We start from the raw sequence: 144,179 nt of genomic DNA on the forward strand, positions 1-144,179 counted from the left end.
AAAATATCAAATGTATTACTTTTTGAATTTATTGGATATCGAAGTAATATTTTGTACTTCTGAGTAATTATAGGTGCTTTCAGAAAATTTCAAATATATATAGTAATTTCTGGAAACTTTTAATTAATTGTGGTGATTTTTTCTTTGATAATTCTGCTAGTGATTAGTGATTCTCATAATTAGGATTGTTTGTAACTATTAAAAAGTAATGAAACAAATTGTTAAAACAACTGATAAACGGCTTGACGATAATTTCTTGAAATTTACAGTTATTTCTGGAGATTTTCGAAAATTTTAAGTTATTCTTGATAATTTTCAATACATTTTAGGATATTTTGGTAGTTTTTCTATCAACTAGTGACTTCTTAACCATGTAGTATGATTTAAAAATGACCAAAACCTGTGAAAACCACCAAAGTTACCAGATATAACTGTAATTATTCAAAATTCAAAGCTCTGTACTCAATTTTTTTTGTTTTTTGTCACTAATTGGTGCTTTTATCAACAAAAGTTTTGACGTTGTTTAGAAATTTTCGTATATCTCTGGAATACATTTACATTCACCAATATTTTAGAGAAATAATTTATATTTTTAAACAGTTCCTAATGCTTTTTGATAATTCTCGAAAATTTGGGATGGTGGTAATTCTGATTTTTCCGTAGTTTATTGAAATTTTTGAGATTTTTAGATAAGTCTTTGTTACTTTTCCAGTGATTGATGGTTATTTCAATAATAATAGAAAGGAGTTCATTGGTGGGAACATTTGGTATGTATAGGTATATCAAGTGGAAAAGTTTCAGTCCATCTTTGTTATCAAAAATTACGAAATAATATTATATATTTGCAGTAATCAGCAAAAATATTCAAAATCACACTAAATTGACATAAATAGCAAAATTTTCAAGAAATTCTCAAAGCTTATCAAATATTTACAGAATAAAATCCAATTTATTCGCTAAATTTATTATCCAAAGCATGAAAGAAATCTGCAAAAATTAGCAAATTGTCGCAAAAAATTACTAAAAATTAACAATCACTAATTATCAGCAAAAATATTTTTAACCCATTGTGAACTGAAGGAAATTATTAAAAATCGACTAAAATCATATTATAATGATTCACCAATAATCTGCACAAATTAGAGAACATCTTCAACAAAGTAAGTTTGGAATTAGTTTATGAAGGGTACGTCAAGTTATTAAGCAGATCAGTCCCCGAACACGAGAACTTGGTTTTGGTTGAATGATTTCGTAAACTGTATGTTAAGTAATAATTTGTAGTATCATGTTATTTTTCATATTTTTAGTTGTATCTTACGAGCTCTTCATCCATTTTCCAATCTTTGGTTAGTTCTCCAGATTTCTCGTCCTTATTTTTGTGATTATTGAATTATAAATCGAATGATGTTTGCGATATTTTATAGCATAGGTAATTTTAGATTTTCTTTGTTGCTAATATATGTGAATTAATGACTCTTTGTAGGTATTGTGTGTTTTTGACAGTTATTTTAGATAGTTTGAGATAATCTGTGATTATTTTTGGCAGAATTCGATAATTTTTGGTAGATGTAACTAATTAATAATTTTTCGTAATTCTTATCATTTTTAATTTATTTATAAGACGGTTTTCAGCTCAATAATTTTGGGTATTCTTTGTTACCTTTTAGTCATGTTTTATTATTTTGTATTCGGTAATTAGATATTTCGAGATGTTTCATCATTTCATCTAATTTTATTCGAGTATTTAATATTTGTATCCGTTTTTGTTAGTAGCTAGAAATTTTTAATAATTTTTGGTTGATGAATTTTCCAGCTTTCAATAGGTCACGGATATTTTTTGTATAGCTTGTTAATAATTACTATTATCGGTAATTTTTGATGATTCTATAGTCCCTTATGACTTTTACTAATTTTTCGTTATATATATACGTGATTAGGTGTTTTTTGGCGATTTTTCAGATTATGGAATTTGTTGTAGTTTTCATTGATAGTTACTCTTAAAAATATGTCGTGAATTTTGTTAATGTTTGATAGAATTGGAATGTGCAGTTACAATTCTAAAAGATAGTTCAATAAGACATTCGTTGACAATAATTATGAGGCTGAGCTTGCCCAATAAATGCCTTATATTATCTTCATAATTGACGAGAAACAGAAGTACAGTGATTGTCGTGAACACACTGTAACAGCGTCTCGTTAATACTTATTTTTAATGAAGAAAAAATAGAGATTATTTGATTTTTAAACTCATAAACACAACTTAATTCTAATCATTACGCTCAACCTTCAATTCAATCAAGACGCAGTGATTCGTGAATGGACTCATAAATCGGTTTCTTGAAATGAGGCTCACAAATTTAAGCTACCGCACTTTATTCTGATATATTTATATGAAATAATCATTGTTGGAACTCATTGTATGTTTAATAAAAATGCATGGAAAAGATATATATGGACATTGACATATTGTTTAGATATATTCCTGGTATGAAAAGAAAAATCAATCATACATCCTTACCTAATGAATTCCGAATCCAGTGTATTCGTCCCAGTGTCCGTAATTCATTCCTAAAACTTCTCTCTTTGAACCCAAACAACCCTTCAAATGAAAAATCAATACCCTCAATCAGGTCACTGACTGACCCCGAGCGTTTTTCAAGGACAACTCCTCGCATTCCTTCGTTGAACTCGCTAGAAATCTTAAAAAAACCTCCAACCAATTGATCGAAGATACCTTTGGAACACCCTAACTTCCAATAAAAATGTTATAATCAACCACATGCGTGAACCACAAAATTTGCGACCAATACGAATAAGATTTCTAACCGCAACCACGCCCATTTTAACCGCAAACCAACCACAATAAGAGGTGACGTTGTGGCGTCGATAATTCGGCGTCTGTAGGCGTCTTAACTCATACTTTCTATCGTCGAATCGTATACAAGATGAAGAACTAACTACTTGTCAATCGCTCAATTTTTTTATGTGTGTACACACAGAAAAAAACTTTCAAATATTATATAATTATTGTTGCCACATAAGTTGCCACATCCAATTTTAGATATGTGAATCAAATATTTCATTGATTCATTCAATTTCGTATGCAAACTTCAACAGAGTTTTGAGAAACCGAATGTTTGGTTACATCGATAATTTACTTTTGCAAGAAGTTCGCGTTTCTTTTATATTATAAATTCCTCATCTTGAATGAAATCACGGTGAAGAATTTCACCCAAAATCTAATGACTCCTAGGAGCACTTCACCAAATTGCTTCTACAAAAACTACTTCCATACTATGAAAAGTAGAAAAGATATTAACTAGTCCAAAACCAATATGTGTTTGATGTTTTTTTCCATAACAAATAAAGGGGGATAAATAAAAACTGTCGCTACTTAATGATGCACGAGATGCTTGTGAGTATTTTATTTTCAATTACCAAAATTTTTTCCATTTGAGTATACAGGATGTCCAAGTAGTAATAGAAAAAAGGTCGCAGGCGTATAGTATAACCCACAATAATGTTAGTACTTCGTAAAAGCTTTTCTAATAGAAGCGAATTCGGTTTTAATTTTTATTCATTTTATTTTTATATGATTTAAAACATGTTTATAATGTATGTAAATTTATTTTGTTACGACGGACTGATATACAGTTACGAGATATGTTGATGAAAATCTCAGAATTAGTCAATAAAGGAAATAATAATTTATTAATTGAAAATTTGATGATATCATACAATTATTGGTATAGTTCTGGTGAAAAGGTATCATATTTGTCAATACTCGATAAAACACTGAATTTAAAATTTACAATGGAAGACTCCATCTTTGTGAAGTACGCAGATATACATTAAATGTATGGATAGGCTTCTCGAAACTATTCAGAGACTATGAGGCTTCATGCTTTTAGTATAAAAAAAATAGAATTCAGCTCGAAGTATTAGCTGAGAACATTATTTCTCAAAATGAGTTGTTCGTTGCGTTCTGAAAAAATAAATATTGTAATATTGTACCTTTCGACTTTCCTGCACGACTTAATAAAATGGCAAATATCATCTAAACAGTCATTTGATTAAATTCTATCAAAAGCACTTTTTAGTTAAGTTAAGACGTGGGGATGTCATTTTCTTCTTCTTATTCAGTTTCAAGATCTCATTAGTATTGCAGTTTCCTCTGTATCAGTTACTGGGAGTTGAACTGTCATCTGTTCATCCACCTTTTAGGTGGTCGTCCGGGCTCTCTTTTCCCCATTGGTTTCCCTTCAAGTACGATCCGTGGCAATCTACTCTCTTTCATTCTTTTCACGTGGGCATCCCAGTATCTTTTTCCTTGTCTCCCTCATGTCAAAATGTCTTGCACCCCACTTGCTTTTCGTTTTGTTGGTTTCCTCTCTGGTTTCTATTCCGTATGTAATGATTGGCCTGATACAAGTCTTATAGATCCTAACCTTGCTATCCTTTCGCATGTATTCGTTCGCCCATATTATCTGCCTTAAGCAGCCCGATATGGCAGGCGCTTTGTTGATCTGGCTTCTTAGGTCCTTCACTGGGTCGTGGTAACTAGACTTTTTAGCAAAGGTTATGCTTTTCGTGTTTTCTGTGAATAAAGTCATGTTCATCGCTTGGCTGACCTGGCAGAATTTGTGTAGTTGTCTCTATAGATTGTTTTGCTTTTCTGCGAAAAAAGCTGCATATTCAGTGATGATATTACCTCTATAATTCTGTCCATTAAGAGATTGAACAGAAATGGGCTGAGGCTGTCGCCCTGCCTGATGCCTCCTCTTCCGTATAAGTGTCTCCTGTCTTTACTTTGGTCGTGTTGTTCATTTTGAGACTGCGGACTGCTCTTACGATGGTGTCTGGAGTTTCTTTCGATATCAGTATATTTATGATGTCGGAGATGCAGACCTTATCAAATGCCTTGGTCAAATCGATGAGGCAGATCGACGCTGGTGTATTAAATTCGATCGATTTTTCTTTTATTTGTTTAATAATGAATATGGCATCGGTCATGGTCATCTGTTTCATCTGAAACCTTGTTGTTCTTCCCTGTTACGAGTTTCATGCTAGTTTCCAGCAGCCTGCCCCTGCAGTTGTCTGGGTGCGTCTTCTGTCCTTTCTTAAATATAGGATTAGTTATACTTTTTTGCCATTCCGTATAAATGTTTATCTAGTTCGTGACCGGCATATTTAGAAGTTCGTTCGTTTGGGATTATGTCTGTTTGGGGGGCTTTTCTGTTTTTCAGTTTTTCTAGTTTTTATTTTTACCATTACCTCTTCTTAGTTCAGTGATATTTGATGATTTGTCGCGTAGTTTTCGTTACTTATGGCTTCTTCAGTGTTATAAAGTTTTCTGAAGTATCTTTCCATACGTCTATGGTGACTTTGAATGCCTATAATTCGAAGAAAAGGAAAATTTTCATTGCCATGGATTGAAATTGAAACATAGAGTTGGATGTCTCTTCAGAAAATACTGTATCCATTTTTTCCCAGTTACCCCTTTGGCCAGGACAAAAGGGTATGTAATGTAATTTTTTACAGCGAGCTGGAAGGCCAAGTGTTCAATATCACGTGCCGTCATCCCAGAATCTTTCTTCCATTTTCTTACAATACAAAACAAACCCTTCTTCCAATGCAACTCCCTTTGACCAAAAGATATTTCACAAAGTTCTTCTACATCATTTTCTTTGTTCTCAATATAATACTCCAAAGTCGATTTCGAAACATTGAAAGTTTTAGTTTAAAAACCCCATTTGCTTCTCTCTAACAGCTGTAACAGCTCTTTCCATTGATTCAACGTGTTTGGCATCTGAAAATAATACAAAAAATCAGGCAATCTTGATACTAATACCAGATATTTGATATTAGGGACCTCACGCAATCCGATATTAGTAACCACCAAGTGCACGAATACGGTATAACCTCAAAAATTCCAACTAGAATAGGATAAACTAACAATAAGCCTAGTTCGAAACTAAGACTCTATCTCTAAATGTAATATTATGAAAGTTCAAAACCATTACGTTTGGTGGTGATTGTATCTAAAACAAAAAAACACTGTAAAAACTGAGAACCGAGAAAAACTTTCTCAAAATTCTGACAACAAAAGCAATAGAAACACATCGGCTATTGAATTGTGGGATGTCGGAAGCGAAGGCTTAAAGTTCATATGATCGCCGCTGAGCTGCAGCACTAAAACCAGAACCTAGGTAACCTGGGAGCCTATCCGATAATCGGCTACTTCCCCCTATATATAAAAATAAACAGATATCAAAATTACAAAAACATTTTATGATTTGAAGAAACTGGTATTGTGAATTTTGTTTTATAATTGAGAAAGATAAGATACGTTATTCATAAAAATGACTGAATTCGGCGGATATGTGGTATGAGCTGATGGGTGAACGATTTTTCGAATAATGTCAATCAGCACTTGATTGGGACACGGTTTTGGTGATAAAAGCAGTGCATTTGGTACAAAATAATCTTTATTAATAGCATGAAAGATAATTGCTTGTTTCCCCTGAGCTAGGAGTATTCAAGACACAATATATATAACGATATTTCGTCCAAATACACTGTTTGAGTCTTACTACTTCGTGAATATTCGTTCGGGAAGACGAGATGATTTCATAATAATTATCGTGTTGTCAAGTTTATTATGTTCAAAACCACACCGAATCAAAATACATCGAAGTGTATCTATGGATTAGTTATGGTTAGGGAAAGTGAGTATTTTGTCTCAAATCATGTCCAATATTGACACTAATTGGCTTCTTGAAAGTCACACATTCATCTTCGAATTGAATTCGAGTTCATCGCATTGTCAAATGTTTGCAAGTTCTGGTCTACTTTCTTTTCTTTCAATGTGTGATTTGTAATATTTCCCACTTGAGCAAGGCGTTAAATGGTGGAATATGGGATTTAATTAAATTGTTTAATTCGTTCCTATTAGCATTCTTCAGCCACCACCATCAATGAATTGTTATTAATAAAACTAAAGATTAAACACTGAAATTAAATACAAAAATCGTAAACTAAACTAAGATCTGAAAATTATCGTATCGAAATAAAATCGAACATTCCATTTAATGCAAATAAAGAGATGGTTTGTTCGAAATAATCAGCCTCCTCTTCTAATTTGAATACTTTCAGCACCACGTATTCTTCGATTTCTTACCGGTACACAAGTAAGTAATTAAATTAAATGGGTATTACAAGGGCTAAAAACTCAACTAGTTAGATTGTAGAAAATCGTGAATAATTTCTTGCTTTATTCTCAGTTAAAGTTAGAGAGTTAATTTTGACCACGTATTTCCAATTTAAGATAAAAATGAATGTTCCATTCGTATTTAAGCACCCTTGAAAATAATCAAATAGAAAAAAGAGTATCCTTGAGATCTATGACGTACAAAAACTTTTTCATAAGACGTTATTGTTAGTATTTCTCAATCTACCATTCTATTAACGAAAACAAATTACAATTTTTTTATGTTTCAAGAAAATTCATTGTTCCCACAAATGGAAGAGTAAAATTTTACCCTAACTGTAGTTCAATAAAATAAACAATAACAGTTTCAACTAAAATTTATTATTGTCGTGATTTCCTATTCTCGATATTTTTTTATAAAATAATCTTGAGAAACAGTAGCGCCCTCCGTTACAGAAGGGATGAAGCTTGTAAGATGTTCTCGAGAAGACGTTGAGAAAGAAATGAGTCTTGAGAGTTTATTTAAGTTTCTTAGACGACAGGCTAAGAACAGACTTTCGTAAAAATAAGGAAAGGGATTTCACGTAACGTCTCTTAAAGGTTTCTCTGTTTATATTATATATAATATATTTATATAGGGTTATCCATTTATTCACTGGTTTTCTTGGTTCTGGATATTATATAAGAAATTTATCGATATTCATTTCACATTTTTTCTATTAAGGTGGATTCTATCCTAACCATAAGGACTATTATTGTTTTTCGTATTTTTTGAATTAGTTTTATCACTCTAGAACACTTTCATATACAGTGTTTCAAAAAAAAACTTCACTTTCCTCAAAAAATGAAACGTTTCTTTGAAACAAAAACATGAAGAAATAAGTATATTTGCTGTAGAATGATTTTGCATACGGAAATCTGATGAAATCTAGTTCATTTCTCAAGTGCCAATATAAAGTTTTGATTTAACTGATTTTTGGGACAGATTGTAGTCGACGCTTACGAAAATAGTATATTTTAGTAAAGAAAGAGTAGAATTCGTTAAGCAATACGATGGTAGTAACACTTGTTCACACGATTTTAGTAACAAAGTTCAAATAGTTATTAGTATCATGCTAATTCCTTCCAAACAGTTGCAAAATTTCTCATGTAAGGGGTTCCCTGTGTCTTAATCGTAGGTTAAGAAATGATACACTCCTGAATTTCATACTAGAATATTAATTAAACGTGGATGGTCCTGCTCAGCACTTTTACCTTTGTAATGAATTAAGGGGCTGTAAAATTCACATCCATTGTACACCTGTATTTCCAATCAAACCACCTTCATATTGAATGATGAAGTTGATGGACAAAACTGTTGTTATTAGAATGATATTGATTTAATCATAGATACTCATACACAAACTCAAACTGTTTTTTCTATAGATACTTTGTTTTGATTTATTCGAAAGAAGGTTGATAATAAAAATGCATAATACATTAACTCACTTTTATATTTTGCTTGAAACTGTAACTAGCAGTTATATTTCAATAATTTTAGAAAGTAATTCCTGGTAGGTAAATTCGCTTTACCACCAGTTGGAATATTAAAATATTCGCAGATAACCTTCGGAAACATTTTATAGTTCTGGATTCGGTGATAGCCAAAAATTTCATTACATATTTGGCCATGGTGCCACAGGTTTCATTATACTTTTGACGTGCATGGTAGAAGTTTTGCATATTTTTGGTAGAGTTTGTATAAATCTCTTGTAACTGTGAAATTTCTAGGAACTTTAGTTTTAGTTTTGGGAAATTTTATTAAAAGAACTGAATTAAATTAAACAGACTACAGTTGTATCGCCGACAGATGAAGCAGACTGATATTAAAACCGAAACTACAATATTCCGTAAATAAGAGTTTTGCGTATTTTGATATATCAATACAGTTTTCAATAATTCTGGTATTCCTCCGCATCGATTACTAGGACCATATTGTTGGTTTTAAGTTTATTTACAAGCAAAATTAACAAGAAAATTTACCTTGTTTTGCATTCTTCATGTAGTTACTGTTAGCGATGTCATTTTTTTGTTTTGATGTCCTTATTGGCGTTCCACGGAAAACGTATTGTATCGATTTCACATGAAACAATTCATGGTTGATTTGGGTTTTCGTGAAAACATTGGAGAATTACTTCTCTCTCCCAACATTATTATTTAGTTAAACCGCTTCCTTATGTGCTTTAGATTATTACCAAATAAGTTTTTATCAATGAAAGAATAATTTCTGGTGCTTTTGTCTCATTGAAATTATAGGTTTTAATCAGAGAATGATTAGTGCGATGTTCAAATAATCGTATTGGAATGTATATTTTATTGCGTTTCCTTTTTTATCATATATCAAATTCATATTTTCTATAATTCTTGACAATCACTCTTAAGTAGTTACTCCTGGTCATTCATAAATTCAGTTTGAGTAAAGGACATCCGTTGACTTCTATTTTCTCAAAAATGACCCAAGTAAGTTTTACAGAGATATCAAAGATATCAAAAATTTGTTACATGGGAGAAAATAGTTACATTAGATTATACATAGAAATTGGCGGACGTTAGAAAGCACAAATCAACGTTTATAGAGAAATAAAAAAAATCGTCTATTGAGCATGATGGATAGTTCTTCAAAGCCTATCTTCAAATAGGGTTTATTCTTCACTTAAAATTCGGAATTATTAACGATGACATTTCATACGTGACATTGAGTATTTTGATATACATGGTAATCAGTTCGATTATGGAACATTATTATACTTGTGTTAGAATGAGGATGAATTTATAATAAATTAGAATCAAGTGTTTCGGAGAACATAATCTCATTGTAGAGTGAGTAAAATAAGAATGAAAAGATAAAAACTTAAAAAATATAATAATAAGCAAAATATTTAATTAACTATTCCATTATTGTCATTATTGACAATTTTCTCACAGTTTACTATTAACATTTTAACAGTGTCTTCCATCTATCATCTCCATTTCTACATTTTCATCTCCAATGAATTATACCTTCCAACCCTTGGGTTTCATTCTTCTTTTAAGTCAAATCAAATTAATTTTATAATTTTTCGACTCACATCCCAAAGTTTCCTCTGTACTAAATCCAATGTCTATTGGAATATTTGTGATTTCATCGTCAAGTTTTGTGTTCTTGTTTCTATTGTTCAAGTGATAACTGTTCATGTAATGATTTTATAAATATTTATTTCTGTCTATTGTTGTTGATGTACTTTTCAACATTGGTAGATTCCACCCAAATGCTTGATGTCTCTAAATCTTTTCCATTTTCCCTAATCATCACTCTTTCAGTTATATGAAAAGCAAATTTTTGTGCTTCAACATCCAATTCATCAATATCTTGCATTCTTTTTGTCCTCCTTTGTCGTGACATCTTCTAATAAATTTTAACTTATAAATATTTCACTATCACATTTTTCTTATGTAACTTATGATTATACTTCCCATCACATAGATAAATTTAGTTAGTAATGTGAGGTTTCTATGTTTGCTTTTTCATTGCTGTTTCAACTATTCTTTTAAAATCTTTGAGGACTGCAAGATTTTTTTTGTTATATTCAAGATTCTTTCCAAAACTAGCTTTATAACAATTTTCGACTTTCCAAGCTTGAAGTCGTTTTAGTAAACCTTTTTTTCTGCGTGTACTTTTTAATATTTATCGATTACACTGGAAAGTATCTATGTCAGAGGTGGGGAACCTTTTTACCATGAGAGGCCACATTTAAATTAGGCAGCAATAAGAGAGGCCGCATAAGCTGATTGACCTAAGAAAGTGACTTTTGTGAAATCATTATAGTTTTTCTATAGATTTAACAATTTATTGCATTATATAGAAAAAATAAAATATAATACTACAAAATTTTAAATACAATATACATATAAAATGATATAAAAAAATTATAGAAAAATACAATAAAAAATATTTTTTCATTCACTAAGTTAGTGACTTATTTGGTGTTGTTTTTTGTTTTTGCGTTCGTAAATTCGTTTTTATTTTTGACATGAGAGAAAATGTTGTCTCGCAACAGTAGGTACTACCGAAGCAGGAAAGTAAACGGCGAGCATGTTCTCGAAGGCATGGATATTCAACAGCATTTTTCCAGATATCTAAGCGATCCTTTTTAGCGTTAAAAAGGGATTTGATGATACTATCTTCCCCTAAATCAATTAACTCCATTTGTAGTTCTGCAGGAGCCTCGGATATATCTATTAAATGTGGTTCAAATGCCAGTTTCATAGTAGGAGCGTGCTCGTCAAAATCAGAAAATCTATTAGCAACTTGGGGGCGCTGAAAACTGTTTAAAAAATTAATATTGAGTGTCCAAGTCTGAAACGGATGGTCTGTGGGCCAGAGCCTCGCTCATGCGTGTTAGGGTCCGTTTCAGACTAATATTCGGACGTCATGTTACAATATGACTGTCTTTGGCGTTGATGTACAATAGTTGTTTGAAACGAACTCTACCATTTTGTACTAGGTGGCGAAGGGCCGCACAAGAACCTCGCGGAGGCCGCAGGTTCCCCACCTAAGATCTATGTCATATTCAAAAATGTTTTTGATACTTTCCTTACTTTGTTTCAATTTTCCAATTTCTCTTTTTGTTATATATATATATATATATATATATATATATATATATATATATATATATATATATATATTTCTATCATTGGTTAGTTGTTAGTATCATGTTATATTTCCTGTAGTTTATAATTGAACTTTATTTTTCTGTAAATTATTTGCTGAATTCTTTTTCATTGATGTTTGAATTTGTTGAGTTTATTTTCCAATTCTTCCAATTTTTACTATGTTTGTCTGTTTCCTATTTCTCGCACTTTTATTGAAAAATACTTTTTTCTTCTTTGTCCATTTGATTTTCTAAGGATCTTATCAATTTCCAATTACACATCCTCCATATTTGTATAAAATGTATAATTTACTGCAATTTTTTGTACGAGCAAAATATCATTTTGTAGACACTTGTATCCCAATTTTTGAATACTAAGATTGGCAATTTATTCTATTGTTAATTGTTGTACATATATTGCTATTACTAAACTATATATCCTCGTGTATTGCATATGATCCTCGTATATCTTAATCATCCCAGAACGCAACAAATAAAAGAAGTTAACAGCGTCTACAAGCAGTAATCGATATAAAATACCGAATCCACCCGAAGTGGTATTTTCTTACCCTGTTATACGATTCCTTGCACTTTTCCTGTGACCTTTTGTAGGAGCTTCATATTTAAAGCTGAAAAGTATCGCTTTAAGTTTCGAATTTAAGCGACAGAAAGCGCTAATAGTGAATTTAGAGAAAAATAATGTACGTTAGTATACAATGGTGTATTAATATTTTATTCAAAATGCATACAAATATATATATTGAGAATAATGTGTAAATATATCGAAAATGTACTTTGAAAATGGTAAAGCACCATAGTATTCTTCTCTATGCCTGAAAATTATCAAGATGACCTCATGTGTACGCTGAAAAAAAGTGATCCCTGGGAATAAATGGACAAAAATAAGGAAATTAGGTGTAGATATAACCTCAACTCATTCCTATGCGATAATATTGGTTGACAAAGTAATAATAAATACCTTTTAACACTAAATAGTATGTTACATCGCTAAAACAAAGTATTAATTGAAAAAGAAGCTTCAGATTTGATCAGACATAATAAAAGCTCGACGAGAACATTCCCACAGATAAAAAAATTAGTATGGATCCCCCATAATGCAAAATAATTGTAGTGTTGTGTTTCACACTGAAAATGACATACATAACATAGTGTCATAACGAAAAGATAGACCAAGAATAGGTATGAAAAGCAGAAATCTATAATCTAGGAACCATCATAGGAGAGATTGATGCAGGAACAAAACGCTATACTTGAAATAGTGAAAAAGCTGAAACGAAGAAAAAGACCATTTGGGAAACGTATCGAAGCAAAAGAATCTAGATTTTAGCCTAAGATAAAGACATGTGTACGTGTGAACCTAAAAGATTGAATCATAACTGAAAATTTAGCTCCGAAAGAGATTAAAAATCATGAAAACTGACATTTTTTCTAATGGCTAGATAGGTCAGGAAAGTCCATTTGCATAGCCATCACGTTCCCCTGAATAAAATAGAAGATAGAATTTAAGATAGAATCCTGGAATGCTCTTTATCAAAGTTTAAAGAAATATCCTTTTATTATACTTTTTTCTTCCTTTTTTTTTTGATAAGTTGTAGGCTAACCAACCAAAGAATATTTCTATATATACGTATAAGTAACACGGTCCTCGACAATATGCAGTGCAATTAGAAATGTTTGACTGTAAGTATTCTTAATGAATAATCACTATTTATGATAATGTCTCTTTTTGGCGAACGGATTCCTTTGCATGAACAACGATCTAAAAATCTACATATCTCCTAAACCATAGTTCATAATTTTTTTAGAAAATCGATTGAAAAATCCATTTTTGTTATCTCTAGATTGTACATGTTGTCCGTCTAACAGTTACTGTTTGTTAATCAGCTTTAAAAGCCTGTAACTCAGTAACTAGGTGTCGTATGGAATGGAACTAAATTTTGAAATCGCTGCATTTCGAATTTTTTTAAGAAGAACCTGTCCGAACCGAATCGAACCTCTTATTGCTCAAAGAACTCCTTTCGACTTGCTGATACAGGCAGATGCCGCGGCGTAGTGATTCATAATTATTTTTCAAACCATCTAAAAAATACTCTTTTATCGTCAGTTTTTCATTCAAAATTTAAATTTCATTGTATGGAACAAAAATGACTGAAGAATTTTCTCTATTTTGTGGATTTTTTTGATTTCTGCAAGTGTTTGGTGGCGTATTGAGTTCGCTATATATCTGTATATCTTCTAAAGAGTACAATAAGTGATTTTGAAATTGTTTGAAGAGAGCGAAATATCCCTATGTCTCATTGTTTAGCTCTCCAAAGAGTATGTAACTCTAAAAATGCAAAGAAAGTTAATCAACACATTTCAAACAAATCCATGTCATCTAATAGCTATTTCTATTCGATGATTTGAATGTTGTCATCTCGTTTACAGAACTATTCTGAAACAGTTTTCCCCATCATATCTCTGTCAATATTATTTATAAACTTTTGAAGCTTCCTAACTTAATCTGAACAATAAAATAAAATTATAATAACCGTAGATTATCACACAATTATCAATTTATTTTGTTTTATTTGAAAAGATTGGGGAGACCTATTGCAAAATGCAATTTCAGCAGCTTCTCTAATTTCTGGTGGCGTTGAAGAGAAGTCATTTCATTATCTTTATATATTTTTAGTTGTTTTTTAACGCAATGTAACACAAAATATCGAAACACTGGCTAATCCACAAACTCAAGCAACTATGTTGACAGGTTTGAGCCCAATTTGATTTGGCTTAAAAGATACTCCGATTTGAAAATTGTATAGAAAATCAGTATCCCTTTCATCTCTTTTAAAAACCCGCTTGTCAATAGTCTCAATATACTTTTGAAAATTCATTCAATTAATCTGAACAATAAGAGAATTTCCAGCATATGGACAGTACTCTATCATCTGTTTACAAAAAGCAGATAAAGATTTTTGTAGACTTACCCTTAATAAGTAATATTTTCTCTTCAACTTATCATAATTAATTAATATATATATAATGAGAACCAAGAAGACATAGTAGTAACATCTGATACTCTCTCCCTGTTCTATGATGCTCAAAGTTTTAGGAGATTCGATTATGAACCCAACACGACCACTTTGCTGCAGTCATAGGAATACCATTACAACAGCTAAACGTATCCAAAAAAGTAATTTTTATTTTCCTAAGAATAGTCCGTCGAATAGAAAAGAGTTTGGACTCAGAACCACTCTAACAAAAATCTACAACTCATTGGAACAAATAGATAGTTTTCGAATATTTTGAGAATATCGAGTATCGTTTCAAAATATAGATTCACGATTGGTTTTTTATTACAAAAAAAAAACCCTCTTATGCTTGTACAAATGTTATTTTTGAAATATAGTTTTCCCATTGGCCCACGAATACATACGTCTTTGTATAGAAGAACGATGACTGAGGAATTTTCTCTAGTTTGTGGTTTCTTTGAAATTCTGAAAGTGTTTGAAAGCGTATTGGGTTCGCTCTGTATCTTTGTGCATTTGATGTGCCTTTTAAACGGGAGTAGAAGTGATGTTGAAATGTTGTAAGTATTAAAATTCTTGGAAGAGAACAGAATTTCTCGTTGTATAGTTTCACCAATCGGGTTACAATCCATAGAGTTTCAATTTATTTGGAAAAAAAAAATGATACTATCGTAACGAATAGAAATTACTTGTTTTTGTTTACATTGCTGTTTCCATTGCTAATGTATAATTGGATATTATTTATTCAGTGTATAATGTATGAGTTACTGCAAGTAGAATGAATCAGTGAGTGTATAATAGTCCATTATACGCGAGTAGAATACTACACTTTATCCACGATAACTAAATATTTTGGTTGAAGTTTTTCTCTGTTACATTAGTAGAAATAGTATTATTTTGTTCTACAAAGTATTTCATACTAATTATTTATGCAAGAGATAAGTGTTTATCGCACGAGACGTAAATTTTTCAGCACGTCGGGTGCAATAAACACTTTTTGCACGAGTTGAATAAAATATTTCTTCTACAATCAATTTAACAGCAAAATATTTAATAATTTTACATCGATTAACATTGAGGGAGTTAGGAACTAGTTAGATATTGGGAATAATTCAACTCAAACATTATTTAATATTAAAACAACTGGCCAATTTTATTTCGACTGTTAGTTTGTCTAAACAAAGAACTGAGTTCACACTATAACTGAATACTATAGTAGAATCGGATGTATAATTCGAGAAGAGATTTTCAATACAAAACTCTGTGAATAAGAATAATAAGTATATTTATTTTTGTTTCTATATCTGATCAATCCATTTCTATCGACTAACTTAACGTAATATTGACATACCTAAATTATATTATTATTATATCTCTTTGACGGCGGGTAACTTCCTCCACCTGGTGTATTGATTGTAAGAAGTTGGAAGGATTATCCATAGATCTTTCAAAATAACGTTTAGGCAGTGTAATAGATCCTTGATGAAGTCGTACAAATCTCTTTACCACCCTATTTCAATAAAAATTCTTTTCAGCAAGGCAACGCACGCCCAATGTTTCCAGAAGCAGGATGTAAGATATAATGAAGATGAGATTGTCTATTACAAACTAAAATATGAAGACTTTGGTGAAACTTAAACACTGTTGCTTAAATGTGGTTCCTTCCTTTCTTCAAAAAGGACCATCACATACCAAAAAACCAAGTACTAAAATTCTTTCTTCTCTTATTTCGTTGTTTTTTACAGCATATCTCCGTAGAAATGATTCTTTCTTACATATTTTGTTTCTTGATTCACATATTCAAAATACAAAACGAATACTTTGATGGACTTCAAGATAATTCAAAAAATTCTGCTGTAGTCTTATAAGATTTACGATTTCTATGTGTTATTTGAGTTGATTTTGGAATTTTTTGCAGTGATTTATCAGACGATGAAATATTTGTCACAGAATAATAAGACAGTGTTTTCTGAACTTTGCTTTCAGAATTTCCGGATAGTTGTTAACCGTTTTTAGCAGGGGACCACAGTTGGTCAATTTCAGTAAAAGTCCTGAAACATTATTTTGCAGAAAGGAATGAGAGAAATTGTACGGCAACATCTTTCTATTTTTATCCCTGCGAAATAGTTGGATTCGAGCTCATTGTTTCCTAACCAAATTTAACTAAGCTCATTCCATGCATTTCGACAATTTATTGTGAGTGTGCAAAATTATATAATTATTTATAAGCGTACATTCCAGTAACATGTTTTATAGTATGTGTGGAAGTGCTAAAAATCGAATTAATTATTAGGAAACTTCATTTAAAGCTAGATATACAGGATGTCCATTAACCTAAAGATACCGACCAATGAAACAAATAATATGTAACCTCATACAACAACCAATATTCTGGAAAATACTATGCTAAACGATACAAACATGGGTGCTGGAGGGGAATAATATTTTCATACTGTAAATTTTTAATTTAAGAATAAAAATCTGCATTGTTTATTAAATAAGTGTCTTCTCCCAGTGAACATGTATTTTTAATAATAAATACTTTGGGTTCACTTGATCTATTATCTTAGTTTCCACTTGATGAGCTCATACTAAATGACTAATTTGAATATGTGAGTATCCTAGTATACTCAGATAGTTAGTAAAAATAAATAACCAGCATTATTAAAATGTAAAATATTCGATTGTAAAAGAAAACCTCGAGTGAAGCTTAAAATTGGTACTAACTTTTATTATAAGATACATTTTAAGGAAAAACAGTTTACCGAATAATAAGTGGCGGAAAATAAAAAATTTTTAGTTAAAAACAAGCAAATGCATTCATAAAATTTTGATTACTGAAAAACTTGAAAACTCATAAAATGTGTTTTGCGTATAATCATCGTTTTTTCACAAAACACGATTGAGCTTTTCTTTGTTTTTTCACCTCCATTATGGGATTGCTAAGTACGAAAAAACATACTTCAATAACTGTTGAAAATAATTGTAGAGACAAGAGTACTTTGTGTTTGTCAAGACCTTCTATTTTCCAATACTTTCATCAATTGGTTATAATTAGAAACTCTATTATTAAGAGTAGGTCCTCGAAAAATTTCAGTACCTCACTTCAAGTTGTCTTTCTTGTGACGCACATGCATTGGGGTCAGTTTATAATAACAGGACAGTCAGCACTCCACTACTATGAACCCGACGGGGTGGAGGAAATACTTTCTAATCATTTCTATTCTATTTTCAATTACTAATTTCTGATTTTTCGGAGATATATAATTGGTCAATGAAAATTCTACACATGATATGCTAAGAGCGCGAAGATCTTGGACAAAGTTTATCACAGACAGTCTTTATCTCAAGAATATAGTTTATATACCGTAAGCTTGAGAGTTCGTATCAAAAAAAGGGAAATTAGACATAAAATTTAGAGAAAACTACGGCTTGGACAAAATTAATTCACAATATTTTACTTCACAAACAACTTCTTGATTCTATATGGGCATATAAAATGAAACTGTGAGGTATCGAAGTAGAGTATTAATAATAATTGTTATTTCTCCTTGGTGTTATAAAAACGGAAACCTCAAAAGGGATTCGGAAATACATAACGTTACATAGACTATTGGAAAACTTATTAATAGCCACGAGGATTGGTTGTTACATTACATCAATGTGAAGGCAATCCAGCGTTTCAACAATATGAACCAGACTGGAAGACTCAAGGAAACTAAACCTAGATCAACTTTTGTTGTGTGAAAGCGGTGTACATAATATTAGTATAGGTAATTTATCATAATTTAAGTGATAATAATGAGTGAATCTCAAGTTAAAGCTGTAGAATGTGTTATATCACATTAAAAACAGTTTCATCAATTATCAAAGGATGATGGTCTACTTGTTATTATAAGACAAACTCTCATGACATTTTGAATAATAAAGAAGAACTTTTTTCTTGCAGACCTCTGTTTGATATACATACTTTCTTATATAATCATCGCATAAATCCTTGGCCTGATTTTTCATTAGTAAAAGTTTTCGAAGGTGAATGTGTATCAGAACATCTTCCTCGTACAAAAATGTCCCTTTGAACTTGTCAAATTCTGACCTGAAAGGTGCATTTAAATAGTTGGCTTTCACCTAATAGAGATATAATTATATATCAAACGATAAAACAAGCAAACACAAAGGTACCTACATATATGCAATATAATTTTGTTGAACATTCCATATTTTCTACGGGAATGTGTATTGCATCATTAACTTGGTTTATTTTTTTTAATTTTCACGTGCTATTTCTCTGGATGCCATTATTCGTTGATTAAGATTAGTTAAAATTTTGTTGCATGCAATGCAAAATGCACTGCAATCAGTTACATATTCAGTTTCTCAATTTATCTATACTATCCTTTATATTTATTTTGTTTAAGGTACTCATTTTAGTTATTTATTTTCCTTTTCATGTTGGGTATCCTCAATTAAAAAACGAGAAAAAGTCGAACTAATAAGCACTTATCCCGGCTCTATACCATTGCTTTGTATGATTAATATCGGGATGAAGTTCCCGATTTTTCATAAATTGTACAAAACGAATACCACTTTGTAGTATCATCATGTGGCATCCATGAAACACAACTTGTTCACTATATTCTGTTCAACTGTTCGAACAGACGCTTGGTTTTGACTGTATCATGGCTTTCCATGAACTAGTTTACACTGTGGACAATATAGAACGAGTTCAGTAATGATTCACTAATTCTTTGCCGTTATCAGGGTGAAAGATGCAAGGACTACCAAACGGCAAAATTTATCAGTGCAATATACACGGATTTTCTCGTTTACATTGTACGCAATAGAAAAAAGTAATCCTGATACACCATTAAACATCCAAATCTCCGATGCTCTTAAGTTTGCGCATCGATAAGATCGAGTGAACAACAGCTGTTCATTTTAAAATGTAGTATTGGCTTTGGAACAAGTCCTACGTATCAAATTTTGTTCCTATATCTATGTGATGTCACTTGAGCTGCTCAATTATATCAAAAATTCATCTACACTAAACAAGTATTCCATGAAATCCTATCTAGTCACTTATTTTCTTATACTTTCCTCTTCCACACTTGTTAATTACCTAAAATCGTTCCAGTCTCCAGTACTGTTTCTGAGATTCGTAAATAGTTAATTGTGCTTCTTCATCCACTAAAATTCATTGGTTTCTTTTATCATAATTTATCAGTGTCCCTCTTTTGTCGTGACTGTGAATTTCCAATAACCTTTCCCTCATTTAAGTTTGCCGTGAACTTGAACCTCAGTCGGAAAAACGCGTTTTGTCCAGTAAGAATTAATTCTGTCTGATATTCAATATTGAATAGTTCTAAAAAGGAAAAGACGTTCTGTCTAAAAATAGGTTTTAACTATAACAAATATATAACAAAAGATGTATACCTACGGCTTGAAGGAGTGATAAATAAATAAATTAAATTAAAAATGTCAAATTTTATGTGATTAAACTATTTAAGGGACACAACAAAAACTGTTATTGCATTTGTCAGTAAATTCTACATATATTTGATTCTAACTATATCTACAAAAGTAAAAAGTGAGAAATATTGAGATTTTTGATATCAAGAAACGCCCAAAACTGCTATTTGTCCGATTTTTCCAAACTTGTTCTTCTGGTAAACAGCCTTTTTTATATATAAGAGAAAAAATCTTGACTCAACTCTAATTATCCAAAATTATTTCAAAAATGTCAATTACGAATATACAATTCAAATCGGTGATTATAGAAGAACAAATTAGTAACAGAATTGCGACAACCAAACATTGATAACTGTTTTGTAAGCCGAAATATCTTCTTAGGAATTTTCTTGTACTTCTTATTATACTTTTTCCCAATAAGTTGCGTATCTAGTCTTAACAATTAGAGTTAAACTTCAAGTAGAAATTTAGATTCTAATAACGACACGCTCTATTGTTGTGGATTGTCATTGCAGGCTCTTTTTATAACGTTTCATTGAGTAGCGGTCTAATTAAAACTTGAAATATGACTATAGTAATTTTCAGCTTCACTCTAATGGCTTTGTTCATTTATCATATCCACATAAATTTCTGGTGATGCGACTTATTAAATCGAAAACTTTTATGATCACATTATCTCTTGTAAATAAACTTGAATCTATGAAAGTTATTTCTTAACGTACTTCAAATATTTTTGGTCGGGAAACTTCAACATAAAGTCAAAAATAAATACAAGTCTGCCAACAAAACAACCATCATTAAAATTATATTCGGCGTATAAAAGCGAATGTGTGCGTCAGTGAACATTATATCCAGCCAACAAAATTTAATTACCATCTTACTGCAGAATTAATTCACGCTTCAGAATATGTAAAATCAACGAAATAGAATCTCAATAACTTCTAGAAGATGAGAACGAGCGAGCAAATAAAGTGAACGTTGCAAATAAGGTTTCATTTAATTTTATATGAAGAGGAAAGCGCTACAGTTTTAACCGAAAACTCGTTTTCCAAAACTCCTTTGTAAAATTTTATGTAAATGGTTTGTGGTTATAAATCCAATATGAAGGAGATTCTCTTGTTATTAATTGATATAATTCATGATGACTATTGAATAAAAATTAAATAGATACTAATAAATACATTTTTGAAATACTACTGACTAAATCACAAATTCATGGTAAAAGCAAATTGAAAATTGAGAGTCTAAGATCATTTAACAGATGATACGTGTTTATATAATGAGGAAATCTGTACATGTGGGGAAATTTAAGAATAAAAAATATATGCCTCAATGCCTCGATTATGTGATAACTAATTTAGAAGAGGACCCTCAATAAATATTGGACATATGAACACTAACATCGATCAAAGTAAGGACCCAACATAGAATCGTTAAAGGAAGACAATGAAAAATGAAAGTAGAACGATGTTGTGAAAATGTCTTGAGAAAAATTATAGATAATAAAACACAGAATGAATACAACCGATGTTTTCAAAGTAAAGGATTTGACAAAAGAGGAGAAGAAATCGGACAAGAAGAGAAGTTTTGGAAATAATGTTTTGACGTGTTTGGCAAATGTACATATATCTACAATTTCTAATTGTAACAATGTCCATTCGAATAACGGAATTAAGTTTGGCGTTGTATTTTTTTTAGTTGTTCTATCAGATTGCACAGGATATCAAAAATGACTACTCTTGATCACGTCGGAATTAGTTGTCCGTTAAAGAATTACTATGTATAATAATAAGCCGCCGATTTGTTTAATGACACATATCCTGACAGAACTTCTCATACTTTCTAGTCTTAAGTATCTCTAAATTCAGGAAATTCAATGGAACTAGCAGTATAAGATTGGGAGAATTGATTTAGTCATGTTTCTATAGAAATGCTTCGTAATTTGAATAACTCTTCAAATTATTTTTTCAAGCATGTATTTGGAGATCATTCCGCATATATATTGTGGCAATCAAGACATGTAAGTCAGGTTTTACCGAATAAATCATAGCTATTTCACAATTATATGTTGAATGATTAGATATAAGTACATAATCATTATTTTGCACGCAAAAATTGAAATATTTTAGGTATAGAAAATTGGTTATTACTCCTTAAGTACCTCATAGAACTTGCCTATATTATTGTAATGAGGAACTCGAGCTGATTCCAAACATGTAATAAAGGTATTCATTCAAAAATTTAACATTGATTTATCACAGCATTTTGGAAAACTCTGTAAGATTATGATTAACAGATCTTAGGAAATGAGGTTGCTGAGTCTGCGGTTCCCATAAGGAGTAGTGAGATAATTCTTCTCTCCGAAAATTAATGAGAAAATTTTTTTGAATGATGGGATTCTGTTATTTTTTTTAGACACATTTTGCCTTTTTACGCCCCGTGTTTGTGCCGCCATGGTGCCATGCACCCCTTGCTCCCCCGGCACGGCTCGGCCCTGACTTCATATTCCGAAATTACTTTTCTTTTCAAAATCGCCAGGGCTCAATTCCTCCTGTGGTCCGAATAACCTAATCCTCTAAGCGATTTTTGAGCAAAAATAAATTTTGAAGTTCGTTCCATCCGATTATCTCAGTAATTTATCAAAATCAGTTAACCACTTGCGAACGAGGTAATGGTTTACGGATAGTATTCGAAAATTCGAATACTATCCCTAAACGTTAATGCAAATAATCTCTATCTGATTTTGACTTCAAGCCAGAACGCCGACCAGAATTATCATTATTTTCGAAATTGTTGAGTTCTAAATCATTTTCCCCTACAGACTCTGTGTATTCATCTATATTTTCTTCATTAGTATGACGTTTAATGCACTCGTTTTATTAAACATTCAGTCGAGTCTTGGTAGTTCAAAGTCAAAATATTACAAATCGAAACCAAATCAGAGGGCTGCAATTCTTCAGTCACGAAACTATTCATTTATTCAACTTTTTCCGCAAACTCGCGCGAACTTATAATATCAAAGTGAAACCCTGAGAGTTCTAGTAAATATTTTTGTGTCATCAAAGTTATAATTTCCTACAGTACTAGGACAGCAGAATGTTGGGCTAGACGATATCAAGTCGACAGAATACTAGAAAACAGATGCGTAAAATGGGCAAAAAATTAGAAATAGACGTTTCCACAAAACTATGGATATATTCGTAATTCCAATATTCAAACTTGAAAATAAGATTTTGGAATTGGAAAATTAGACAGTGAAATAAACAAACATTAATAGTCACTCATTAATGAAAAACATCAAATTATATGTTTAACTTTCGTTTATAAAATGAATTTTTGGGAACAAATTCACCACAACAACGATGAATACGAATTTTATTGAAAGGCTAAGGAATTTTCATACAGAATTCATAACAAAAATTGCAGCTTCATTTATTTACACAACATTGAGATATCGTCAAACACTTTTTATTACTTTCTGTGGTGGGTAAAATTTGCGTTGTTACACTATTATAAACCGGATATTATCATATCAACTCACTGAATGCTGCAACCAAATTATAACACGGAATAGACAACTAAGAAAGGGGTTTGAATCCCCCTAACCGTAAATCATATGTTCTCAATTTCTTACTTCCATCGTATGTTAAAATAATATCATATCTTATGTAAAGTAGCCCCTTGAGGAGAAATCTCTAAACTTATGACGTTAGTTGTGCTTTCCCCAGAGAAACTTAGTAAGATTAAGAGATAAGAAGTTTAGGGTTATATGTAGTCATTTTCTGAGCACTCATTTACCTGAATTATTTGAATCTATTAAAATATAAGTACTTGTTGATAATTTGAGGGGGAATTAGAATTTATTTTTATCACGGCTTGTAACTATTCCTTCACGTGCAATATATAACTGATTCTGCAAATTGTCAGTTTTTTGGTATATCTTAACAACCCTAAACACACTGACCCGAAGAGCAGAAGAATAATTCACAAATGGCACAAATTACGATATTTTGTTTTTGTATTTCGCTTTTCTCTTCCAACAAATCCTCATGAGTTGATCGCAGTCAGCAAAAAAAATTCAATAAATGAAGAATTTACAAACAGTTCGAATGTCGGCTTCGCAACCGCAAGTAGAGTCGCTCTGCGGCTCCGAGAGTCAATATGGCCACCTGAAGTAGAGTCACCTTGCGGTTTAGAGTCGTTCTACCAGTGACTTTGAAGTTGAAGCGAAGAGCTCATGAAGAATGGAATTGTTTTTAATTCGGCGAAACGCTAACGTAGTGCCTAGTATCCAGGAAAAAATTCATGTAAGTCGATATGTATTGTAAGATTCAGATTTAATTGATGCATAAAATCTGATTCTTTTCGACTAAAATGCGTCAATAAGGCCTGGGAAAGGTTAATTTGGATCCACTTCTGGTACAAAGTGAGCAAACGCGGCACCCAAAAAGCGGATAGCTTACGCATGCATTCCTTCAGTCGGTGTATGGCAAAGAAAACATAGAATCTGGTACGAATTAGCGCGAAGATGACAAACAGTTTTGTAACTAACAGAGGAGTGAGATAATGAGGCATTTCCATCCCGTTATTGTTTCTTTCGATCATAAACAAACAGAAAACATAGAATCTGGTACGAATTAGCGCGAAGATGACAAACAGTTTTGTAACTAACAGAGGAGTGAGATAATGAGGCATTTCCATCCCGTTATTGTTTCTTTCGATCATAAACAAAATAGCTGAAGAAGTAAACAAAGGAAAAAAGGAAGCAGGGCCCGGGAACATTCTCAATGAGCTGGTAAAGCATATGTCGAAAATATTATATGACATTATAACAAATCTATTCAATAAGTGCTTGTTGAATGGGATCGGAATCCCAGAAAACTGGAATATGGCGTAGGTGAGAGTTGGATAAAATGGGATACTCCCATTTTTAAGTCTCGATCTCGATCTCGATCGTTAGCATTTGGAAGTGGTCAACCGCGTTGGGCAAGATTCTATTTAATAGCTTAGAGGAAGGTGAATCGATTGTATGGGTTTTCCAGATTTTGCAGACAAAATTTAATTTTTTAGACGATTTATTAAAATTTTATGCTGAATATAATAGGAGCTCAGGTAAGTATCTAAGGGTTCAATTACTTTTTAAGCCATGTAATGATACATCTTTTAGAAGGAAACTATAAATTTTAGCGGAGTTACAACACATTTTTTAAATACTGTACCAGTGCGATAAAATGGGGTACTAGTTGGTTTTATAAAATGGTGTACTCCGTTTTATCAAACTTATACATTTCTCACGTAGTTTTTCCTGACAGTTTGTTCAATATTTTATACAATATGGCTAGTAATTATCAACGGAAAACAAACCTCCACTTTGCAATTCAAGAGGTGATAAATGGAAACATGGGCTATTCCAAAGCTTCAAAGGCATACTTAGTACCCCAGATCACATTGGAGAATCGTGTTAAGAAAGCGAAATCAGGTGCAACTATTTCCAATGCAAGCAAGAAAGGTACAATCATTTCAATACTGTTGTTTCCATTATTTATACAACGTATTGTAGGTTCATTAGGAAGTCGTAATCCAGTGTTTAACTCAGGGCAGGAAAAGCAACATGTAGAGTATGCTCTTCTAATGGAAAATAAATTTTTCGAACTAACGTTAAGGGAACTACGAAGTCTTGCATTTGAGCTTGCAGATCAGAACAACCTGCCGCTCAATTTCAACAGAGGCAAACAAATGGCTGGAAAATGTTTGCTGTACTCATTTCTCAAGCGTAATCCTGAACTGAGGCTTTCTTTGATTTATTGATTGAATGATTATTCGCCAAATACTAGTTTTCACCAGATAGAATCTACAATGTGGATGAAACTGGTGTGCCGACTGTTCCAAAGAAGCAATCGAAAGTTGTCGCCCTGCGAGGTAAACGTCAGGTTGGAAGTGTTGTTTCAGGGGAGCGAGGAACTTTGGTTACAGCAGTTACAGTTGTTTCCGGTTTAAGAATTTTTATATTTGAATGTATATTCTTTGATAGTTTATGGTTTGTTACTGCAGTTTTTATTTTTCCATCGTATTGTTGACTTTTTAAACTGTTTTCTAAACACTGAAAAGTTTGTCTTGTGTGAGTAGTAGCAGAATTAGATACTTTATATATGAGATGACTTTTGTATTATACTATAGTAAACTCTTGTTACAATTCATTTATTGGTATGTGGTTCGTTGGAAGACATTCTGTGGTTCTGCTATAAAAATAGGAAATGAACTAGTACAGAATAAAATGAAGAAGGAAATTGAAGCAAAGGAATTGAGATTGAAATAATTAGCGATTGTTGGACGACACTGTATGTCTGTGAATAGAGGAAAATGGGTCAAAAGTGTTACCAAATAACATGTTCTAGAATTACCCAATATTATACCATATTGTGATTGTATCTTCAAAAAACATTACAACAATTAAAAAAGACGAATAACATAAAATATTTAGGGTTGTTTTATTCGCAACTCGTCGAATACACGCGGTCCTCTCGCAGGGAATATGTGTATATTGTATATGACCCTACCACCTATATATATTCAGAACCGACCAAGCAGTATATTAGGTTTAATCGACATTTGGATGGCCATTATAGCCTACTAATTAGCGGTGGCAGGTGTACCGTATAGCGACCAACAGGGGTTGTAAAATTTCTCTGTCCCTACCCCCAATTACATTACTGTTTGCTATATGTAACACTGAACCGAACTCAAATCCAGTTTCAGTTATATATTCCCTATATGCATGATAATTACTGTTCCCAGAATATTTTTCATAAAAGCAGACGATATCACAAATTCAGATCCACAGGATGATCAACAGAAAGTAATTTGATCAATTTTTAAGAAAATGAAGAAACGTAGCGGTTTCATTGTAACACACTTCATTCAATTTGGGATTATTGAATACTGTTAATTAACCTATTGACCTCTAAATAGGTATACATCTTCGCTCCTAATCAATTATTTGAGTTAGATTTTTTTATTCATATTTAACGTGCTCGACCACTAAGATATTTGGTTCAATTCATTCAGGATGTCTTTGTAATTGGTCTTGAATTGGAACTACAATCTTTGAGGGGCATATTTGTGGCAAATGGTGCAAATGGGTCTGGCGATAGAAGATAGATAGATTAGATAACCAAGGGTGAGACTTGATTGTCCGATTAGAATGGCTAAGTCGCGTCTGGAGAGGTCTGTGAAGTTACTTGGTTCAGTGTGATGTATAGAGTGTAAGGTACTGTTCAGGTACTGCTTCCACGTTATTCTGGTTTTTCTTTTAAAGTGAGATTTTAAATCTTTGTGGATAGTTATATTGTCGGTGTTGGTATGACATAAAGACCTTTTTGCTTGTTGGTCTGCTAATTCGTTACCTACGATTCCAATGTGGGAAAGTAGCCAGATGATAGTAGTTTTTATTTTTAGTGATGTGAGAGATTGGTAGGAGTCTTGTATAGATAAGATAATAGGGTGACCGGTAAATATATTTTTAATAGATAAAATTGATGCGAATGAGTCTGTATATATTGCAATCTGCTTATAAGGAAGGTAAATGAAATTCATGGCTCGTAGAATGCGAAATAGTTCACCTGTACGAACGCTGCAAGTTGGTGGAATTGGAGATGATTTGATGGGAAATTGTGACGTTGTAGCTGCGCAGCCTAAGAATTTAGGAAGGTCCATGGTCCATGGTGGGAATAGAGAGGTCTGTACCATCGAGAAGCTGTGATAAAATAAATAGGATGGGCTTTATTGTGGAATGATTGATGGTTGGTATTTTTAGTGATGCTTATGAATAGTGGGTAGAGAGGGCTTAAGAAATTAGATGATACAGAGGCAGCATAAGAAAGAAGTAGTTGCTGTCGTCGAATCCAAAGTGGAGACTCATTAGTTTCGTAGTTGAAGCTATAGGGCTAGATTGAAAAGAACTTGGATAAAGACGTAGTATATGTATATATATATATATATATATATATATATATATATATATATATATATATATATATATATATTCCATCTAGCTGCATCTATTTCAAGATTACGCATGATATGGAAGGAAATGTTGATTGAAATTAAATACAACATTATTTTCAATAATTTATATATTCATTATCGTTGTTATGTTACATATTTCAACAAAAATATTAGACTTATGTAGCAACAATAAATAATATTTTTTACACGTTATTCCTAATTAAAGCATGTTATGGTACATTGTCCAAAAAAAAATAGAGTCACGTCATAGGTCATTATGTTATTTTTATGTGAACTGTTTTCGAAAACTAAAATAAATAATATGTGGTATGTATATTCTATTTCAATATTTATTTTATAAAAAATATAAAGTGCTATATGATTATTAATATTATCTACTTGTTGAAACTTTTTCTTATAATGGAAAATCATCCTTGAATACGAATATTTTATTGAAATCCATTCTTAAGCTCCGATTTTATTCAAAATTAAGTACAGCCCCCTGCTTTCACACATATTGATTTGAAGAAAAAAGTAGTAGTAGTTGTTTCTCCAAGTTATTTGTTCCCGCAGCTATAAGTAAAGTTAAAACGATCCATTCCAGTAACATCCTTTCAAGGAAAAAAAAACCACTTTTTTAGCAAATAACACCATGGCCACAGTTTTTTGTTATTTGAAAGGTTTAATCTTGATGGATTCTTCCGAATAAGGGATAATTAGCCAATATTATACCAATTTTTAATGCCGAATACAACTAAAATCGATCTTATTTTTGTTCATACAAAAACCTTTTTAGTAGAATTGCGTTATTACCTCATATTCCATATTCAATTGACCTAGCTCCCTGCGAAAATCATTTTAGATAACTTTAGAAGTGATGGCATGAGTTTCCCGACATCCAAATTCATTGTATTCATCCATTATCTCATTTTATGATTTGTATTATAGTATTACTACCGAACAATTTTTTTAGAATCTACCAGAAGTTCGAGAGATATCTCAAGGTCCTTTAGGAGCACTTTATCATTTCATAACTACATTAATGCTGTTTGAAATTTACGTAACTCACCATGTCGATAGTTTTAAAGTGTATTATCTTGGATAGGAAAAGAAAATTAGCGATATTTTTTTTTCTAACTTCCTTTATTGTTCTGCAAGGATACTATCCTTGCTCAAAAAATTATAACCAAGATTTTAGATTTTTCTCAATGTTTGCGAGAGTGAATTCAATAAATATGATATAAGTATAAGTCATAGAGGACAAAATACATTATCCAAATATTTCAGTAAAATTTATAGCTCTATTTTGTACATTCAAATAAATTTAATATATTTGAGATGTAGGAACCAAGAAAAAATTAAATTTTCTCATTGGAATAAAGTTCTAAGTTGATTTTATCCTTATTTTGATATTTTTCAATTATTTTGTTTAATATTTCTAGAATTAATTGAATCCTTATTGTGACTCTTTCGGACACTATTTTTTTGGACACTATTTACATTTTAGCACACATAAAATTTAATTATTTTGGATACTTACATTGATATTAAGATTGCACATCGTAATCACCTTTTTGTTACATAATATTATACAAAAATCTACAAAAATTGTTTTCAACACAACAAACATTTTTAAAATGTTAATATCAAAATAATTGCACACAAAATTTCTATTGAAAATCAACTATTGCCATAGGCATAACAAACTTAAAATGATAAGCAGTTGCACGCAAATCCAAATGAAGGATTTTAAGCCTAAAGGGTCAAAAGTCATTTTTTTACAATAGTACCGTATAAGTGCCATAAGTAATAATATACAAATGTTTTCAAGTGTCAGTTTCTTCCAGAATTATATCCAAAACCATAAAGATGTACAGTGCCAACGTCTCGTTCTAAAGAGTTTGTGTTTGTGTGTGTGGAGGCAAGGTTACGGGCGCTGTTGTTGTTTTGTGTGGATTAACAGTATGTTTTTTAGTGATTAAAACTACAAGAAGAAATGTGATAAATGGAATGATAAGATTCTATCACAGAAACCTGGTTTCCACGGAGATAAGTACAAAAAATAGTACATTAGCAAAAACAAATATTAAAATATGTGTGTGTGAATTACGATTTGATGTTTGGTGGGGGTCATTTCCATTAGCACCAAGTCGGTGTTTCAGCAGCTATGGTCGAAACCGTCAACTCTAATTAAATCTTGGAAAATATTTGGCCAGAAAATTCAATGCTCAAGCAAACTGATAACGAAAAAGAGAATGCTCATGATAGCAACGAAGTTATAAATGATACTCTTATATTTTGCGATAAAATCAACGTTCCTTCAGAATCTTCAGAAGACCTTAGAAGAGGGATATTAGAAGATAACTTGAACGCTGACTTTACAGATGGAGAGGTAGTGAAAGAAATCACATTTGATGAAGATGAAACATTAGAGGAGCTTCCTAACGCTAAACATTCTGTCACCTCTGACGTAGATGTTTTAATACGCTGGAGCGAAAAGTGGGAAATTTTGATTCTAATATCTCTTCAAGAAGAAGCCACGACTAGCAGTCACTACAGGAAAAACAGACTTTTTCAATGTTTAAGATAAAAGATATTGTTTATGTTACAATTGATGCCTAAACTAATTTTGCGTGTAGGTTTTTCAATTTTTTACAGGGTAGGTGTTGATAATGAAAGATAGTAGATTTTTCTTGAGTATTATATGCGTATACACGGTTAAAATTGGTCAAAGTAGTAGAATATTTGAAAATACGAAGTTTTTTGGAAACCCGACAACCATCGGGCCCGTATCTGTTGGATTATTGAATGCCAACTGTACTTCAAAATGCACTAAAACATTTTAAAAAAGTGGATGTTTATTCTATTTTGTTACGACGTTATACTGTTATAGTAAGTAAGGAGTGTTGTCAGCTATTGCAAGTATGAATAATAAATTATGAAATAATGAAGTTGGAACTCAGACCCTTTAGAGTTACAATCTTTCATTCAAACGAACATATTTTTAGAGATTTCTACCAAGAGAACGTGTCCCATTGCTGTTGAAAGAAATCTTTATAATATTGACAAGAACAAATGTTCTTTAGTCACTTAAAACTCGTAGCTTTCTGATAAAGGTACAATATATCGTTAAAAAGTTGGACTTTCTCGAAGCAGTACTATGCTAAGCAGCAGATACAATATAATGTCTCATCATCACAAAGTATCGATTAAGTAATAGAGAAAACAAACTATAGTTCAAAAACTAACATGCTTTTATAGTTAAACAAACTAATGAGTTGAAAATAATTCTTAACATACGGCAGCTTATATTTTTGTAACACCTGTTAATCACATGCAATGGAAACATATGATAAATATATAGTTTTCCAATATAGTTTCCATTGAGGTTAACACATTCTCCCCTTCATTCAACTGTACACATACAGATAATCAACTCATTCTTAGCCTGCGCTATTGTGGCTAATGCAGAAAAACTTTTCGCAGCATCTCCTGCCGTTTTCCTTTCATTGTCTCACTAATATTGGAACTGAATTAGGAAATGAGCACCTGTGATTGTTTTCAGTGGATGTGGATCTACATGTATATACTACTCACTCTGCATTCACATCATGGGGATGGATTCATGTTATATCCATTGGTACTGATAATTGCATAACTTTTTTTACCTATTTTACGATGAAAGATTGCCGTAAATGCCTTTGCAAGTTTTTTGTGGTCCCCATAATACAGACAAGTTTTATCACCTCATTTTCGGGTATTGAATGACCAAATAACTGAAAAGGTTCGATAAGTGTGTACGGGATAATCAAAAACTTGATATTGGCTTGACATGAGTGAAATATCCATGCTAGTGTGGATTTATGAACAGATATCATTGTGATAGGAATTGTGACGTCGTTTGTGTGGCTCACGAGCTCTTATCGAATGGTTACTTATCTGTTACCGTCTCTATGGATTTTTAACTTGACATCTTCTGGTTTGATGCTTTGGTTCAAGATTTTCGAGTTTCAAAGCTGTGAAAAATGTATATGCAAACGAAGAAATATTGAATGGCCTCACCAAGTTTTTGGTAAACTGTAATCCTAGGGATTGCAGAAAATATCGAAGACTTTCAACCCCAAAACTAATATATTGGAATGAGTTCAACCGTTTCGATATATCATCATTAAAAGCTGGTGACTAGAATTGGGTATTAATTGTTTTTTCCTGAAATTTGAGTAATGCAAGAAACTTAGTTCTGTAATTTTCGTGCACCTGTAAAAGGCTAACTACGGTTTTTTTTGTGTGTTGTATTTTTTTCTCTGCAGCTTTGGGTTTTGGAGGAGAAATGAAAAATATTCTTAAATAGAACAAGGATCTTGAGTTATAATTTTATCACATAATAACTCATCCTGAAAAGAGCTAATTTCGCCCCCATGTAATGTAACAGGAATATTGAGAAAATTCCCGTGGCTGATCCTTTGTGAGTTCGCAAAAATCACAAGTTGCTAGCATTAATGAAAGTTTAGAAAAAAATAAAAACTCAATTTTAGTCACCGCCTTCCAAGGATAACATCCCGGAAAGGGGTGAACTGAGATGATTTTGTTATAGGAAAGACACAAGTTAATTTCATATGAGCAATCACCTACTGAATGTTGTCTCATGAATTTAGAAAAGCCCTGTATGAACGTCTACGAAGTGAACCTCAGCAATGGAGTGATTCTGCAGTTGCTTCACACATTTAATCGGTCAAATGAAATGTGAAACTAAATTCTATATTTCTTCTCTTAATCTCTTGTCTAAAAAGATACATTTTAATCAAAATTCTAGCTAGTTATCCCACTATTTCATCATGATAAAAGCTGGTTATGAGCAAAAATATATTTTTTCCATATTAAGAATTATTTTTTACTAGGCACTTCAACTATAAAAGCCTCTTGTTCAATGTATAATTTATCTTACTATGAAAAAAATCAAAACAGAACAAAATAGTTAATTATAGTTTATTGATGATCAATGCTGAATTTCGATATATCCTCATGATAAAAGGACTACTTCGCAATTGTTTGAATATGCTATTAATAAGGTCGCCAAACTACTGCATCACCATTTTGTGAGGGGCCTCGTTGCCCAGAATTATTGGTCAACCCTCTATTATGTCCATCATCTTGCCTAGCGGCGGCTGCTGCACAAGTCCCGTTATTGCTCAACAATAAATCAGTTGTACCATTAACCATCTGTCTTTGATTGCTAGTTGATAGATGATCCATAACACTTTGTAGATCATTATGTTGGCTATGCGTCGTATGCGTGTGCAGCGAATGGAAATTATGGCTTTGATTGGCGGCCGAATACAGTTGGGAATATAAGAGACCAGGGAGTACAGGATAAATAGAATTATTACAATTACTCGAGGAATATGAACTCTGAGACATATTTTGGTGTAAGAAATTTGAACTGTTGTTCACATGGTTCACACCTAGTGAAGTTTGCGAGTTTAGAAGTTCATCTTGAACAGGACTTTCAGCTGCACTAGAATTATCTGACAAACTTCTTGGTCCAGATAAAGTGAAATCCGTATGATTCGTAGAATACCGAGGAACTAATAGGGAAGATGTATGAGAAGGCGTGTGAGAATGGTTTGAGTGATTTTGAGATGATACTAAACCGAGATGTTGATCTAAATCTGTTGTTGTAGCTTCAGGTAATACTGAAACAATAAAAAGTGTATAAGGAAAAAATTAGTTCATATCGGGTAAAACGATTAACTTACATGAACTAACTGCTGAACTGGTAGTGAAGGCATCTTGTGTGGACGATTGATCAGGTGTACTTCCAGAAAATCCTAAAGCTGGAGTATTGAATTGTGTCGAAGGGGCAGCACAAGAGCCCAAAGCACCGGGAGTAAAATAAGATGAATAAGCTCCGGCAGTACTGTATCCCCAATGTGAATTAGTACTACTCAAACCAAACTGCGGCATATCTGGAACAAATAATAATTATTAGAATGTTATATTTGAATACGGGGTATAGAGTGCCCCTATCTTACGATAAGTTAAATAATAGAATAATAATCAATGGGATAATAAGGATGGGCTATTACTCTTGTGAACCATTTTTACAGCAGTGGAGTAATTCATTCAAATACAATATATAATCAATTTTTGTAGAACTACAAAAAATAACTGTTGTAAGTGAATTTTCTTCATCCGTTATTATCAGTAGTACTTGTGATAGTTGCACTTGTGAAATTGAAAACTTTGTAGCATTCAGTTATTTTTGTTTTTTACCTCCACAATTTTTCTTCCTATTTCTAACTTGTTATTTATGTTGTCGCCCATGTTATACTTGGCAACCACGGTTGATTTCCCCCTTTGCTTTTGCACTTATTCATACGACCCTGTAGTCAATTTGAGTTTTGCGTTATTCTGATTTAGCTCTTTCGCCATTTGGCATCAGCTCATTGAGGGCAGAAACGGTTTCTTTAATTCTGTTAACTGTTTTATCAATTTATTCTATGAATTCATTCATCTTTTTTTGGTCAAGAGTACTGCTTCTCTATTTTACTGTGCTACTTTGAGCAGAGCTGCATTCAGTTCACTCTTCATAGCGTACCATTTGCTATGTTAGTCAATATTATTACTAGAAAAATATTATCTGCGAAACTTATGCACCATGTTTAACATATCATCGTACAGTAAGTTCCACTGAGTTGGTCAAAGCACTGTGGGACTCCTCCACTCACTTTTTTAGCAATTAATTATTATTATTTAGATCTCCGACATAGGACGAGAGACTTCTAATCAAGCTTCTTCTTGTTTGAAGTTTGTTACACGATGCACTACGTCTAGTGTGAGCACAGTACGAAATCTTTTGTATAAAGTTGACTCCGGCTTCGGTGAAGATTCTAAAAACTTTTTCTATACTACTGTACACGGTTTGTTCTCCAAATTCAAATTGTCGGCGGAAAGTCTCCTGGTGCGCCCTAGCTATCTATCTAGGACTAGGTTTCCGTATAATTTCTCGTCTACCTTCAGTAAGCATATTGGTCTGTATGATGTAGGGTTTCCTAAAGATTCCTTCTTTACGTAATAAAATGAGTTTTGCCTCCTTCCAGTTGACTACGAAGCACATTTCTCGTATCAACTTATTGTAGACCCTAAGTAGGTATTGAGATCGTTCAAGTTCAATTTTATCACCCCACTTTAGATGTTCCTTGGTCGCGGGACCTTTTTATTCTTTACCACCTCTGATTATCTGTTATGCTCGCGGTTAATTCTAATATCTTGGAAGGGGTATTGCTACGTATTTGCTTTATCAAAAGCACTAGTACTATTTGTAGTATCCACCTCGTAGGTAAAACAATTAAAACCCACCAAATAGCACAATTAATGTTTGTATAAATAAATGGAATTGTTATTGCAGCGTCGAAACACCTACTAGCGCAAAAATGATGCAAAAGAAAAGAAGAAAGATCCAATATTCTTCTGTAATCTATGGATTAAGTGATAGTACCACATTATTTTCCTCTATCGTTACCTAACCTAATATTCGACCTCTAAGTCGGGGTGGAATATGACGATTTTACTTCATTGTCTGAGAAAGGAAAATCTCCATAAAAAACGTCACATTGCTCTAAGCATCTGTCTTTTGTTAAGGCATTATTTTCCTCCCTTTGTATGTGAGAAGCTATTACCTTTTGGTTATATGATTCGATAGAATAACTGAGAAAAACAAAATTCGAAACAAAAAAAAGGTAAACACTTGGAACACTAAATTTAGGTTTTAATGGATAGCACAATTTGTCTTCACGATCACTTGGACGATGTCAAAAATGAAAAGATATCCTCACAAACATCCTGTTTAAAAATAAAAATCGACTGATTCCACGATTATTCCTTAAAGTCACCAGTTTACGAAATAACGAATTTATTCTTTTCATTTGCAACAAACATTGACGGCAATGTTTAGACATATTCCCCAGAAGATAAAGAGTATCCAGTTCCAATAATCCACGGCTTTGTGTTTAACGTCGACCAATTTTATGATTCCCTATGTTGTCATTTTGTTGATCTGAATTGTACTATGTCAATGTGGCCGAAACAGATGATGAGCATATCGACCGGGTCATCCGCAGGTTTCATTCTGGTGGTTGATGAGTAAAGCATAGTCGTAGTGACTTTGTTTTTAAATGAGCAGAAAAATTAAAAAAAGAAATATGCGTTCATTGGAAGCTGGAAAAACAATGTTAATATAACTAAAATATCAGGCACTACATTGAAGGAAAAGTTAAAAACAAACAATTTCTTCAAAATCTACAGGAAAATATTAAGGATAAGAAAATGGAGAGGCCCCAGTTGGAGGAATAAATGGAAAGTTATTAAAAATTAGTAGCGATACTAGTTGAAATAAGTTTGAGAAGATAAGGCAATATATCAGTGTGTAGTCAAGTGTAAGCATTCATGAGAAAATACACCAAATAGAACAACTTTGGTTGAGAGAGAGGCATAAAATGTGCAAAAGGTAAACTGTAGAAATCAGTCTCTATAGGAGTTATTTGGTGGAATAACTAATTAATACTGATATTTAAATACTACCTCTCTATTACCTTTCCTCAGGATCTTTTGTTAACAAACAGAAGTTAAGCTGGACTTTTATGAAGCCTTGATGATAATTATACAGTTTCGTTTTCTGAAGGTGATAAATTTGTTATTAAAAAGACGATGTTAGGGTGAATTGATTGTAGTGGTAATGGTGTGCTTTCATAAATGTCTTTGTTTGGACTAGCGTATGGAATTCGGAATAGATCTCTCTTTTGAAAAGGAATCAATGCACGAAAGTTTTTAGAAAATAAAAGCGAAACGATAACTATGAAACTATGAGAAAATACAGTTTTCACGATTTTTTCCAAAGTGTAAGCTTGAAAATTGTCGATATATCTGATTTTACAGCTTTCAAGTAACGATGTGAAAGTTCGACCAAACCTATGCAGCAGGATGTTTACTTACAGTTAGGTTATGTCTGAAAAAATTAGAAGAACCAAAACGGATTAATTGAAAATATAAAACTGCTTAAGTCACAGTATCTGCGGTTACAATCAAATTTTTATGTGGGAGTTTCGAAGCTACCAAGAATAATATGAACGTGATAATAAACTTGGGGTCATCAACATTCATTGTAAGCATTTTGGATCACGAATAAATCGTCAATTAACTTGAGCAAAGCGTTGTTGCAGTGACGATTCAAATTGTGCAGGTGAAAATATCACAACTAGACGAATGTGTAATTAAGAACGAAATTTTATTTTAGATGGCTTGAAAAACGCCTTAAACTAAATAAGAAAGCAGAAATCGGCACTTGTTGGATGCTAGAGGGAAGTATTATGTTAAATGTCTATTGAAAATTCCATAATGAAATAAGATTAAGTTGAATTGATAGTCGCTTTTGGCATTTTCGCTGAAAAGTGTAAACCAATTGTTTGTGGTATCCATAGATTACAAATATAATTTTTGACGATTAAAACAGATTTATGAATGACTGATTGAGGCTTTTGTAGTAGAAGTTCAGCAAACGGTATTTTTGGTAACGAGTAGTCTATATTTCCGTGAAGATAGTCCGTTGGAGTAATAAAGCCGTTAGTTGTAATTATGCTGCCAAGTCCAAGCCAACTAACTTTATACATAAATCTTTGAAAAGTCGGTCCAACATTTCGAAGTCATGGACGAAAGGACATTCTTGATGATTGTGGGATTATGACGATGTTTGGTGTTAAGGGTGAATGAAAAACCAGAGATTTTTACTTGGCATCAAATTCTATCCAATGATTGACGGTATCGATAAACTTTTTGATTTTAAAGAAGGTCGAAAAGTTGTGTGATTAAATGTTGGATACTGGGAAGTGAGCGTAGATAATGAGTAATTATGGACATTCAGATACAAATACTCCATAAAGTGAAACATCTCATAGGTCAAAAATACACCTTGTACAAGTTATTACATTGATATAGAATGAAACTGGTAATTAAAGTTCGGAATAAAATTCGAATTAATATCAATTTGTTTAATTTTGAGAATAGGAACACTTTCATTCCTTTCAAGCATGAATGATCTTAATGTAATTTAAAAAAAATCAGAAAACTATTTTACATACAACGTCTACGTATAATGGTTGAAAATCTACGAGAAAATACTCAACAGAGATCTTTTATGACCTCAATAACGTAGTAACTCAGTTGAAAGATATTATTCAGCTCCAGTTGTAAAACTGCGGTACCGCTTTATATTTTGTACAATACTCAATAACAGAACATTTTTTGTGAATGAGACGGATTGATCATTAGTTTACTCTTCATTTATTTATAGCAGAATAATTTTCGGAGGCCTCACGCACACGCAACAAGGCATAACAGTCTTACACGTAGTGTTCGCGGTCAAGCTTTCTCCAAACACGCTGTGTAACCTGCGTCTCAATGTACACCCGGCCTAATCTGTTTTTCATCCATAATTATCTTTTTTTTTTCACATTTTAATCATTATCTTCATTCTAATTAGATAATGTGATTACAATACATTATAGTGATTTTATATAATTTTCATGAAATTGTCAACGACTGTTTAATGACTAAGTTCACAGAGTAACGTGTATTTTGGGAAAGAAAAAATTTGCTGGCGTTTCCATGGCCACTTGGTATTACTCTGAACTTTCCAAACGGAAAAAGTTTTATTATGGTGCAAAGATTTGAAGTTTGGAAACACACCTTCAGATATTGTTCGAAAAGCATCCGATTCTTGTGAAACCTTGCTTGGTAGCACATTATGACAAAAATAGCGAGTCCCGTGCTATAACTTATAACTGGAGGATTGAGAAGAGACGACATGGAATATACCAATCTTCCCCTATTAATAAAATTACCCAATAATGAAACCAAAGATACAGGAGAATCGTAGCGATTTCACAAAGTTTATGCGGGTTAAAAATAAAGCTATAAGCCTGTATCCTTCATCGATGACTGTATGGCTAACAAAATCAAAGTATCAAAAAGTGTATTAGAATCGATTCATTCTCCAACGCCACCGGAACATGAATACACAATATTGTTTCAGCAATTTCGACCAGACATTAACAAAACTGATTGGAGATAACTGTTAATTACAATTTTAAGTGAAATATGGAAATTAGTCAATGTATCATGTATTTTAATTTTGAACCTCGTTTTGAATACGCAAAACAATGTATTTATTGGAAAACTATAGTGTACGCCACTTGAGAGAATGTATAATTCTTTCTGGCTATGACTATTTTACATTTTACGTAGTTTTTTAAACCCAAATATTTTACAATACTATAGAGAAATTTCCCAAATGAGTTATTTCCATTAAGATATACGGTATAGTGGATTATCTGTTAGTGAAATGTAATATTTTATGAGCAGCTCTGTAACCATAAAGAAATCGAAGTTTCTATCTGATGAAAACTTGTTTTTTGTTAGATTTGGTTCCAACTGTTATCACAAAGATGAAGTTTTCATTTTCCGCATTTGAATACAAAAAATAATAATGCGATTTGGGTCATTAAAAACGCTTCATTTGGTTTCTCATGACTATATTTTAGAACATTTTCTCTAGATAACAAACTCGATTAATTGCTTAGTAACCTTTATTAAAACTCCAAATATCAATATTCTTATTAAATAGTATAGCCTTCTTTATCTCGAATATTCACCCTAGCCAGAGGAAATATTTTGCATATAACATCAAAGTTTATTTAAAGTTGTCTTTAAAATTTATTTATTTCAATCTTTTATTTTGAACGTTCACACATTAAGCATTTTAATACGTATCTCCTTAGATACAAAACGCAGACAATAATAATTTGAGGGTAACATAATATATGAAAATTGGTGGATCAAAGTGAATTTACAAAAATTGTTATTATTTAAAACATCAAAGCTACGTAGTTGAAGATTTCTGGCTACACTACCAACCAAAGAAACTCGGATTTGTGAGACTATCTCCATAAGAACATTTACATATTACCTTTAGTACATAACAAACTATTGACAAAAATTGGAAATTATTAGTATATATCAGTAGTGCTGGCGATACAAATTTCGATCTAAAACCAAAAATGATTCCGTCATTAACTGAAAATAATTTATGGAAGTCATTTTTCTGAGCTAAAAAAGTTAAAATTACAGCTATTAACGAGAAAGTCAACGAAAAATTACTGGAATGACAAATCTATCACGAAAAGTTATAACAAACTATTTAAGAAATTGTTGTAAGCAACACCTTAGGAAGTTGCTAGAATATGGATTTCAACTGGAAGTCTACAAGCATTCTATTTTTAAAACTTCTTCTAGATAATCTCTACTGATGAAAAGAAATTCAAATTAGATGGTCCTGGTGGCTTTAATTGTTACCAGAGCAAATTAAGAATTGAGATTCTAATATTTTTCAAGAAGACATTTTGAATGTGGCATTCCAATTCATTGGACTGCCCTGCATTCAATCGTAATTCTGAATAACAATGATATTCAACAATCGAACCAAGAAATATTTAACTATTGGTGTGGCTCTCGTGCTCCCCTATAGAAAATTTATAGCATGAACTCACAAATATCTGAAACCAGATTTATAAATCAATTTGTTCATAAAGAGTTTATAAGTTAATTAGAAAAAACGGAGAGTCAATCCACTATCAATTTAGTTCTAATTTTATGTTTAAAGTTTCATATATGTTTGTGGTTATGCACCATCTGCTTTAATGTCTATCATATATAATTATGTAAAACCGGTTCACAATTAGTGTTTTTCTCTATTATAGTTTCAATATTAATTACTTTAAATAATAGGATATCAACTTTGAAAAAACTAACATATTTTTGATAAACTCAGGTGTGGCTTTGGTTATTTATTTCATTTGATAAGCAGAATGAAATTTTCTAAATATACATCAGAAATGTGTTCGAAAACTTGGTGAATGCGCTGGGTGATAGAAAAAGTCAATAGATTATTTTCGAAAAAGTTTGTTATTATATATTTGTATTTGAACGCATCGTGTTTGTCGATCAAAACAGAAATAGATAAGGTAATATAAGATGTACGTTGTGTACACTAAGCAAAAATTTAGGAAACATGGAAAACAACGATTAAATAAAAATTTACATTATGGCAACAAGTTCAATCAACGTTATTTATATGCATCACTATTCTACTTGTTTATATATTTACGGTTTTTTGTGATTCACTCATGCTAATTAACATTGAGACTTTCATTAGCAAATACATTCTTTAAAAACCCTTTTCTTTTTTATAAAATCCAATACTTTTTCGATTAATAATTATCACGTAAACTCGTAGCCATTTCGATCATAAAATGAGTTTAAAGCATATTTTCCATTATAAAAATGTGTCTTTCTTTCAGAGATATCACAATTTCGTGGTTTTAGGCTTGAAATAATAAAAAACCGAAGGCCTTTTGATTAACGACAGATCCAAACGTCAATGTTGAAAGGCTACCTAGGCACTAGACAGACGCGTCTAATTTCTAATCTTAGATATTATCCAGAGGTTGTCCCATTCCTCACCAAGACGTAACACAAAAATTTAAATCATGAACTTTCATACTGTGGATATAAATTTCCTTAAGAGCAATAAATATTTAATTTTATTGAACCTATTCGTTTGTTCAAAGAAAGTGAATAAATTCGTAGTAGTGAAGATTGAAATGGAAAATTTTCGATGGAAATTCTCCAAATGATCTCTACCCTATATTCGTAGGACATTATTGCAGAATTATGGTTAGTTTCCGATAAGGACAAATTGCTTACTTCTTAGGTGAAAGCAGTTAAAACCTTAATTATTATCAGTATTTGAATAGTAACGATAGAAAAAAGTAGAATGATTATTGGAATGTGTTATTAGAAGAAGATTTATACCTCGGATAGAGACGATGAGTCTACACACTTATCTAGAAGAGCTTAGAGATCTTTACCTTCAAAGAACCTGTTAAAAAATATTATTTTGTCCATACAGTTTAATCTTGAGTAACGAGCTCAATTTGTTCCGGAGTCATATTCGTAAAGTGTTCTGTGAAACAATTTAGTCATAGGAATTGATATAAAATGTTTAAAAAAATGTGTATATCTTCTACTCTCAGAAAAATGCGATGAATTATTGGTAATTTCCTTACAATTTCATTTTTCTCCTTTCGCGGAACGAACCAGAATAGGAAATAGATATAAAGACACCAAAATAATTGCAATACATGATTAGTAACATACCAAATCCTTTTTGTCTAGAAAACTCTCTCAAGATATGTGTTTTTAGCAATAATGTTATATTTCGTTGACCGGTTTTTACAAGCTAGCATAATGCTGAATGTCTGGGATTGTCATTTATTGTACAACTCCACGTAACATATGAAAAAGATATCTGCTATGCTGGTGCACTGATCGCTTAATACTGATTAAAACTTCGGTAGCAGTAATAATTCAAATGAGTGTTTGTATATATTCAAATATGAACAAAATGAATTATTTCCTTTACATGTCATAGTAGATGAAGCTTGGGTATGCCATTGTCGCCAGAAATAACATCAAATTCGAAATAATGTACTTCATCAAAACGACGTACTTTGAAGATACTGTTTTTTTTTATATAATAAGACTACGGCCACATTGCTTTGAGATATCAAACTTTTAATTCATAGTACACATAGTACATGTGCAGCCCATTGCAAACACCAGAGTGCCCAATCTCTGAAATCACTCTGATGTGGATTCCAGGCCACGGATCATCAAGATTCATAGGCTTCTGAAAATTCCGAGTCGCAATCATTTCATGAAGCAGATTTTTACCTTAAAAACATCGAGATAATTCTGGACAGCTCTTGTTGTTTTGGCAAGGAACCGAAATAAACATCCGAGCACATCTATAATTCAAAAGCTGTCCATCGACAAAGACTATTGTATTTACATTAAAAAATCATATTCTTCTTCGATAATACCAATATCATAGGGGATTTCCCGTTATATCTGAGAAATTCACATAATTACCACAGTTATAAGTTTATTGGAGAACTTTAGAAACTCAGAATTTTTGGTTTTGGTTTTCATTTTCTAGCGAATTGTTATAATTGAATCGAATCAATTCAAAATTTGTAAAAACAATGCAAGCATACTCTCTATAATACGTGGAGAGCAATTCATTACCACGTTTATTCTCATGTCTATTTTGTAATTAACTGAGTCACGATATCACTAAAGCTAGACTATGGAATAGCTATTAAGTAACATAACTGTGAATTGATGAAAACAATATGAAATCTCTCATTTAAAAGTACTATTTCCTTCGACAGTTTAGTATGCCAGCTTATATGGAAGTAAAACAGTAGTCAGGCTTGTTAAAGAAGGGGCGAATAAACTCTTCGTTGGACCTGAAACCCCTCCGTGAAATTGGCTAGTAGTAAATAAGTACTAGGATGTATTGATACCTAGTTAGCCTAGATCAGTTCCATGCATAAACAAATTATTGCGTTACCATAGCAAAGAACAATAAATTATTAGAAGTGTCAGTGTAAAGTTTGACGTCAAAAAAGTAAACGAGAGTTACGCAATAAATTAAAAGATGTCCACCGAAATTGTGGAAATCAAAAAATTGGAGTATTGAGCCATCATCAAGTACATGTATTTAAAAGGGGTAAGAAGTGGGCAGATTTACGAAGGTATGCTTAATACCCTCAATGATCGATGTCCTTCGTATGCGACCGTGAAATATTGGACTGCAAGCTTCAAAAGACGTAAATCTTCTATTGAAGATGATGAACGATCGGGAAGACCAGTTTCTGTGACAGTCTCCGAAAGTATCGATGCAGTTCATGACATGATTTCGAATTGGGCTTAAACGGATATCTGAAGCACTGAATATTTCATACGAACGCGTTCATCATATAGTTCACGTCAATTTGGGCATGAGAAAATGGGTCCTCAAATGTTTGAATGTTGACCAAAAGCGTGCAAGGGTAGAAGCATCGCGAACGATCTGTGCTCGATTTGAAAACGATGTAGACTAACACCATTAAATTTTACCCTTTTTCTATTGATTATGAAATCAATTTAGTTCGGAAGCTATAGAATTTTGATGGAAAAAATAATTCAAAAAATATGCGAGAGCTATTGGATGACTTCAACCCAGATGTAGATGATACCTAGTAAATTATTGTCAGTGGTAGGTGGAATATTATCACAACATTATGTTTCGTCAATTTGAAACTACAATATAAAAACTAAAAAAAAATTAAGTCAACGTTTAGGAGATTTCGTTAAATAATAAAATATTTCTTTAGCAGTTGAGTAATTTTTCTATTAAAAAGTATACTTCATTATATAAACAAAGATCGCGCAGATTCACGTGGAAAGGAGTTTAGCAGATTTAACTCTTTCAACAAAAATTCGATTCGATAACACTTTTTTGATGATATCATTCAAATGCTTCAATTTGCTATTAGAAGTACGTCACTGGATCACATATCAAGTTTCTATACAACCTTCCCAACGTGTGTTATATTCATCTGTTTTTGAATCCATTTCAGGCCACAAAAACGAATTAATTGCTTTTTACTTTGCTCTTCAACGTTTTTTTTTTGTTGACGGTGGCGGGTGGCGGATTTCAAATTCAAATTATTGTTATTTAGTTATGGCAGTCCTTTATAATTGAGCGAAAAACTCTATTCGTTTAGTTCTTAAAATAGTGCTGTTGTTATATATTAAAAACCTAGCAAAATTGTTAAATAATGTATTTTTTTCAAATAATATTAGAAAAATACTACAAAACCATATTGTACATAACATGTACGTAAATGGACAACCATTGCAAAAAATAGTATGAGGTGAAAGAAGACACAGATGACATAGAAGGATCTATTGTGAAACTACTTATCAACGCAATTAAATTGGAAATTATCCTGTATTTTCACTGAGAGATCATTTCTTTGCTCCAATCCCACTGTGTTACATCATCTTTTTAACATAATTAAACTGCAAAATTGTTTTCTGATACCTGATCTAATCTTGTTATGAGTGCCAATCTATTCTATTAGTTCTCATATTTCATCCATAAAGTGTGTTTCTCTCCAATTTCTCCACATGACCTTGAATATTTTGTCCCTGGTTTTAATTGTCCATTATTGAAAGTCTCATTGTTTTAGCTTGACATCAGCTAGACATCACACACTATTACATCATTCTTCCTTAAAACCCATATTTTATTCCCCGAATAATGCGGTAGCTGGAGCAGTATCATACCAAAAACACCCAAATAATCCAAACTAAACATACATGTTTATTTCTGGGATCTATCTTAGTGACATACACGGCTAACTATTGTCATGGGACAATGCGACACAACGAAATCTCGATTCTAAGACCTTGCCAAATGAAATAATCCAAAAGTGAACAAAATAATGCATTCCATTTTAACAATAAAATCTGATCGTCCATCGCATCCACAAAGCTTTTGGGTGTTTTTGTATGGACATAAATTGAGAATTTCGAAGAAATAAAAATTATTCATATAATTTGTTCAGGTCCAATGAAACAAGATATCATAAAACTTGATCAACTTGCACCATGCAAAAATATGAGAATATGACAAACTTTATCTCTTTGTCGTAGTTTGTTTAGGACAGTTTCTCTTATTATGAACCAACAGTGATCAGATAACATTTTTTTATCCCAAAATCCCTGTAACGCTCTCCGAGTATCACTTTAAATGTGAAAGCAGGAAATGAATATTAAATCACACATTCATTCCTATCTTTCAACAACATCTTTATAATGTTCACTATTCTTATTTCTTACAAGTTCTTCGACAACCTTCCCAAATTACCTCGAAGCAGTTTTACAATTGATAGATGAGAAACTTTTAAGCTGAGGATGTTTTCTAATCTACCAATCTGTGGGCCAACAAATATTCCCAGTTTTCCTTCTTTGTTATTTGGAGATATTGGTGGAAAATATCGAAATGTATCACTATTAGTTCTAAGTTCCTTTACAAGTTTAATGTATAAAGTGTCGAATAAGCTATTCTGTGCTTACATAATGATGTTTTTTGTTCCTCTTGACCCACAGACAAAATGAAACATGCACCTTGTAAACAACAAACCGATAGCAGTGAGGTTGAATTCTGTTAAATTAACGTACACATCAATTCCTAGATACTATTAGAATTTACTGCGTCATATTGATATAGACGGTCGATCATCCTAGTAGAACAATTCTACAGCTTCTTCCACACTCTTGTCTTTATTCGCAATAGAAAATCTAAAATAGTGAATATATACACTTTTTAGAAAACCTGCGACGTCAAAATGTGTAAGCTAGTTTGATTAAAAAAATTGTTTTGTATAATATTCATTGTAAGTCAAATATTTTAATTATCGCTGCGAAATTTACAGGTACTTTATAAAATATACAAATTGGGGAAATAATAAAATCTCACCGTATAACGCAGAAAATCTTATTTCACGCTTATGCCGTTTTCTTATTAATTAAATCTGAACAGTCCATATATGGCAAATTTATGCACAAACAGATTAGAGAGAATATCCAGCATTACTGTTTGTATATCTGAGAGCAGAGATAGAACACACTTTACATTCAAATCAGTACGTTTCAGAATGAATGGGTTTTGTTTTCATTTAGAAATGTGTATCCCTTGGGGAAAATAAAAGGGTACCTCTAAATTAGATATGTTGGACCGTAAAAGAGGATCCTTCCGAATAGGACGTTTTATTATTTATTTCTATTAGATTGAATATTCCATTTATTTGTTTCAATCTCACGACTTTCTCCACTTGAAACATAAGGAACATATTTTTGAGATATCACGATTTAAGTTGGTTCATCGAGAATTAAATTTTGACAACATTCTATTTAAAGAAAAATGTTAATAAAGACAGTCTAAACGCATTTTGAGGGATGTAAATAACAATTACCATAAGTATCGATTGATGTTTATGACGGGTTGTAAGTTGTAGGGTGATGATAATTTATGGCATATAAATCATGTATCTTATATACTTAGTATTGATACCGAATCATACCTATATTTAGATTTTAGACAGTGGAATAAATTTATTTAGAAGCCTGCGACGCCACGATGATTCCTCAATTCTGGAAAACTTTCATGAACTAAAACGAGGGCAACCTAGAAGACTGAAAAGAAACTACTTTGTCAATTAGAATCAAAGGCAGATAGGTTTTCTTTCTAATATTTTGAGTTTCGATAATCAATGGTATTACCTGGTATTACTTCCAAATTGCCACGTCATTATTTCCCTATATTCCGAAAAAGTGGCATTTCTTTCATGCGCGGAATTGAATATTATTAGTATAGAAGTTGTTTACAGAGTTGAATGCATTTTCCAGTAAATATACCCTCAAACTATTGCAGGATTTCAATTGGTAAGTGATTGTGCATTTTTTTAAAATGTAAAATATTGAGCCCTCAACTAATTCTAAAGATGGAGTAGGTAGGTAAAGGACATGCTTTGCATTCCTAAGTGGATAGATGCGCAATGAACTTTCTGAAATTAGGCAAACGGATTCAAAGATAAATAAGGAAGAAAGAGCAAGAATTTTTAATCTTTTAAAGAAGTCTCTGCGTTGAGACCTGCTGTTTAGTCCTAGTAAAAATCTAACAGCTCTCTTGTAGTTGAGTGACACCAGAGGAATATCCGAGATGCGACTCAATAAGGGAATAATAAACTGTCAAGGAGGTGGATAAGTTCAGTTATTTGGAAACTGCTCTCAGCCCAAACCAGGATGAACTTAATTTTTTAGATAAGACGTCAATCTGCAACTCCCACTTCAAGGAATTATTCACCTAAGAATTTTATAGATTCAACGACGTCGATGGTGGTGTTATTTAATAAAAAAGGCTGCAATGTATTTTTATATGATACAACTGTAGTTTTAGAAATGTTGAAACAGAGAAGATTGGGATTGCACCTTTATAAACAGAAGAAACAAAATAGGGTCTAGTAATGAGCCTTGAGGCACTCTACATTTTATTAGCTTGCAAGAAGACATCGTTGTATCAACCATTACAAGCTGACTTCTGTTAGTAACGTATGACTTAAACCATGTAAGAGGTGTTCCACTGAAACCGTAGTACTGCAACTTGTTCATTAAAATATTATGATTAACACAATAAAAAGCCTTAGAGAAATCACAAACAGTTGTTGCAGTAGAGTGAGGTCTGTTTAGGCTAGAGTAGACATTATTAAGGAGGAAAAATATAGAATTATTGGTGCATTTGTTACTTAAAAACCCAAATTGAAGAGTAGTAAGTATTTTATATATTTTATATATAATGATAAAAGCCTTTTTAACCAATCTTTCTATGATCTTAGATTACGTGGGAAGGAGAGGTTTTGGTAGGGACCAATACGGTTATGAAAGGGTCTTGGAAATGTGTATTGGAAATATTTGGGATAATTGTGTTTGACACACCGTAAAACTGATTAAAGATTTGAATGAATACTAGTGAAGACATATAAGATTCTGAATCAGATAAACTCTAAAGCAAGATGTTCTGTTGTAATTCCATAGTCGTAGTCAAATATTCTGCTATCAACGTTCCACTAGTCTGAAACTACTAATGCTCCTAATATAAATCAGTTTATTAAGTGTAATTTAGTACATTTAGTAAGAGGACACCAGTTGATAGACTGAAAGTATAAAGAGATTTTTATTTTATTCAGATGAATATTGATGCTTACGTATTACTCTCTTGATAAATTTTAAAACGTCGAGAAAATGATCTGACAACAGACATTGAAATATGAATTTTTTCGAATCTTTCTCTCCATTCTATTATCAAAATATGGAAAAATATTTCCATAAAATTTGGGTCAAAAGTGAATTCATTTTGTTCGAGAAATTGCTCCACTCGTTTCGTTCCTTTCGCATTTTTTTCATCAAACAATAAATCATCACTCCCAACACTCACATCATATATAGCTGTTAATTATTGATACAACATAAATAATAGAATAATTTTGAACTTACTGTTACAGTTTCCTATTGGTGGCATTCGAAATCCTGATAAAGGGTCAGAGGCTGCAAAAGGAAACGGACGTTGACCGAAGGCGAAATGGAATTGTTGCTGTTGTCCTAGAAGAGAAAGCACTATATTAGACTAAATTACTGTCCCAATCTATCATTGATTGAAATATCACCATTAAATCATCTTTCTTGGATAAAAATTATCGACAATAGGAACAAAATACGAAAACATATAGTTACTTCTTGCATGTATCTGGTTCTAATCCCTTTTGTCCGAAATTTGTGCTGTCAAACCTCAGAAGAAAAGTATCTCAATAACTAAACATGTTAGTGGTAAATTTAGGGGCTGTTCCCACCTAATTGGGGAGAGATAAGAGGTGAAATCGTTTATTGGCGATTTTGGAGGGATTTACTTTATTGTATCTACAAAATTAGTCATGTGGGTATCGAAAAGTGTAAGCCATCCGAGTCTACTCGCGGATAAAATGAATAGATTTTATCTTCTATTATAATGTATTTCCTGTGACAGTTGTACTTGTTATATTATTAGCACTTGGTAGAGCTATTCTGGTTGATTATTCATTACCATCTAAAACTTTGTTTTAGAAACATACCAATTCAGTCAACTTATTGTGACAACTTTTTGTATGGTGTTTGTTCCAATCTGATCATTGAGAAATGAAGACTTTGATGTGGCATGAGGTGGTCGCAGTGAATATATTCTCCATAAATTATCTCTTTGCTCTTATTATTTTCTCGACAACATTATATTTATGTTGGTGTATTCTGGATTTCAAGTACTGTTTAGTCATACCGATGTAACTCAACCCAACATCATTTCACCGATGGTCACAACTTTAATTTTGATGATGTGAAAATTCCAGATAAGGATATAAATATTGAAAAAGATCTATCAGCGAAATGATATACATAAAACTGAATGATGCAGTTAATATCCCTACTGAGTATTAATATTCATGTGAAGTAAATGGTTTTTGTTATTAGATAAGTATCTTAGTTTTCAGTAGGTATTGAATATTATTTTCTACGTAATAAACAATAAAATTATGTTGAAACTTCTACGTCTTATGAATTATCTGTGAGTGGTCATCTACTTTTTAAAATATTCACTGGCTTTGCTGAACATCTGGGAACTCTTTCCACTTATAGCACAGGAGAGCACAATGTGTACTCTGTATACCTTCTCCTGAACCAATATTTTTGAGAAATTGGAATACTTAGTCACTCTACTTCAATATATATTTAATTTATAATTAATGTGTAGTAGTCCGGGGAAACGACACTTTGCTTTATCCATTACTATTGGCTGGAATTTGCTTCATGGATGGTTGATCTCAGTCGTAGGAATCTATAATGACTTTCTTTTTATGATAGTCTATAATATTTTCGGAAAGTTGTCTTGTATACTGCATAAAGCACAGCAACTTCAGTGTTTGTTTGGTCCACTTTTTTGTAACTGTTATCTTAACTGCACAATTTTTCCTTCCTCAGATAATTAGGTTGAATATCTTTTTCTAAAGTAGCTTCTCTTTTCTTATAATGTTCCCGACAGTATGCATGTATTGCCTCCACTATTGTTTTTTCAGTTGAATCGTTTCGTCTTCACCACGTCATGTACTCCACTTAATCCAAGATTGTACTTTTCAATTTTGCTAATTTAATTACCTATTAGTCTTAGTTGTGAAAGTGAATGGGATCGAACCGTCATATTAGGAATGAACAGAAATACCATTAAATGGTACAGGATAACTTCAAAGCAGTGGACAAAACTGGAATAGAAGAGCCAAACTCTTTGATAGCTTAAGCAATAGACCAAGTATTTTTTAAGTATGTGAAACATGGGTTCAGTTTATCTTTGGAAGGAAGTATCACAAATAGAAGATTATCATTTTTTACGACTGCTAGGTACAGCTCTAAGCTCCAATCTCATGAGATTTGATTTGGTTTGATAATGATAAAGATACTCCTGGGAATCTATAACCAACAAAGATATGTTGAATGTATTAACCTAAATGAGAACATTCTAAGACTATTAACCTAATACCTTCGATTTAGCAGAGGGTAGCTTGTGCAGCTTCAGCTATTTCCACATTATCTGGAAGTGCGAGAATCTTCTAACAGAACATTATATGTGGGATCGTATGAAATAAAAAAACGAAGATCTTCGTCAGCGAGATCCACATCTTGAACTTTCTGAAAGGGGTGTGATTAATAGATCAGCTATGAACACTGAGCATCCTTAGTACCAAGGCAATAAGACAACACATAATAGTAAATGCTTTGTATCGCAGTATATATGACACCTTGAATTATACATAGTCTCTACTTGGTTTTTTGCAATTCAGTATTCTACGTCAAAATCTTTCACTTTCTCTATTTTTAACGTACAAAAATCATTTTCTATTCATTATAACGAGCTACATATTCTATTTTTTCCATCAGAATATTTTTTATGGTATTTCTAGTATACTAAATTACCCATCTCATATTGATTTGTTTATATTATTGAATATCATGATAAAGTCGCTATGAAAGCGAAAGAAGATAATAAAAAAAATTAAAAGATATTTTGCATAATCTACAGCACCGAATTTCCCTAATTTTGCAAGGAAAGCACTCTCGAAATGGATTAACGGAATGAATTGGTTGATTAATTAATTAAAACTAGTTCATCTGCTTCTCTTGTTCGAAATTCGAGCACTATTTTCAACTGCCGTCTTCTGATATCTCTCGTGTTCTCTTTTCTGCCGAGGATACTCAATTTACATGGAATTGTTAAACTTCCCAGTACAGAGTGATTCATATGAATTTTAATGACTATTACCTCAATTTATTTACAGTAGTTGAGCGTATGAAGTGAAGAATCTTACAAATTAAACAATTTATAAATAGCTAGTCAAAAGTTGAGGATATTGATTGGACTAAAATTTGAAACAAATTCATTGATATTCGTTAAGTAACAACTGCCAAAAACGAATCATAAAATCTTGTTTTCTAATCTCAGAATACTGAATATCAAATGAATTGGTAATATAAAATTATATAACAAGATTATTATCAAGGAATTGAATTCACAATAAAATTCAAACAGCATATTTAATATTCAGTGTCATCTTTATTTACACTGAACCACATCTTTTCCGCAGGCTTTTGATCAAGTTGTCCTATAAATTTTGTAAGATTTCTGCCTAAAGATGTGACATGAATTGTATAAGTTGGTCGCGGATTGTGGTTATCAATGACTTTTTGTACCTGATTCCAAACATGCTTTATAGGAATTCAGATTTCTCAAGTAGAAGCGATAAATGATGGAAATCTTCATCCTCCATCTCTTATGAAATCTACGCAGCTCGATATGGTTTAGCGTTATCATGAATAAAAATAGACTGGGCGCCTATAAAGGCATCAAATTAAAATAAATTCTTGCCCAAATTGTATGGCGTCTCTTCGAAAGGGGTGAATTTATCATGGAAACGTCGCGAGCATCCATGTATTTATCCATATTCGTTCTTCTCTATTATCTGAGACACATGTAACGACTTTCGGTCTTCTAGTTTTCCGTTTTTACAGTATCCCGGAATATATTAAGCATCCTTTTGCATCCTAAGCATTCTATATCCGTTTGTGTTGATCCTGCTTCTAAATAGCTTGAGAAGAATCTGGACAGTTAATTTTCTTCTATTATGGAAATTGAAGAAAATTTTAAAAAGTCCTATCAACATAATAACATATGAATACAAATAACTTGAACTTTCAAATGGGTTTGTATTTGATCACGTCAATTTACTAATTACAGAAACAAACGAGGCTCAAAGTGCAATACTGGAGAAGGTAAGTTTGTTCCCCATTATAACTCATCTACGTTGTCGTCCCCAGTATTTTACGGAGAGGCCAGCAGAGCCGATGTCGGATAGTCTCATCTTTCCGTTACATTCTTTGCAATAGTTTTCCATTTCCTTGGATGTTACTATCTTTTCTGTATTCCCTTCACCGATTCTTGGCAAAGTATCCCAATCATTCTGTTTGACCATATATCCTGATGTTTTACCCTGATTCCTGAAACTAGAATCTTTTAACAATTCCATCGGTAGTAGCACAGTTACTGCCTTTCTGGTATTTTCTCCCCTCTTCCTACCCTGAGCAAGCCTATCTACCTCAAAGTTTCCTTCCATCTCATAGTGTCTATGTACCCAACAGAGGCTTACTTCATTATCACTAAGCCAGAAAAGTTTGATAAATTATTATTACTTTCTATTCTGTCCTTTTTAATGCTATTGTTCCTAAAGTTTTCTGGCCGTTTGTGTAGATTGTTATTTTACTGTTTGTTTCATAAATATTCATGTCCATAACAGTCTGGTAGCCTTCTCTATTGCGAGAATTTTCTCTTGAAGAATATTTCAAATAGTTGTCAGTTTGTATGACTTTTGGATGTTTAGCTCGACTCCTATTCTACTTTGAGATTGAGATTTCACTATCTGTTATGATAAATTTCTAATCCCATTCTTCTATCCTTTCCTTGAAGTTAGTTTTCGTGATCATATAGTCAGTATTCTTCGCTGAATGGTTCCATCAGGGCTGGATTTGCTTATATTGTTGCTTGTGCAGGTGTTGCAGGTGCTATTCTCATGAGATTATTTTTGTTTGTATTGTTGCTCGTAGATTCTCATCACACTATGAGCCATAGGTTATGATATTATTGCTGCACACCTTCGGTTGTAGCTTCCAATTATTCCAAACATCTTTCTACAGGTGTAGAAACCTGACTAACGCAGAACAAATTCAAAATTGGGCATTCTACATAACTTGTTACGTCAAAGGTACTTATTACTCTTCTTACATGCATTGAGAAATTGAAGACATCCAAACTATGGAGTGATTTAGAACATCTTTTCAAACAGTTCCAATTGATATATATTGATCGCATTAGTTTGGTCACCTGGGTTATTTTCTCGTAACTTCTGTTCAAATACCAAAAATTTTGAACCATTCCAACATTCCGAGCCTGAATTCATCTCTTAAGGTGAAGAAGTGGATATGAATAATCAGAGGAAGTTGAGTCAACATTATCCACATATTCTGAGCCCGTAAAATATTCGTTGCCCTTCAGAACAAAACGAAGAAGTGTGCTAGCCTTCAATATATATGTAGGTGCTCATTCTACTAGAAACCAAATGGAACTATACAAAACCAATACAACAAAAACGTAGAAAGTGGAAAAGGAAAATCTAGAATGTTTTATTTACCCGGCGAAGAATGTTTAGAAAGAGATGTGAGCAAACAATTTTTCTAAACAATATCAAGACGTCAGTCGTAAATAAAAATGAATTTGAGTTGTTTAAAGAGAAGCTCCTTTCAGATGAATCACATTACTGTAGAGAGTAAAGTAACCATACAAGACATCGTTTCCCAGATTGAACTCTAGGTGAAACGAATTATTTATACTCAGAAAAGACAAAGGATCATCTGACTTACAATATTTTCATAGACACTTGCTGTAGAGGGTATAATTTAAACTTCCTTTCTCAGGTTTCAGACACCTATAGAAAGTATGACTTATCCATTGTTCAAATTGCAGCAGCAGAAGAAGCCAGAGAGCTAGATATTGTCCAAAATATTATACCGAAGTGGCTTGGAAGATGGAACTGCATTAATATATTCCGACCTGATAAAGACTTTACCTATCCCCGCAAGTAACCTGAGGTCATATAACTGGCTCAGTACATGAGAAGGAGACTTGAAAGTTTTAAATAAATTTTCACTCTTAGATTTTCTGTTTTTTATCTATAAGTTTGTACTCAACAAAAATATTCAATACTCAGACAATAGAAACTACAAATATCTATGAGGGCGTGTCTTAGTTACAAAGGGGCGAACACCATCGTAAATATTGAGTTAATACAAAGTGTAATATTTAAGTTAATTCGATTCGAGATGTCGCGTCGATGGATAAAAAAGTGAGAAAATAGTGTCAAAAAACAACTGTGGAAGGTGGAGAGAGGTAAACTTCATTTCATGCAGTTAGAAAAGTTAAAAAGGCAGTTTGGAATTCCATGCTTCAGGCATCAGTCAGGCGGATGGCGAAGGATTTTTGTTTTATTGAGATAAATAATTTTCAGAAAAAAGATGAAAAAAAAATTCACCTATAATATTTAAACGCATCGGTCGAATGCACCGTTGAAATTTTGTGAAAATTCATGATATTATTTGCTCACACAATAAATATTAGGAATCCAAATGATGAAGAACAAGATGAGATCAATAGTCATAGAAAAAATCAACTATTAAATGGAGGCATATTTTCTTTCCAATATCTCATTGTCCATGATTTATATTTTGTTGAGAGCCGCCCGGAAATTAAATAATTATTGGTAGAAAGAGATAAAGAAGCGCTTCAAATTATAAATTTTTAATTTCTACAATAACAAAGTTCAAACCAATTATCCAATGAATTAATAAAACTTTGTCCCATTAAGTTAATACCACTATTTTGTGATGGGTTCAGAAAATAGACATTCTAAATGGTTTTCACTTAATCTGGATTCTTGTAAAACAAAGTTCTAGCCCGAAATCGTGCGTAGACAAAACATTAATAGATTCCTGGTGAATATTAAAGACCGAAGAGAAAGTGAGGTCGTTGTTTGAGTAATTTATCACCGTAAACTCGGTTTATACTCATTCCTAAGAATGCGTGGAAGGAAAGATAAAAATAAAGACGAAAACTGTGTGTTGATAACTCCCTTGTCCCTATAAAGTCCATGTCTTTCTTGAGTAATCCCTTCAGCAACAGGTTTAAAGGGGTTCTTAAAATAGCATTCACGATATTGGAGAATTGATAATGATTTATTTTGGAATTGTACACAACAAAAATGTTTATAAATCATCCAGTGAATGTTGATTAGATTATTAATAATATTGACTTCATTTGATTCTACAAAAGAGTTTATAGATCCAAAAAAACAAGATTTAGGATACTTATGTCTGTAATTCAAATATGAGCAATTCTTACACGTGCCTTTTTATCTCAATATTCAATGAATGAAAGATATTAATGAAATAAGCTGCATTTTCTTCCTCTCGTTTTATCATCTATTTATTTCTTTCATTATTTTATCTTCACAACAAATAAGAACACGATTTTAATGTTCTATTTCAAGAATAAGTTCCCTTTATCTATCATTTTCCCTATTTTTACTTTCCATCTATAGTTTATCACTTACTTTCCTTGTTATACGAAGGTTTTTTGAGAAGTATCCGTCCTCAACGTGTAAAGATATCAGTACACAGATGTCAAAAGCTTTTGACCAAAAACCTATTTAAATGAGCCTTTCTCAGGCTTTTCTTGCTGTGATTAAGCAGAATTAGTCGGAGATGTTATATCGACTCATAATTGTAGATGGAACTTGGATCCTCCAAATCACTTATGAAACGAGGAAATAGCAAAGTCTGTCAATTTCAGAGACAAACCTGCTTCGAAGTATGTAAATGCAAAAATTTATGACGACAGTGTTCATCAATTGTCTTGGAAAAACTAAAACAATAACAGAAGAGTATTATACATTATTTTTTGATGGGGTGGAGGTAGAAATAAAGAACATTTCATTTCTGGGAGAAATCTTTTCATTAGACGAGGGCGTTAACGCATACCTGAGTGTCTATTTCAAGGAGAAAGAGTATGATTTGGAAGAGTTAAAGAGGTAGACCATCGCTGGGAGGTGTATAAACTTAAATTGGTCAAACATTTAACGACATATTAATTTTCTTCATGTTTGACAATGCCGCAAGCACTTTTTCTGTTAGTATAACGGTTTTGCTATCTTCAATATATAAGTTGAAATCAATTTATTTCCAGCTTTTCCTTCAAAGTTCCGGTTTCAAATCCACCACGGTGTTGTATTGAAAGATTCGCGGCATCATCTGAAAGTCAATTATTGTTTTCAGCTCGTCGCCAGCGTAGTAACTCCTAGACGTCTAAAATCTACGTTGTTACTTACCACCAAGATAACTACTCTCATGAAAATAGCTGGTCAGTACCCTAAAACCCTGAATTATGCAACTTCATTACTCTACGTTAGTATCTGTGATCGTTCCACTATTCTAAATCTTTTTTGACCAGAGCTAGGCCACACAGTCATGGATAAATTCCAGTGAACCGTCGAATGTTCAAAGTTGAGTTTCCCAGTCTTATACCATTTCTGATTCATAGGTCTTCCAATATTGATCGTAGGGGACAGATAAGAACAAATTTGGGTTTTCTGATTTTTATTTGATATGACGAGAGCAGCAATATTTGTCTTTTACTTTAAATCTTAGAAAATTTTGAAAGCACCTCATGCATCAACGTTTTCATACGGTTTAAATCATATTTGCATCGCATACACACATTAACGGAAACAAAATCCATATTATAGTTAAAAGCGAGTTCCTTGTAACGTTATAAAGCATCAGAGAGGGCATCCTATAAACTGGCACACAAAGTTTCTCGCAAGTTGCTTACTATCTGCCGGTTACAAGACTTGCGGTTTCCTTAATGCCTCTAACTAGACGCTGCCTCTTCCTGAAGTTCTATGATTTATATCGTACTTGTTTCTAATAATTCATTTGAAATTTAGCTGTTGAAGCTTGTTTCGACTTGATTTCTCAACTAAAAATTTTAATCAACATTTTTAAGTGATCATTTTCAATAATAACATCTGTTCTCTTTTAAGTTTCGATTAAAGCTTTTCATACATTTATTGATACGTATAACTTTTCAATAAGTTATTATTGGATTTCTTTCCACTGAATAAAAATCGTTTCACCACTATTTTTGATGGAATAAAATGAAAAACAGACTTAAAAGCGTGTCGCTTTCTCGAATTAAATCAAACTTTAATTTATAACAAGCTTCATTCACCTCCGTTAAAAATATCTGCTAGATTTTGATTAAAATATGTGGCATTTCGGAAATCTACCAAATTCTTGACTACTAAAATATACTATCGTAATAAATTGAATCAAAATATACGATAATGGGCGAGTATGGTGGGTGAGGAGTTATCGCCCTTCCCTAGCTATTGGTTTTTTTTTAGGTTCTTCTTACACAGTACGGTGTTGCATTGTGTTGTTCAAAGATCTGCATTACTACTTTATAAACCCCAAACACACGAGATATAAACAGTACTTCGTGGTGATTGATTTGGAGAAAGCTAGTATCTTATGCGTTTCGAGTTATCATAAAGGACCCAATTTTCGTCACCAGCGGTCAAGCGACCAGAGACGGATCTATATACCGCAAGTAATATTATGTAAGAACGTAGCTTCAAAATTATATTTTCATGAATTTACGAATCAGCACTATTCACAAGGAAAATGTTTGATGCTGCGCTCCTGCATTGAACCTTCGATATCACTACAGGCACATAACGAATTTTCTATACTATAAAAGTTGAAAAACATAATGGCTCTTTCTATTTTCTAGTTTTGTCTCTTTGGAAGGGGGTTCCACTCCTTAGAACAGGATTCAAGTTCTGACTATTGCTTTAATAACCCTAACTCTTTTTGAAAATGTAGTCGCCGGCTCTCTAGCCAGCAGGGCATATGGAATCGGTGCGTAATTATCTCCACCATATCCAAAGCAATATCTCAAAGGTGCCGCAACTACCAGTAAGTCTGCATTTTGAGGAACAGACTTAGGCCGAAAAAATACATGAGGTAAGCCTTGCCTACATTTTCAGGAACAATACTCTGATTTTTGACCAGAAATTCTCAAAAAATATAACAAAACTTGTTGTGAAGAAATTTTGTAACTGCTGCGCGTGCTTTTCATCGTTGAAAAAAGTTTCCCAATTACGTAGAACCATTCACTGCATCCTTAAATATGAACTTAGTGAGGGAATTAATAACTCACTCTATATAATCTTTCAGCTAATAAGTACAGGCCAATTTAGTGAACGCTAAGAAAATTTAGTACCTGCTAAAACGCGTAACGCGAATTGAAAACCATTAAAAACATTAGAAATTTATGGATATTTTTCCTACTATTTGCACAGTATTAGTATTATAAAAATAGTTGTTGTTCGAACTGTGTTAAAAAAATCGTGTAGGCCAGTGTAATGAAATTATCAAAAACAATGAAATATAAGTCAGTGGCTTATAATGAAGGAATTAGTGAATTAGCAGAATCTGATTCAAAATAGTTGTTTTCTCTGAAGTTGTCTGTTGCACAATATCATTAAACTCTAACGTCACTTTTTCTTGTAAGATACACAAACTTTGTAACCTCAAAATTCTCTAATTTCTAAATTTATACATTTTATCAAATTATAAATTAAAGTGAAATTGATAAAGCAACAATTGTTCTGTGTACCATCTAAATTGTATATTTGTTATTTCTTCTTGTATTACAAATTGTTTTCCAATTCACATTTGTCATGTTTCTTTCCTTTGACGCTCATTATGTTGGTAGGGTGTTCTGATCGTAAAGCTAAACAAAAAGTTAATAATTTGTCGGTTAGATCTTTGAAACGGATACTTAAAAAGCAAAAAGCTCAAAAACCGGCTGGCACCGCGATGTCATGACTTCATAAACCACCGGGCTGCGTCTCAAAAGAAAATGAAATTATGTTCTATAAACGACCCAAGCACCAGATGTTTTTTTATTCGAAACAATTTTCCAGTCAACTCCAACGTTTTGTTTCTCGAGTGAAGAATATCGTGTGATATCTTGGGTGGCAAGAAGTTCATGTGGAAAATATGTTTTTGTATTTTTATTTACAGCTATTTACAATAGGACATAGCACGTTCATCACAGTGTGTTTATGAAGTTACGTAACTCACTAATATTTAGATTACTGTTTAGTTGATGAAATAAAGTTGAGACCGCATAATTATAACTTTATATATACTGGATTTAGTGAAATATATGAGTTTTTGATGTTATTGTATCAGATGCTCTTCTACAATTTTACAGTGATTTGCCCAGATAGTAATTGGACGGTGCACAGTGGTGCCAGAGCAGCAAATATTTGAATTTCATGGGTATTCTCAATAATTTAGTCAGAATAATAAGAGTTTGACTAAATTACACACTTTTCTATATAAGAGATATATATTTCTGAAAGAGGGAGGAAAAATTCATCAAATGTTTCCCTGTCCTACGATGGCCAAGCCACACCTTGGTCACACTGGGCTTTATAACGTAATAAGTTACGAATTTTAAATAAGCATTGAATACAATTGTGATGACAGAAAAAGCTTCGGCTTCCTCTGATATGTTGAGCTCACTTTTGGCGTTACAATTGGCTTAAATTGCCATACTAAAAGTCATAAATAGCAATGGTATGAACGATCCAGAAAAATTGCAGCTCTTTTCAAAAGAAACAGCAGATATGGCTATTGAGAAGTATCCACGGAAATCCATGATGCAACTAAGGAATTGTTAGTTTCCTTGAATTTGAAATCGCGATTTTCTTTTCAAATTGAACAACTTCTGACTTACTTAGAACCTCTAGTTTCATTATTTACAAACTCCTCCGCTTCATTGAATTTTTAATTGTAAGCATGATTCAATTTGAATTTTTTTCTGGCCAATAGACTTTCAATTCCTCATCAGTTTTTCAACTTTCTTCAAAATTCCTATAAAAACAAATTAATTGTGTATTTTTTGCTCTGAGTCGAATGAGAACAGCCCCAGGTTTCTACGTCAATCTCGAGATTTTGAATTTTTCTCGCTATTTCGTCATTCGGCTCCACTATGCCATGTACTACCGTTGGGTAAAGCTACTTGACGTCAAATCACAATATCCTTCCACCTATTTCGTATTTGCACTAAGCAAGAAAGAAAGAGAAGAGATAGAAACAAAAATCGAGTTGCTACAAGGTCGATTGTCGACTTCTAAATACAAAATATTGCACTTAGAATTACAAATTCGACGGTAAAAAAATTTCATTTGAATATGGTGTTTTGGATGATAGTTTTTCACAATGCCATTAGCTATTCACAGCAGTTTTTTGTCTATTAATGTTATCGAAGATGTGCATATTATTTTTAAGAATGTATTGATACTAACAAATCCATGATATGGGCCGTGAAGCCGGTCCAGTCCTGTTAGAATGGAGCTCTAGAATTTGCCGAATACGCCGAATCGTTTGATGTTTGTTGGCGCCTTTAATGTATATTTTTAATAAACATCGGTAAGTTGTTTATGTTATTATATATATATATATATATATATATATATATATATATATATATATATATATATATATATATTAATCGGGTTAAAACGTTCTTCGCCGTCTTCCGATTCCCAGTTTCCATTTTTCTCGATCTTCTTTCAATCCTCTCTTTCGAATATCCTTCTCGATACCTTCTCTCCAATTTAATCTTGGTCTTCCTCTCTTTCTTCTTCCTTTTGGTGCCCAATTTAAGATTTGTTTGGGTATGCGGTCTTCAGGCATTCTTTGGACATGTCCGTACCATCTTAACTGATTCACCCTAATGTTTTCCGTAATCGTGTGTTGCACCTTCATGATCTCCCTGATTCTGTCGTTTCTTGTTTATGCTATTTACAGGGTTAATTTCTAGTGAGGTATTTTATTCATTTTTTTTATGAAAATGGAAAAATCAAGTATCGAATTGTCATTAACCAACATTTTGGAAGACAATAGAAATGAAGCTAGACACTGTGTACAACGACTCAGTTCTGGACCGCTAAAAATTCATCTAAAGAGTTCACCAAACGGTACTTGACGTTCATCGGAGTAAGGTTAAAAAGATAGAATAAGCTATCATCATATTAAAAGAGCACGTTTTCCATGTACTGACTGAAGAATCAAAAATGTGTAAACTTGAGTAAAATGAGTCCGATTCTTAGCGTTGAACCCAAATAAATCACTTCACCCCTAACATGAACAAACAGCGAATTGGAAATACCGTACATGATCCAAAAAATACAAAGACGGTTTCATAGGCCGAAAAAGTGAGGAATTGCAAAAAAACTACTACATTTGAAGAAAAAAAGGAAGTGTGTTTCGATCAGACAAACAAATGTACTCATACTTTGGTGATTCCCATGTCTAAAATTTACAAATTTTACCACAAATTGGTGGACCACCTACCGTATTCACCAGTTCTGCCCCTCAGCGAATTTTTCCTGTTACATAAGTTTGAAGTTTCACTAGTATGAGAGATATTTTCACTAGATAAATATGTTATCCTATAAACATATGCCTATTTTGAAGAGAAAGACAGCAACTTTTATTTGGAAACGTGTGAACAACGCTGAATCAAAGGTATAAAATTGGAATAAAGGAATCTAAGTACAGTTATGCTGCTGCTACCATAGATTATATAGTGGTATATACATCTTGCCGAATTATGGATTTATCGAACAAATGAGTACTGAATAGGGAAAGTTCTTTACAAGCAACTTTATCTCGCTGTTATAGCGAATTTGGAAGATGACGGTGATTAGGCACGTGCTAATAGATTTGGTCTACATTCACTATTAGAAATATTAGGAAAGTGAGAGTTATGATCGGAAAAAATCCAAGATACACCCATCAAGCTGTCGAGGCAACTCTTGGTGTTGGATCCGTAACAGAAAATTTTATTCTTCATTGTCAAAATGAATCTCTCGGGAAACTTTAGACATGTTAAATGTTGATGAGCTTCGTATATTTTCTAAAGTAATAACAGGTGATCGAATATACATACATTTTATGTTATTCCTACTCACCAGTAGAACCGTATGTTAGGTATGTAGTGTTTTTTGTATTACAGAATTATGAAAATCAATTTCACTTGTAGTTTTTTGTGGATAATGTTGCATTGTTATAATACACACACACTGTATAGTAGAACATTGAATTTTTGAGTGAGATCAATCTAAAAGCCACTGAAAATCCACCCTATTCACGTGGTAGATGTTTCACGATGAGAATGGTGGATGGTGGTTGATCTTCCTGAATTTCTCTTGTTTCTTAAAATATAAAGCGTTCCCTATATGGACATCTACTCAATTCGATTCAGATTTTTTGTTTTATCGGAATATATAGGAAGAGAAAGGTTTATTCTTTCGATTTTCGATTTTCCATAGATGAGAAGCGTTGTCGAGAACATAATGAAAATACAAATCCAGCGTAGTTGTCAGGAACATGGTGCGATATAGAGAAATGTCTTCACTCGAATATGAGAGGATTAAAGTTACAACTCATGTGACATTTCACCTCTATTCTGCGGATATTTTTTTGACTGTATTATATGATAAATGAACTGATACAAGTCAGATATAGTTTCTATGTTAAACTCGAATGACGATCTGGCTCAAAGTTTTATACAATGTTATTCGAATCATTTATATATTCAATTTTAGCTAGCTCTTTCTATTAGTGATGAAAAATTATAAAGATGACGCTAAGATACAGCTACTAACAAAGTTTTGATCTATGATAATTACTCAGAAAAATTTCAGAAATTTTCCTGTTAGTTTTCTGTTTGTTTGCTTCTCTGTTGAAACTCCAATTCCAAGAAATAAAAAGATTAACAATTCCATTAATAGAGGACGATTTATAATAAAAATAGTATTTTCAATCAGTTGACTGGATCTTGCAAATTCATTTACATAAGCTTCAGATAAATGTAAAATAGTTGGTTCGATAGTTCAATAATTCGGCTTACAATCTTATAGCTGTTAGATTATTTATATTATGAAACCTTTTTTGCTCTAATAAGACTGGAATCAAGGAAATGAGAAAACTGACTTGCAAAATATTGTTTAAAAGCCACAATATGAATATCACCAACTGTTTTAGAAATTAGAATTTAGCTGTGTTGACTCCACGTTCAAAAGACTACGTTAAAATCAGATTGGTAGGTTCTGATATTGGGCATCCTAAATCAGGTTGCCGAAGGTTGCAAGTTTTACCAGGTTTCAATAGAGTTTGCACGGAAGAGAAGGTTTGATCTATATATGAAATACCTGGACAAGGTACAATGAAGTATCCTTCAAATAGAAACAGACAGACTTTACAAAAAACTGACAAATAAATTGACGAATTTGGAATATGAGAACTGGTGTGAGTTCTAAAGAAATATGTTCAAAGATATTGATTCCAAATTCCGTAAAATGATGAAGAAATTGAAACCACAGCCCAAAATATCATCATCTTGGGGGACTCTCCGCATTGTTGGAAACCTTTCTTTCTAGACTTCTTACCTAGAATAGACATGTTAAATGAGCGTGATAACATTTGAATAATTTGAAATCGTGAATTGATAATAATATGTTATTAGGAAATAAGTGAATCAAAAGCTGCTTTTTGTACCTGCACAGGCATAAATTAATTAATTATGTAGATTAAACATATGATAAAATATAATAATGTATTAGTGTGACATAGAATATGGTCACTGCGTAATTATTGATTACATTTATTTGTTCTCCTCTTATTTTTTCTGTTTCAACTTGAACTAACATAAAATCTGTTCAAAACGGTTTTATGAATCTACGATTTTAAACAGACTGAAAAGATTCGTCATAATCTGCGCGAATATGATTCATAACTTCACGTACCTTCCTAATGGACTTTACCTAAATATATTTTTATATTGTTTCGTTACGATAAAACATATATACCTAATGGATATTGTCCAGCCCTGTATGAGAAAAGTTTCCAAGTGTTCTAATTTTTGTATCTCACTTAATCGACCTGCTAGATTGTAAGCGTTGGCGACATTCACGAGAGAAGCAGAAAAACCTTTTCTATTTCTGCAAGTGTCGAGATTCTCACCCTAATCTAATACATGTCAGCAGGAAAGTGTCCAGCTGTCGAAGTGTATTTCTGCTGCACGGGCAGGCTCTATCCTCCCGATAGTCCTACTAGTTTCTGCCACCTCCTGCTGTCGCCAACTGCTACAGACATTAATTAATATATACTCGCAGGAAATAATTACATTTCTGGCAAAACTGTTTTCCTGTTATATAGCTCTAGCTATGGCCTTTCCCCATGTTTGAGTAATTATTTTACATGCTTGATTGTTTCGCACCAATGTAATTTTAATTTTGTTTATTAATCCTGAAAAGGGTTGTTGGTAAGTTACTGTTTTTGGCAGGAAGTCGGTATGGGCAAAAATGTAAAATTCAATTTATTTGGTCAAGTTGAAATTGGAAATTATATTCGGCTCTCAACATGGAAATTTTTCATTAGTGTTACCACAACAAATTGGAATACTGATTTTAAATTTGAATATTACGTTTTGAAATATATATTCAAAATATAATCGATAAATTTTGAATTAAATTTACAAACACTTTCGTCGTATAACCTCAATTCATCCTCATCTAACAAGTATCGGTAATAGACTTATCCACTTATACTTTATCAATATAGTCACTTTAAACAGTGACATGTGTCTAATATGAAGCACTTTGAAGCCAAAAACCCACTACCGATGTTTTTTATAGACCTCAAACAACAGGGAAATCTATAATATAGAAAATCTCCTACATCAAAAAATCAAATTTGAACCACCAAGTCAAAGGCGAGAAATTTCCCAATGCATCAGATGTCAAGGCTATGGCCATACTAAGTCATATTGTCATCTTAGGCCACGATATGTCAAATGGACTAGTGATCACTTGACCTCTCAATATTCAAGGAAGTCTTCTTCTTCTTCTTCTTCTTCTTCTTCTTCTTATTTTAAGACTGTGTCTTGTGTTTTCAAAGAGGCAGTTGTGACTGCGAGGACCAGCTCTCATGGTGGTCTTCCAGGCGGTCTACTTGTATTGGGTCTCTCTTCCTTTGCGATTTTCGCCAGTCGATCGTTGTTCATTCTATTAACATGATCTCTCCATGCTCTTCTTCTAGTTCTGGCCCATCTCACTATATCCGGAACGTCACAACTCTGCCAGTATGGCCGTTGGGCGGATTGAGTAGCTCAACGACCATGCAGCCGGTCCCAAGCCCGGATAAAAGAGGAGGGTTGTAAGGCAAGGCTAGCTACCTACCTCATGTAAAACAGCCATTTGCTCAGAGAACGAAGAAAGTAGCCTCGGATAGGACTGATAAAACTTATAACGACCCGGCAAAGTTAAGGAAAAATGCAAGGAAGTACAGATCATAAAATGTATATAGAGGATGCAAAACATATAGAGATATATCCTAGAAAATAATTTTCGCGCCTTTGTCCCAAAACGCAAACATCAGCGGTGCAATAGTTGTCATTTTCCAGAGATCTTGTAGTTAAATCAAGGTTGTCAAGGTATACCGCGTGTCATTGACTTAACTTTTTCTCAAGTAAGTGCATAACCACTTTGGTTATATGTCCACTTCCGCCATATTCATCTGATGAACTCTCATACACGCGGAATTTCAGCACCAATCCATCATGCTCTGTAAGCATCTAAACCTTATCCCATACTTGTGGCGTTTATTTTGTATGTATTGTTTGAAATAAACGCCCTCGTCATAGCACCGTAGATTAGTCTAACGATAATTCTTTTCCCGGATAATAGAGACTGTTTATGTTTGCATTGAAAAATTCGACCACAGATCTAGTTTAGTTTAGTAGATGGAAAGTGTATATAGAAGAGCGGGTTTTCCAGTAGTCATTCACTCGTGTAAGTTGGATAGTACCTGTATGGAATGAAAATTTACAATTCTAGAACCGTAAGGTGCTTCCAATTTGTGATACGTGACTTTGCAGATGTTTAACTACTAAGAAAAACTTGAATAGCATAATCATTTGTCTGGTTTACAATCTGCGATGAGAAAGTGCCGTCAATTAGAGGGCTGAAAAAATCTATAAGTCTGCCTCTGCCCGGAATCGGTACTAAAAGCTTTTGATTTTTCTTGAACGTGAATTGATTTAATGTACCTGTTTCTTCCACTGGAAACTTGCTTATGCTTATGATTTCCTATCGACTGGTCATCATCATGTCCATCTGCATCTGAATATCTTTCTGCGTCTGATTCGCAGAGATAATCTTCATCTTCGGACTCCGACACCACTGTTATCTTCCAAACACTGCAATAGTTCTTTATTTATGAGGTTTTACGAACAATCACCTTTTTTTTCTGCAGTCCAGAAGGTCCGGTCACTTGAGTTATCTGAGTTTAGTCAGAGAGTTTACCACTAGAATATTGAAAATATTTTTCTGCTTCTTAGGAATACTCCAATCCACAACTTTCTTCATTCCAGTTATTAAAAAACCTGTCAAGTGTATGTTCTTCAAGTCTCTTCAAGAAATTAGTATTTTCGCTACTAGCAGAATGCAAAAAACTGATTCAAATCACGTTTTCGGCATTTTCAGTGAAATTGAAGATGCAATTGCTCCGATTATCCGCCTGAAGCTCACTATACGTAGTGTTATTCTAATTTTAAATCTTCTAAATATCTGGGCTGTTTCTTATACACAATCGATTTCAGATGCCCCCACGAGAAAGAAGTTAAAGTCGAAAGTGAGGTAATATGTATATCACCCTCTTAATAATTTAATGAGATACTGCTGCAAAATCATGTTACCCCTCTTAATCTCTTAATACCAGCCCAAATATTTATTTTTAGATATTTTATAATGATATCCCTGAATCCCTGACAACTCGCGACATTGCACCGTTTCAAAACCGATAGATTAACATGCGCAAGAGGGAAAACGTGCACTAATTAGTAAAAAAATATGATTCCGCAAATAATCTTGAGATATTTGCATTTTATAATTAAGTTTTATAGCGAATTTTCTAATAAAATGTGATGTATTTGCTATTTTTGAAATGTTAGTTAAATTTCCTTTTATTTTTGATATAAAATTGCACCGTCTATATCAAATTTCGTCCACGTAAATATTTCCTAAGGTTAAGTAATAACTAGAAATCACAAATGGCCAAATCAGGCGATCAGGTCGAATGTTCAATGACTGTTACATTATTTTCACGTGATATTGACTCAAAAACTGTAGGTGAACATTGTTTATTGTAAGATTTTGCTGTACGTTGAACTTTAAGCTTAATTGCGTTCACTTATCTTATGTTGCGTAAGAAAACTTTGCAAATACCTTTCTTAACGGTCATTTGCCTTTTTGCCATTGTTTGTGTTAGGGAATCTCCGTGAATTCACTTACGGTTCTTCTAGCGAATAGGAATACTACAAATTTGCGTTGCAACTGTTTACTTTGACTGACCTTTAAATCATAGATCTTCACGCGCACATGTTCTTTTGATAAATTTATATTTCGATGGCATCTAAAAGCATATAGCGTGGCACTCATGGTTCATTATTATTTTCTGATTGCCCTTAATTGTCCCTAAATTTTTTTTAATGGTTCAATATAATATCAATTGTGGAATAGTTGTACTTGAGTATGATTCTCATTTTACCTCTATCGTTACAAATTGTTAAGGTCACTCATGATTCAAAGTCTTGTTTCGATAAGTATTTTGTATACAGTCATATTGGATGATTTGGCTAAAAAAATAAGTCTTCCCATAAATAATATAGATTATAATATAATATAAATTATCTTACTCACTTGTTTTGGATCGTGGTTCTCTTGGGCCGTCGACAGTAACTTTTATAGCTTTGTTATAGGTCGCAACTTGAGGTGGACTTGAAGATATCATTATGGTTAACGTGAAGCTTTTACCTGCAAAATAAAATGATTTTACAACTATGGGAGAGTTGTCCACACAAACAAAGTTAAATATGCTACAACGATTACAAAATAAAGTCTGAAAGAAGATTTCCGATGGCCCCTGGTAAAATATATCTTTATAGGAACCTGGAGATTAAAATTATTGAACCAGAAATTATCAATTTAGTCTATTTACACCAGATTGTAATATAACAAAGATCAAACAAAGCTTCATAGTAACTTCATATTTGTTTAAATTGAATCAAATCGTTTTTATTCAGTGTGGACTGAAACACGAGCCCTTAATTTGCTCTTCTATTTAACCTTGTCTTTAGCAGCACCAGTAGAATAATTATGTTAATTTCATTTCAAAGTTTGGAAAAATAAATTGCAGATATTGTTGGTAGAGATGTTGTAGTTCGTTGTGATGAAGTATTCAGTTTTTAACGTTCAAATAGATCCTGGAGATGGTAAATGATCTCCTGTAATTAATCACACGAATATAATAAACTTACTAGATGAAAAATTTCAGATAATATTTTTTTTGAATACATCCTTCAAGATTAGTAAATAACTTGCCGCTTAATAATTTTTGAGTAAGAATAGACGCCTGTTGTTGTTCTGATTTGGTAAAAGCAATAAATTATTGACCAAAAAAAATTAATGAAGAATTTTTCATGCCCTATTCACACTAGTACGTAGAAATTAAATGAGAAGGAATTAATGACAGAGATATCGACTTTAGATTGATCAACTGGAGTTTCTGGAACCGTTGGCGATATTAATACTGAATAAACTGTTTACACTACCACTATACCAACACTCACAATTACACTCTCTGTCGTGCGATCTGTTAACCAAGTTATCGTCTTCAGAGACTGGAGGTAAACTAGAATCTAATGACTTAACTTACCTGTTTTATACAAAATTTTCTCATCAATAAACCTTTTCACAAGAAAATCAATCCCAGAGGGAAAACCTCCTTCACTTTCACACACTTTTGAACTATAGAGTGGGCTGTAATGAATTGGCCCTTTGTCCCTATTTAGCTACTCTCACATCTAGCAATTCCAAAGCTTTCAAATGGATCTATCAATTTATTATTGGATATAATTTCACATTATTAATATTTATGTCATGTACGTCCATATTTTAAATGATCTATGTGCTCTTTAAACCGCTTTACAGTTTAGTGGTCAAGGAATAAATGTAAAAATTCCCGCTAGGAGGTTTTCTACCTGGGAGAAGGTTTATTGTTGGGAAAATTTAGTATAAAACAGGTAAGTCAAGTCATTAGATCTTATTTTAGTCTCAGTCTCAGAAGACGATAACTTCGTTATCGAAACTCGAGTCAGACAGTGTAATTGTGAGTGTTGGTGGTGTATTTAGTGTATTTAGATTAATTTTTTCTACAACCTGGAATGGATGTAATGGACCGTGTTGAATTATTCGGATAATTGAATATTTGAATATGCAGTGTGGCTTTTAGAGTCTACAAGTATAGGAAATCAGAGTAAATTGTCAAGAGCTTAACCAAAATTTTTTTCATAACAAACTATCTTATTTGTTTGGTGAAGTATAGAAAACAGTTATGAAAAGTACACAGTTTAATTCAAATTTTGAAGAAAAAATTGCTTGGAATCTATCTTATCCGGTCAACATCGACCGGTATTACGGATCTTAACTTTTGATAGATCTTATGAGGATGGTTAGCTTCTGAACTGTGCAAGTTACTCCCAGATAAAGCTTGTAATCATGTTTCAATAAATGATACGGGTATATGAAATTAACGATAACACGAAATGATTAAGTATCCTCAAATTTTATTCAAAAAGGCTCCAACATAGTTTTGTTTACCAAGATTAACAGTCAAGTGATTATTTTTCAATAGTTTTTCAACAGAATTCTACCAGCTGAATTCTGTTTCAAAAAATTGCTGACACTCATACGGAATTTGAATGTGAACTACAAACCTTGTTGTTAAGATTGTCTATCTCGCAAAAAAATAAATCTTTAGATGGTAATACAACCCTTAATTCACGAAAACATATAACCAAAAACTGTGTTCAGTGATACGACACCGGTTCTGACTTCTTTCTTTTTACTATTTCCGAATCAAACATAATAATTACCATCAATTTAATTAAACCCAGCTCTGGTTAATGTCATATTCAACAATGTGAATTGTAGTTAGATGTTTTAGGAAAATCTATCGGGTAGAGTTTGGTGAGTTTTAGGCAAATCAAAGGGTCACATTGTGAGCCACGTATGGTCGGCATAGGGTTAGCCACTGAAGCCGTCGTCATTGGAACAGTTAGCACTTGGATGTGGAATGCCACCGCTACCCGAAAACGACCGCTGATGCCGGAGCTCGTGGCTAAACGCATTAACTTCGCAGAGCGGCAATCCAGGGTCGTATAAACACATTGGTAAAATGGAAATGAAAACACATACATTGAATAATAAAAAAACGGAACCAAAACAAAAAAGAGAGTTCATAGAAATGCAAGCAAGAAAACTGACAATGATTTTACAGAGTTTCTCAAAAGCTAGTTTGACACTAATTCATCGTCAACAATCGATTGAAATAATAAACTTATATAAGAAAATACTTGAAATGAAACTATAAATCGGCTATCAATTTTCGAATCAGGATGAGTTGATCAGTATGTAATCAGTATTGTAATGTCAGCTAGTGGAGCATGGGTATCAGCTGAATACATTTATGAAATTTCAAATGAAGTGCATTTTGCAGCATGCATTTTGAGCGTAGAATGGATAAAAGTATGTTTTGCTCTGCTCATCATCATGATATAATAGGAATTATGTTGTTCTGTTTTGTTTCTAGTATCCAAATTAAACATAGAAAAAAACTGTACATAAACCTCCACTCCACCCGACTTTTGTCCGAGGGATAAAGAAGAACCGAAACGTTTGAATATTTCAGAAGTTTGAAACGTAGTTTAGGTTGACTTTGTCAAAAAAAAACTTCAATTATACATTATACGTATCAATGGAAAGTAAATGAGGTGGAAAAGACGAATTTGAATTTATGTCACAGAGCTACTCATAAGTTGAGACAATTTTGTAAACAAAAACAAGAATAAAATCACTGTTCGCGAAGTGCTACTGAAAAATTTGTTTTCGATGGATTGTCGAAGGAAACATTCCAAAACATATAATTCCAGCACCCCAAAGCGATAGAGTTGGTGACACTCTGTACAAGGCACCAAATAGATGGCATGTTCACTACATTAGGGCCACACAGACAATAATGCGGTATACCGGGGGTGTTATGTCTATCAGCTGCTTTAGAAACGCAAAAGTTTGACGCCCTCATTTACGATAAAATATATTCAGTGAGACAGGGGCACTTATTGTCATCGTTGATATTTAAGAGTCTTGCAAAATATATAAAAATAAATTTCAGTAGTATAAAGAACGTATACATTTTGTTTTGAATTTATTCATAAAAATAGCCGTTTAATTTTGGAGAAGGTTCAGTGACATTGAAGGAAATTATTATATAGTGCATATTTTTAGTAACTTATAAAAAGTTCCATTTCCAAAATTTTCATCCCTTTCCAAAATAAGCGTTATATAAGTGATTAGGTCCTCGTCTAATGATAATCTCTCTCACAAGCGGAAATTTGAGACTCTGAAATAGGAAAAAGTCACAAGGGGGAGAGATCTGGTGAATACGGCGGGTGGTCTATGGATTCGAAATGCAAATCATGAATTTTAGCCTTGGCGATTACCGAAATATGAGATAATGCATTGTCTTGATTCTTTTTATTCAAATGAGTTTTTGCAATTTCTTCCTTCACCTTATCCAGCAATTACGCATCTCCTCTTATTGTTACAACTTCCTAATGATTGTAGCTTGGAGTTTTGGAGTAGCCTTGCCCTTAGCTATCCAATGTCTTGATTATTTTTCCATTTCAGAAGTGTATAGTAGATAGATTTTAATCTATAGCTATGACTGAGACACGACACATTTTGCTTAAAGCTGGTGAGGCCCTAGGAATTTTCATTCGAATGCGTCTTGGCCCAAAGTAAGGAAAAGCAACTTTCAACGCGTGAATATCATACGCATGCAAAATTTTTCAGTCAGTATTATTTTAAAATACTGATAGTCTGTTTTATATCTCGAAGTTCTATCCGACTGTCGCTTATAACATTTTGAAAATGTTTCGATAATATTGCTTGTTGTTGCAATCTTTGGCTGGAACCTTATTCAAATTAGAAGGTTCCATTTTCAAATTTTCGGACATGGTAGCCATAACTAATTTTCAAATAACAGTATGATAAAACTTGTTGAATATATCGACGTTTTTCAAATAAATACACGTTATTCGCCCTTTATATACAAATTTCATTCACAGTGTTCAATCTCTTGGTGTTTTCTTTAAACTGCACATACCCGTACACTTCTATTGCAAATTCCTCATTCTGAGAATAGATTAGTAGATGATTATTTAGAAGCATCAGCATTTCGATCTGAAAACGTCTCCTACGTTGTTAATTACACGTCGCTGATCTTCTTGAGTGCTGGCTGGAAAATCTTAATCTCACAGTCCCAACCCTTCCTTTTTGAATGATTAATGTGGGATTTACACAAAATTTACCATTAAAGGAATTAGAGTATATCAATACCGTTAGGATGGGAGGTTGGATTAAGACTGGGGTTATTATAACTCCATATATATTTCGTAGTAAGAGATTTGGATCAAATTGGTAGAGTGGCAGGAAGTGTTCCACATATTTCGATATTTTGAATGATCTTGAAATTTCCATAATATGAAAATCATCTAATACCGTCGATATATAATATAAAAAAGTGAAGAGAATAATGAAATTGAACAATAATTTTCTGGTGTAACTAGTTTAAATGTTTAAATCTCGTAAGGAAAATGTGTATAATTTAACACGTTAATAAACCATAAAGATAAGCTAAAGAATAATCGAGGAAAGTAATTGAAGAAGGAAAATCCATCAAGAAGACTTGAGAATCTGGAAGAAGAAATATGAGTCCTCAATTAAAATGTTAATAGAGGTCAGTGTTATAATAGTATTTTTGTAATATTGATATAACAGAATTTTAATACTGGCATTCTTCCCAAAAATAATTTTTTACCAACATCTCCTCTGTCTAGGACAAAATATATTTTGGCTTCATATTCCTCGTATATATAATTACTTCTCTAAAATATAATTTGTTATATAAATCAACACCAATATTGAAAAGAAACTTCATGATCTGAAAACCAAGACTCTCCGAAATTGGAGGTAATAAAATACTCATTATTGGCTTCACGGGTAGTAAGATTAAATTTTTATCATCAAAATTTTCCCAGTTCCGGAGCCTACCGAGGATATTTCTATGAACTTGTGAGAACATTCCAAGATTCTGCTTTAAAGCGTTAACATAGAAGTTTATTCTACCAATCATTCCGTTCCTTACGTTTACCGGTCTTGCATTTACCAAACTTTCAAGTTCTCCCCAAAAAATTGATACATTGTTTTGATTCAGGGGAACGTGGTGTGTATGCAAATGAACCTCCCCGACCTATCCGCCAATTAGGGAAATGTTATTAAGATGACTTTTCACATCATGTAAGAAGAGGGGCTCCACTATGTATGAACCACATGTAAATGTTTCGAGGAATAGAATATAACATGGGTGGGATTTGGAGAAATTCCAAGTATCGCTGACCATTCAGTTTATTATTAAAAAAATATTACTACTAAATTATTATCCACTATTACTGTCCATACATTAAAATAAAATTGATATTCATTCTTTGTTTGAACTGTATCTTGATGATTTTCATCTACCCATAAATATAAATTATGGTGATTAACCAAACCGTCTCGTGTGAAACCAGCTTCATCAGTCAACAGTACTTTTCCAACAAATATATTATCAACTCGTTTTTTATCCAGAAACCAATGAGTGTAGGCCAATTTTGCTGGCTAATCCTCTACTTACATCACATTCATTTTCTGGATGTGAAAAAGGGGTAAAGAAGTTGTTTCTGAAGAATCCTATCAATAGTTGATATGTTAAATTGTAGTGACATTTTGCGTACCCTAGTAGTGGGATCAGCATTAACTGCATCTAATGCATTTTACTCCCGAATCCCATCATAGTGCAGGACGAAGGTTGATAATTTGTATGAATGTTCTAGAAGATTTCAGTAATTTGAAAATTTTTGTTAGAGCTAGAGTGTTTCAAGAATTGAGACGGTATGAGCTAGGTTAAAAAGTACGATACCAAAAATCATCTGTTTTAAAAACTTGTTTGTTGAGTATTCATTCATTCCCGACAACGTGGCTCAACGATCTGGATGATAACAAATATCAAAAAAATTGATATCCCTGAGGAAGGAATGGTGACTTTTTCTTCTTCGACCGCAAGTTGTATCTAACTATGTAATCAGACAAACTACAATATCCAAGGTGTCGTCTACAGATATTTGAAATGATTTATCAACTCCAATACATTGTTGAAATATGGATAAAGAAATTGAGCAGCCAGTAGACTATTTCAAAACAATTTTCGTGATGGAATTCGTTTTTATCTATAGACCAGTATTGCCAGTATTCAGAAGAGATATGGCAAGCAGAATATCTTGGAATAAGCAAAAAAAGGCGTCCAGAATTAACATAACATACGACAGCCAAAGTGGCAGGCAACAACAGTGGTCAAAAATGAAAACCCGTTGTAAATTCTTATCGAAAGAAGCAGAATACAACCTACGCTCCAAACTTTTTCTACGTTGAAAATATCTTTACAACTACAATTTCTTCCAGAACTCCGAATTTTCTACTCTTTCTTTCATTTATTTGTTATTATTTTTTAATAGCTTCAAAAATTTCAAACTGTGTCAATGATTATCGTTTCGATTTGGTTTTCCATTGAATGTAACACGACTGAACATGATTTAGAGGCTTGGGTTTGGGTACAAGGATCGTGTCAACATAACCCTCTACGGTCTTGGTGCTGAACCTGCCATCTTTACCTTATAGTGAAAAAAGTGGCATATAGCGGCGTCCACAGATTGATTCACGCAGAAAAGTTATAGCTAGAGAATCTGACTGGTCAAACATCGAAAAGTGATAAAGCTGACATCAGTACGTACCAAATGCATAGAATTATGGATACAGACATCCACTTCGAAGTGGTGATCAATGATCGCCAATCAGGGATTGAGAAAGATCTTTCTTTAGCTCGAAATGCACCTCTCTGGTAGACAAGCTGCCTTCAAGGTTATTAAGTGCACGTCCAAGCTATCGCGGAAGTGTAAACGACATTTAACATGGCTACCCGGGTATAAGAGGCGATGAAGAAGTAGACAGTCTTGCTTAGAAAGTGGTAACGACTCCCATGAACAAATAATTAAAGGAGTAGCTGAAAAAACATGTAGGGCCGTACCAAAGAGACACTTTCGGACGATAGGCATGGTATAGTATCTCAAAGGAGTAGATCAATGAAGGTCCATTGATAGCCTTGTGATTCATCTGTCACCATCACATCAGTGAGAGAAAATACAAAAAGAAACATTGTTGTTAGACTTGAAACAATTGCAATTCAAGTTAAAAAATACTTTCACTGTTTTAGGGATAGCTGCAACTGTGAATTTTCTCTTATTTTTATCCACTCTGTACCAATTTCAATCAACGTATTACGTAAAAGGAGATGTTCTATTTTTAGAAACTGCATCATAGATTAAAAATAAAGAACGCTCGGGTATCACAGTTTCTATAGCTAATATTGAATTGATTCATTACTTTATGGATTCACGGTGTATACATTTGTGAACTGTAGTCAATAAATAAATAGCCGAATTAACAGAATGAAGCAGTAGTTAAAAAATCGATTGATAAACCCAAACGCACATCTAAAAGCGGTATGTTTGAGGCGATACACAAACCCTAATAGCAAGGGTTAAATATATCAAGTAGTGTGCATTTTTCACCAAAAGCTCACCTATATGGCTAATGGAATCCACAATCTCATTAAGCGGCAATGAAAAAAAGCTTTGCTGGTTATCCTCGTCTGATCTCCATATATCGCAATAAAATTTTAAATTTGCAAAACACAGGACTGTATCAGGATATTGCAGTAAAATTTATGGTTGGAAATAAAATGATGAGAAACATATAGAAATTTGTAAACTTGAAAACTCTTCGCAACGTTGTAGATTCGGACCTGTTCTGATTCCAGTAAACATCAGATAACTCGCATGTAAAAATGTTTTAGTAGGTCCTTGGTAATGCCAAGGACGGGTACAGGCATTTATGATGTCCTTAAAGGATTCGTAACGACATTTCTATATAACTACTCACACCCAAACCAAAATTTTGTTACAAAACGGAAAAAAAGTATAAAAATGTCTTTTTTCCAATCAAAATCATGAAATGAATCAATACAAAGAAGCAGCTATTTTTGGAAAAATTTGTTAATATTGGATTCTACTAGTTAAAACCAATATCACTTTCCTGGAAATTTATAATTATTATTTAAGGTAAAATCCTCTGTGAAAGGAATGTTAAACCAATGATACAACTGTTGTTGTATTGATTTGATATATTGATGTGATTATTCGCTCCTTCAATACTAAACGTCCTTGACTTGTGGAACTTATCGAAGTTTTTAGCAGAGTGTTGAGTGTTGAGAAATTTTCTATAGATGGTTTGTTTCTCGAAGTGAAATTATTGTGGCGATTACCTTTTGAAAGAATAGAATGATTGTCAAAGAAAAATGACCTACATGAATTACTTGATGAGTTTTGTAATTATTTTAAGTTCTCTGATGTCGTGGATGCATCTCGGTTCGATGCAATTTTCTTTGTTTCTTTGAGATTAATAAGCTATGTCAACCTAACCTAACCCAACTATACCTACTTTACTGTGAAACCCTTCCTAAGATAACTTCCACCCTTATTGAATGTAAGCAAATTAAACTATTTATATACTTCTCGCTAATAACTTTTCCAGCATCATTGTCAAATTTCCTGAGAATAGGTTAGTTCTGACTACGTGAAAAAACATTTTGATTATCGTGAAAATATTTTGATAATAAACCAAAATTCTTACTGGCACTATAATTCAGAATTACTTCTCAGTGAAAGAATGTGGATAAATATAAGTTTTGTTTTCAACTTTCCGAAAACCGTTAGTCAAATCAACGACTTAATGCGATTTCATGATTTTCTTTGCTGTAATAATTTCATAGATAAGTTTAGCAGTGTTGTTGTGAAAATATTAATAGACCAAAGCAAACAGTACATTTCATAAGATTGAGCAATTGCTTTTTAAGACCATGATGGCAATCTTGACTTGTTGTTACAATGTTTTGAATGCTCAATTTGTCATGACATTAAATCCAATAAATTCTCTGTTATTTATAGTGTTGTCAATTATTTTGTGATTAACGTCCATGATATTAAACCACTTTTAAGTTTGAAACTTTTTCAGTAGATGTTCCGTTTTCCTGCACTTTTTTTTAGTTTCAAGTTATAATTGAATGTTTATCACTTACACATGATGATAGTGGAATATAAGACTCAAAGATGGGTGAAATATTATCGTGCTGATGTTGAAATGCGGCTAAAGATACCATAAGTTTTGACCTTACGCTAAAAATTGTCAATCTTTTTTGGCATTTTCTATTTTCTTTCTACATCGGTTGATCCATTTATAATACGAAAAATTTGAGTTAGGTATGTCAAAGTATCACACTACAGATATAATAAAGCTTAAATGATATATTATCAATAACTACGCTAATTCGTCCATTCCCATCGAATCTTTCGAAACTTATATGAATAGTTTTCAACTACTTATAGATCTCTTCGATAGAAGTTAACTCCTGTGCATAAACTATGCAGAAAACGGTACTTGAGGACCTATTAAATGATATTAATGGTTTTCTTGAAGCAACAATCAAGCTGTTTTATGAAAGCTTGGAAATTAGGTGAAATAAATGTTTATGAAACATAGATCGATCACCAAAAGGTACAGTAAGCTCATAGGCAGTCCAAATTACCCTTGTAATAATTCTGTGATAAAAGGGTATGCTGTATGTTCCTTGAGCTATAACTCAAGCTGTTAGTTCAGGGATTGTTAAATCGAAAAATACCCAGCGATTTTCAACAGCGTTATACTGCAACTCCACAAACCAAGACACCACACTGTGCAAGGCGAACCTTGGAACAATTAGTGAATTTGGGAGGGATATACTACCTCACGTACCTCACTCGCCCGATACTGCAGCCTAGAATTTCCATTTATTCCAATTGATTCTTATCAGTCATGCTTCTAAGCTTTGCATTTTGATTGTAAAATTTTGTTAGTAATGACATTATTGTATTAAATATAAAGTTGTTAAAACTAATCGTTTGAATTTAATTTGAGAGACCGACATCCTTCCCTTTTTGTCTGTTTTTAGTATTATTTCAGGCAGGCAAACGTTAATTAAGCTTATTTCAGTTATGTTTCAATACCCATGATAAAGTAATTATATTAAAAAAATATATTTATTTGAAAACATCGAGGGAATTGATTGACATCCAAAAGTGGTTAGAGCCGTTAAACGTTGGGAGTGTATAATCGATTGTATTCCATTGTCGACTCAACCAGCGAACGGCGGACTCGGTGGACTCTGGCAGACCGACAGATTATTGCCTGTTATTTTGTGTGTATTTCACTATCTCTCAATGTTTGTTTTGATTATTGGAAAAGCTCTTTTGTGCCAGTTTTTTGCTTAATCTGGTTGAGTTAATGTGTTTTGCATTTTCAATTTCTATGATTTATGGTGCTGGAATTTTGTTAGCGTTTATCTGCTGGTAAATTGCCAATTGTGGATCATCTGGGGTTTTTAACGATAGCGAAAACGAGAAAAAGTCCTTTTGTATTTCATTCATTTGATCAGATTCATTTCAGAATTATTTTATTATCAGTAATCGTTTTCACCACATTTATTCAGCTTTCTTTTTAATATATTTATCTGTTTAGTAGAATTATTCAAACTAGTATACTAGAGTTTCCTGTAGCTGCCTGTAAAGAAATGCAATAATTCCAACAAGATAGCGATACTAATTTCAAAGTTATATTGATTCAAAAAATGGAAACAATGTAAAAACATAATGCTATACACTTATGTTTATATACACATTTGAAATCTAATTTATTGATATAAACGTTTGTGTCAACTTCTCACTGTCCCAATATTTAGTTATGATATTAAATCGTTGAATAAGTAAACTACGGCTGCTATAGCTCCGTTTTATATATTAAAATGATTTCTAGAACCTTCGAATTGTAGGTTAAACACAGTCACATCAACATTATGTGAGTGAGTCACATAATGTAATAATGATGATAATTTGTGACAATATTATCAATTAGATCAATTACGATCTCATACGAGTTTGTCGTTTAAGGATTTATAGCGAAAATGCGTTGACGGTCGCGTGGTTAGGTCGTGAGTGCTAGTCTGGATGATATTGTACTGTTATAGTATTTTTATTTGAATTATATCCATTATACAAACTGCAATGTTTATTGTTTAGAACATTTTTAATTCTATAGACCCGAGCTCGGTCTGTCAAACTGTCGCTGCAATTAATCGGCTGCAAAGTATGTCTTGCTCAGGCAAAAATGATCCTTAGTCGGGTACCTTTCCAGTAAATGGTCATAAGTTGAAAATTTTAGACAGACACTGTGTAGAGACATTTTTATTTTTTCTTCGGGCACCTAGGTTTGATGACAGAAATACTTGACATGAAAGGAAGTTTGACAAACTTGCATTCATCTGACAATAATACAATATATTTGTTGAATCAATATTGCAAAATTGGTTCCAAAATATCTTGTTGATGAAAAGCTTGAAAACCTTGTGGGTCGTTGTTATTTTAACCAATAAACTCCCCCTAATCAAAGCAAATATCTAATAAATATTTTCTTTTGCAGATGGTCAAATATATTTACACTGTTAATGCTACCACATCAACACTCAAAATTACCAAAGTCCAACGCGCGATTCTATAAGTTATCGCCGTTGTAGACCGAAGGTAACCTACCTCCAGTCTCTTAGTTATGGTGTACTGGTAGCTTAAACAGTGTGTTCAACAGTGGTTCTAGAAATATTAGCTGAGTTTCACATCAAAAATATTGTACATAGAGCCGTTGAGACGGCTGATGACCATGACTATAGAAGAATAAAAAGTAAGGGTATTATCCAGCAAAGGATGAACGAAAGATTTCCTAATTAATGAAAGATTAGAAAAATGTTACTCACTATCTCCAATCTATTGGTAGAACACGTTTAAAGAAACACAGACTTCAGAAACAGACAATTCAAGGATGGAAGAATGAAATAGAAATTTGAATAAGTACAAACCTTCGAATATTTGGGAAGACCTGAATAGAATACGAATCAAGTGATTGAGGAAAAGAGATTGGGGACAGAATTAGGGAGCCTTATGTGGCTCAACCTCACAATAGGTGTACATATTTTATCCATGATCGTTTTAAGGGTAAAAATCTGATCTGTAGTTTCCGTTTTTCTCTTTAAGCATCCTTGGTACTCTCGTCTATCCTTTTTTGGTACCCATCTGTTTCTTACAACTTTTACCAATACACCAGTACACCACAGCAAGAAGTGGTATACCTCTAAAATTTTCACATCGACTTTCATCTCCCTTCTTGAATATTGGACAAATTATTCAATTATTCCGTCTTCCAGGTATTTTTGCCAGATCCCAAATTTTCATTCGAATTCTGCATATTATTTCTGTACATCTTTGCCGCCGTGTTTGATAATTTCGGCTGGGTTCGCCTCCTGTCCTGCACTCTTATTGTTTTTTGAATTTTCCATTTTTTTCTAAGATTTGTTTCTAGCTTAATTCCTGTTCCAGTTCTTCTTCTTGTCCATCAAAGTTTTAATGCCTATTTTCCTTCCAGACCTCTTTTTTTCACAATTCATTTCAGTCTATTATTTTTGCTCACAATAATTTTTTCATCAGGTCTATAATTCAAATCTACACGATCCATGTCACAATTATTGCCTAGATGAGATTTTGCTACAAAATCAATTAACATAATGGATCTGATAAATAATTCCTATATACTTGGATGGAATTATCAGAGCTACAGCTCAAAATTTCACTATTTAACAGCACAAAGAATATAGTAAAAGTTTATATGAAGTAAATCACACAATGAATGTTATTTAGTTGGAAATGATTGCTAGAATAAAAAGTAATCAGGATGATGACAGTCATATCTATAATTAGAATTGATTGAATCTCGTTCTATTAGTGCAACAAACCACAGTCATAGTTGGAACAAAACATGCTATTAATGAGAGGTTTCCACGGTCAGGATTAAGAAGAACAGAACTGAATTCACCGAGTGAACCGCGTTGGAATTGTGGAAATTCTGGACATCCTGCCTCCCACTTTGAAGCCATTATCAAGGAAAGGTGGTTATCAATGAACAAAGAAATTAGTGGTTGGAACCTTCGGGTTGCCTAAAGCTTATCTATGACAGTTTAAATTTGTTAGTGTGTATAAAAGGAGCCTCTTATTTCCAATGAATTTGTTTTTATGTCTGACTCTCATAAAGGGGAATAGCTACACGGTTCGTATCAAGTAATATCGAGCATATTATTCTTACAATATTAGATTTATTGAGCAAAATGTCAAGTAAATTTATATATTTATATAATGCAATTTCACACCAAAAAAGTACTCTTGATAAAACCCTGTATACTGTATCGTTTTCGGAATATTTTCATTTGTAAATTATAAAGTAATAACCGATGCTAGTATGAAGTAATGATAAATGATAAAAAAAAGCTAGATTAGGTTCAAAATTTCAAAATGTCTCCGTTTTTACGAATACAGAAGTTAATCCTTTTTTCTAAAGAATCCTTTGATCTTCTAAAAGGTTGAGAGTCAGCTATGAGATCATTAAAGTGACGTTGAACTCCTCTTCCTTTAAGATACCATCAAACTCTGTAATCCAAGGGATCAAAATCGCTTGACCGAGGAGGCCAATGTATTAAAGCTTCTGCACCTCTACCAATTCATCGATTCGGACCTCCTATCAAAGTGCAGTGAAGCTCCATATATACAATATCTCGAATAAGTGAATGTTTAAGTATGAAACAAACAACAGTATGAGTCCATGAACCAGCACTCAGTCGCAATTTTTTAAGTGTTTAAGTTCACTCGATATGTTGCTTAAAACATCTAGTATTGAAAAAGTTATGTTGAATACAACTTGGTACGAACCGTGTAGTTATGAGAGTAAAAAAACAAAATTCATGGGATGTATCAGCTTATCTAAACATGTTGTGTAATGTGTATATTTTTTTTCATCTACGCCCTTTGCTGAGTAAACCCCCATTTATTTTTCTATCGATCCTAGAGACGGGATCACCTTTTTTTAAACACCCTGTATATGTTTGTATATGTCGATTTTTGAGCATTATTTGAAATTTCGCACATCTGATCTTATAATAGTAACTATCAATATGAAATAATAACAGCATGGAAATCAAGCACCCCACTTTTTTTACATCAAAATTATATATTTTAAGTATAACTCCACCCTTATTTGAAGTGTTGAAATAATATTTTTCTTTGGAACGAATCTATTTTGTTCAGAATATAATTTGTGGCATCACATCAATTCAAAAACTAACGAAAATATTGTGAAATAACTGATGAATTTTTCCCATTCCATAGAGCCAATCGAAAATTCCAAAAATATCATCCATTTATCCAATCAAAATAAAATCTTTCCGGAATTTCAAGTGTTAATTCCTTAATAAGCTATTTGGAATACGTGGGCAATTATGTTTCAATCTTATTTGAAATATTCTTGCTCCGGAATATTTTCAATGTGAATCGAACGTTATATTAAAATAGTTGGTGAGTATTCAAATTTAATAATAATCAATTTAAAATATCATCACCACAAATGCACTTCAAGAATTTGTAGTCTAGAAGTTACGAAAATCTTCTAGTATGAACTATGCCGTATCTTTGAAAAGAAAAATGGGAAAGTAAAGAGAATAATAAGCAACCAAGAAATCGTGGTAGGATACGTGTGCTTATGAATACACTACTCAACAATTGATTGGGGAAAACGTAATCTCATAGTCCAAATAATTATTTATTGGATTTATTATCGGTTTTAAGCAGTTTAAACTGAGAATTGTTTTCTGTTTGCTGTTATGACCGAAGCCGACACAAAGCTGCAAACCGAATTGTGATGTTGTTTCTTAAATGTCTCATTTTCAGCTATTCTAGTTTATGTGTTAGATTTCATAGTAAAAAATTCATCGAAGACAGGTAGAACTCCCTCACATGCATCACAATTGGACATTGTGTAACGCCAAGGGTATAACAATTCCAAACGAAACTGGTAGACTGGTTGAAGGGGAAAAGGAAGTGCAGCATACCCATACCATTTCTATTTCTGACAAATTTATATGAACGAAGACAACAATAAGACAATTATCTGTATAATAAAAATAAATGCTGACAATAACATGAAGTTGACTTTTATTAAAAGTTATGAATAAACTCCAATTCATTTCTCCACAGAAGAAACAACGAATTTGCATCATCTGTTGAGTATAATAGCGAATTTAGATCATCCGAAAATAGTCTAGGTCCGACAAAAAGTTCTTGTATACGGCACAGACCAGCCGTGTTCAGGTATTGATATGTAAGATTATGAAAGACTATTGATGTTATTTTTATACGTTTCAAATCTGGCTTTGCCATAATTTTTTATGATGAACGAACTCAGAACGTGTTTTCACGCGAGTACTATTTGAGTTATTTATATTGGTCAAAATATGTAATTACATGGCGAAAATTTTCGTGCGATGGTTTTCTGTGGATTAAAACAGTGTACTGATCAAATCGTTTCGGTTTTCCGAATTCATTCAGGGTCATCAAAAAAGGGTTGTCACGCTAGAAAACATCGATGCTGTACGTAAACTGATATTGCCAGATCGTCATGAGAAATAGCGTGATATTGAGGAATACTTGGGCCTAAGTGGTATTGGAATTTACTCAATATTGCATGAACATTCGTTTGTCAAAAAAATATGTTCGTGTTGTATACCGATAATTTGACAAGCGCTAAAAAACGCTCATGTAGATTAGTGCAAAGAAATGCTGAGAAAATTCAAATACGGTGCTTCAAAAGACGTCTATAATGAACCCGAAACTAAATAAAATTTATTCGAGCACGAAGCACAAATAGTCGCTGTTTTTTTCTGAAAAACTGGCAGCATTTGTTCACCAGAAGTGCTGGAGAAAATCAGGGAAACAAATCGTAGAAAACGAATCAATGAGAGCTCTCACACATCTGAAGGGTTCTAATTTAGGTCGTGTTGTCTAGAGTATTTTGGAATAATTCTTCGGGCTAGATGATAAGTTTATAACACACGCAAAATAAACGTTAGCAATGTAAGTTAAAAAAACTCTGGAGATATAGACGTAACAAAATAAAAAAATCTGATTTATCTACACAAGTTTTGGAGTCTTTCTGGAAACGTCTTCTGAGCAACTGACTCTCTCCTCTACTTCTTATGTAAGACTTCTCTTAAAACTGAATTCGTTGCTGAATGTTGCTGACTGGCTTAAACGACGCCCTGAGTACTGAAAAGAATTGAAATGGGAGAAAACAAAAAACGATAAATGTAAAAAATCATCAAATAATGTAAAACTGTTAAATTGATGAAATATATTTTCCTACATATCAGTTCAAACAAAAATGATTTTGAAGGGTAAAATCATCATTGATTTTTAGTCTTTTTGTGGCACCCAACGATTTTTTCTTTTTCCCGTAGATCAAAATGTATTGGATACCTAAATGGATTCAAAATAGAAAAAATGCTTGGACAATTGGTTCAAACGCATAGAAGTTTATTGATGTCAGTGGAGGCCATATAAATATTTGTCTATCACAAAATTTAAATAGCAACCCTTTTAACAGCTATTGTTTTATCCTTATATTTATTATTAAACCCTACAGAAAAACTATAATACTTCAAGATTAGATTGTTCTGCTTCTTTTATTTTCAAGGTAAAATGTATTTCTCTATTTTACTGATAGAAGTTAAATTTGCCCTGAAATATGCAATGATCATAAATCACAATATTAATCAAATTTTTCAACATGATTTTTTGTATTTTTTTATTACTTTTTAACCCAAAATTGGCACTGTATTGCTTCGTAATTTTAGATGTGCGAAACTACAATGGAAAATCTGTAGAATTTTGGCAATCTTGTTGATTGAACAAACATCATATCAATTATAAACGAAAATGTATAATGTAAGAATGAGTATTGTGGCTCAACGAAAAGCAGGAGTTGAACTAAGTCTGTGTACATACAAGATTGGAAAAGATAGTATCATTGTTAATTATCGAATGTTATAAGTATTATGGAGTGTTAAAACCCTGCTGTTCATTTAGAAAGTCCTGGTATTTTGTTACAGTTCAGCGTTCCTGTTTCGAGACACATGTCTAGAAAAATTCATTCAAATAACTGGGAAAAGCAGAGAAAAAACAATTAAATTTTACCCCATTTTTCCGACAGTTCAGACACGAAATTGTGCATTCTCTTTGAAATCCCAGAAAACCGAAACATAAACAGAATCACCAAATAAAAAGCGAATGTTTTTTCAACGTAATCCTAAACAAAACTTTATTTTTAAATTAAATGCTATCAGGGTTTCCAGCTGGAGAGTGATATAAATGAAAAGGGTTAGACAAACAGTTTATTTTATGGCAGATTAACTTTTATAATCTGTTGACAGTTTCCCGGAACCTTGTTGGCTTTCTACCGCATAATATTCCCGCCTTTTTAGTCATGCGTCGAAGGTCTAGATTTTCTTGAGATTTCCTTTGGTTTTCTTATTTATCCCGACGTTTAAATCTCTAGAATAAGATGAAGGTGTGAGTTTTCTCAAGGATAAACTAGATAAGCATAAAGAGTTAATTAGTAATATTTCTGTAGAAATTGGAGAAGTCACATTTAATAAACGGTCAAATAATTCTCAGATGAAAGAATCTCTATGAAATAGGAGTCGGTATAATACTAACGTAACTTTCCAGAAAAGATCCCTTAAAAATAATAATGACATTATTTTGTGTGACGAGATACGAGAATTATTCCGAAATCGAGTCCGTTAACAACATAAAACATACCTTATTTTTTCAATTTTAATATTTACATTCTTAACATAAGTCTCTGTTTTATGCATGCATAAGTCGTAGACATCTGCCGCCCTTGAGTCTTAAACTGCTTCTTTTACCTCATTTTCTGTGGTCAAGAATCTCTGTAATGTAACAAAATAAGTGAAAATCCCTTGTTCCCTTTCAAAAGCTCTGATTTTGGATGTGAAGAGCCTGGTATTGTTAGATAGCGATAAAACTGCCAACTGAAGAAATCCATGTTACGTAATTTCTATTTTATTTCTAAGTATAAGTTTATTTAGGATCTCTTGCACTAGCTCCATCTTAATGACTTCAATGAAGTTATCCAAAAGTAGTGAAGTGAAGGTATTGTATTGTATTATATATATACAAGGCGCTTCAAAAAAAGGTGATCCCGTCGATAGAATACTGAAAAATATTTGAGGGATTTCAGCGCAACTACTGGCAAGATTGAATTTAAATTTTGGACGTAATGTCTTGGAAACTGATACATCCAATGGATTTGTTTTTATGTCTGACTTTCATAGAGGGCGCTAGTTACACGATTCATACCAAGTAGTATTGAACATAACTTTTTCAATATTTATGAAGCAAAATTTCAAGTGAACTTGAACATTATTTAATTTTACACCAAACAGGCCCTCTTGATAAATCTCGATACTGTATACCGTTTTCGGAATATTTCGATTTGAAAATTATCAAGTAATAACCGATGCTTGTATAAAGTAATGATAAAGTTATCAATATTGAGTATTATTAATTACTAAGCATTATGTGAAATGACGATGTTTTGTCGCGTAAATGAGATCCCATCGATGAAATGGATACATTTGAAAAAATTGGAACTTACTACACCTTTTTGGTGTAAAACTGAATGATGTTTCAGATCACTTGAAATTTTGCTTAATAAATCTAATATGGAAAAAGTTATGTTCAATACTACTTGGTAAGAACGGTGTTACTAGCGCCCTCCATGAGAGTCAGACATAAAAAAAAATTGTTGGATCTATAAATCTATCTATTTCCTAAGCCATAATTTTTTTCAGCAAGGAGTACCTTATTTTCAAAGAATCGATTCGGAAATTCATTTCATTCATCCAATTCATCTTTAGATTGTACAGGCTGTCCATGTAGAAGTTACGGATTGTTAATAATTGGGCATGAGCCGCCCCTGGCCTTCAGATAATAGAATAGAATTATTCATTCTGTTAAACACACCATATCGACATACTTGATCATTAATTGAAAATTCATCATGTTCGAATGTATAATTCAGAACATATGCTCAAATATAAGTTATGATTTCGCAGCTTTAAAGACGTATCACTCAGAAACGAGGAATCGTATGAGAATTTTTTTCATCTTACAGCATTATTTTCACGTCATCTACTCACTCACGAGCTTTTAGCATCATGTTTTGGAACACCCTATAATAAGTCCAGTTGTCACATACATTCGAACTAAGTCCTATTAACTTTTACTTGTTCGGACTTACTGAATCTTGTTTACATACAATTTTTATACATCGATGAGTACGTGAGTACGGACTGTCGCGTCGCATGCCTAGTTTTGAAAATATTAATAAACCTCTTCAAGTTCATTACAATATTTACTGTAAGAAAGTCCAGCAAATTACATTGAGGATACGTGAACACGATTTTCACCAAAAACTTTCTTTTAATTTACTGTACTCACTCATTATAATATTATGCTTACAATTGAGATCAGTGGTTCTAATGAACCTTTTTAGAGTTTGTTTTTTTACTTTGATAAGTCTAGAGGACCATTTCACTAGTTTTGGATATTATATATATTTTTTTGTTTTATAATTATGGAGAAGGAGCATCTAAGAACTTTTATTTAACTTTCGCACTTTATATTTGCAGATGATAGTGTTTTTTTTTATTCAATAAGTTGCTCTCGACCATGAGCGGAATTATAACCATGTTTGCAGGGTGCTCAAGACTGTGAATTCTAGACTTTGGAAGGCTCTGGGCTCTTCAAGATAACAAAATCCTCTTTGATGCCATGTTCATGAACTCAAATAAATTTTTTTATATGTACACTGCGATGACAAGGCTTTTTTCTAGTTAAAATCTATAAAAATATATTGGAGAATCTAGACAGAAATCTTTAACGCTTTTCATAGACAAGACAGACTATTTGATAGTATAGAAGAACCTGTACACAAAAACTTCCGACTTTGATGCTGCTGCTGACACTTCCAGTAATAGTGAAACCGCACAAAAAAATAACAATGAATCTTTTGCATCCAACAATGACAATAATCTCAAAAAAAAATAAGAATCCTAACTCCTAAAAAATGTGTAGAAAATGAAGGAGCATTGTACGAAAAAAAGGAATAAGTGCAAAAGCAAGTGGGTTGCCTTGTAGTGACATCTAAAATACAAATTTGAGATTACTGAGCAAAAAAGATTTCCGCTGTCAATCCTGGTTTTCGGAAATATTATTTGAGACAAGGCTTCCATTAGTAGCATCAAATATAGAAAAAGTGTCATTAAAAAGGTCTCAGGAACGAAATGGTCAAAGAAGTAACCAGCGAGATACTGTATGGACGAGTACCATTTTGAAAAGTAAGAATTTTTTATAAATACCTTACGCATCTCAAGCCAAACAATTGAGACTATCGTAAAAAGAAATTGAAAATATTACACATAACAAGACAAAGACAAATAAGACCGTATACCCAAATTACAGATATTTGTGGGACATGTGAGACGACAAAGATTTTGGAAGGAGAAGGAAATTAAGTGACATTATGTACATTGAAGTAGGTTGTTGAAAATTCATCATCTTACTTTATGGTCTGATGATTGCCTCAGTCAGAATAGTTAAAAGAGATGCTTTACCTTCAGATGTTGGCTCTAAGACCTATTCTTCAAGTCATAAGTCTTAGCCGAAGGTCAAACCTACCTGAGAGTGAATACAGTACATTCCGTAATAGAGCGTGAAACTAAGCAAATACCAAAAATACCGCATTTTTGAATAATGACGTTGTGGAATTGGCAGAAGCTCCTGCGATTATGTGGGTTTAAAAAAGACTAAATGTGGTGTCAACGGAAACCAACGAATCGAAATCTAAGAAGGAATTAATGCAACTAACGTTTAAATGAAATCTTTTTTACTAACTTCTCAATAAAACGAGAAATACGAAGAAAAGGTCGTAGTATACCATTTTATCGAACAGATTCCAACGAAGAATATATTATCGCTGATTTCAATAGAAAAATAAAATCATTACACATGCTGGATAAACTCTCTATATTGGTAAAATCAACCAAAAGCTGTACCTTCAAACAAGTATAGACATCTATAAAAATTGTTGAGATAAATAACATCAATTGTTAACAAAAAAAACTTACAACAAGAAAAGTCTTCAAGGTTGTCTGATAATAATAATTTAGTCTAATATTTCCAAAAACTAGCAGCACATGTGCTTAAGATAATAGATAATAGATAATTAGATATTCCAGGTCCAATATTATTAATAATATTCCGAAAAATCCAATGTAGACTACGATGAGATACAGACAAAAAATCCAAGTAAATTTTAACAATACAAATACAACTAACACAATAACTATAAGAGGTTGAAAACTGCCTGATGAAATGAAAAATCGAGTGTTTTAAAAATGTGTGAAGTGACATTAAAAAAAATAATGACTGGGCTAGAATTACCTTGTAGAGATTTATTAAATCAATGCCAGAGAGAGGACTTTTATATTTAGATTAAATCCTAAATTGTGAAAACAAAACTAAAAACTTTTGAAAGGCAGAACTATGACATTGTAAAAAATGTTGTACACTAAAATATGTTTTCAAAATAGAGAAGATACGAAGAAAGCTTTCACAATTTTTAACTAATGTCAGATGTTATGATGTTATTTAGAAACGCAAATCAGAATTTCTATATCTGCTTTGTAACCTATAATAGAGGTTACAAAGATTACGAACTTAACAAAAGATGAATTAGAAACTTTGAAATCACATTAAAATATGTAGAAAAAAATCGCGAGATAGGAAATAAACGAAGAAGTACTATATGAACGTCATTTTTCTAAAATGCTTCTCGGAGTAAATTATAGTGGAAGCGATGGAATATTAGATTGTAGGTTGTAACTAACAAGTGGAGAAAAAGGAGGCAGAACAAGCATATATGTGAAAGATAAATTTGACGGTAAAGTAACAGAGAGTATGATTTGGATCTCACTATACTTCAATGCTTCTCTGAGAAACAATAGTAGGGAGAAGCATGTGACAGTAAAATTATCCCAGAAATTGTTAGGATATCATTATTGTTCAATACTACTTGGACCAAATTATACAAGAAGCATTGGTGAATGAGACCGTCGGACTAACAACCAGAGTAGGAAAAGGCGACAGAATCACAAGTGTCATAGTAGGAGGAGGAGGCATTTGTTGCTAAAGTACCATGACTAACATGTGGGGAAAACAAGGGAGAAGAAGCACAACAGAAAAAGGCACTCGACGGTTTACTGAAAGAATAATTTGAATGTAGTTCAAAACATCATTTTACAGCAACTCCAGTTAACACATTCAAACAGTTTTTGTCACATTATAGAATAGAGAGGTGGAGCATGAAGTACAAAGGGGAAATATTTTTAGTCAGGGCGATATGACAAAGAATACAAAAGAAAAAAAGTTTACCCAAAGAATTATCACACTTTCACGTTATTCTGGTCAATTTGCTCTCGGGGAAAGTATCCGATATCGAACCGAAAAATTAACAGCGTTTTATTGTCGGCATTGCAAATCATTATATTTAATAAGTGTGAGTTGATTCAAATACAAACTAGACCTAGTAATTCGAATCGTCTTTCTATGTTATTTTTTCATGCAGATAGATTTTGAAACAAATTAATACAATTTCGCTGTTGACGCATCTAAATTCGTGCATTAAATTTTCAGTTTCTCAGCTTATTATAATAAAGATCGTGATATTTTTTGACAAAACTTATTACAATAAAATCATATTCGCAGTACTTTTTGGATTTACCTAGTTTGTAATTTGGTTTGATTGACAATCCATCAATTTTGTTATACATAAACGTACACTTGAGTCGAATAATGTATCTGAACTTTTTGATATATTCCTCTCTTCATAGTTTCTTTCAATAACAATGAACAAATGTGGTAAATCACCTTTTTCATAAAGTCGCACTTCAAATGTTTGTGTAGAATATTTTTCTTTGTTTTCACACAGTTCATTATCGGAATTGTTCCATCACCTCCGTACAATTTTTGCCACAATATCTTCAATTTCAATAACATATTTAGTGCTTAATTCATCAAAGCTGAATAAATATGAACAAATCTAAATTTGGCTCTAGATTTATGTTGGTACTGATTTGACTGGGTGGAAAAAAGTCGAAAGTCAGTGATGACTTGAGACGATAATGACTACATATTCGAACACTATATAATTGGAAAACTATGATCTTAACTCTAGCACATAATTTTATTTGATTTGACTGGAAACATGGATCATATGATAAAAATTGTCGAAAGAGCAATTCAAAAATCTCACCTCGTCCACTCCTGCCAACAAACCGGAGGTCATTGAATTTTGCCACTTGGTTTTTCATAACAGCAGTAGAATTTCTTAGTTCGGCACAATAGTTTTCATCATTCCCAGCTTTCACAGTCACAACAGTCCCATCCCCCACGTCCCCCAAAGCAACCACTTTAAACGCTACAGGAAGGGTCTTGTTGGATCTCCAATGAGGTGGTAGGACAGTACAAACGAACAAAGGACTTCCTGTCCTGATAAGCTCTCCCGGATGTTCACTCAAAAAATCGTTCAATGTTCTTTCGGCCAATATATCACTTGTCATTTTAGTATAAGTATCTTGTATCAAATTGGTAGTACCCTCGGGTGAAGAGGCACTACCCGTAGTACCAGTAGGAGTGTTGGTCAAGTGCATAGTTGCGAATTGCGTCCAATCAGCAATCATCAGCAGATATGAATAAATTTATCAACATTATTTCCAATTATTTAAAATTTAATTTTCTTCATTGTACTATCGAGATCCACAACTAACTAGTAAGTGATAACAGAATATTCATTTTCAACGTTTTTGAAACTACCCTGGTGGTTTTCTACAATTAATTTGGCACTAATTTCATATGAATTTGCAGTTCTTTAGTCACTTTTTTGATCCTTTCAATCATTTGAAGATTATTACATCGCGAAAAAGTATTGTGTATATTATTTTATGCATGATGTACATCGCGAAACACTTGTTTAATATAAATCGCACAACAGCTTCGAGTTTTTATTCACATTTTCGTAAAAAAAAATGCATGCTACACGCTCGGCGTCGGTTGCCTAGCAACACATGTCAACACTTTTTCTGAATGAAAACTTTTTATAGGGGTGGGGAATGATTGGTATAACGCACACATTTAGTACATCCACCGATCAGGTGCGAGTAGGTTTTTTTCTTTCAAATTTCAATTGAGCGCGGATGGAAAATCGGAAGAATCGGGCACTTTTTTGCGACATGAATCGCGGTGGATTAAAACATGTGATGTTGGGATTTCTGTTCACCGCTACTGCCGACATTTAAACCAAAACTAAAGATTTAGCCGGTATGTTGTTGATTAACTAACAAAAACGGCATACATCGTACGTCGTATTCTAAAAATAATCAGTTGGAAGTGGTTAGAGCAAGACAAGTAGCAAGAGTGTTGTCTACTAAAGCAGTAGCTACCGCGCGTTTGATAACCCTTTACTTATCAGGGGAGAGTAGTACACCCACTGAATACGAGCGAAAGAGACGGGAAATAGCTAGATTAAAACAGAAGCTAACATAAAGGGTACACGTCTGATAGAGAGGAGATAGAGTGTAAGAGAGACCCATCTTGTTTGCGGTCAGAAGCGGGCCGGGCCTAGAGCCCGAAAGAGAAGGAAATACGTTTCAAACTTCACCGAAGAGCGAGACGGAATTTCGAAGCGGTTTTTTGGCCACAGAACGCTAGACGCAGGCGTCACGTATGAAGTGAGATGGTGTGCTTTGAACGGATTGTCATATGTTTTGTATTTGGCAACGGGTTGCCGTGATGTGGCTATTATACTAACGGAGTATACCGCTACATCCTTTACGCGGTAACACAGGATAAAACGCAAGGATTTAAGGGTTTATTTTGTTGTATGGGAAAAGTTTGTTTTGTAATTCTTGTGTATACTTCAGATTTGGCGCGATTTCGAAAGTGTGTTTATTATCACTATGCAAAAGGAATTAGTGGAAAATGTAGGTAAATTTTAAAGGGAGAAAGTTAAATATTTATTAGAAACTTTCAATAAATATATAAGTAGGTGACGATAAAAATTCCCTAGCAGTTATTAATTATTCATGACTTTCATTACTAATTACCGTTTTTAGTAAAATATTCGAGCATGTGAGCAAGTTAAGGATATATTAACATCATGTAAAAATTATTTTCACTAAATTCGTTTCGTCTTCACATTATTAAAAAATTATTTATCATTAAACAGACTCATTCTGAACATAGTAGAAATCATATTATTGTTTAAAGAACACAATTCAATTTCGTATTCTATATAAAAAACACTCTGCTTCGTTATGGGCATCTAGCCAAGAACTTTCAAGGAATAGGTACCTTCAGCATAGAAAATACGTTTATTGTTTCTTATTAGACAATCTAAAATAGACAGCAGCGGTTATTTGAATTATTATTAGCAGAAATGAACGGCATTTTTGAATGTCAGATATGTGGCAGCTTCAATTTTTGCTATTTCTGTTTATTATGAAATATTTTTCTTGTACTCACAATGGAATTAATTGAAGTTAGTAACTCTCTGTAATATTGAGTGGCAAGCGTAAAAAGCTTAATATTTAGCCTATTAAGTATAGATTTGTGCAAATATAAATCATTTAACGTAGAAATATCAGTACTGATTCTAATTAATTATTTGGCTTTAGTATTCACAATCAAAATATTATACTAGGAATAACAATTCATAAATATTAGGTAAGTATTTCAAGAACGATAAGAGGTGCTTGGTCACCTCAAAATTCAAATTTAAATTAACTCTTTACATTGCGGATTTACTAAGAAAAAAGAAAAGAATGTGATAAAAGTTCGAAAACAGTCGGAATTATTTTAACTCAAAAAATATGAATTCTATAGAAGTCTAGAAGTCTTTGCCAGCGGTTTCTTATTGGTAACGTGACAACGAAACAGCAAAGAGGACTAACTTTAATATAGTTTCAGAGTTTTTTAATTATTTCTCAAACAATGAATATATAAGTATTCAAAAGGTCGGAATATATATTAAAGTTAGTACACTTTGGTGTTTCGTTGCCACGTTCCCAATAAGAAACCACTTAGATAGATATTTCGTATTATCTTTATAATTTTCAAATTAACTCATGTTTTAACCAATAGGTACTCTATCGAAAGCTTCTTCTAGATCTAAAGAGGCCACGTACGATTTATTTTTTTCTGGTATTGCTTTTTCTGTCATCTATTTCATTGTAAATACATGATCTGAAGTGCTTCTTCCCATTCGGTATCCTCCTTGAGATTTTTAAGTGTGACTTCCACTGTTAATCTAATTATTATCATCAATATTTTTTCATTTAATCGCTGTACGAATTAATGTTATTCGTCGGTAGTTATTGCAATCTATTGCATCACCTTTCTTCAATACTGGTAATATTAATGTCTTCTACCAGTCTTCTGGGAGTGTCTTATCTTCTATAGCTTTATTGAAAATATGAAACAACATGACTTTTCTATTTGAACGTATATTTTCAGGGCCGGATTAAGATTTATAAGGCCCGGGGCTAAAATAATGACGGGGCCTCCTTAACTCCTTAAGGAATTCGAAAACCCGGTAAAATTCACAAAATAATATCAATACGTTAGATTTGTGGTATCAACACGTCAAAAAATACAGAATGATTTTCAAATGATGGGGCCCTCTTGGACCTGGGGCCCGAGGCTATAGCCCCCCCCCCAAGCCCCTAGCTTAATCCACCCCGTATATTTTTGATCTTTTATTGTTACTATGTAGTATTGTGGTGCTTTTCCATTACTTAATTCTGTGATTACATATTATATCTCTTTTTCACTGATCGTTATTACTGATTATTCTGTTAGAGTTCAATTTCCACTATTTCTTCAGTCTATTCTGACTCATCGTTAAGTTTTTGGTGATGTTATTTTCACCTTTGTATGTTTCTTTTTTAATATTTCGTCATTTTATTTGTCCTGTTGTTTTTAGGTTAGGTTTTCTTCAAATTTTTGCCATTCTTCATTCTTTGATGTGTTAATAAGTATTTTGGTTTTTGATCTGTTGCAATTTGAATTAAATAATATACAAAATTCAGCTCAAGATTTAAAAATTTTGATAACTCTATCACCATTTTTGTCAAAAATTGTAAATCCCAAGCTAACGCATGTTGAATTTAAGAGCTCCGAGTTATGGAACACAAAATTTGTGAAAATTTCCGCTAAGTAACACTCAGCATAAATGGAACAGAATTCTGGATTGGAGAGGTAGTTTGCCAAAGAACTTTATTTGCTAAGAAAAAAAAAAGGTCTTTGCAATACTTTCAATATTCAGTTAGTCAGTTAATAAATTCATACGACGAAATTCGGGAGGTGATTGCTAATATGAAATTAAGATAAGTCTTTTCCGTTAAAAGATTTTCTTAGCCCATCCCTTTTCGAGATATCGCCCTCGAAAGGTGGTGACTAGAATTGAGTTATCATCATTGTCGCATGAATTTAGAAGCACCCTGTATGAGTAAGCAAGTTGTTTCAAGAAAAACACAAGAACATATGTCGTTCCCAAACTAAAATTGTTTTTTTTTGATGAAAATTTTTATGCTTTATACATATTTTATACATTATTTATTCGAATGAAAATTTTTGTTTCTTAAACTGACCCTTATAGTATAGAATCTCGATATAAAACATATGGGTTACTTAACAAATTTCATTTCATTCATTCATTCATTTTTTTATTGTTAATTTCTGCAATGTCAAAAATGTCATTTACCAAAATTTGCTCTCGCTCTTTATATAAAAAAATAATTTTGAAAAAATACAAAAGTTTAATGGTAATTTCCTTTATATATTTATCCATATTTGGAATATTTTATTCAAGATTATAACAAATTAATAAAACAAAAGAAAAGAATTTGTGTTATTAAATTTTTCAACTCTTCTCTTTGGCATGTATAAATGCCACCTACATATAATTATTACAACATAAGTAGAAAAATGAAAAATGCCATCAACCCGACTTGAGCCTGGGACCTATCGCATTTAAGCCTCGCACTTTATCCACTACACTACGGAGACTTTGCTAGTAGTATGCACTACTGGTTAGAGTATGTTTTTTCACGCACTAGTGCGTGAAGCAAAGTCTTACGAAATCAAATATGAGTCTGAGTACCCACGTTACGCATTATTTTTTTCTGGAACAACAATTAAAGAAACCAAGTAAAAGTCCAGAATTGTTACAATGTTTTGGGAATCCAAAGATGTAATCTTTATTGATTATTTTGAACAAGAAAGAGATATTTGGTCAATTTTATCCTGATTTTCTGATACGTTTTAAGGCCGAACTTAAAAAAAATTGACCCCATATATTAATGGAATGTTATTGTTTCCGCACGATAATACTTTTGCTGATTATTTTACAGAAAAATTAGCTAAACTGCATTACAATTTGTATCCCCTACCGTTATATTCAATGGTTTAGTTAAAAGAAAATTCACACAAATCAAGATGTCATATTAGACTTTTTTTCCGAATGGTTTGAAAAAATTGGAAATCTTTTGAATTACGTGTATGTTATTTAATGGTAATTGAGAAGCCAATTCGTCTTCTTAATCTCCATATTTTGTTCCAAATTTTTATAATAGTGAGAAAATTTTTTTGTGTCTATTGCACGATATTATTGATATTGATCGAGTATTTTGTTAAAGGTTTTTTCCTGAACAATTTTCTAATGAATCTGCTCTCATTATGATAAATCGCTTATGCTTTTTAGCATAAGATATCACTTTACATATAAAAAGTCTTTGATTCTAATGCGTAGTATTAGAATTACCTTCAGAGCGTGATTTACTAAGATAACCATTTTTATTATTCCTGCTGAACCATGTTTCATTAAGAAAAGTTAAGAGTTCATTAGAACTTTACAGTTTTTTGAATTGATTCACTACAGCCTTGATGCAACGCTTCTTTAACTTCACAATTCATTTTTGTTCTGCTTTGCCCTGACCCACGTGAATGAGAAAAGTAATAGATAATTAGATATCAAAAGGAAAAGTCACAATTTAACACCCTAAGAAAAGAAATGTGAGTGAGATCGTTACATTATGCTGTAGAATGTCGATAAATGTTTCCCAGACTAGTGTTTGTGAAATAATCGAAACAAGGGATAAAACAATATGAAATGAAGACATTTCACATAAAGATAGCTTTCTGATATGTTAATTATAAATGAAAACATTTACAAGCAATTACCTGGAGGTTTTGAGATGCAAGATAACAAAGTTTGTAAAATGAAGAAATCTTCATATAAACCGAAACAAGCACCTATCTGATGGAACGAACAATTCACGAAGTTCTTGGAATAATCCTATGATATGGAACCTTTAACCTCTAGTAATTTATGTAGACGATGGATTAATAGTGGGTGGAAACTCCAGTGTAATAGATAAATCACTGAAAAGTTTAACTGATCAATTTGTAGTAAAAATGTTCAACAAAACTGGAACTTTCTTGGGATAAGAATAACCAAAAGTGACAATTGGATTAAGCTGGATCAAGAGAACTTCATTGAAAGTTTTCTAGAGAGATTTGAATTGACAAATGCAGAAGCTGTATCTAAACTAATTACTGATTATGATGGAAAAACCGCAGAGCCCAAACAAGAAATAAAATTCTTTTATCGTGAGACAGTTGAAAGCATTTTTTAATAATCTAATAAAATGAGACCAGTTATAGCATATGCAGTTGGGTTTTGTAGCAGAAATTTGGATAATCCTACAAAGTGAGATATAAATAATGAAAAGAATTCTTAGATATCTTAGAGATACAAAGAACAATTGTATAGATTACAATGAAGAATACAAAAAAGCAGAACTAGAGACATACAGTGATCGTAATTTTGCTGGGGACAAAACTACTAGGACGCTTGTGTACCAATAAGCTGGTCTTCTGGGGAACAACCCAGAGTAGCATTGAGTTCGACTGAAGCTGAATTAATAATAGCAACTGAATGAATTGAAGAACTATTGTTTTTGCATGTACTATTAGAAAGTTTGATTGCTTAATATTCCAAATATTGACAATCAAAAATCAATCAGTACAATAAATAGCAGAGTTTAATAAAAGATCCAAACCTATTGACTTTATTTTTCACAATATTCATGATATTTTTACAAATGCATCAAATACTGTCAAGTACGTTGACCATCGAAAAGTTCACGACGATTATTCTGCAACATGCCAAACTGCACCGTGCAAGACAATATGTCAACCTCGGTTTTTCATTTATTTTGATCACTATTACTGGCAAAAATATTTAAAATTTAGATAAATCCGATTGTTTTTTGTCGCACATTAGATACGTTATACAATTATGGAGTCCATAAGTTTAATTGTAGAAAATATCTAATGGACTGTATAATCATTCGTAATACTGAAGATAATATAAATAATTAATGATAAGAAATAATAGTTTATTTTTCATGTCAGCTGAATACGTTTTTCAACATCCACTTAATAGTTAAATATAAGAACTGCATCTTTTGTTGACTTTAAGATTCTATTATATCAAAACCAGAAGTCCAGATCACAGACCGATTTTTTTCAGGTTGTGTGGCCACCTATAAATTAACTAATTTGTGTTTATTCAGAGCGAAATGATTGTTTATAAAGCCAAGTAGTTTTACACAAAACAACACACGTGTACACTTCCGTTTGAAAGCTGGCTCTGGTTTTTAAACAGGCTTCCGCCTTTGTTGCTACAATCTCGTCGAATAGAAACGTTGGGTGGTCGATAGTTTAACGAAGTTATTTAGCCAGGCGGTAATTTCTAAATTTCTGGTTTACGAATTTTATCTGTCTCACGTTTATAATATAAATTTTGATTTTGTAATTTTTCCAACCCAAATTTATTGGAGCTAGATGTTTCTAGAATTAATCCTCACAATGGCATTGGATAATTAGAAAGATTAAGAACCATAAGTCCATTTGTTTCGATCTATACGAGGGTCGTCTGAAAAGCTTTTGACCTAACAGAGAAACATTATTTTGATATTCCACCGTAAACATTTTTGACCTTCTGAACCCAAAAGTGTTTTTAGTTTATGAAAATTCAGATCATATCCATATCAAAATAATTAGATTCTATCTGAAGCGTCTTCTATTCTATTGTTGTTTGTAAGTAAATCCGCAATTTGACGATACAATTTTGATTTGAATTTTGAGTTACTTTTACAACCCAAATCCTATCCAAACTCAAAAAAGTATTTAAAATGGATCTATACTTTGTCCCTATTACTATATTTTGTTCGAGAAAGCTCACTTTAGCCAATTAAAATAAGTACAAACACATACTTCTGAGATTTGATATTAATACTTCCATATTTGGTATTCAAGTTTATTATGCAAGACAAATTCAACTTTGAGGCAAATTTGATTCATTTAATCTAAAAACAAAAAGACTTTATTATATCGATTTCAATATTTGTTTATTTCCTCATAATTCCATACTTGCTTAGGTTACTCATATCCAAAACTCGATTAAAAAAATATTAGAAACGTCATTAAATATATCCGGAAGATTCGGTAACTTAACAGATTAAACCAAGTTTACAATTGATTAAACCAATTCATGGTATGCAAAATGTGTGGCCCTACGCTATAAATTATCTAAAGGACGACTAACAAAGGGGATAAGGTCCTTTGGGTCCGAAACGTTCTCAACGGAGGGCGGTCACTGAAAGCTAATGTTTTAGGGTCAGTATAGCAAGAGGGGCTTCTTTGGGATTAATATTCTCGTTTTCGTGTCATGGATCGTGGAGTGTCATACTTCCAATATAATTGTTTTCTATGTGAAGGATTTATATTTAATTTGGGATTTATATTACCACTATGATCAATATTTTGGTATTGAATTAAGAAATTGTTATAACATGTCGTTTAATAAAAATGAAACTACTTTTGATGCTGTATTAGAAAAATTTGGTGACTAGAAGTCACAGCTGCTAATGATGGGAAAATATATTTTCTTCATAAAAAGATATTGTAGTTATATTTGTTTGTGAATTATTCATTTCATACCCGTGTTGATTCTTATTTATGAAATCAAAATTAACAGCTAAATCAATCTTGAAATTTAACGAAAAATTTAAACTCAGTGACGAAAATATTTTTTGAAAACTACTCTTTATTCAAAATGCAATCAAAATACAACCTTTAGCGTGAATTTAGGTACAAATGGTCTTTAGGAATGATCTAAATAATAACTGCTAATTATGAGATATGTGATAATAGTTTATAGTGCATGTAGGTAAGTTTCTACCAAGCCTCGAACACACGAGTGAGAAAAGTACTTTTCCCATATGTTTTACATTAGACTTTTCCCACAACTGCACACATTGGTAGGATGTAAGTAAAGTAAATTGTCCCTTCTTCTAGGAGATACGGTAAGTTCTTGGAGCGATTTCATATTTCAGTCACTCATAAACCAAGTGTGAGTAAATAAGTTCTACTAATTATCATGTATTTAGTCTTATGGCGTTCAAATTTAGACCCTAAATTAAACTTCAATCTGCTTCGCACATAATCAAAGTCTTTAGATCTTCTAGACCATCCGCAAATAGTTTATCTGAATATATAATCTTCTGCTCTTTATTGTAAATGGAATTTAGCTGTTTTTCTATAGCCATATATTTTGTCTTTTGTGAAAGAAATTACATGCAGCCTTCTCTTACCCCTTATCGATTTGTTATTTCTTTCGTCCGATCATTCCAACTGTAATATTGCTGTTCATACACTCTTGGCATATTGTCTTATTTGTTCTTTTAATTGTGTTATAGCACAGGGAGATTTTTCAGCATTGTTAATTTTTTTAATTAGAATATAATCGTAACAATTACGGGATTGTGTACTATCTTGATGTATGCTAGATATGTTTTTTACAAATGTTATTTTGTCACTTTAAGCAACCCGTTTGTAAATGTCCATTAGTAGGTTAAAGAAATATTAGTCACTAACAGTTTTTCTTCAATTATGAAAATATTTAATCAATTTCCTCATTTCGTACGCCCAATCCAAAATAATCAATCATATCACCGCTACCACCTTTACAAACTTCAGCATACGAATTTTCAATGTTCATTGATATATCCTTCGTGGAAATGGTTTTGGTGATGTTTATAAGATCGGAATAAAACTCCTCTATCATTTCCTCTGACTTGTCTACAGTAGGTGCATGAATTTCATTATTTAATTTGATGGAACCTGGAGGTTTGTTTGTTAACAATAATTCCTTTGTGACTACGCACCAACCACACAAAACTCACACGGCTATTTAATGTTGTCAGAAAGTCATCCTGTATGCCATAGTAGTCACGTTCCTATGACTGTTAAGCACATCCTCACCGACTGCAGAGAATATTCTATCGCATACCATCAGTTTAATATGAATACTTCAAGAAGAAAATTAACTGCCTGACAGAAATGAAATAAAATCTTAGAGTTTCTTTAAGCCACCAAGCTGTTTGAGAAAATGTAATTAATTTATATATTGTTATATATTTTGTAACAGTCCTTTATTTAACTGTATCATATGATTTTGTTTGTGTGCACATGACCAGCGCTGTCAAGGCGAGTAAAACTGAAATAAAAAAAAAATGGAGAAAAAATTATTATTTGCCATTCATATGCTCACTATTTGGGTTACGTGACTAGTATAAATAATGATCCAAGACTCGACATTCTCATTTGTTTCTTCATCGCATGTATCGATAGCCTTTTTTTCTTCTTTTTTCAATAGTATTATGGCTATATATGGCTTTATATCCATATTGATAGTATCACTAGTACTAGATTCACTTTGGACTGAGCAGTTAGTTATAGCGGCTTCATAAACACTTCGTGTGCTACATCAACTTTCTGGGAAAAACATTCCATTTGTGAATATATCATGTATATCAATGTGGATGCCAGGTGATGGTCAAAATGATAGAAATCAAAAAACTGTGGATTCAGATGCAATTAGCTTCTGAGAATACATTAGATCACGGTATTCAGATGTCTGAAATCAAAAAATAATTTTAGCCAACAACAAAAATGGTCAGAGTACAAATAACCAGCGTTAGATTTAGTAAACTAATAGTAATATTATATATGTATTCTTTCAAATTTTCAATTCAAGAACAGGAAATTTGCAAGTTCACAATTGGATTCAGACACCTAACTCATTCCTATTTACTTGATGATCTTCTAAATCCAGGTAACCATATTGCAACCAGAAGCCTCTGATCAACGATATCTTCAATTGGATATTAATTTACCAAATAGTTTGAAGAACATTGATCTACCTTACAGCTATTGTCATAACTTCTCGTATCTAAACAGACTATATAACAAATTGCAGGCTCACACTGTATAAAAATTGATCCATTTCGGAATATTACAGTTACCATCTCACTGTGTATTTATAGTTTCAAATACATTCGAACAGAAAATATGGTATAATTTTGATAAACATTCAACATTAATCAGTTAGTTTAAAACTTAGTGGTCAATATCGAAATAAAGGGATGAAAAGTTGTAATATCCTTTTTCCCTTCATTATCCCTTACCCTTTTAGTATAGAATGTCTAGATAATCCTTTACCCTTTGAACATACACCCAGCATGCCTTTGCTGTCCTTAAATTAGACGTTCTAACTAAGACTTTAAAGCTGCATTTTTGTGCACTGTCCGTTGTTCGTTGCCCCTTGGTGACCGGTGCTGTTAGTTTAATTACTGGGGTAGAACATAAGCCCGTCTGACTATAGAAAGAAAATTTTAAATCACATACCATTAGGATTAATCTATATTTACGAAACGATGAATTTTCAGTAACTTCGTTAAGATTATATGTGCAAAAAGTTCACTCAAATCAAATGTTAAAGACTATCTACCAAATTTATCATAATCGTTATTTGATGTAAATATTATTTTTATGTCTTCAACATAATATAGAACTTCTTATCTTGTTGAAAAAAGAATTGATTTCAAAGTATTTCCTAACTTTCTACGTTATTCATTGTTTGGTTACTGATGCTTCGCTATAAGTGTATGACATGATTTAGATAATTTTATGGATATATCAAAATAATCGATTAAAAATATCGGCTAGTAGAATTTTTGTCTCGATTGGATCAATATTAATTCAGAAATGATTTCACTGTCTTCAACTTCTCTACGTTGTTCTCAATTGTATTTGTCACTCGGTAATACTAAGAGGTTTTTCTTGAAAGTCATTTTTGAAGGGTTTAAGTAGGGGCATAATTTCTATGAAAGCCAGCTGGTAGGCAATAGCTCCATAGGTTATTATTGGCCTTACAATTATAGTGTTCATCCATTACAATGAACGGCGGTTACATCCTCACATTTTATCTTCTATTTTTATGTGCAATATTTATGTCAAAATATTTTATCAATTCTCTTAATTGGATTCATTTATTACAGCGAACCTGCAACGTCTCTAGACCTTTCAGAAAAAAGGTTTTTTCTTGCTCTGCAAATCAGACCTCCACAGCTTTTATTACCTCCTCGTTGGAAGAAAATTTATGACCTTTTAGTTTTAGTTTCCAGTTTTTTTCAGTTGAGGAAAGAGAGGATAGTCGGACGGAGCCAAATCTGGTAAATAAGTTGGGTGTTCTAGTAATTTAAACCCTAAATCACGAAATTTTTGCATGGAAACATGAGATTTGTGTGCAGGGGCGTTGTCCAGCAAAAACAATCGGTCATCATCTTGAAAAATTTACTTCTTTTGAAGCTTGCAGTCCAATTTTTCACGGTCGCATACGAAGTACATTGATCTCCAAGGGTATCAAGCATATCTTCGTAAATCTGCTTACCTCTTAACCCTTTTAAATACTTTGGTTCACTTTTTTGACGACAAAATTTACACTGCCACTTCTAATAAGTTATTGTAAGGACTCGAATAAGTTCAGTAGTTTGTGACAAAAAGTATGGACGTCAGCGTCGGGTGTTCTGTGGATATAAACAATATAGAGGTCATAAGTTTTGTAGTAGACGATAGAAAATTCGAATACTTTCTCAGATATTAAATCATTGAACTTATGTTATTTCGGAAAAGTCGTTGTTTGTGGACATGATCATAGTACTTCCATGAGATAAATTAGTTCTACTGAAACTGGCTACTTTGGTATAGTGACCCAGGGATTCAATATTAATAAAGAACAGGCGGAGCCTGCTATCGTTCAGTCTATCACAGGGTGCTTGCTTCTCTGATCGTCTGCATAACCTACACCGCGTGTGCCTGCTTATACTATCAGGCAGTATTACAGTTCCTCGCGATGTATTATTGAATGCTTCCGAGATGAGGCTGTTCCTATTGATATTTTATATCAACCTAAATGTGTACGTTTCTGATTTGATTGCCCAGTATCTCTCCATGATGATGATGTGATACTCATAGGCCTGAATGATTTCGATTTTCTATGCGATGCTTACCAAATTTTAAGGGTATGTAAAATGACCAACGAATCATCAATGAATACTGAAGAAATTTTTGGGAACGGCGAAGTATATGTAGCTCTGTTTCTAATAGATTGTTAGTAATGTTTCTAAATAGGGTATTTGAATGATCCATAGACAAATATTCAATTGTGATATTAATGCTTGTAGGCCTCAGAGAAGTTCTGAAACCACTTAGTAATGCTTTTATGGCAGTCACTGGTTTAAAGTTTTGTTGGCTGTTTCGTTAAATGTAATTCAATACTTCGACATGCTCGTCGTCAATGATATCTAGAGACATATATAGACCACAGTCATAGTGTCTAAAATTAATTTTGGATGAAATCATTCTAGGCTGACGTTCTCGCTATAAATATGTATATTTCTCTTCTAAACCAAACAGAAAAGCATCTCCATATCATGCCTAGTTAGATGAGCATTCTAGTGATTTATATTTTTCTCTTAAATGGAAAACATTTTTAGACAGAAAAAGAAAGCATTCTTCCAAGTTGTGTAATCATGTTCATAAAGTTTCGCATGATAATATAATAATAAATTAAGTATTATACATATTACGTATTATACGTATTTCTGTTGATTAAAATTTATTTCAAAATAATTGATTGTACAATTTTTATAAGCCCTGATGTAAACGCCAAAGTCGGGATCGAGAATTTCTAAGATGTAAAGAAGAAGCAGGAAGCTATACACGACCATAAAAAGCAAAGTTGAAAAAAAATTGGAAAAATTTGGACAAAAAATAGAAAGTAACTTTCAAAAAAATAATATAGGCCTTCGTTTAAAATCGAAGAGGTGGGAAAAATAGAAAAACAGGAAATGAAAAGAAGAGATAAAATAAACAATAGAAATATAAACATGGAACGCTGATTTGAGAGAAAAGAAAAAGTTTTTTTAAATTAAATTTTTATGTAATAAATGAAATTTCAGAAGTACTCGTAGTTCACGAAAATATAGTATTGAAAAATACAAGATTTGGCGCTTGGTTATGAGATAGAAGCAAGTTTTGATTAATGATGTGTTCCCCAGTATCGGTTTTTGTTCTTCCTTCCCATATATGTAGAAATATGTGTGTAGAATATACATAACGCTCTTGTATTAACGTTCCAATATTACTGTTCGTAATCTAGTTTCTAATATTCAAATATGACCGGATTAGGATTATAAATGCTCGTCATGCATTTATTTAAGACTTAAAATAAGCAATAATATCATTTTTTATATCATGACATTAACACTTCAAGATTCCACAAGTATAAAATAATTCCAACCCAACCTCTGCAGAGGAAAAGAATTTTTATATAATTCATCATCGACGGAAACCAAACGTAAAAAAAACATGAAGCTTTTCTCTCAGTGTACAAGCTCAAGCGTATTCAATAATATTTCATTCAACGTTAAATCGTGTCATTAATATCTAAATACATTCGTATGATATAAATAAAATTCTTTCGAGCTGTTTTAATTTCTCATCTATGTTCATAAAAATCTTCTAGTAAACTTCTTGTGTCATAATAATTATTTCTCATTATACTTTACAGAAAAAATCAGTGCTATTCATTCAGTTGTCCACTTGTGTTCTGAAACCATAAAGTGGCCCCGACGAAATAGTGTTTTACAGAGGGAGGTGCATAGGGGATGCCGTCGGCAAGCGGCAGAGTACAATAAGGGCTGCGGATTAAACCGGCCACTGTCCAAGGGGTGAATATATGAAGCAAGGGTTGAAAAGTAGACTGTTAACGAAAAAGGATCTTGTTAGTAAAATTTCACACAATGCTCAGTAATTCAAAGTGATCTATGAAACAGACAATAGAACTGAAACAAAAGAGAATCAACGCGAAATGCATTTGTTTCAGACACAGGCGTTTCAGGATATTTTGTTCTCAATATGTCGGATAATTTGATACACTAAGTAATTGAAGTTTGTGCCAAGTTAGTTGAAGAAAGTAGAAATAAAACAAAAAAAACTCATTTAATCCGATTCAACCAAAAGTTCATTTGATTTATGTTGTAAATTATTCAAGGATATATTTACGAAGAGTAGGTCTATGAGAAAATCCGCACTTCTAAATTTAAATGAAAAAATAAAGTCATAGATTGATATTTATTCAAATGCATAGATATAGTTTTTTCAAATAATAGTGAATAATAACAATTAGCTTTTTATTTTTTGTCTTTAGTGTTATATATAAACTTTCGAAATCCATACAGGTTAATGTGTGAGTATTTTCAGTTCTATTATTGGGTATTTTCACCTTTGTTTGAGAATATTATAACGCATAAAAAGGACTGAGCTGGAAAGTGAAATTGATAAGAATTTATTAGTAAACGACTTTTTACAAAATTAAGCAATATCCTTCTCGTAATTAGCTAAACATTTCTTTATTTGCTTCTGGCTACCTACATGATTTATTATCCCAACAACAAGTGACTTGAAGCCTACTGAGTATCAATTTTCTTATATTCAAACCAAAAATAGATCAACGATTTTCTGTAAAGTAATTCAGATTCATATTTCCAACAACTAGAAAAAGCGACCAAAGTGGTCCTGCAATAATTATAGTGAAAAATGGATTGGTTACGATGGTTGCTACTTAAGTTTTGAGATATGGCAACATTGATGTTATGCTCTAATGTATTTATATTTGCTCCAGCTCCTGCGAGGAGTGTTGCTTACGTTCAACGTAAACCAGTGTACGTTCCGGGGCTGTTCAAATAAGAAATATTATGTTTTAATATCAGATATTTTTTCTAATGTGTTTTTTCCAATAGGTTGTACAATGCAGCGGCTTTATCTGTAAGTTGAAAGCATTTTTTTTTCATTTTCAATTTCGTCTCCATCAACAATGGTAGAATATTGTTTTGTGTCAAGAAAATTTTAAATATTTTAATTTATCTTTGTTATCACCACAATTTCGTTAATGTTTTCAATATAAGTTTCTCACATCCACTCCAAAAACTGGTCATATTCTTTGTCATTGTAGTCTCTGAATTTTCTTGGTATACAGGGTTTGCGTTACCCTCTTGACTTCTGTGCAATGTTGTTAGAAATTTCAAAATCTTGTTCCATTTATGAATTTTAACTCTGACGCATGAACATTTTGATATAGCAAATGCCAAACTATGGGCTTAAATATTCGTTGGGTCACTCTGTGGTTCCTTTGCATACCTAATGAGATTTTATGGCTCTATACCTTTCTGAAATAAACTATAACTGCTCAATTCTTATTTCTGTGGTAATCCTATCTTTTAATTCCGGAATATTGACAGGTTTTGTTGGGCACCAGGTGGGGCACCATCTTGTTGTAACCAAATATTTTCGTTTGGGATATTGTTATTGTCTGAAAATCTCTAATAAAGAAGTTTTTTTTAATGTAATTAAAAAAACTTGTATTTGGAAATATCCGAGCCAACTCAGGTATGATACTATTTTCCAATATCTAAATACGCCGGACCGTTTAAGTTGCCCTCAATAAAGAAGAGACCAAATATTTTGTCTCCTATTATTCCAGCCCATACATTCAGTTTTTCGAGATATTGGGAGTGGGATTCACGGATCCAACGAGAATTGTTACGTGACCAGTGTCTACAACTATGCCTATTTACATTTCCATTCATAAAAAAAGTAGTCTCATTACTTAAAAAATTTAGATCGTTTTGTTTGGAACATTTTTCCATCATTAGGTCTGCAAACGTGAAGAGTTTGCGGAATATCAAGTTCCCTTGATGTCTAGTACTCAAGTGTGGATGGTCTTCTAGCAGGACACACATCTAAAGATTTATTTTCAGCTGATGCAGTTTTTCTGCGCCTTGATTTGGCTAAATTTTTACTGCAACAATTTCGTTGAACTTTTTTACTAATATACTGACAGTAGATCTTGTGAGTTTTCGGTTAAGATATAAATTATTAAATATATCACGTTTCTTGTTGACTTCTACGCCTATCCTAATATCATTAAAATATCATTTCGTTCTTTTTCAGATAAACGATCTATTGTGACTTCCAATAAATACGTTACAATAATAATTTCTTGTAACGTGAAATTTGTCAAAGTTATTCATCGACTAAATGTAATCTTTAATTTGTATATAATTAGGTAGTAATACCAAAGAAGATGATAATTATTTGGTTATGCAAAAATATTGAAACGTATCTTCCAGTTAGTAGATTGTTCAAAATAGTTGCTAAGTGTAAGACTGTCTCATAGAACGGAAAATTAATGACGACCGTTCTTGGGGTAGTTATGGGATTGTATTCATCGATGTGAAGTAAAACTGATTATACAAAAAGTGTTTTGTTTTCTTTTAGGTCTGTAGCTTACTCACTTAGTATAGTTTGAAACCATTAGAATGATTGCATTATATAAATAAGAGTTTAGTTACATTTACGTATAACACTCAAGTTTTATTAATAATATGTGTGAAGTTGTACTTGATGGCACCATATTTGTGGAACAAGTAAGAAAGATTGTAATTCTCGGTTAAGATTCACTGCGGTGATTTCATGGAAAAATCAATGGCTAATTATAGGATTTGGAATCTTTTTTCCGTATTGAAACAGGTTTTAACTCATATTTCGTAACATTTACTTGCAGATTGAATCATGTGACACATATTCCAATATCAATTATGGGCTGGTTCCATATATTCCATGATCTCAACTGATCCTTTCGTATTATTTTTCTCTTTTTTAACGTATCCAATTTTTCCCTGTTGCAGAACTTTCATAAATAAATACTTCCATTTCAAATACTATTATTCCTTGACACCTCACACTCAATTTCAGTTGAAATTATCTATTGGGCTTGATTCAAAATAGAAGATCGTAAACGTTATACTGTGCAGCCATCTTATTTACAACGTGTTTCCCTACTTCTTCATTAGATTTAACTGAAATTGATAGTTTTTTATTCAGCACATCCAAATCCTACACTTAAGCCATTGCTGGACATTTATTCAATCGCCGACTAAAAGATAACAATTAAATTTACTTAACAATTAACAACAAATTACAATCTTCAAAAATAAAATGTCAATGGATTAATTCACTCACGAATTATTGCTGTATACCCATACTAAAATGCAGCTTGATCAAAATAAGGCGTCAGATTTTTTTGAATCCTACTCACTATCGGTTGTACAAATATAAGTTCGAAGTTTTAAGTTACTGTATAAATTTGAGGCAGAAGACATGTTAAATAAACCTTGAAGACATTATATTCTTCCTTTTTTAATATTTTTCTGAACTGGCCGTCTTTATATTTCCCTATTGTATCGGAATTATTCATCGAACATTTCAATATTGTGTAAGACGAGTACACGTTCTTGACAGGCTCTCAAAAATTGAATTAGTTTTGTCTTCTTGCACTCTATTGTGTTTGATTTCCTGATTTGCCGATTTCTACCTGATAACCGTCAATGCTTTTGTTATGATCCGATTATGAGATATATCTCCATTTATATGTGAAATTTCATACAAGAATTCTCGATTTTGGGTAAAAAAAAACAAGTAAATACAAGCAGATGTGTTCAAGGTTCGTTTTCGGATTTTAATATTAGAGGCTGCATTAATATGAATGTTTTTTTTTAATACGGGATATCCTGTGAATAATGGCAATAGAATAATCAGTTGATACTATTTCTGATAACATTGTGGCATGGAATATGAATGACAATTTTTGCTCGAACAAACATACAATTCATAGCAGAAACATTGATTGTCGATTCACAATAAAAAAAATACAGAAGATATCCTTCGGTTATTTGTTAACACATCACAATCGCGCTTTTACATACAGGTCTTGAAATGAGGATAGCAGAGTGGGTTCATTTTACGCCAAATAATCTCACGTTGTTGCCGCTAGATCGGCGTTGTTACCGAGAGATGGTGCCAAATTGTGTTAACCTAATAATAATAGTAGTTGATATATAAAGCTTGGTTTATGCGGCCAAAATTAAAAATAAACATTAAACTAACAAATTAAATTACTAGACGACAGACACTGAAATGTTACTTGTAGTTCATGCAGGAAATTAACAGTAAATTTATATCAAATTTAAAGCAAGAATTCGAAAACTTTTTAGTTTAGGTACTTGTTTGATTTTGTAAGGTTTGTAAGGTAAAAAATAGCGACGTACTTTAGATGATGGAATGTAATTTATAATTATACTTAATTGACTGCATTAATCAAAAAATTGCCACCAAGAAAGTTTAGTTTAATGTTGATTTTAATGTAGCTTTAGTTTGGGCTCCATACACAAGATTAAAATAAAATTTTTGCACCTGATATCAGCGCTTCTTATTTATATGTTGTTGTAGATGTGAATTACGGTAAAATAAGAACAAATAAGTGTACTAAAAAAATTTTTCCATCCTATGTCTCTAAAACTACTTGAGACAAGGCCCAATTCCCTTTTTATTTGCCCAGTTGATCAATCAAACATATATACTCATACTAAACGTTTCCAAATTCCTTTATCTAAAAAAATATTGGTCAAACAACATAAAACAAAAGAATAAGTAATATATAAGAAACTAATTTCTTGGCTTCACAGATTGTCTGGTATTTCAGTTGAATTAGAAGAAATAATAATAGTTGTAAAAATTGGTATACATAGAGATGTTCAAGAGTTGGAGTTAGAAGTTTCTTATATGGAACGAGGAAGATTTTTTGCAGAAATTGGGAAAATTATAGAGAAGAACATTTCACGTATAGAAAATTTCAATCTTTTTTATCTTTGCAGAAATCATGCATTTACTAATTACACTGGTAGTTCGGTGTTATAACGTGTTACAAAGTCTGGAAAAACTGGAAAGGTATGTATTACATAATTATTTTGTTATGGTCCACTTCAAACCAGGTAATGGAGAAAGTATTAACTTATATAGCAAGAAAAAATTTACGGTATAAGCTGTTTTCCTAGGTGTCGAATGAATTCACGTAACAATATTATCTCCTGGAACAAATAATGCGGAAATTTTTGACAAGAGACGGACATGAGCCTTTAATCCGTATAGATGAAAATTTAGCAGCAGTTATCGAAGAAGCTAAAGACCGTATCGATTTAGTAGTATCGATTCAATAGGCATAATCAAGTTAGATATAATTTAACACAATATTTTCAAGGCTTATTGTAAGCATTTCTGTGTTGTATTCCATATATGAAGTTTAATCTGTTATAATTATTGATAATTAAAAAATTCGAGCAATATTTGCAGTTGCGAGGCGGAGCACAGCGCTTTACTCTTTTTTAAAATTGCGTTCAGATAACTTTTGATGGATTTGGATGTAATAGAGTTGCATTTTATTCATTATTTTAGGAATTCTTCAAACAGTGCAATGTCTTTACCTCGCCAATGTAATTAAAACGATTCATTAGTATTTTTTGAAAGCATTGGGGTCTGGAAATTGTTAAGTAGAACAATTTGAAATCAAGTATTTATTCTTTAATTGAAGAACACTATGCAGGTGACAATTAGTTCGAATTTTGTGAAATAAAATAGATAAACTGACCTTTATGTAAAATTTTGTCAACTCTCACTGACAAACTATAATAAATTAATTTGTATTATAGTTAACAATAAATATTCTCAAATAACTGCTTAACAAACATTTCGGAAGATTTTATTTGAGCTATAAGATACAGAGTGCTCCATAAGAAAGAAAAAATGTTTGAGTTCTTGCTTAGCCTAAATAAAAAAGAAAAAATAATCAAAATTTAGTTTAAGACGGTGAAAGTACACAACTCTGTACAGTTGAATACATTTTTTACTCTTCATGTATACATCATTTTCTTTTTTATCAGTATTATTTCGGTCTTTGTGCCTCTGCAGCATAATTCATGATGGGCCTCATTGGTGTTTCATTTATTCCAACTTTTTTATATTAATTTCTTCACTCTTCAGCATTGCCATATTTGCACTAAGTGCTCTGTTAACTGCATCTTCTCTCTTATTACTTTTGTTCTATCTCCTTCCGTTATTTCAACACCTAGATACTTGAATTTCTTCACCAAATCATTTGTCTTTTGTTCCTTCTTTCTTCTTGTTACATTTCATGTACTTCGTCTCTTCAACACCATGTTTTTGGCCTTTTTTCATGAATTCTTCCAACATCCTTTTATCACATTTTTATTATAGCTAAAATTAGCGTTTATAAGTCTGTTGGAAAACTGTCACAATGTTATGTACAATCATTAAAAAATATTTTCAATATACGGTTTTCGTAGTTCGACCCTGTTCTAATAGTTTACTCTGAAACTGTGAATACTTGAATAACGAGACAGAACGTGACACATCCGCGTTAATTTTTCACACGTGCCCTTTATAGTTTACATAAGTTGGTAGGCCTAAAATCCCCAGTGAGAGCTATCTGTCAAATTAAAACACACTGATTTTGCCGCAAACGTGGACATCTGGGAAATCGAGATACTAACAGTTACTGGACGGAACCAGAGATTGTTTTGTTAGTTACAATTGCATATCTGTTGATCTATTTATTGCTATTTACTTTTCTGGGAGTGTCATCAGACGCCAGAAACTGGTGAAATGAATTAACCCTGAAGCGATTTTCCAACTCGGAAACTTGAACGGAAAAATCATCATTTAAATATTTTGAGCGTACAAATTGTCATTTTCTTGAATTTTTTATCTTCAAAATCCTTGGACATCTTTCTAGCTAGGGTTTGTTGGAAACTCGTAAAATTATCGTCTCCAGAGACTGAAAGTAAATTAAATAGGAACAATTTATTATTGGATATTATTTTGACAGAGCCTTAACAGATAACATTGTGATCTGTAATGAATATGAGTTGATATGTCACTCCATCAAATATGGAGTTGAATCCTTGAAGCAACGTGGACCGACTGTTGTGTTTAATGAAGGTTAAGGTAAGATAAAGATCCAAATCAGATGCCTAAGTTCAAGTTAAGATCCTATAACGGTAGTATTTCGCAGTGGATTCCATCTTGGTCACAGATTTCTAGTATATAGCAAGATAAAAACCTCTCTGAGAGCAAGGACACGTTTTCCACCAGCTTCAGCTTTCTTTAAGAATCGTTTTAGTCTCTCAGACTTATTCATGGAATTCTACGTTTTCGCTCTATTATAATTAGTGATAATCAATCAAGGTATGAAGCTGTGGGAGCTATATGACCGTCAAGAAATACAGATTGAGCGCAGAAAATGCTTAACACTAACAGTTCCTGCAGATTCGGAAAGAGTTGGCAAATCTGAAAATTGAAGTTATTGAAAATTCCACAAGCAATCACAATGTAGTTCCATCTAGGGTAGTAATCGTCGAAACATGTTTGGTATACTCTCATGGGGAGGATTGTGGACTGCGGACTCGCCATGACGTATATGTTGGCCGTCATCTTGAGCGGAGATGAAAGTAACCTTTGGAAGTTAGAGACCGAAGGCATTTGCCCTCCGAGTAAAAAGAGTGGACGAGAAAAAAGCCATATTGACACTCTTCAGCATTCCAAGAATATAGTCCAGTTTGTTAACAGTAGATACAGGGTGAGATTTCCATGAAATGAAATGATTTTATACCTTCTACATACCGTGGGCATGTTGATAAAGTCAGGGATTGGTTGGAACTGAACATCATTGATGAGACAACAAAGAATGGAATCGACCATTATATTACTCATCGAGTCGTCGAAGAGTCAAGCTTTACTACAAAGGTGCGTCCAGTTTATGAATGCTAAAATATCTAGAGAATCCTCATTGAATTCAAACCAAACTGTTTCCTGACTTTTTGATTGGCTTTATTAAGTATAAGGAAGGATTGTTTACTGACTGATGTGTACTCTATCGACGGAGAACGCCTCAAGTTCTGGTGGACCTTTGATCAGAAATATCTCAGCGTCATGAAAATTACCATCATAAGATAATAGAGTCGTTTTTAGCGTAACCTGAGGTTTCTTGTTTTCATCCGGAACCAGGTTCGTGAAATAGAAGAGATTGGTACCTAATTGTATAACCTGGTTCCAAGTTCTAGATCAACACAAACCAGCAGATCGTTTCCTCAGTTTTCTGGCAGTTTCCATAAAAAATTAGATGAGAAAACCTGTGACCTGTAAATTTTCATACTTTATACTTCATAGTTTTTTATGAGTAGAAACGTTAGTTTTCACACAGCTGTGTGTTTCGTTTCTGTCAATCTGTTTCCCGATTTTTAACAATTAGTTGATTTCATAGTGAGTAAAAAATAGTTCAAAATGGGTCTCTTTCACTATATGATATAGGTCACGACAATGGTAGACCTGAATTACAGAGTTATACGAGTCATTCCATTTCTAATTACCCACATTTATTCTTCTAAATTATCCGGTTATTTAATGTAGACCGGACTTTTCATATGTCTCCGCAGAAAAAAATTAGGAGGGTCAGATCAGGTGATCTAGATGGTCACTCCATCGATCCATGTCTTCATCCACCTGCCTTTAAACTGGTTATACAAAGAACATAATGTGGTAGCTCACCATTTTATTGGAATAAACACTGAGATTCAAGTAATCCCTATTATTTTAATCTGGAAAAGCCGCAATTAGGTCCAGAGGTACTTTCATGCTCCAAACATCGCTCAGCTGCTTAAATTCCCAAGATAAAAATAAGAGCCAATGAATCTTTCTCTAACGATTCCTAATTCAACATTGAATGTTTGGTTAGGAATAGTTAGCGTAGGTTAGAGACGCTGGGTGTGTTTAGTCAGTAAGGATAATTTTTGTCGATTCAATATTGCCATGAAGATTTCCATTTCCGTCCAGATCATCTCCTGTGAGTTCGTGAATATTTACATTTTTTCTTTCTCAAAAAACTCTACTACAAACGGCATTTTATTGTAAGACAATTTCTATTGTAGTTGCGTGAGGATTGTCTTCTTATCTCTAACTTTGGAGCATTCCTTGTGCTTCTCAAATTTTGTATCAATTCTGCTTCTAGCACTTGGAGGTAAATAAAGCAGATGCTCAATCGAGCATCATTAAAATTTCCATATTTTTTCTTTAAGTAATAATAAAACTGGTATGCCGCTGGTCAATCAATTCTTTTAGTTTTTATTATGTGACGTGTTTCTGCATTGGTTTCATGAATGTGTCAGAAAAATAGAAAAACAAAAATTTAGAGGTTTTTTGTACTTCCTGTCAAAAATGCCCCTTTTATTGTGACGTCGTCGTTAAATACTTACCGGTTGATCCTTCATCCAAAACTACTTCCATAGAAAGTTCAAAAACCTTTGTACCGAATATGAAAATCCAATTAATTCCAGTTTACCTTTTAGAAACTCTCAGAGACAGTGTGTATAATATAATAAGAAATAGTATCAAATCACATTATTAATTGCGAAGTGCATGTCACCTCAAAATAATAAAAGAATAAGATATCGACATGCAACTATTATTTCTTATTTTGTAGCTTACCAGCATTAGGCCCAGTAAATGAACGCATAATACCCATTGAACATCTGTCTCACCGGACACACAATTATCATTCAACACATGTCGATGGTCTACGTTTGCGTCAAACAATATATTAATGTGGTTATCGATTGTCTTGTTCACTTGTCTTGTCTGGACATCAAAGCTTGATCTCGTTAACACTCTGGAGGCTTTATATCTCTCATTACTTTGAATTGACTAAGTTTACGCTAATGTATATTAAGACTACATACCACGTCATTGAAGCTCAGAAGTATGTTATTTCATTACAATTTTTTATTCTTCACAATTGGATGTATTTTTATTACTATGAAAAGACGGTAGTTATTTGAGAATTTCCTATTAGCAAAATGTCTTATACCATTGTTGCTAGTAAGAGATTTGGTTTTGGAAGAACAGCAGGTAATTGACTGACGTGCTTGTACTGTAGGATGAACACGCTGTTTACACTACCACTGTATCAACAATCATCATTACACTGATGCGAGTTCCAATGACCATCGGAGACTGAGGTTGAACTGTCCTGCGGGCAAAGACACAGTTTCTAACTTCATAAAAAGTAGGCGCCGAATACGTTGATTGTATCTACATTGAATCGGCAATTCTGGAATGTTGCTCATAGAGGGAAGGATTCATTGTCTGGCTCAGTAGTTTCTATAGAAAAATAAGAAGTTCGACGTAAATATTGATCAGTGTAGTTTTCGCGGTCGTTGAATCTTAATTATTCAAAATTTTTCGAAAAGAGTACTCGTATATTGTACACCGGCTTTATATGTAAGTTAAAAATAGTCTGGGTCCTGGTATCTATGAAAAAACGCGAGTTGTAGATGATTTTTTATAGTTAGTTTGCCCTCAACCTTGTGTTAAATACTCACAAAGTGAAAATTATTATTATTCATTCATTCCCTATACATAGAAGTATATGATTAAACTAAGTTGATTTTTGCAAATTAACAGTGTTGGAATCAGATGAAATTTTAATGATATAGTGATAAGAATACAAAAAAAATAAGATATGACTAAAGGCTCCACCAAGGATAATATTTATTGTAAAGATAACACCAGGATCTGACACTACTGAAAGTTTCTCAAGTAAACTATTAAGAATGTGATACTAGAATGAATGGGGTAAATTTTCCTAGTGAAAGATATCACATTCTCGAAATATTAAATGTAGTGCATTTTTACTAAAATACTCGCAAATGGTATCTATAACAGATTTAACTGAATAACAATCACCAATATTTATTAGAGTTTACTCCTTAAGAATCGATTTGCATATATGAGAAAAATGTGAGGAGTAAAATCTATCGATGAATGACCTCGTTACGTTTTTGGTACGCACCCTATGATGCGCAACTTTGTAATTTGTCAGTGTCAATATACTTATATTGCTGTCATTGTGAAGTTTTATTATCATTGTGTTCCGCTAAAGTGAACTGAAAGCATTTTCAAATAACTATGGCAAAAAGAGGTGTAGATGATATTGCCGGAGCATCTAACAAACACGTGGTTGCAAGGTACGTTATAATTCATGTATTATATGTATGAGCATGTGCAATTTGTGTTTATTAAATATTTCAATAAATATCGATGTAGTTCATATAAATATATATTTGAAAACAACACATAAAATTAGATAATCAACCCAATTTGAATTATCGAGCGCATCCACATAAAATAGAAAATTTCTAACCTAACCAAAAATTAATTTTTTTGTCGATGTGTATAAATTCTTCCACGTTATTATGATTTATTTTATAAATAATTTTTAGATATTAACAACTGTAGTCATTAATTCGATAATATTATCAGAAAAATCGACAATATTTTTTCATTATAATAATGTTTTTATATAATTTTCTTTCAAAAAGTTATTTTTTAGCTTATTTAAATAATTTTCATGTACTATTTATTATTGTATGTAAAAGATTTAGTGACATAATTATCTTTTTATAACTATTTTTGTTAATTATTAAGATAATATTATATTTTAAATAAAAAATTAATTATAATAATTAAAAAAAAATGTTTATAAAAACCTTTTCTAATCAATTTTCTTAAAGTCGGTTAAAATTTTTATAATTATGCATTTATAAATTTTCTAATTTTTTTTTATATTTTTTGACTAGGAAAAAATCTAAACCTCCAAAAACTCCAGCCGAGAGACAGCGTGCTTACAGATTAAAAAAAAATTAATGAAGGAAGCTCAAAATATTCTGGCAATCAACCAATCTTTTTTAAGTTAAATAAACTCTTTTTGCGTCTGTTTAGACTATCGAACTTAAGGAGTAAACTCCAGTCGTGCGTCGGAGCTGACACACACAATTTTTATAGAATGATAAAGTTTTAGATAATACGCCTAAATGAGACAATTAGAATGTAATGTGAAGACAATGTTATTGAATAGATGAAGAAATCAGACTCATTTTGCTTAACCTACGTCAATAAGGACCGGAAAATGTTAATTTCAATACTTTTTTCGTCCAAAGTGGAAAACGCGGATACTTCATGCTTAATTTTTTAATCTGTATATGGCGAATGCTTTCTTTTATATGCTGAAAGTCTGTCTAATATCAAATAGTGGAGTGTCCAGTACCATTTGTTGAACTTTTTTCATGGTTGTCGCAATTTTTTGCCGTTTTCTTAATCATGGAATATCTACCCCACAGAAGGCTCGGGGGAAATTTTTAGGTTAAATCAATTAAATAGCAGAATCTTCAAAAATCAAAAAATGTTGTGTCTTGATTTCCTCGGAAGCAAGTCTTGCATTGTTTTCACAGGCTTTCTCGCAATTTTGTAGAGAATTTCAACATCTTACTTCAATTTTGATCTCTGACATTGAAAATTTCAATACTTTTTTTATCTAGCAGCGTAACGCATACAATAATAATATTAAGGTTAAACAAATATTTATTATTAGGAACGAACTGTAGGACATCGCCCTGTAGTTATAATCATGTACCTAATACCGTTTACATATACATAATATCTATGATTATTTGGACTTATTCCCAATTTAATTTCCAAAAATCGTTTACGGATAATTGACAACAATTGACAACATCGCCAGAAGACATGTGGCCTATAAAAAATTGCTTCGAAAACGTACCAGCAGAGTACACATATTCAAATATAAAAATCACACTTTTAAAGTTTTCCGCTGAGAATCTAAATTTCGTTGGAATCGAACGGACGTTACATACATGCCTCGTTTTGCTGCTGTGCTATAGATGGCACAACCAATTCTATTTTTTAAAACCTTGATTTTGATTTATTTTCCAGAATAACGTATTTTTCTATGGACATCCAAATACCCTACGTTTGTTTTGCTTTGTGAATTCTGCTGAATCATTTAAAAAAATGAATTTCCATAGAAAATCGATATCGAATAAAATAAGAGATGCTAAATTCTACCTTCTGTGGAACTTAAGAAAAAAAATGGAAATTTAATTTTACACGATCATCGGGTAAGTTTCATATATTTAATATTATAATAAATTTATTAAATAAATAAAATTCGCATCAAGATTTCATCGAGCTTAAACTAGAAAGTGGAAAGGTGGGTGTGAAAAACGTCAAATGTCCAGCCCTTATGTCTCAAGATGACATTGTAAGATTATGGGGGTTGAAACCTGATTGTGAGGTGAAGTGTAATGTGTGTTTTCCCTATTGACGCATAAAACAGCAGGGGTTAAACAATTATACTGGTCAAGTAAAATATTTAATCGTTTTAAAACATCCACCTAATTTAAATACCAAATTTGTATTTAGTGTTCCAGTTTCGTATTTGTTGTGTAGCGTGATTCTTAAATCATGTCAAGAGAGTGTGAATATGACAAGATCCATCACATGTTTGGTAAAATTAATCTAAAAATTCACTGGAGAAATTTATCGTCCATAAATATCAAAAAAAACTCACTTACTTACAGATAAAATGGAAATAAATTAACAAATAACAAATTTTTTTAGGAATTGGGCCTTCACTGGAAGGAGGCTTATTTGATTCTACACTAGAATCAGCCTTTTTGACTACAAATGTTGTTAATGTTCTAAAATATGTAGACGTTCTAAAACAAGTTTTTGTAATTAAAATTCCTAATGCATTTTGGACATAAATATTTGAAAAATGTCAAGAATATGGAAATACGTTTGATATGGAATTCAAAATGCCCAGAATAATACAAACTATGAGGTCAAATATTCCTACGGAATTTACCTAAAACATATTTTAGCATTTCTATTTTTACTCCGTATCAGCTGTTACCCGCAAATTCGTCCGCATTGAATTCAACAGAAAAATGTATGTCCTTTTCGCAATAATTTTTGAAACATAGATAAAATATCAAAATTATTAAAAAACTAATTTTGAAACAAAAAAGAACTGAAATCAAGAAGATTTAGATACATATATATATATATATATATATATATATATATATATATATATATATATATATATATATATATAATTACTCTACTTTGTCATTTGATATTTCTTATTCACAATTATATTTCTTATCTATATTTAGCATTTATTGTTTTATTTGGTTTTATTTGTTGTTAATTATTAATTTCTTTAGATTCCTTAAATCTCTTTATGTCCTAAATGTATCGTTTGATTTTGTGAGGCTAAAACAACAACGCTAGTGGTATCATTAGCATGGATTATGTCATCACCCAACATAGGTTCCCATAAGAAAATGCTAACGGCACGCATCCCACAGTCGATTTTCCCGAAGCAGCCTTTTCAGAAACTCCAGCAAAATCACAGGTGTTCTCAAGAGCAATTATATAGAAGACAGTACTAGTACAGTCGGATATCTATGACTGATCATGATGAGAAAACTGAAATCAATTTCTTTATAATCAAATCTAGAAACGATTGCTATTAAAATCACGACACAAACCACATCCATATCTGTAATATAGACGTCCTATCTTCACTACAACCTCTCTAGGTCAGGCAAGATACTGGGACCATCCTCGTATTACCAAATATTTCAAATAGGATAAAATTCCGAAATAATGGGCTTATTCTATACAAAAATTTCAGCGTTAACATTGCCGTTAATTCTCAAGATCGATAGATATTACGAAAATGCTATTCTGCATGGTTTCAATGTTGCTTACATCGATGTAAATGGTTTTTCAATAAGAGGTGTTATTTTGAACAGCCCGCTATTTCGGTAAATGTCACTTTTGAAGCTGTCATTTCTTGACATTTGACAAGTAGAAACTACGCCATTAATGAAAATGGAGCGATACACGCTTCAACAACGCATTGAAATTATTAAAATTCACTAAAAAAATGGTGAAAGTTTGGCAGAGACGGTTCGTAAAACTAAAACATTTTTGGGTCGACGTGAAGCACCTTCTCGGACCGCAATACAAAAATTGGTGGAAAAATTTGAGCTATTGGGACAAGTTGGTGATATGAGAAATAAAACCCGTGCAGTCGCTCAAGAACAACTGAAAATATTGCTGCTGTATCCCAAAGTGTTGAAGAAAACCCAGGTTTGTCCCATATTTGTTCATTCCTCGTCGTTCTTTAGAATTAGCCATTACACAAACGTCATTACACCGTATTTTGCATAATAACTTGAGTCTTAAGGCCTATAAAGTTCAGTTAACACAAGAACTCAAGCCGGCCGATCATCAACAACGTCGTGTCTTTGCTGATTGGGTCCTTGAAATGCATGAAAATGATCCGGAATTTCATCGAAAAATCATCTTAACTGAAGAGGCCCATTTCCACTTTGGTGGTTACGTCAATAAACAAAATTGTCGAATCTGGGGTTCGGAAAACCCAAGAGTTATTGTTGAAAATCCTCTCCATCCTCAACGCGTGACTATTTGGTGCATTTTATGGTCTGGCGGTGTCATTGGACCTTACTTTCTCGAAAATGAGGCTGGAGCAACAGTTTCGGTGAATGGATTGCGCTATCGAGAGATGATTAATGATTTTTTATGGCCGGAATTGGATGGTATTGATTTGGACAACGTTTACTTTCAACAAGACGGCGCTACGTACCACACAAGCAACGAAACCATCTCGATCTTTTACGGGAAAAATTTCCGGACCGTGTTATCTCTCGAAGAGGTGATCACAATTGGCCACCGAGATCTTGTAATTTAACACCTTGCGACTTTTTCCTTTGGGGCCACGTGAAAGATAAGGTGTACGCCAACAGTCCAGCATCGATTCAAGACCTCAAAAATGGAATTCGTGAGGCTATCGAGGACATAGGGCAGCCGCTTTGCAATTTCGTTACGAAAAATTTCATGAAAAGGATATGGTCCTGTAAGTGCAGTAAATGTCCGCCACTATTTGGCTAATTAACGGCATACGTTCCTCTTTATGATGAAATAAACATCCGATCGTTTTCTCAAAAAATGGCATTTTTCTTTGAATATCAAAATAACACCTCTTATTGGAAAATAAAATAACATATAATAACATTTTCTCTGTTAAAATAACGAGGACCAAAACGTCGGATTGTTCAGAATACAATTTTTAACTGCGATGTTAATTTTGACTTAATATTGCGTTTTTAATTATATTGATATATAAATTTACAACTGTTACGAATAGTTGTACCCTTTAATTGTATTTAGCTGCTTAATGCCCTATATACTAAAAGCGAACGTTAAAATTTTGGTGGGAACTGTACAGAATCAAGGAGAGCCATCATTTGGTGAAGGGTTTTCTACTGCCATATGTCAAAAATCTTCATTTATTACTATTTAATAGGGTTTAATTAGAAGTTTGAATTTGTAGGTCAACGAGACCGTTTATTCACCAGCTGGTATCAGGCGCGCATTTTTAATTATCGTTTTACCTAACCGATGAAAAAGATGGAAAAGCACTTTGTGAATAACCTCCAGATATAATTTTGAAGAAATTTGTAATCATTGAGTATTACATATATACAGAGTGTTCTAGGAATAATGGAAAAAAATCGATAGTGTATAGTGTGATCTAAAATAACGTTAGTATTTTTCCAATTTCGAATTATTTGCTTTCAAATTTTTCGGTTTTCAATATTAAATTACAGGACTGTTCATTTTCAGTGTGTTTGTAATATAGGCGTGTCGTTATTTTAGTATTATGAACAGTTTTATTTTGTATTGTAGCCAACGACGACGTCCTTGTTTGAGAATTTGATAAAATATTTGTTATTCTATCAATAAACTTTTGCAAAAATAAAAAATAATAAAAAATACAAACTATGATGATTGTGCATTGCACTTGAAAGAGTAACCCGACATTATATCAAATAGAATTACAATGTAACACAATTCTGTGTAGGATTGAATTTTTCATTAACTAAAAAAAAATTCTGTTCCTCATACTATTTTTATTTGTCAGTGATATCACGCCATATTTCATGGAAAACCTTTTTAAAATTCAAAATTTTATAAAAAAAATTATTTATAGAACAAAATAACTGTTAGACTCCTAAATAATATTAAATAGTAATTTCTGAATGCGTTCCATTAATAATCCAAAATGTGTTATGACACCTGAATTGACTTAATTCTTCAGGTCTTTATATTTATAAAGGTTTTCAGTGTGGTTTCTGTGATTTCCGCTTGTAATCGTGGTTACCAATCTTGAAAACAAACATTCGAACTAAACTCGCAAACTAAAAAAAAAAAAAAACGAAAAACGAGTCAGTTAAAACATCATGAAGCGCAGAAAAACGTATAATCTAGTTATCAATTGTTTGGTCCACCCCAAAGCTAACCGTTGTATCTGCATTGACCCTTTTGTTACAAATGAACATGTTTTGTTTTCTGTTTGCTTTTTTCATTCGTTGTTTTTTTGTTTTTAGTTCGTGGTCGTTATCGATGTTTTTAGTGGAATTGCATGTCTGGTTAATAATGAATGCACACCAAAACACTGGGTATTTTTGCAGTGAGACTAGTGAGTCTGATTTTCTGCTGGTTTCATGGATTCGTTTCATTTTTGAACTAGTTTTCGATACTTTTCGTCCTTATTGATGATTTTCAACATTCACAGTATTATAGGTTGAAATTATCATCGAAAAAATAAATTCCATATGCTTCTTCTAAATGTATATCGGAATTTAAATCGACAAAACATTAGGACATGATTTATTTGCACCAAGAACTTGACATTTTCAAAGTGTGTTTATGAACCTCAATTATTGCTACTTCGATATGATTCGCGCTTGTTTGAAAGTGTAATTGAATTAAACATAACCATGAAGGCGGGTATTCATATGAGCTCGTTAGCAAAAGAAGTATTACCAGAGGACGAATCATTTGTCTTGGATGGATAAAATAGAAAAGACATAATAATTCTCGTATTGTCATTTATTTCTTATTTATTTCAACTATTTCCAACGGAGTGGTGAATTTAAACAGACTGTGTCTTACTTTCTCAATTTATTCACACACTTACACCAGACACTATAATAATTAACTTATCACTACTTATACAATTGAATATTCACCACTTTTATGATTTATTTTAATTAACCAGTTACTTTTTCGTTCCGTTGACCATGACTTTGAATTATATCCTGACCTCTTCCTGCTAAAAAAGTACTCCTAGAAACTGGTTCTGAGGAACATAACAAATAAATCGCCGTTGTGATAAAATCATATATAAGAACAACATCTAACGAATTCCGTGAACCGCTACATTCGCCAAACTGTAGACTCATCCATCATCACCGAGGAGAACCGGTTCGTAACAGTATTTTGTTGGTTGAAAGATAAATTTTATGCCTATCAACTGCTGGCTAGAACGTACTAAATTCTCCTTTATTATTTTTTATAACCTCCTTTCTTCAAAATTTCTTCAATTTTTACCAGGTCTCTAATTGCCCTTTCACCAAAACATCTCCTTAGTATCACCGAGCCTCCGCCATGTTTTACAGTCGAAATTACACATTGATCTAGCGTCCGTTCTTCCTTTGAACTGTACTCAAACAATCTTCTCATAGACCCAAATCTCAAACTTAGACTTATATCACTCCATATAAGTCTCTCTTTATATTTTTTCTGTCCACTGCAACCTCTAAATTCATTGATTTAAGCTGCTATCACTTGGCCCGTGAGTCGTCGATCACTCTTACAAATTAATACAATAAATTTTTCTTCAGCAGTATTCTATCGCCAAAGCACCTAGTAGATACACAGGGGTATCGTTTTGCTGCATGATAATGCCCGTCCACATGTGGCTAATCGGACCAAAGATCTCATCAAATCTTTTCAATGGGAAACTCTAGATCATCTACCCTACAGCCCTGATCTAGCGCCCAGCGACTACCATTTGTTCCTGCACTTGAAGAAACACCTGGGCGGTCAGCGTCTTCAAGACGATAACGAAGTCAAAACAGTTGTGATACAGTGGTTAACAAGAAGCCAGGCGGCAGAATTTTATGAGTAGGGTTTTCAAAAACTGGTGCCACGTTATGACAAGTGCCTCAATATTCACGGAAATTATGTAGAAAAGTAGTTTAAGATACAGGGTTTCATGTCAAAATAAAATTATTGCGATATCTTTGCACTTTAATTCCAAAACGGTACTTACTTAAAACATATGCCTCGTACTTGAATGGCAGATGATTGAAGACGAAACAAAACAAAACAAAGTTAAAAATTCGAAGTCGAAGACTATTATTTAATATTTAATTACTAAAATTTTTATTAATAATAAAAGGGAAGAACATTTTTCATAAATCACCTTGTATAGTTGTTTCATTTACCAGCACTCCTGGAGAGTCATATAGAACCGATAGGGGATTTAGTGTGGAACGCTTGATAAAACTGTACCTAACCCGAGTTTTACACGCTAATGAGGGCAGGCTGGACATTTACCCACCGCAGGGGGTGGCAGCACCCCCTCAATAGCGACGGCAACAGCGGATATGCGGAGAGCGCAACGGCGCCTAACACTCTCTGATTCCCCGTTTGTGCATATGTGTAATTGCGAGCCTTTGCTTGCTTTTATATAAATATATGTGTCCAACAGACGATCATTGATTATAAAAAACTTCTTGACAACTCAGTTTTCCTACGAAACTGTAAATATATAAAAATATATAAAGTTATGTATAAATGTTTTTGTGATGATTCGGCTTGATTTAAATCTTTTTCTATGGAAAACAAATGTAAAAATTCACGTTTCGACCTTCAAAATATGACTTGACAATTTCCTTAATTATATCAATCAATAGATCACCGGCATCATGAATATCAAGATAAAAAGAAAATTAAAAAGTGAATACAATCATTGATCTATATTTCTTTGTCGAACCAAGATAAAAAATATTGCAATCCTATGATTATGCCACAAAACAGAAACCGCCTTTACCTTTTTCAGATCAGATTCGCTCTTTTTAATCCACTTTCTTGACTATTTTTTAATTTCAGGTGTTTGATCCAGGTTTAAACTAAATTTGACGCCTCATTTCGCTTAAATCGCGTCAAAAGGTCTTTCAAATATTCATTTTATTACGTTTTTGATACCAAGTGACACAAACGCGCGGAATGCTTAATTTTTCAGTTAGTGTATGGCAAATGCGTTCTTTTGATATACCAATAACCTCTTATATCTCTCTAATCTCAGTCAAACGATGATCCTGTGCCGTTTTTCCAATCTTATTGTCGCAATTTTTGAATTTGGATGGTTGTCAAGCTGATACGACTAGGTTTATATTCAGCTACCCCAAATTTCACGTATGTGATTAACAATGCAAAGTCTAGCTCCTTTCATTTACATAGATAGCTGGAGACAGCACGAGACGCAATTTTTCCATTTTCAGAAAAATCTTGAGAACGACGTACTCCAAAATGACGGAAATTTTAGTGTAAATTTTTCAACGTATGTACAAATAAATTTCCCAACTTATATTGATGACAGCTGACATCTTCAAGTTGAGGTCGAAAACTCTTTAGATAATCATCGTGTTTACCAATATCCAATAAAAGTTAAAACAATTTCTAGTGACTCACAGTTATTTCTACAAAAAAATACTCCACATTTTTTTCTGAGTTCCGTAACAATTTAGGTGCGGGCGACCTTTTTATAGAAATAACTACTTACTAAGTCGGATATGGAAACATATTAGGTATTCAATATTTTTCTTCGGAATATAGTTTTCAGTATGGGCACTGCTCAAAATTTCTTCAAAAGGCTTACAGTAACTTGAGGCTGTTTCAGAAGTAAGCAATTTCTTCGCTTTCTATATATGTGTGGCATAATAAAGCAAAAAGACCACGACTTAATGCCAAATAAAGCTTCACAAGGATTTATTCCTTCATGTACATGTCATGGAACAAAATGCAAACCGTCCGATCAATATTTTGAGTGATTAATATTGAACTATGCAGATAGGCTTTCCATGAATTGTCTTAACATCTCTTAGCATGACGCATAGCTCGAATATGACCATATTACTGAATTCCCTATCGTTATTTTAATGATACATATCTTGCAAATCAAATGTTGAAAATATTTCAACTTGAATCAGGGTAATTAAGTCTAATTTGAACAATGATGCACCCATAAGACGTACATCAACAGTGTTTCATATCAAATATATGGTCTTATTGGCGTCAGAAAAAGTATTTAGAGATAGACTGGTGTGAGTGTCAGATCTCCACCAGAGCTTGTCTGCGATTTTCGACGTACACTGAATATATGAGAATATAATAAATAAATAAAATGAATCACTAATTTTGTGGACATATTGAATTCTTATATATAAGTACCAGATTACCCCGAGCATCAATCGATGAAATATTTGTCTTCAATTCGCTTATTCATCTATTAGCTGGGAAAAGCAAGTTGATACTTTTATGGTTCGTGCGAACACAAGAAAGATCAAAAATACTCACATTGAAGAAATACGCAAGAATGAGTAAGTTGGATTGAAAATAATCCTGCCGTTACTTAGAAGTATGGAATACCAAGAACCACACAGCAGTATAGGCAGGGAGAATAGTTTCCAAAAGTTTAGGTTACCTTATGCTTGATTTGGCGGTATTTGGGACATGAGAAATATATCTTTCCAAAGTTATATAATATGAAAAATCATCCTGGCCGAAGTACAACACTATATTTACATGGAACAATTATGAAAGATGCTTACACTTCACAAGTCTAGCAATCCAGAAGCAAATCTAGAGAAAAACATTATATTACAACGATTTACAATTTAATTTCGGAAAATCCAAAACGAAGAATACCTCAATCAACACAAAAAAGAAGCTACTTTTAAATTACTTATACTTAAAAAAAAATTCATTCAGTAAGTTAACAGCAACTATATATTTTCTTTTTTCCAAAACAATGCTTACACCACGTATTTGGCTTCTTTTTTACTGTTTTCCTATTATTCATCTTAAAAATTATAGCCTAATAATACCATCGCATCGACGTCTGAAGTCTCAGTGAATAGAACTAAACACATTACGTCCCTATACACGCTAACCACGCGACGTTCGGATGACCTACGCAGGCAAATATGTACAGGTTATCTCTCAGTTAGACCTTAGCTTAGACCTAGCTTAGACTTAAGCAATGTTTCTGTATTTACTTTGATTATTATTGCTTTTCAATACAAACTGGGTTGTATGGTGAACAAGGAGGAATAATTTAATCCAAAACAAGGAAAAATAATCTAATCAAAAACAGGTTCTTTGTTCAGATCAAGTCAAAATAATATTTTATATGAATCTTATTAGAAAAATTGAATATTAGGACTCATTCGTGGTCGTTCATTGCTGGAATATATGAGTCTATGCTATACCAAACGACGTTTACTTCCCTGACAGCACAATAATTACTAATAAACAAATCCAACTAAAAAAAAATAATGAGCGTGTAAATAACAGCTACTAAAGTGAACAAAACGTCGAAACACATGGGCCTATCCTAACCGGAAGAACAGGTTAGCACGAACACCCGCACATAAAAGATACTTCCGGTCTAGGTAAATGGTCTGAGAGAGTGATGGCTGTCTGTCGAGGACTCGTTCATTTGTTATTCAGTCAAGTTTCACAGGATTTTTACCGTTTAAGCATAGACACCGTGACGCAGCTAATTAATACTCACGCGAAAATTGATATGTCGTATACTGAGTGTAATTGCGCTTAAAATTATTTTAATTTTGAATTTTGAAAAGAACAGTGGATAGTCATTAGCATTAGATTTTTTATATTATGATACAATGTATAAAAATGACACAATAGTCAGTGAGAACTGAAAAAAATTCATAATTCTTCTCGTCTTTTCAGTTATAAGTTTGGAAATCTTACACTTATATTTTCTATGCTTTTCTATCCCTTTATTAAGGTCAATTTTTTTTCTTAATTGATTGCTTTCTCTGGGTCACTTTCTGCTTTTTCTATGGAATTCCTCCCGCTTTTATTTTCCTCTACACTCTTAGTATATGTTTCTAAATTATTTCATTGTTTATTGTTGCAGGAAAATAATTAGAATTGTCTGACAAAAACGAAAAGAATTAAGAATGAAATTATCAAAAGATAGACGGAATATCAATAAGCAAAAAAAAAGAATGTGAGATGATTATCAAAGAAGTGGACGTGAATTTTAATAAATTGAACTGAGGAACGCAAAGAACTAAAGATAATGATGGATAATTTGAGATGCTTGTTAAAGATGAGAGATTGAACAACATGATAGCTCACGACATAGAAATATAATGGAAGACAGAATAGGAGCACTAATCAAGAAAAACTTAAAAGTAGATAGTATGCGAGATAAGAACAAGGTGACATAAAATGGAAGCGAATTAGAAAAAATGTAGGACCGAAATATATTATACAGTAGGGAATATTTCTAAAAACTTAGCATGAAAAATAAAATAGATGTTTCCATAGATTTTATTCGATGGCTCATGATCAACGCAGAACATTTACATCTTCTTGAAAATGACTCTAAAAGATTTGCCTCTATATTAATATTGTAACGACTTTCCTCAAATTAATTTGAGCGATTTTCCAACGATGGGATGAATTTATACTCAATATTCCTCACATATCACTTGATTTTTTATACGCTTACACTAAGAACACTATTTACTATTTAAATTCGTTCTCTGTGACATTTAATTATTAACTAATTTCCCGCTGATAAACCAGCGATAACTTATATAAGAAGATGATTTCTCGATGATTTGATTCTAGAAAGTACACAAACATTAAGGCCTTTCTTGAAACCGATTCTATAAAAAGAATATAAACAAATTACCGCCTTATTAAAACAAGTAAATAGCCTTTCTGAGAGCTTCTGCGTCCACCAGCTTTTTTTAACATAATCGACCAGGATCAGCCTCATGCTCCAAGTCGTGGACGAGTTCGTTAATAAAGAAAACACAAAATGCATATGGATATTTATCAAAAGATTGCATCACTAGGCTAAGTTATACCTTTTCTCATAACAGATAAAACTACTGTAGATGTGAATTTTTGTCCCGTTCTATTTTACTATTATTTTGTTGTATTTCTTTAAAAGGGTAGTAGTAATAACCACCATCATGTTCATATATTTTTATAAAAAGACCGCTAAAAATGCAAGAGTTGATCGATGATATTTCAACGCCTTCCGATGGTATCATCCTTTTTCCCTCACACAATGCAAAAAGTTGTTCCCGATTGTGACTACGGAGATAAGAATGACACAATGATCAGTTATTTAACAGGAAACCCGCTGAAAAAAAATGAAGCTGATTGTGTCTGATACCGATAAAGGTGTAACGTACCTATTTCTACCAAAAAAGCTCCGTTTATTCTCGAAAAACTTGCATCTGCAACGTGGTTTTTTAACGATGTCTACCAGAAAGTGTATGCTACAAAGTATAAATAGGACCTTAATAAAATTGTTCTAAGCTGCAACTATTTATATCTTTTTTTTTTATTAATGCCTAATTTTATCTGATTACATGTACTATGCAGCAGTCTCTTCGTTCCGAGTACATTGAGGGACAATAGAATACTAAAATTCTTTCTGTGACATCTCTTGAAAAATATGGAGGAACGTATGAATACAGACTTAATGAAAACCTCAAAATATTTGTGAATCACAACACCTCATAATCCTATCAAACGTTATTCCCAGTAGTAAGCATATATTAATAATATTAATAATGCTGTGAATGAAAAAAAAATCCTGATACGATTCCTAGTTTCTGAGTTATAGGCCTTTAAAGTAGCGAAATCAAAACTTATATTTAAGTATAATTTCAAAATTATACATTCAACATTATAAAGTTTGAATGGATGATTACGTATGTCCATGTATTGAGTTTGATAGAATAAATAATTCTACATTACTATGTGAAGGCCAGGGGCGGCTCATGCCGAATGGTTAACAGTGTTTATCGGTATTGCATATACCAAGCTTTTAAAATATCCCCAAAAATAAGTCCATAGTATGTCAGGGGAACGTGGTGGCCATGCAAATGGAACTCCCCGACCAATCCACTTATTAGGAAAAATGTTATCGAGCTAGAACCATATGTCTCTCCGAATGTTTAGAGCGGTATGGATGGGAAATCATTTTGGAAAAATTCTAAGTTTCTCTAACCATTCAGGTTATTTTCAAAAAATATTGATCTACTAAATTATTACCCATTACATTAACAATTAATCGATGTTGATTCTTTATTCGAATTTCGAGGATTTTGTGTTGTAATGTGAATGATTTGAAAAGTCATCTTAATAACATGTTTCCTAATAAGTGGACTGGTCGGGGAGGTTCGTTTGCTTAGCCCCTACGTTCTCCTGAATTGAATATAATGGATTAATATTTTTGTGGATATCTTAAAAGCTTGGTACATGCAACACCGATTAACACAGGAAACGGAATGATCGATAGAATAAACCTCCATTGTAACTCTATAAGGCGGAATTTTGGAATGCTATTCCAAGTTCAAAGAAAGACTTCAAAAGTGTCTAGATGTGCAAGGTGCCACCTCGAACTTATAGTTATTGTTTTTATTTGATAATTTGTAGACTAACCAACTGAATTTTTCCACATTCCAATATTTTCTTTATGTAAGCAACATAATGTTCTACAGTATGCAGTTCAATTATAAATGTTTGATTGTGTTTCAATACCTCCGGTAAGTATTTTCATTGAATAATTACAATTTACGATAATTTTCTTCAGAATGTCTCTTTATGGCGAACGGTTTCCTTGGCATGTGCGATGATCTAAAAATCTACATATCTCCTAAACCTAAAATTTCATCTAGCTAAACAAATAGAATCTTTTTGTTACAAAATCGATTAAAAAATTCATCAGCCGCACTCCCGAATTTTTGCATCAAATACTGGAACTCATGGACAGATATTGGAGACCTACTAAATCCATCCAAATTATCACGACTGATAGTTCAAAGTATCTTGAATTTATCTATCTATCGGAATTGCTATAAATTGTTACTTCACTATTAATAAATAAGTTCACACTTTTATAACTTCAAAATCAAGCTGTCCCACTAAATTGCTCTTAATCGTAACTTTTTGCATCCATTAATGAATTAATCCGGCCTGAATAGTTATATTTGTGCCCCCCTGACAATAACTTGATGTAAATAGGTTCACACTCTAATGAATTCGTGTTTAATCTTAAAATAAAGCTTTCCAACGGAATTGCAGTAAATCATAGCTTTTTGGATGCATTAACGTCGTTCCCTGAATACAATTAGAAGTTTTGATCTCACCAAGTTGGAAAAATGTCCGTATTTAAAAATTGATACATCAATGGAACTATCCTCGTAATATATTTGGATCATTCGGTCTAGATCTACTGTTGCGTATCTAAATATTTTAAATTGTACTCCCTCTAAATGGCATAACGCCGCATGGGAGCTAGTTGGTCACACAATCATGATAGCGCACAAACCGAAAAGTCAATATTGACAACAGTTTAATGAACGGACACTACTCTTAGTCTGACTGTCGAATGTCAGAGAACTAACTAAGGTGAATAAACAACGATTCTAGTTGAAGCTTGTTTAATTTCACGTTCGAAGCAGATTTAGCAGCTCCTCAACGCTTCGTTGCGCGTCGAAATCGATTACGATTATTTTCAATCAATGTATCATTTCTGAAATAAACTTTAGAATGACACTAAAGCCCTTAAAAAATATATTAGACCAGCTTGAAGGTGAGCATTAGCCTTGTTTATTTAATAACCGTACTACATATTAAAAGAAAATATTAACTTGGCTAGCTTGTTTGAAAAACATATTATGTTAGTAGCAAAAAGTGAGTATTCGTCATCTATCCTCCAGTTCAAAAGAAGATATTGATTGTTGTATAAGTCAAAAGTTTTATATAATATAGAAAATCAAACATACAAGACTATACAATGCTCCAGTTTTATTAAAGAATAAAATAATAAGTCGAATTAATTGTTATTACCACTAAGTTACCTTAATGGAAATAAAATGATTATATATGTTAAATTAATTAACTAGGGTATCGCAGCACTTCCTTCAGTGTTGATTAATTTTTTTGCTTTTCCTGATGTAGTTTTAATATTATGTTCTTAACAGAAACATAATAGTTCAAGACGTCGCGTCGTAGCTTAGAATACGATGTAGAACTATAACAAGACAGTGCTACAGAAGAGCTAATAGCCAGGTGTTACCACGAAACCTCCACTTTTTAGCATTATTTCAAGCGATTGAAGGTTAGAATGGAAACTTGTAGGGATAAAAGGTATGAACGAACTTTGCAGAAGTCTCAAGATTTGATCTGATGAGACATCCTGGGCCTAATAATATTTCTGAGCAATGGCTTAAGGTTTGTAGGGATAAAAGGTATGAACGAACTTTGCAGAAGTCTCAAGAGTTGATCTGAAGAGACATCCTGGACCTAATAATACTTCTGAGCAATGGCTTAAGGTTTGTTGATATATAATCAGTCATTTTTATGATTTAACCCAGTGTTAGCTATAACTATAGTCGCGTATGCTTGAATCAAAACTAGTAACAAGCTGTTGCTCTTGGAAAATGAACCGGATTCAATTCGAGGTGACTGGTTAAGCTTTGTTCATAGATGCGGTCGTATATTATTGACCAAAGACTGGAGAGCTAAGCTTTCAAGATTAATTCTCCTCCACTACAATAAAGAACTTTATTTTGATAAGAAAAATGTGAATGTATGAGAATAATTATTCATTATCTTGCAGCAATTGGTACAAGGGTTAGTATTGTTAGCTTAGAATGTCTCAAATATCCCTCTTGACTAATCCAATCTTGATAACTAGGAAGGACCTTAGATTATCATTCCTAACTTTTCGCAAGACTATTTCACAAACAGTATAGTTTGGGGTCTAGGGTTAAACCGATAAAATGAAGATATTTTTGTTGGTCGCATCTTTTTCTGTGATTTAATTTTGGAATTAAAATAATATATTCCATGTTCAAGGTCAAGGTTATAACCATTACTTTCAAATTAACGAAAGTATTTGAATTTCACCTTGAGGCAATTTCCACAAAGTATCTTTCACGTTTGTTGTTTATCCTTGCATAACTATGAAATATAAATATTTATGAGTTTGTAGCTATAATGATGATAATACGATCAAGTGAATGACCTAGTTTCTTAATAGTATCAATCCAAATTGATGAAAACAAATCAAATGAAATAAATGAAGTTTTATAAAGATAAAAGGAAATATTACATCTATTTTACACTTTATGACTCGCATTTTATAATTATATTTCCACATAATCTAGTGTAAACCAGGAAATGTTTGCAGACAAACGAACCAGGATTTGATATAATTTCCACTATACGATATATGGTCCCCGAAGTACCTGGCCAACAGAGGGAATACAAAAATTTCGGAAAAAAATATATTTACTTCCTAACGTATTCCCCTTTTAGCTCCAAATGCTTTTCCCAGCGATGATAAATAAGTTCGATACCTTTTTATAATAAGAATCGTCAAGTTCCTCAAAATAGCGATTAACTAAGGACATCACCTCTTCATCTCTCAACCACCGAGCCATTTTTTCAAGTCTAAGAACAGAAAATCATCCTAGGGTGCGATCTGGCGAATAGGGTGCATGTGGTAGAAATTCAAAGTTTAATGTATTAATGTTGATCATTACAATAGCGGATGATCGAGCTGATGCACTGTCTTTGCACAGTTTTTGCTTGAGTTCCTCGAACAAACGTTGCAATAAGTTCGCATAATACTTGCCGTTGGTAGTTTTTCCTTTTTTAAAATAGTCAATGAAAATTATTCAACGCGCATCCCACAAATCCGACGCATTGACCTTGCCTGCAGATGGAACGATCTTTGCCATCTTTAGAGCCGGTTCTCCCTTTTCAGTCCATTGTTTTGATTGTTCTTCTGTTTTGGGTATGAAGTAATGAACCCAAATTTCATCTTTGGTCATGAAACGGTGCAAAAATTCAGCTTTATTTCTGTCAATGTATCTTTTAATGATAAAACTAAAAGATTAGAGCTGCACCATGATTTAAATATGATTAGGTCACTAGATATGATCGTATGAAGTCCCATTGGTCCAAGAGAAACCAGTATTATCTGCAAAAAGACAGAATCATACCAAATAGAGCCTGACTTCTGTTGGTAAGGTATGATTTAAACCATACGAGAGATGGTTAGTACGGCAGTTTGTTAATTGAAATATTATGTTGATAATTTAAAGCATTAGAAAAATCACAAAAAGTTGTTGCAGTGGAGTGATGGTTGTTTAGGCTGGAGTAGACATTATTTAGAAGGGAGAATATAGTATAATTTGTGCATTTGTTACTTAAAAACCCAAATTGATGGGTAGTATTTTATCTTTTACAGATAATTTAACAGCGTGCAATTGGAACTTTATATTTATTTCCTCCTTTATGCAAAGGTATAATTAAAGCCGTCTTAGGGCAATTGGGAAAATTAAAAGTCATAGAAAATCATCGCATGAAAATGTTCACGATTTAATTCTACTTTTTGACCGATATAAATGGTTCAAGTGTCTGTAAACAACTTAAAGAGCACACATATGACAATACGTTCTGAGTACATTAACCATTAAAAGTTTCAAACTTGACGAATGATTTATCCGCATCAGTGTTGTCATAGCTCAAAGCTTCAGTAGCAACCCTCGTAATAATTGATTTAATTCCACAATTCGTTTGTTGTAACATTCTCCAAATGAATTGATCTACTTCTCATTCTCCTCGTTTAATCATTAGTCAAATGAATATAATAATACTGAATAAATAATTAGGAGACCTTAGAAATGAGATAGTTATGAGGAAGCCCGAATCACCATTTGAAAAATGAAAGAGTTTGTTCTAAAATTTAGTCAGATTTATGTACAAATATCTTAAGAGACATTGTGACAAAAGAACACACCAAACCACTTATTTTAATATTCAAAATTTCTCATTAATAGACACGAAAACTAATTTTCCAACGATACTACGGAATTGAATTTTATTTATCTCAAAAACGGTACATAATCGAAAAGCGAGAATTTCCGTAAAATTCCAACTGGTGATCGAAGCATAATAAATAGGGGTCTTGAGGTTGAGTTCGACATTCACTCTCTTAGAAAGCGGAAGCAGCGATATGTCAGACTTACCAATCGCAATTCATATTCCCCTAGGTGTCAGGGCTACCACTCTAGCCGCTTCTCATTAAAACACTGTCCGAGCTGCAATTAGTTTTGCTGCCTACAAATTGCGTTATTCGTCTTTGCCATTACATAGTTAAATCACTTGTAGGGACCCTTAGGTGTTTGGCCCCTTCTGTCTTTGGATATCACCTCTTTCAGTTTATAGTTTTAGAACTTCGATTTATTTGTTTTGACCAAAACTTACCGTCTGTTTGTAATTTATTTTCAAAGTAGATTATTTCATACAGTACATAAATTTGAATTCACTTTATGCAATTACGTGTTTTTTATTATGATTAGAAAAATCTGAATTTTTAACACATTTTTTCAATTAAGACTTGTGCGTGATTTTTATTGATAATTGGATAATTTCAAATGATGTGCAGAAACGAAGATTTTCGGCAAATTTTTTTTATTTCCGTAAAGGAAAGATAGCTGCCGCGGCTCACAAAGTTATATTTGGAGAAGTTTATGGTGCTGATTGTTTAACAGGCAAACGTGTCAGAATTGGTATAAAAAATTCCGTTGTAGAGATTTTTCCCTCAAAACAACGTTCTGGTCGGCCTACTGAAGTTGATGTTGACCAAATCAAAGTCATAATTGAAGAGGATCGTCATATAACTGTTCCAAAGGTTGCGAAGGGACTACATGTATCACACACATCAATTAAGAAACGCTTAAAATGTCTTTGCTATTTAAGAGGTTTAATATTTGAAAGAAATTCATTTAATATTTGCGATATGCACTTTGAACGAAATGAAACTGACTCTTTCTTGAAAAGAATCATCTCTGGTTATTGAAAAGGGTTTCTGTACACTAACATGATTCGTAAACCAGCAAAAACCACATCGAAAAACAACAAAAAAACTCATGCTGTCAGTATGGTAGGATTGCACAGGTGTGTTAATAAATTCTGATGTCAAAAATTAATAAAACTGGATGAAGCAAACAAAGGAAAACGGCCAGAGTTGTCAAATCGGAATGATTTAGTGTTCCAATATGATAATGGAAGGCCACACACATCTTAAGCAATTCGTGGGAAACTATTGGAGCTTGGCAGGGAAATATTGGCACATCCCTCTTACAGCCCTGATCTGAGATCATCTGACTACCATTTATTTCGAAGTTTGAACAATTCTTTGAATAGTAAAAATTTCATAAATGACGATGACCTCCAATCGCAACTGGTTCAGTTTTTTGCTGATAAGGACCCGAAATTTTATGAGTGCGGAATTATGAACCTGAAAAAACTATGGCAAAAGATCATTGAGCAAAATAAAAAATATACAACTGCTTAAAAACCATTCTTTTTAAAAAAAAAGTGTTTTATTTAATACTACAAACCGAAATTACTTTGAGGCCAACCAATAATATATTTAGCAATGTTTACAAGGAAAAAAATTGTTTTCTTCTTTTTTTGTCCAGTAATCTCTTCAGGAAAAAGACTAAAAACGCAGATAATGTTGGTAAATATAAGATCCCCCACTTTTTTGAGCATAGAACAATGTCTTTAGTTTGAGGACCTCAAAATTATCACCCTGTTACTTAACTTATCGAGATTTACTATTAATTGCTAACGAGAAGTTTGAAGAGAAAGAGAGACACTTAGTATGCGCATAATATATCGCCAAACTGAAAACCGCAATTTTCCGATGATGAATACATAGTTATTCGAACGCTAGGAATATATACTAAAGAGTACACTTTGGTATTTTATTGCCACAACCCCACAACAATCACTCCTATCCTATCCTCTCATCTCTTTCTATATAGCTTCCATCTCTTAATGGCCGGTAGAGATATAGACATAGAAATCATTTTCATAGATTTAATTTAATGTCACAAATACATGAATGAATACCTGATGATGATATTTCAATCAATGATTTTCAATAGGATCACGCAATCAAGCACAAAACTATTTTTTAACAGATATAAGAAAGGCCGAGGTCAAATAAACAAATGATTGTATAATTGTGGTATTTATATTTGAAATTGATGAATAATTTTAGTTGTTTACTTCATAAAAATATATTTCACGATCAGATAGAAACTTCACGAATGTTGAAATAATTACTCCAAAATGCTGAAAATATACACATATCCTGATACAAATCCTTATTATCGCTATCAAAATAGACTTCAACGAAAAAGTCACAGAAAGAAAAATCTGGCAAATGTAGCGGCAGTGCGATAACACTCTTTACGTGTTTTGCCAAAAAATCAGTCACAATTATACTGAAATATGACGGCGCACTATCGTGGTGAGGAATCTATTAATTTTTTGATAGCAAATCCAGTCGATCATGATGAATAGTTTCACATTGATGACTACTTTTTACTGACCGTTCCACCATCTGAATTATTTCTGCCCATACCAGTTCAATCGAGTTCGCAATGATATGATGGAAATCTGACCAACAGCAGTACATCCTGTTTATGAAGGAAACACAAAGAATGTACTTTTTGTCAGAGAACTGAAATGGAACTACTTAATGTTTTTATAATTTAACCAATTCTGTAGATCTTTTTCTAACAACTTGGTTGTAGGCAATTTTTCTAAAAGTCTCGAGTATTAACTTGCATTATCCATCACTATCATATATTATGCAGTTCTGAGGAAAAAACTTCATATCATATCATTCTTTGAAAACATCAGAATTCATATTCTCATGGTATTCACCAGAACAAGTATTTTCAAAAGTCAATGAGCCACCAAGAACAAAATGTTTAAACAACGCCGATGTGTACTATCATCAGTCTGCGCCCTTTTTCTGTTGGTGGATTTAACCAGTAAAAAAACTATTTGAAAAATTCTGTCTTCAACTTGTAACAGTTTCATCTTGCCAAAATTTATTTGATATATGACCCTCGATCCATGTTTCATCTGAAAAAAATCTATTTCTTCATTGGTTTCTCATTCCTTCAATGGTCCTAAAGTTATTTCTTCTCCATACTATGAAATCATTTCTTTCTTGAATGCTTTTTTCCAGAGAGAATCTATTTATTTTAAAAGTTTTTTTTTCTAAAGAAGAGAGAATAAACTTTCCTCCGAAGTCTTTTTTCAAATAATTTCTTTCTTCTTCTTCTTATTTTAAGACTATGTCTTGTGTTTTCAAAGAGGCAGCCTAAGTTGTGACTCCGAGGACCAGCTCTCATACCAGCGCTTTGGTGGTCTTCCAGGCGGTCTACTTGTATTGGGTCGATCGTCGTCCATTCTATTGATATGATCTCTCCATGCTCTTCTTCTAGTTCTGGCCCATCTCACTATATCCGGAACGTCACACATTCCTCTAATTTCATTGCTCCTTATTCTGTTTCTTAGTGTTTCCCTGTGATTGAACGTAATGTCTTTATTTCGGTCGTTCTAAGACAAACAAATAATTTTTTATTTGAAATTTTGGTTTTCCTTAAAATTTGTTTATTTGAAACTCGCTTAATTCCTCTGTGTCATCAACACTTTTTTATAAATGTTAATGATTTAAAACAATCAAATATCAAGATTACCTTTTTGTTGTAAAATTAAATAATGTTTAAGTTGAATTTTGCCTAATAAATTTAATATTGAGAAAGTACGAACCGTGTAACTAGCGCCGTCTATGAGAGGCAGACATAAAAACAAATTCATTAGATGTATCGGCTTCCAAAACATATTCGTATAAAATTTCAATCCATCCAATGTTCCCAGTAGTTGCGGCAAAATCGTGAATAATGTGTATACATTTTTTTCTTCAACGCCCTTTTCCTTGAATACGAAAGGCGTTACAAAAATTTTTTACTGAGCAAACCCCAAACATTTTTCAGTTTTCTATCTATCCTAGAGACGGGGTCACCTTTTTTTGAAACACCTTGTGTACAATGACATATTTATCATAAAAATAAGCAACGATTTCTATAATGAAATTCTGCTCAGACAAAAGTTCCCAGTTTTGAAAGAAAACAAGTCTCCGCCACTGTCCCAACTTATTTATAATAACTGATTCCAACAACTCGATCAGTCCAATGACATCTTCCCGTTCTTGAGGTTGTACGTTTATTGTTAATATTTAGAAATAATGAAAACTCTTTCGGTTTGCGTATTTTTACTATCGGTGATTTATGTGAGTAGCACGGGATTGAGAGAGGAGTTTTCTTGGGACAGAATTACCTATCAATGGCCCAGCAATGGTGGCGTTTACGGTAAACGTATGAGGCGCTACGCAGCAATTAAGGTTGTCGAGGATCCGAATTTGAGTTCCAGCGGAGGGAATATTGCTCCTCAAGGAATTGATTATAATTATGGTATGACAAAAATTTATTTATAATGGAATGTTGTTGAGACAAATTTTATATATAGCATAATAAAGTGTGATCAATTTAGATTGTTAATTACCGAATTTTAATTATTTTTTGTTTACGTCAAATATTTAGATATCTACAATTGAACAGAATTTTTAACATTACACCTTCAGGATATAATACGATAGACCTCGTCTTCTAAAATGGAGAGTTTGTTTTTTACAAATTTCTCATAAACAAAAACTGGTTTTTAACAACTATTCAATTATTATTAATTAGTTTTGTAGATAACAGTATTCTATTCAGGATTTCGTTAAATTATGATAGAACAGGGCCGGGTTTATGAACAATTCTTTCAGTCGATTTTTCTATTAAATAATTTATTATGAAACCCTGAAAAGAATTGTATACAATTCTAGAAATTAGGCTTCCAGTGCCTAATAACCATTACAACAATCACAAAGTCAATGCAACAAATATAAAAACAAGACAAACTATCAAGTAAATGGGGAAATTTATTTATCTGTCCGATACATAAAATAAGGTGACTAAAGTCTCTGTGAAAATTGCAGAGGTATCCCACAATTGAACATACAAAATAATATGCAGAGTAATTATAAAAAACTTGGAAAATTAGGAATCGGGTTTTATTGGAGAGCTTTAAATGGGGTTTAAGTATCTCAGTACAGAGTTCACCCTCCACGATATATTTAGTTAATAGCAGAATCTACAATTGCACATGCTTGCATTCATTTAATGCAAACGTACGATATAGTATACCAATGTTGAATGAAGAAATTGAAGGCCAATCAGGTTAATTAGTAAACATGAATTTAGAGAAAACTGCAAGCAAAGTAACCGTGGATAGTTTAATATCAGAAGCTTTCTAAATAGATAGTTCATTAAAATGAAAGATGGCTTATAAACTGCAGATAACAAGATCTTATAATAATCGATTGAAATGCATCATTGCCTGTTTTTCTTCACATCATTGCCTATTCTCAGTCACCTGGGAGGTTGTCACTGCATCTTTTCCTAGGTCTTCCAAGGCTTCTTTGTCCTGCTGGTGATTTGTCCCATTGACATTATAAAAGCATGGTGATATAAGGCGACCCGATTGAACCGAAATTGTTTAAACAATGGGTAGAAATTGTTATTGTGACGTTCTTTGGTAAAACAATGTTTGAAAATGCGATATAGTTTTTTGCGGTAGAGTAAGTTCTTTTAATATGAGATTTTTCAAACTTGTTAGTAAAATTTATCCTAAACAAATTTATAGATTTGATTTGATCTTGCAAACCAAGAGGTCTGCTAACTTCAGGATAACGGAGAAATAGAGAAAGAGAAATAAGAACGGACGGTCTATTTTGAGGAACTGTAAAGTTCTTAAAATTCAAATTCATTCGAGGTTAACGGCTTATTTCTCTATGGTTTATTATTGAGGGAATAGATGTGAAAATTTCCCCAAAGTAGTTCTTCCTGCTGGAATTGTTTTCCGCCGAGAGATGTCCGTTAATGAAAATACTATATCGGTAGATCAACTAAGCAAGTTTTAGTTTATCTTGAATTCCTTATTGAAAAGTTACAAAAATATGCGCTAACCTTGCAATTATCAAAGCTGGCAACTTTTTTAATGCATGTGGGAAGCTTAAAACCGAG

At 32.5% G+C, this 144,179-nt stretch overlaps 2 protein-coding genes across 2 annotated transcripts in view; one reads left to right on the forward strand and one right to left on the reverse strand.

Moving 5' to 3' along the window:
• Positions 1-33,449: 33,449 nt before the first annotated feature.
• On the reverse strand, positions 33,450-93,326 carry LOC130443180 (runt-related transcription factor 2). The gene is made up of 5 exons (XM_056777688.1): positions 92,900-93,326; positions 68,972-69,085; positions 49,446-49,565; positions 34,145-34,354; positions 33,450-34,081 (listed from the first exon to the last, which is right to left on the reverse strand). The coding sequence occupies exons 1-5, from the start codon at positions 93,324-93,326 to the stop codon at positions 33,450-33,452; spliced, it is 1,503 nt and encodes a 500-aa protein (XP_056633666.1).
• A 48,894-nt stretch (positions 93,327-142,220) lies between these two features.
• LOC130442887 (L-dopachrome tautomerase yellow-f2-like) overlaps positions 142,221-144,179 on the forward strand; it is a 7,092-nt gene continuing 5,133 nt past the window's right edge. The window contains exon 1 of the mRNA XM_056777279.1: positions 142,221-142,523. Within this exon, the coding sequence (XP_056633257.1) occupies positions 142,298-142,523 (226 nt within the window). The 5' untranslated portion in view covers positions 142,221-142,297. The remainder of the gene's footprint in view (positions 142,524-144,179) is intronic.

Source organism: Diorhabda sublineata, chromosome 4, assembly GCF_026230105.1.
Source record: "Diorhabda sublineata isolate icDioSubl1.1 chromosome 4, icDioSubl1.1, whole genome shotgun sequence".
In the NCBI taxonomy this organism is placed as follows: Eukaryota; Metazoa; Arthropoda; class Insecta; order Coleoptera; family Chrysomelidae; genus Diorhabda; species Diorhabda sublineata.

Excerpts from the sequence above, each read along its gene's own strand:
- LOC130443180 (XM_056777688.1), bottom strand. The coding sequence starts at position 93,326 with ATGATTGCTGATTGGACGCAATTCGCAACTATGCACTTGACCAACACT. Across the intron at positions 69,086-92,899 it reads TGTTGGCAGGAGTGGACGAG|GTAAAAGCTTCACGTTAACC; the intron begins GTGAGATTTTTG and ends TTTATTTTGCAG. Across the intron at positions 49,566-68,971 it reads AGAACCACGATCCAAAACAA|TGCTTTCTCTTCTAGGACAA; the intron begins GTGAGTAAGATA and ends AGTCTAATATAG.